General features: G+C 36.2%; 1 protein-coding gene and 1 pseudogene across 1 annotated transcript; both read left to right on the forward strand.

The window, feature by feature from the left end:
• The first annotated feature begins 3,155 nt into the window (after positions 1–3,155).
• LOC130047300 (uncharacterized) lies at positions 3,156–46,643 on the forward strand. Its single transcript, XM_056141957.1, has 3 exons — positions 3,156–3,269; positions 4,276–4,365; positions 46,176–46,643. Exons 1-3 carry the CDS (start codon positions 3,156–3,158, stop codon positions 46,641–46,643), a joined length of 672 nt encoding a protein of 223 aa, XP_055997932.1.
• A 179-nt stretch (positions 46,644–46,822) lies between these two features.
• LOC125662943 (P2X purinoceptor 7-like) lies at positions 46,823–74,612 on the forward strand (annotated as a pseudogene).
• Positions 74,613–144,179: the final 69,567 nt, after the last annotated feature.

The raw sequence follows: 144,179 nt of genomic DNA on the forward strand, positions 1-144,179 counted from the left end.
AACACCAAGATTTTGTATTGTGGACGATACTGCACTGGAAGTCAATGCAGCTGCGCTAAGACTGGGGAAATATGATCCCGTGTCGTTGTCCTCGATACAAGCCTGACTGCGGTGTTCTTAACCTTCTGTAAGCGGTCCAAGGTGGTCTTGCTGATTCCAAACAGATGAGAGTTCGTATAATCAAGTTTTGATGTAATGAGTGCATTGACAAGAGTATTGCACGCTTCAGTAATTATAAAAGAATTCCACCAATACTGAGTATTAGAGATGTTTCTGAACATGAATCGAATATGAATCTGAATCTGAAACGAATATGAAACTAATGCATCCTGATCCCGATGCTTAAAACACAAAAATGTTTATGTCTTAAAATGCTGAGAAAGGTCACCGAAGCTAGTTTTTGCTGTATCATATTAGATATAAACATAAGGCAAATTGAGTATGAAAAATGTCATTTATTCAAATGACGAACTAGATAACAAACTACTAACAAGGGGATCAGACTCACAAACAATCCACTGAAAATGTCACTGAAATAGAGAAAGAAAATAAACAATGACAGAATAATTCAATATGTCTGATCCCCCAAATTTATCTATAAAAGTCTACATCAACTACAATAAAAAACAACCTTACAAAGATGCAGCAAAAAGATGGCACATCAAAAAATTGGCCACAAGATGAGATCAACAGATCACATCCCGTAAATGTTTAATCCCTTAGAATTGTCAATAAATGGGTGATATTCCAATTCCTTATTTAGCGATCTGCTTTTTAGGTTTTGTTAGCTAATAGAGTAGTGTGTAAATTACTGATATAAGTCTTATAAATGTTCGTTATCCTAAATCAACGCTTTACAAAAAATGATTTTGTTCTTGGAACTGCCAAACAGGCACAAAGGTAGACATGATTAGGCAGCGTCAGGATTTTTAGTCGACCTTGACCTAGTGCTACATGAGACGGATGCGCTTGAGAAGACATGGCGTCTCTCCATGACCCGTGTTTCCTCAAGGCATTGTCTGAAAATATTTAAAATCATCATCAAAAGACGATTTAAAAAGGAGAAAGATGTGTGTGTGTGTGTTGTGATAAAGAGAATGGGTGCGCGGTGTGTGGAAGAGATGATGTGTGCGTGGTGTTTGAGAGGGAGTATCTGCGTGGCGAGAGAGAGGATATGTGTGTGAGAGAGGAGTGTGAGAGAGAGAGGATGCTTTTGTGTTTGTGGAGAGGGAGGAGTGTGAAAAACGATATATATATGTGTGTGTGTGTGCGTGTGAGAGAGAGAGAAAGAAAGAATGTGTGCGAAGTGTTTATGTGAGAGAGAGAAAGAGGATGTGTGCGTGGAGAGAGAAACAGAATGTGTTTGTGGTGAGAGAGAGAGAGGGTGGTGGTGGTAAAACTTCTTCTTTGGAAAATTGAACACACTTTCTCTGTTCTTCCCCTAACTCCATTGTTACACAACTGAATGTATATGAACATGGGAGTTCTCGTCCCGAGTACCGAGGAATGCCGCACAAAAGAATGAATGAATGTTAAAGGCGAGCTCAAAGACTTACTGGTTTTAAACAACTTTCAGTACTGTTGAAATCGCATTTTAAAAAATATATGGTTACACAATGCTAGTATATTTTGTTTTGTTTAAGTATCAAACATGCATATCATCATTATTGAATTTCAAAAAGGGGGATGAGGTGCGGGGACCCCCCCCCCCCTCCCCCTGATTTCTATGCAGTGTGACCCACTAAATCCAGACCCCGGGTATGTTTTAAATATAGTAGTAACGTTAACTAAAAAATTTCCGCCGTTTACAAATTACCTTATGAATAATGTGTTGACAAATTTATATTCATGACAGCTGCATATTTGAAAAATAATTTACTTCGTATTGCTGAGTTATTATTATTATAAGAGAGAGAGAGAGGGGTGGGGGTGGGGGGGGGGGTCGCCACATAAATGAAGTGGCAGCCGCCAGTTAAATTATATGACGGCCTCCAGATAAATTAAGTGGCGATTACAAAATAAATTAGGTGGCGGCCTCCAGATAGTGGCAGATAATAAGTGGCGATTGCCAGTTAAATTAAGTGGCGGTCTCCAGGTAAAGTAAGTATGGTGTCCGGATAGGGCCATTTGCAAAAGTGTGACTGCGTGTTAGTCACAACACGCCGTCACGCCAACAAGCAACGTGCCTTTGCGCTCTCGCGCCAACAAGCAACGCACCTTCGCGCAGACAAGCAACGCGCTCTCACGCCAACAAGCAACGCGCCTTCGCGCTCTCACTCCAACAAGCAACGTGCCTTCGCGCAGACAAGCAACGCGCCATCGGGTAACAAGCAACACGGCGCGAAGGCGTATTGCTTGTTAGCGTGACGGTGCGAAGCCAATCGTAATTACTCGGCTATTTCCGTAACCGTGATCCGATTGGGTGCGAAGCTTGTTGGCGTGACGGCGCGTTGCTTGTCTGCGCGAAGGCGCTTTGCTTGTTGGCGTGAGAGCACGAAGGCACGTTGTTTGTTGGCGTGACGGCGTGTTGTGACTAACACACAGTCACGCTTTTGCAATTGGCCCTATCCGGACACCATAAGTAAATGACGGTCTTCATTTGAATTAACTATTTCCACTTTACTACATTCAATGGTCATATTCGAAATTCTCTTTCCAATCGGGATCGTGATGTATCAGTTATATTCATCTTCATATTCAGAAACATCTTTATTAATAGACATGTTTCTGAACATGAATCGAATATGTAGAGGAATATGAATCTTAAAAGAATATTAAACTAATGCATCCCGATCCCGATGCTTAAAACATAATATTTTTTTAAAATGGGTGATATTCCAATTCCTTATTTTAGAGTTTGTTAGCTAACAGAGTAGTATGTAAATTACTGATGTAAGTCTTATAAATGTTCGTTATCCTAAATCAACGCTATGCAAAAAATAATTGTTTTTCTTCGAACTGCCAAACAGGCATAAAGGCAGACATGATTAGGCAGGGTCAGGATTTTCAGTCGACCTTGACCTAGTGCTACATGGGACGGATACGCTTGATAAGACATAGCGTCTCTCCATGACCTGTGTTTCTTCAAGGCATTGTCTGAAAATATTTAAAATCATCACCAAAAGATGATTTGTGTGTTTGTGGTGAAAACGAGAATGGGTGCGTGGTGTGCGAGAGAGAGGAAGTGTGCGTGGTGTGTGGAAGAGAGGAAGTGTGCGTGGTGTGTGGAAGAGAGGAAGTGTGCGTGGTGTGTGGAAGAGAGGAATTGTGTGTGTTGTATGAGGGGGGTATCTGCGTGGTGAGACAAAGGATGTGAGAGAGACTGGATGTCAGGGGCGGATCCAGGAACTACGGTTATGGGGGGCGCAACTTTATGAGGCAGATGGTCTGGAGGTCGTCTTGAGGCCCCCACAGGGTCCAGGGGGCGAAGCCCCCGGAAGCTCAGTCCTGGGTTTTACAGTGTTTATAGGGCTTTAAAGTAATTCCACCCTCCTGTGATGTCATCATATTTTGCAATATCAATGATTCATTTAGGTTTATGCATGATAGGAACATAAATTTTGTTGGAGTCTTTTTCGATAGTTATTGTAAAAAATCTTGTTAAAAATAAACTATTTTAAAAGTCTAAGTTATAGATGAATAATCAATGATACGTTTCAAAATATTGAATCCAAGGGCAATAACTCTGTTTCTATTGATTTCTTTATCAAGTCTATTATGCGATAGATTTTCTTTCTTTTTTACAACATTTAGTATATTTTTGTGAAGATACAGTTTCATGAAATTGTTATGAATGCTACAATATCGTCATAACCAGTTTGTATGAAATTTTGATAACGCTGTTTAGGAAAATTGCAATTTTCTGACGGTGATATATGATTCGGTTTATGTATGTCTCGTATCTTGAAAAGTGTGATGACCTATGTATTTTATTTGATAATTTGTTAGTTTTAACTCTAATGAATGGAAATAAATACATTTTTCAAACTTGTATCAGATAAAACTGCGAGTATGGAGTTACCTTAAATATTTTTCGTATGTGGTCATTTTTACTATTTTCTGCACTTTTTAATAAGGTGAAATCAATAAAATGACGCGAATTTTAAGGTATTTTTGAAAAAATGTAAGTTCTCCAAATAAAAGTAATTCAATAAATCAAAAGATTTTGTCATTTATTTCTCCGATAATGGAAGAAATTATTGGGTGTTTTTTTTTTTATCGTTTACATTTTTCTAAACAAGAGACCATGGTTTACCTTAAATTTGAACATTTTAGGAGGGCTACGCCTCCCTTAAATCCACCACTGGAAGTGTGTGTGCGGGAGAGGATGTGTGTCTGTTAGAGAGAGAGAGAGAGGGGGGGAGTGTGAGAGAATATGTGTGTGAGAGAGAGAGAAGATGTGTGCGAAGTGTGTATATTATGTGAGAGAGAGATGTGTGCGTGGAGAGAGAAACAGACGATGTATACGTGGTGAAAGAGAGAGCAGGGGGGGGGGGGTTAAAACTTATCGTTTGGAAAATTGAACACACTTTCTCCGTTCTTCCCCCAACTCCATTGTTACACAACTGAATGTACTTATGAACATGGAATCCTCGTCCGGAATGCCGCACAAAAGAATGAATAAATGTTAAAGGTGAACTCAAAGACTTACTAGTACTAAACAACTTTCATCTCAGTACTGTAGAAATCGCATTTTAAAAACTATATGGTTACACAATGCTAGTACACTTTTTGTTTAATTGTTTAAGTGTGAAACCTACATACCATCATTATTGAATTTCAATAAAAAGGATGAGGTGGAGGAGGGGATGACCCCCCCCCCCCCCCCCCGAGATATCCATGCAGTGTTCAGCATATTTTGTATCTCACAAATATTCACTTCTATTAGTAAAATCTGATATTAAAATCAATGCATTTTTTAAAATTATAAATCCTTGAAATTCCCTGACCCACTAAATTCAGACCCCGGGTATGTTTTAAATACATGTATTGTAGCAACGTTAACTGTATGTATTTTCCGCCGCTTACAAATTTCTTTATCAATAATTAAGTAACTTGTGTTGACAAATTCATATTCATGACAGCTGCATATTTCAAATATGATTTACTTCGTATTGCTTAGTTGTTATTAGAAAGAGAGGGGGGACCGCCACATAAATGAAGTGGCAGCCGCAAGTTAAATTCATATGGCGGCCGCCAGATAAATTAAGTGGCGATTGCCAGATAAATTAGGTGGCGGCCCCCAGATAGTGACAGATAATAAGTGGCGGTTGACCATTCAAATTAAGTGGCGGTCTCCAGGTAAACTAAGTGGCAGTCGCCATATGGATTAACTATTTCCACTTTACTATATTCAATGGTCATATTCGAAATTTTCATCCCAATCGGGATCGGGATGCATCAGTTTCATATTCGTTTCATATTCATGTCCATCTTCATATTCGATTCATGTTCAGAAACATCTCTAATAATATGAAAGTGGCATGCTTTCACAATAGATGATACTTGATCCTCAAAACACAGTATGATTATTGGCATCAGATTCAAGAAGAACACCTGAAAGACACCCAATACTGTAATTTCCTAGTGTGGACTCCTATTGACACTCAAATAGTTCACATTGACAAAGATGTATCATGGTCAACAAACATTTTAAGCGTGACAATACAGTTTAATTACAATAAAAAAGTATTTTTGCAGTCTTTGTGATGCTAAAAAATTCTTTCAATTTCATTAACTGAATTATAAAACACACACATAACCACATGTACATATACTTTATTATGATATCAGTGGTGCATCTATCAAAGTTATGTAATTACATGTATACTATTGAATAAACATTATAGACAGAGTTTTTCTTATTTTAAATGAACCAAAGTATGTATAGACATAGTGTCCAGCTTTATAAAAATCATTAAATTACATGCATTTACTAAAGAAATGGATTTTACATTTTAATTAATGATGCAGATTTGAAAACCTTCAGAATGAGAAATGTTATTATCTGTTTGGTCATATAATGTCACTCTCTGTGGCATCCAATGCAATCTTTAAATGAAATTGGTATGTCAGTTGACTGGACAACCCCAACAGTTTTCATGATCCCTTCAAACAAAATTCATGAACATATGAAAAATATCCGCAGAAAATGATGTATAGCAATATTCGAGTATCACCTGCATATGGTGTTTATATCTCTCAACTGATTCGATACGCAAGAGCTTGTTCTGCGTTTAGTGAGTTTTTAAATGGAGGCAAGCTACTGACAAACAAGTTGATGGTACAGGGGTTTCAACAGTCTCGATTGAAGTCAGCATTTTGCAAATTCTATGGTCTTTATAACGATCTAGTCCGTCAATACAACCTATCATTGGGTCAAATGCTGTCTGACATGTTTCATACCGATTGTTAGGCCGTTCTTGGCACACTGATTTTGACTACGGATAACTCCGTTTACCTGATCAGGATATAATAGGGCTCACGGCGGGTGTGACCGGTCGACAGGGGATGTTTACTCCTCCTAGGCACCTGATCCCACCTCTGGTGTGCCCAGGGGTCCGTGTTTGCCCAACTATCTATTTTGTATTGCTTATAGGAGTTATGAGATTGATCACTGTTCGTTATCTTCACCTTTCATACAGCAACATTTATACCCACCCCCCCAAATTATTAGGTAATTGAATACTGTGAAATCTGTGCTGACCTGTCAAATTGATAAGTAGTGTATAGAAAGTGCATTGTTCATTTTTTTCTTAACGAACTATTAAAACATACCTTTCCAGGTTTTTTTAAATTATGATGTTCCCAATTGTTATGGATGGTTTCTTTTAATTAAGCAGGTATATTTCTCACTGAAAGTTTACAACATTCAAGTCTTCAAGGGGAGTTATGTCCAAAACACGTTGTAGATACGATATCGACAAACCAAACGTCATATCGTACCGATATCGATAAGTGCCACTCTAATAATCACATACCTTTACTGGCGATATCGTACCGATATCGATAAGTGCCACTCTAATAATCACATACCTTTACTGGCGATATCGTACCGATATCGAGAAGTGCCACTCTAATAATCACATACCTTTACTGGCGATATCGTACCGATATCGATAAGTGCCACTCTAATAATCACATACCTTTACTGGCGATATCGTACCGATATCGAGAAGTGTCACTCTAATAATCACATACCTTTACTGGCGATATCGTGTCGATATCGATAAGTGCCACTCTAATAATCACATACCTTTACTGGCGATATCGTACCGATATCGAGAAGTGCCACTCTAATAATCACATACCTTTACTGGCGATATCGTGTCGATATCGAGTCATGTTCGGTTTTGTAATGACTCTGTGAGGACTAATATAGGATTGATTTCTTTCCCTGTCGATATCGAAATACGATTGATTTTCTTAATGTAGTGTTAGAACTGAAATAAAAAGGATTTCTCTTTTACATGATTATACAATAAAGATAAACAATTTCTCTTGAAACATAATACAAAATTTAATCCTGCAGGAGCCTATATACAGGCAAGAAGTATCAAAATTAAGGGTGTCATGTCAACCCTTTCCTCTTTTTCTAGCCAGGGTATTTTTCTTCTATATTGATACTTCTGGCAGAAGGGAATTATGTAATAAAAATGTTATTAAATGTTGAAATCGATAACGGAGAATAACTGAACCCCCGGGGCCCAATTTAGGAAATTGTAGTAAATGCTTTTCATTGTTTTATTTTTATCAGTTCGTCTGTCAAAATCATTTTTAGGTCTACCCCCCCCCCTCCCGCTGAAATAACGACACGTGTCCAATATATTATGTCAGTTTATCCACGTGTTAATTTGACATTATTCATTGAACTGTGATTATTACATAAGATAGGATAAGCTTTATTTTATGTCGGCACGTCAAATACAACAAAGAAACATAACCTCCAACTCCAGGGAGCTTTTAGACCGACATATTGCGTACCTTCATCTTTGTATCCACCGCTTCCTTACGTTAGCATCGACTAAGAACCTAAATAAACTACATGGCAGAGTTTCCCCAAAATTACATATTAGCTTACTCGCTGTTATGCCTGTATGTATTCCAAACGTTGTTTTAGAGCGAGATTAATATAAGCCTTTTGGCTTGTTTCTCAATCTGTTACATGTATAAGACATTGTTTGTAAACATTATTATCGAATTATTTACGAATATATATTGTTTAAACTAAACGTTGTTGTACCCGGAAGTAGTATTGATTGATTGATTGTATCTTGCTTAACGTCTCCCTCGAGAATTTTTCACTAATATGGAGACGTCACCAAGGCCGGTGAAGGGCTTCAAATTTAGGCCTATGCTCGGCGCTTAAGGTCACTGAACAGTGAGGGTTCTTTAGCGTGCCACACCTACTGTGACACGGGTCATCCATTTTTAAGGTCATCTCCGAGGACCCGTGACATTTGCACCTCATGTCGAGCGTTTGGTGATGGAACTGTCACTACCCGTTTTATCGACTTAAGTTTGTCGCGGCCGGGATTCGAACCCCGGCCTTCCGCATGCGGGGCGAACGCTCTAACCTCTCAGCCACCACGGCGGTCCCGGAAGTAGTAAAAACGAAAGTGAAACCAAACGAGATTTACAGACCCTATTATTATATTTTCTCAATGAAGGCACATCATTTCCTCAAAATGCAGTGTTTGTTGTTCGACATAATACAATGTGCAATAAACTGCTAACTATTAAGGTCCATAGTCATTTGTTAACCGATCATGATCCTGTTCATGGCATAAACATTGCACTCGATGTGTTTGCTATGTACTTTAAACTTTAAAACATTAATGAGACAAGTCGGTAAGACTTAATATAATATGTTGACGGTGTTACCGTTTTAGCGAGCACAGCGACATGTACACATATTTTATAATTTTCATGCTTTGATCAGGTTCAATTTAAACACTATTCAGTTCATGAATGAAATTAGGCAGCAGAAACAGCCCATTTCAGTTTTCTCCAAGGATGTTATGACTTGCTTAACCTTTGACGCGCGACTTGTTCTGAACTCGAATGTCTCTGCTTTTCCTCTTTCTACTCTCAATCTTTCCAAGTCACTAATTGTGTGATAAAAATGTCCAAGTCTTGTTGCAAACCATTCAAATTTGTAAAACTGTGTGAACAGCATTGCCTTTGAACATAAAACGCATTTCAATAATTATAATGATAATTAAATTCAACACTATTGTACATACATGCGTCCACCTACCTAATTTTTAAAAATAGAAATTCATATAACAGTCCTCTTGTGTCAATAACATGTTTCAGAAGAGAAAATTAGAACAATATTTATACTATTGTACATAATCCTAGTTGTAACACAATGATGAAATATTTCAGCATTCGCATATTATATTATTGAATAAATTGCAATATTTTAGCACCTCTCCGCTGTTGTTGTAAGGATACATAAGATTTATTTACAAATCTAGAATTAATTAATGATTTTTCAGGCGTTAATAGCATATGGTATGGTAGGTTATCCGGGAGGGGGGGGGGGAGTAATCGTGGTTAGCTTTACCGGACGAGCCTAGGAAATAGATTTAAGCAGTTCTTATTTTTAGACGCGGAAAAAACAAACATTACAAAAATATGGTTTCGATCCGGCCGAATTCCATCGATTTTTAGGAGGGTATTTAAAATATATATATATAGCTTAAATACAGTATCTGTGCTCCCTCACATAGTTTGACAAGTTAGTCTTTTTTCTTCTTGTTAGATAATCAATTCCTTATGAGACTTTAGTATTTTAATCAGATTTGTAGTTTGCAGTTGATTATACACAATTGGTATTCGATGCCATATTACGTATGCCTAATGTTTACGTATATCATTCCGGTGGCATGGTTTTTACAAAAGGAAATAACAAGTATTTAGATCCGCCACTATCAGTCTTCTTATAACGTACGTCAAAACGTAGACATGACGTCACATATCACCTTACCCCGCCTTTCATGAACATTGCATTTCGGTAAACATTAGGACTGATAGTGCACGGAATTTTTGAGCTAGGTTCCCACAAGATTTGGATGATATTCCATGTAAGATCACTATCATCAGGGGCGGATCTAGGAATTGCAGCTACGGGGGCCGCCACTTTATGAGGCAGGGGATCCTAGATTTTGCAGATTTTATAGGGCTTGAAATATGTCTCCTATTTAGTCATTTGTACCATTTTCTATCATTTTTTATTAGGTGAAATTCATAAAATGACGCAAATTTTAAGGGGTTTTGGAAAAAATTAAGTTCTCCCAATAAAATAATTCAAGAAATCAAAAGATTTTGTCTTTTATTTCTCCGGGAGTGGAAGGAATTATTGCTTCTTACATCTTTTAGTACATTTTTCTAAACAAGATTCCACGGTTTACCAGCCCCCTTAAATCCGCCACTGATCATATATAGTCCAAGGTGTGACTTTGCAAGAATTCCGCCAGTTTTGAAAAGGGACTTCTGGGATTGGCGTCAAGAAAATTTCCTTGTTTTTGGTTTAGATTTAGCTCGGATTATTTCGCGTGCTTTAGTTATTAGAGCTCACAATACGAGCCAGCGTATCGCGCTGGCTCGCTATTATAATCGCGTACAAATCGACCATACAAGTAAAATGTGGAATTTTAAAATTTGAAATAGAAATACAACTATTTCTGCATCATCTATGATCATGTGTTTAACAGACTGTAAACAGGAGTGGTAGGCTGAAACTGTCCTCCAAGAATGGTGGTTTAAAGAGGTTCGACAGTGTTCAAATGTTGATTATATGTCATTAATATGTGTCCTGCACGTATTCAACTATTGAATTGTGTCAATGAACAGAAAGAAAGAAATGCCTTTCCTGGATCTGTGAATTTAAAAAAGGTAATAAAATAGAAAGTACCATGGTCTATAAATAGTGTTAACCTTTGGATTTGTCGTGCTCTCTCTTTCCTCATACTAATTACTTCTCGCTATGTGTACACTAAACTGGGACTTTCCACAATTTCTAATGATCACTTGTTTGGAAACCAAAGCTATGCCTTAAGAAATATTTGGGGTCTTGGATTTACATATAAATGTAATAATTAAATTAATCAATTCTTCATCCTTTGGTGAAATGTGACGCGGTTGGTGGTATGTCGCGCGCTGAAAATTCTTGATATTCTTCTCATTCATTATAACAGGAAAAGTTCTTTTCCGTGACAAGCATCTGTAAGGGGATTTCTTTCAGTGTTGACTTCTCTATTGGTACGTTCGATTTTCCCCCACAAAAGTTGAAAATATTATAAATCTTACTTAAATGTTGAACTTCGTTGATATATGGACATTTTAAAAAACAATACCAAATTGATAAAAAATTCATATTGGAAATTGTGCTTGGCATTACGGAAATGATTTACACTTTATACAGCCGTCATAACATTGAGTTCGCGTATTTCATAATTGATATTTGATGCCGGCGGCCACGACACAATGGGGATGCAATCTAGTTTTAATCGCAGTGAAAAATGAGAATTTATTTTGCATTTAGCTCAACTGATCAAAATTTGTCCTTTTCGTTGTAATTTTTTCATATTTTTCTTCTTCTCCAGAACCAACAGGTCAATTTCAATCAAACTTGGTACAAATCGTCCCTGGGTGACTGGGATTCCAGTGTGTACAAATGAAGTTCCATGCTCCCTTTAAAGGGGACATAATGAAGAAAAGGGAAACCATGTATACATGTACTCCTAGCCATCTGATCCCACCTCTGGTATGTCCAGGGGTCCGTGTTTGCCCATCTATCTATTTCGTATTGCTTATGGGAGTCCTGAGATTTATTACTGTTTGTTATCTTCGCCTTTCATAGGGTGGATCATTTAAAAATCTTCTCAAGAGCCACTAGGCCAGAAAAAAGGGAATTTCGCATGAAAGCTTCCTGGCATACATGTAGTGTAGATTCACGTGGGGGCGTCAATGGAGGATGAATTTTTTTTACATGCGGATATATAGGGGGAAACACTTTTAAAATCTTCTCAAGAACCACTGGGCAGAAAAGTTGAAATTTACATGAAAACTTTCCTAACATAGAGAAGATACACGTTTGTTCAAATACTGACCCCCAGGCGTTGGGTGGGGCCACGATAGGGGATTAAAGTTATATGCAAATATATAGGAGAAATATTTTAGAATCTTCTCCTCAAGAATAACAAGACCTTGATTATGCAAGCATTCCTAGGTAGTGTAGATTCAATTGTATTCAAATTGTGACCGTCTGATGTAGGATAGGGCCACATTAGAGTATTATGGGGATATGTAGGGAAACATTAGTACTAGCAGTCATCAGCTCAACGACAGCAGGGCCGTGGTTAGTCATATTGATATTCAAGTATCTTCAGGTAGTTCCAATTCAAGTTTGGTCAATACAAGGGCCCTAGAAGTATATGTAGGGTAGGGCCACATTAGGAGATCCAAAGTTTTATATGAGGATACATAAGAAATTATTTAAACAAATTATCTTCAAGAGTATCAGGGCCACATTAAATCAGATGCAAACGCTTCCAAGTTGTGTGGATTTAAGTCTTTATGCACCTGTGACTATAGTCGGGGAATATTGTTTTCTCTTGTCTGTCTGTCCGAAACTTTAACCTTACTCATAACATATGAATGGCGAGTGATAGGGCTCTCATATTTCATATACACATTTCTTGTGATAAGATCTTATTTTGGTACCAAAGTTTTTTTTAAGTTTGTGAACTTTTAATTTGACCTACTTTTAAGAAAACCTACGTATTCAATATCTCCTGAACTATTTAAGGTAAGGCTTTCATAATTTGCATACATATTCTTTATGGTAAGGCCTTAAATTTCATACAGATCGTTGACCTTGTAAACTTTACCTTGGAGTTTGACTCAAATTTCAAAACTTTAACCTTCCATGTAACTTTTGAATGCTGAGTAATAATTTGATATATGCATTGTGACCAAAAAAATTTCGGTACCAAATATCTAACCTTGTGACCTACTTTTAAGAAAACATAACCTGTACAATATCTCCTGAACCATTCAAGGTAGGCCTTTCATATTTTGAGTATAATTTGATACCGTTTTGTTTGGCCACGCTACCTTAAAGTTTGGCCTACTTTTAAGAAACCCTATCCTATTTGATATTATCATGAACTATTTAAGACAGAGTTTTCATATATAGTTATAGGTTTCTTTTGACAAGACTTTTAATTTCATACCATGATCTGTGATCTTGACCTTTTTCCAGAACAGCAAGGTCATGTTAGTCATATTGGCGTCGATGGCAATTCAATTTTTGTTATGTCTTGACCCTTTTGGTACTAGGTTGGGGCCACATTATACATGTAGGGTACAAAAAGTTTATGGGAATAAAGAATGAAAAACATCTTTTAAAAATCACAGCAGGGCCAAGGTAACTCGGGTGATCGATGTGGATAACGGGCCTTTTTTTTTTTTTTAAATACTCAAATAGTATAAGTCGTAGAATAATTTAGTAACAAAGATTATTGTTACTAGTGCAAAATGCGTAGAACCGAGGACATGAAACGCATGATAGAGAAAATTTATACCCTGCTAGTACTTTTAAATTAGATATCCTTAGTTATTATATCGACAATTAGTTCATAAGTACTGCAGATATTCACGTCCAAGTATCATTACAAAGACAGCAAAAAAAAAAAAAAATAAAAAAAAAAAAAATTGCAATAAGACCAAAAATAGGTTTATGACTTATGACGGCGTCTAATTATAAGATTTCAATTTTGATCCGCTAATTAAAAAGAGATTGTACTTCCTGCGCTTCAGAAAACTTGCAATTACAGCTGTGGGTCTCCTTATTGAAAGCGCAGATGATATTTCGAAGGGGCTTTCACAATCAATATAATTATTTCAACAATTAAGATTCAAAGTGGGTTTTATTTTCAAAGGGACCACCTGGAAAAGGCATATGTAGCAACGATTAAAAAAAAACCGTGAATAACTAATCTCGTCTGAAGAGACGAGCCCAAATGGCAGGTAATGAACGAAATTATTGAATGCCCTATAGGTACATAAACTGATCACCTATCCATGTACTTTTAAAGAGTCGGGTAAATATACTGACAAGTCTTGGGAAAAGTTGAACATTTTTAGCTTAAAGAAAGAAAGAAATTACTTTTGAATAAATGTATAATGCGGTACAATAAACAACAAATAAAATAACCTAAAAACATTATATAAGAAACTAAAACGTTGTATTTGAGAGCGTATTCTGTTGTTTTGTTTGTTTTGAACATATTTTATTGTATATTCTATATACAAAAGGATTAGAAACAAGTTCTTGCAACTTACGAGTTCTTCTCCGAGTATTCTGTTAACATTGTTCCCTTCTGCCACATTAGGACGCAATAATGATTCACAATGGATTATAGGACTAAATGAACAGATCTGAGTAATACATGTCCTTTACCGGCGTCCGCATCAATTGACCGATGTAATGTTTGAGATAAGGTACATTTGATTTTGTTTGATCTTGAAATGTGGCGTAAAACATTGGTACCAAGTCACCATGTTTACCTGTATCGAATTAGTTTGGTGTTTCGTTGTCAGTACAACTGACGCAAGTATAGTTTTTATCAGGAATTAAATAGTATATAATTTCAAAATTCAATTCATAAACACTTAGCACACAATGTCATACAGTAAATTTGAGTCTGATAACTATTGTGAAAATTTATCGATGTTAATGTTAAATATTTACCGTTACACTTTTTGCGTTTGGATGTTAAATATTTACTGTTACATTTTTTTATTGTAAACATGAAGGGATAAATGATGTCAAAATAATGTCGGATTATATGTCGTATTTTGGATACCTATTTTTGAGTTGAGAGGATCGTATTTGTATGTGATCGAGTGTATGCTTTTGACACTTACCCTATTTTTTTAACATGTATAACTATATGAAGTTTGTGTGTTGTTTCCTCGTTCGAGTTTAATTTTGACCTATAAACAATAATGTTTTTAAGTCAGCGTTGATTCTATAAGGCGTTTATTTTATCAAAATGTTGTGTTATAAGTGAAATAACTACCTTTTCTACCCTTGTTAGCTCGTGGTTTTGTCGTCGGCGCCATCGCTGTATTGACCTACATTACTGTTGTATTTCGAGCCCGATTCTCATTTTAGCATGTAAAACTTATTACGATATGTAAATCTAGAATCTATACTATGTAAATTGTATTGGTTATCATTCTTTTTATGTAAAAGATATTTTGTAGGATTTTAAAATTTATTATTAGTAGATCTACTAGCATCTGCCGTGGGAGCCGGTGTCAAACGGCGGGGCCGGTGTCTAACGGCAGGGCCGGTGTCCAGCGGCGACACCGGCAGCCCTGCCGTTGGTTTCCCACTAGGCACGAGCGTTGCCCGGGGGACGGTCTGTAGGGATAAAAAGGCAACGCAGTGGCTCTGCCGGGGACTCTCGATTTTTCTCTTATACATACAGGACGCATAATTTCGGTAGGGATATTAATGCTTTTCATTGGGATTTTATTTATTAGATTTTTTTGATACATTTATAGAATTGGGTTATTCCCGAACTCTATAAATACTATATATAACTGAAAGTAATATTGTAAGTACGATAGGCCTGGTAAGATCAGGTAATTCTTTATCTTACTAAGGAATTATGTGAAGAAATTACAATTGACTGAGGGTTATTCTCCTGATCTATTTGTACATGTAATATAAATAAGATTTATTCAATAACTTTATACATTTGAGGGAAATTTTAGTGGATTTGATAGTAGCTGAACAGTAAATAATTGGGGAAAATCTGTTATTCTAGCTTAATTGACAATTCATAAAATAATTCTATTATTTTATTTATCAGAATATTTTAGTTAAACCTTATCGTAGGTTAGAAGTACATTCTGGTAATTCTAGAGTGTTCACACTAGACGGATTATTTCCATCTAGTGTTAGTCAAGTCACACCCCCCCCCCCCCCTTATTTAATACCGTCAAAGGTTGAGCTTTATGCATGAGTCTGGGTGATTCCCGTCTCATGTAGTTATTTATATTAATTAATTACGAGCTATGAGTCTGGGTGATTCCCGTCTCATGTAGTTATTTATATTAATTAATTACGAGCTATCTGTTTGTAGTTTTGTAAATATATAGGAAACTTCTTGATTTCCGAATTAATAAAAGAGGTTAACTGTACAAGTCTTATCATTTCAACCGAGAGAGTCCAACACAAGTAATTCTTGTGTTATATAAGTAGGTGATATTTGCGGGTTATTCTCGCAAATTAACAGAGTAATTACGCGGGTTATTCCCGTTTCGCTAATTACCAACGAAATTGTGTGGTAACCATATTTGCGGGTTATTCTTGAAAATTAACAGAGTAATTACGCGGGTAATTCCCGTTTCGCTAATTACTAACGTACTTGTGGAGAAACCATCAACTCGGGTCCGTTACACTATAGTCACTAAAACAACCAAGACAATTCGGTGCTCTGTCATCGTGCAACGCACGGTTTGCCTAGTTTCGATGGAGCTAAAACGAATCAAATCTGGGTCACCGTCTTTGCATAAAATAAGTGGAGAAAATAATCAAATAATCGTGCAAATGGAACACAAAACAACACACCAATATAACATTCATATTTGTATTTTAGATACTTATTAAGGACTTCTGAACCCTGTTCGTGAATTCGTAATACTACCTACTATCAACTGTTTGAAGGGTACCTGTAAAGTGCGAAACGAAATCGAAACGAAACCTACCGAAACGAAACGAAATCTACCGAAACGAAACGAAACCCACCGAAACGAGACGAAACGTACCGAAACGAAACGAAACAGATTGTATAATCGAACTCTTTTAATTATAATAATTAAAAATGGTATCTCAGGCCCCTGTTAAAGTTTACACATATAAATAAAATTCGCCTCCCCTTTGATGTAGGCTTTCGGCTTGACTGATACAAAGTTTTAAAAGTTGGAAAGGGGGTTGGGGGGTTGGGTAAGCACAAATCACATAAATACCATGTACAATTAGCTTCGGATCCATAAATTTCAGAACGGAAGGTTACAGTCTCACAGGTCAGAGGTCTGGGGAAACACACTAAACGAGGGATGGGGTCGTCGGCGTTGGATCCGCTTTTGGACATAAATACATGTTTCAGTATTTTTGTTCTAAAGACAAATATATGTATACATGTGGATATTGTGTATTTGTATGTAGTATATCAAACGGTGGATTCTGAATATGTCCTCCCGTTCTCTTTGTGATTTCTGCTTAAAATTCCCTTGTTCATAAGTCTTTTCAGTTTACAAAATGCCGACCTCCTCCTAATATTATTGCATTAAAAAAATTCCGTTTTCCGTCCCGTTTTCAATTCCCCGTCTTAGCAACACCCCAAATGTCAATCTCTTACCTACACGATAACTCTGGGTAGAGATTGCCCAAATGTATAGAGTTTTTCCATTATTGAAAGTACTCGCACCTCAGCAGTTAAGAGATAAAATAAGAGGTTAAGTGCTCTTCCTGCTTTCAATTTTCTCAGACACCAGCTTCTTCAAACAATGTATCTATACCCAAAGGCGGATCCAACGTCGGCGACCCCACCCCTCGTATAGTGTGTTTCCCCAGATCTCTGAGACTGTAACCCTCAGTTCTGAAATTTATGGATCCGAAACTAATTGTACATGTCATTTATGTACTTTGTGCTTACTCCCCCCCCTCCCCTTTTCCAACTTTTAAAACTTTGTAACAGTACTAGTTAAGCCGAAAGCCTACATCAAGGGGGAGGCGAATTTTATTTATATGTTGTAACTTTCACAGGGGCCCAAGATACCATTTTCAATTATTATAATTAAAAGAGTTCGGTTATACAATCTGTTTCGTTTCGTTTTGGTAGGTTTCGTTTCGTTTCGGTGGGTTTCGTTTCGGTAGGTTTCGTTTCTTTTCGGTAGATTTCGTTTCGTTTCGTTTCGATTTCGTTTCGCACTTTACAGGTACCCCTGTTTGAAGGCTGATTTTGAATACCCACGATTTCTGTCGGATTGCGGGAATGCAATAAATTGAGTACTGCCGCCTGATCAGATTTAGCTCACCGACAACAGAAAAAATACTCATGTGATTAAGTAACATATTTGATATATATTTTCATTGACATGTTCCTTTTACGATTAATGATTGATTGATTATGGTTTTACGCCGTTTTGGCAGTATTTCAACAATTTTACAGCTTAAAATGCAAAATTAATGAAGTTATTCTTTTACACAATCAGCAACCAAGTTTTGACAACTGCATCTATTAAGATGTGCTACTTTTACATCCTTTCATCGGAATACGATCCCGATGATTATAAATTCGTAAAATCATTCTATAATTAGAGGTCGCATTATCAAGCTAATACTAACACAGGTTAATGTGGGTAGCACGTGACCTGTGTGTACACATTGACGTAAAATATAAAAATAAATTTTTAAACACCGGTCGATGAAATGTTACGAAATTCGACCTTGATCTATAGTTTGTCACTGCAAGTTTCAAATGAATCTATGCAAGCACAACGGGAAAAGGTCTGAAAAACCAACGGGACAAACTGACAACCAGTGGGACGAACAGACAAAAGCTATGGTCCCCTTCGGTTTTACAAACTGAGGGGACGTGATACAGTAAAAATCAAAGAACTTTTAGTAAACTTGAAATCGCAGAATTTTTCCCAAATCAATAACATTAAAACCTGTGACTTCAACACTATACACGACCATTTCTCACGATAAATTAAAGACTATATTTTTTGACATCATAGACAGTTGCTTCTTCAACACAAATGGAAAGCGGAAATATTCACATCTAGTGATCAGTCATTCAAAAACTTTCTTTGTTAAACACCACTCTGATTCCACGCACAAGTACTCTGAAGATGAAATTTAAAAAAATATGCTAGAGTTCCTCATTGACAATATCATCGTGGTCTTTGGTGATCAGGTCTTCCAACAGTCTGTAGGAATTCCCATGAACACGAATTGTGCTCCTTTGTTAGCTGACCTGTTTCTATATTCATATGAAGCAGAATTTATTCAAAAAAGTCTACGCGAGAAGAACAAATCTCTCGCTGTGGCCTTCAATTCGACATTTAGATATATCGATGACGTTTTGTCTATTAACAATAATAACTTTCATTCATATGTCGATTTGATATATCCCTGTGAGCTCAAAATAAAGGACACCACATAGTCGTCCACTTCTGCTTCATACTTAGATATGTTATTTAAAGTAGACATTAAAGGCAAACTGACAACTTAACTGTATGACAAACGGGATGATTTCAGCTTCTCCATCGTCAGCTTCCCATATTTATGTAGCAATATTCCATTATCACCTGCATATGGTGTTTAAATATTTCAACTGATTCGATATGCAAGAGTTTGTTCTCGGTATATAGTCAGTTTTTAAATCGAGGTAAGCTACTGACAAACAAGTTGATGGTACAGGGGTTTCAACAGTCTCGATTGAATTTCGCAAATTCTATGGTCGTTATAACGATCTAGTTTGTCAATACAACCTATCATTGGGTCAATTGTTGTTTGACTTGTTTCATACCGATTGTTAAGCCGTTCTTGACATACTGATTTTGACTGCGGATAACTCCGTTTACGTTTACCTGATCAGGATATAGGGCTCGCGGCAGGTGTGACCGGTCGACAGGGGATGCTCACTCTTCGTAGACACCTGATCCCACCTCTGGTGTGTCCAGGGGTCCGTGTTTGCCCAACTATCTCATTTGTATTGCTTGTAGGAGTTATGAGATTGATCATTGATCACTGTTCGTTATCTTCACCTTTCAAAGGCAGAGACTCGGGCATGTCTTACCCTTCAACCCCTCTAATCAATAAACTCATTCATATAATGTCTAGTGTGCCATGATTGTTTACAAATATAAGAGGAAAACGCTCGTGCGAATGCATCTATTCCTATCATAATCTGAATAAAACATATCTCTTTATCTAGTGCTCATTATTTGAAATAAGCTCTTTGTTTTCTGGGACAAAGGTTGGTTGGTTGTACATGTATATTGTTTAATTGAAGGGTTGCAAAATTTCGGCCTATGCTCGGCGCTTACGGCCTTTGAGCAGGGAGGGATCTTTATCGTGCCACACCTGCTGTGGCATGGGGCCTCGCTTTTCGCGGTCTCATCCGAAGGACCGCCCTATTTAGTCACCACTTACGACAAGCAAGGGGCACTGAGAACCTATTCTAACTCGCATCCCCCGGGGTTATTTCAAACAAAAGAAGTACACACAAAAGTTTTATTTATTCAATATATTCATGTGCGCAGAGCGTAATGACCCACGGAATTCTACTCCAAAGCCGCCATTGTTAGGTCCTGGGTATAGCTCCTTATTAATATCGGCTGAGACTCGACTTGGCTGAATATTTGGACTGACGCCTTCACCGAATCTCGGAGCAGTCCTTCATAATTCATGTCTGGAAATTTACTTTCAGCTTAGGCCGGTTCTAGCAATTAATGTGCACTTGGATGACATTACTGTTCGCTTCAAATAAATGATTTGACTTTTAAACTAACTTTCTATCACTATTAACTTTGCATTGCTTACCGTTTAGGTATAAAATTCTTAAATGAAAAGAGTCACTAAATTTTCCGTTTAAATGATGAATTCAATGGCACAATATCTTATCTCCTGAAATTGAAGAATTCCTATAGTCTGTATTATCTAATTACTGATACAGTGTATCTCCACTTACAGTCTTGTATATCGCTAATTTTAAAAAAAAACTATTGGAACTCTTCAATTTCGGAAGTTAAAATATTGCGCCATGAAACTTATGCTGGGTGTTGCGCAATTTAGAGGGTATTTGCAGTTTATACGGATCTCAGTCCGTTTCGTATTCGCATTTTAGAATTTCTGTTGTTTGTCCTGTTTGAAATGTTTTTACATTATCATCACCTTTCCATTCGCTCTATTCAGCGCACAAAGTAAGTTCCTTTTCTATGTTTGTGATAAATTTAGGTCACTTTAATTAACGCACATTCCAAGCCTCTGTTATCTTTGAGTTTTATTGAGAAAATATTCAGTTTGTAAGGTTCCTTTTTCGCGGGGTTTTTCTATTGTATGGTGCGCAGTATATGTCAAAAATTTAGTAAATTTGGTTTTAGAATTTTGTCAAACTTGAAGATTGTGTTTCTTTCTTCTGAAATATTGTTTCAAAGTTGTATGTGTCAATTTATATGTATCACAGGCTTTAAACATGAGATTTTTGCATGTTTTCTGAAGAACTTGAAATAGTGTGTATTTTGATTGATATGAATATTTTTGTTTTTTCAATTAATCTAATCACTCAACATGTTCAACTGACTTGTTCCTTTATTGAAACAATGTGTGTACAATTTGTGTATTTTTTCCCTTTGTAGCTTTTCACCATCATAATGCAGTATACCAAATAAACACTTATTTAAAACACTTCTTGGTTATCTGTCTGCTTCTAAGGGAGCACAAAACTCATCTTTTGAACGGAAAATTTAGTAATAGTATACTTTATGGAATTTACATACTAAGACGGTAAGAAATGTAGCATTAATAGTGATACAGATTTGGTTTAATAATCAAGTAACTTATTTGAAGCGAACAGCAGGGTCACTTAAGTGCACATTAATTGCTAGAACCGGCCGAAGCTGAAAGTAAATTTCCAGACATGAATTATGAAGGACTGCTCCGAGATTCGGTGAAGGCGTCAGTCCAAATATTCAGCCAAGCCTAATCTCAGCCGAGATTAAGCTCCTTTTCTGAGTTACATTTAAAATAAAATCTCGAATGGGACGTTAACCCCTCCCAACCCCCCAACCCCCAATCAAAGAGTTGAAATGTTGAATGTTAATTTCAAATTTTACACACCCTGTCGATACCAACCTGAAGTGTATAATGTTTATTATTAGATAATCCATAATAAAATTATCAATGAATTTAATTCATAATTAAATTCGCTATCTAGCCTAAATGTCTATGTACACATGCCATTGTTTAATATGTCGCCGTTACAACAGAATTCCAATAATGGTGTAATCAAACATTTATGTGTCGTTTTATAGCGATCCCAAGAGAAGGGATTACAGTGGATATATTATATTTCTCTTGTAAACAAAACAGCCTTGCCAGAAATATTACCGTTTTGCTAATTTGCATAAATTGCCATGTTGTATCCCCAATAGCCAATTGGCAAACAAAGGATTATATAAGAAAAAAATATTTAACATCTAATTTCCATGCTACATACCTTGGATTTCTAAAATCGTACAGAAGAGACGTTAAATTCACGAAAGAACCTCTTATTTCCAAAAACGGCAATACAATACGAGGGCTGTTCGATATGTAATGTTTATCGTACGATATCTCAAAAGCATTTGACTCAAACAGTGAAATTACCATTGCATCCCTTCAAAGTATTCTCCGCGGTTTGAAAAACATTTAGAATGTAGTGATTTTACGCCCATACGAAATAGACTTTTTAATAGAAGTGTGCAATCAATGAAAGAACTTTTTACAAATATCGATAATCATTATATTATACAATATGTACAAGAATGCGACTTTTACAGAAAAATTTGAAAACTTTTATAATACAACTGTTTATATACACGAATTTTTAAACCTGTTTATGTATTTTTAACTTTTATGTCCGTCGGATGGGACGTTAAAGGATGTCCCATGTCAAGGATCACAACCCCCTTGGCACGCAAAAGATCGTTTCCCTGATGCTCGAAAAAGAGTAGGCTCACTGGGGGCTGTCAGGGAACCTCAAATACTCACAACCAAACATAATTCAATTAGTTAACCACCGTAAAATGGCTGAAATATTACCAAAACGGCGTAAAACCTCAATTAATCAACCAACCAATCTCTGAATCCATTTCTGAAATGCGACACGGTACGCTGAATTAGGTAGACCTCATCGGCACTGACTGATTGATTGATTGATGTTTTCCGCCACACTCAACAATTTTTCAGTTATCTGGTGGCGCCCAGTTTTTATTTGTGGAAGAGAGAACCCAGATACAATGTACCTGGGAAGAGACCACCGACCTTCCGAAAGTAATCTGGGAAACTTTCTCACTTACCAGCGCGAGCGGGATTCGAACCCACGCCGACAGAGGTGAGAGGCCGTGTGATTTTGAGCGCGATGCTCTAACCACTCGGCCACGGCACTGACTGATGGCTGAGCCAAGGGCTTATCGGGACTTATAACGACGACCAGATAAGAACTTTTTAAGTTTTGGAAAAAAGGAAAAAGTCGCATGGGGCTAGATCTGGAGAGTATGGTGGGTGTGGCAAGACGGTAACCTTCTCCGACTTCAAAAATAGCTTCACAAGCTCAGATGTATGTGATGGAGCATTATCATGAAGTAGATGAACATGCCTAAATCCTGACACAGGGCGTCATTTATAATAATACTTCTTGAGCTTTTTTAGTATTACATTTCGGTAATACCGTCTTTAACACGTTTGCCCTTCGACACCGGAATTTTTACGGCTATACCATCACATGAGAAGAATATGTAATAAAGAATCTTCTTTGTGCTTATGGTTCTTTTGGCAACTACAAGCCTTCTACCGTGTTTAGTTGGCCATATTTTGTTTCCAATTTTTCTAACTGGTTCGAAATAGTGAATCCATGTTTCGTCACCAGTAACAATGTTTGCAAATTGTCTTTGAATTTGGGAAACATTTTGAGCAATTGCTTAGCGGTTTGTACTCGTACCCGTTTTTGGTCATCTGTCAATATATACGGTATCCATCTGGTAGAAATCTTTCGTACTTTCAAAATACGCCTCAGACAGTTTTTCGAGCTTTTTTTCATTACGGACACAGATATTGCCCTGATATTTACAGTGTAGTTAAAGGCTTCCTCCCGGAGGAAGACAAGTTCAGTTAGCATTTCAACTTTATGGGCACATTATGGCCTACAGTACTTTAGGGGTAGAAGTAGGTCAAACAGTTTTCCAGAAATTTTATTTTTTGGCATGGTCACAGGTATTGCTTTGAAATTTAGTCACAACCTCCCTTTCAGAAAGATACATAATCAGTTCACATTTCAACTTAATTGGTGCACCATGACCTACTTTAGGGTTAAAAGTAGATCAAATGGTTTCCTGGACTTTTGAATTAAAAAGTGAAATCAACAAAACTGTAAAGGGTAACAAACTTGAATCACTGGTTACCGCAATTGGGGGGGAAATCTACAATACCAACAATGAGAGAAACGATGCAGTAAAAGCTGCGATTGAGAAAAACAGTCAGGAATTGAAAAAGGAGTTCAACGTTAAAACTGATAATAATTCTAACAATATCGAAAAGCTCGGGTCTCGGACAGAAACACTCACAAAAAAACTTGTTGAATATAACAAAGAAATTGTGGAGTTAAAACAGAACTAAGAGGCCACGTAAAAGTCTCTAGGGAAGCATTCACGATTGAAGACAGCATTTCGCAAATTCTATGGTCGTTATAACGATCTAGTTCGTCAATACAACATATCATTGGGTCAAATGCTGTCTGACGTGTTTCATACCGATTGTTAGGTCGTTCTTGGTACACGATTTTGACTATGGACAACTCCGTTTACCTTATCAGGATATAGGGCTCAAAACGGGTGTAACCGGTCGACAGGGGATGCTTACTCCTCCTAGGCACCTGCTCCCACCTCTACTGTGTCCAGGAGTCTGTGTTTGCCCAACTATCTATTTTGTATTGGTTACAGGAGTTATGAGATTGATCAGTGTTCGTTATCTTCACCTTTCATTCAATAGAGTAATTGGTCGCCAGTCTTTAAAGAAAGGCCCCGGGTTGTCTCATTAAGGCACACGATATTATGACGAGTCTCTCAGATATTGGGAACTGTGTCTGTAGATATATTTGAATTATTGACTTCTTAATTATAGTTTTAAGATCACTCCAAAAAAATGTAAAATTCAGTAGTAAATCCATCACTTCCGGGTGATTTCTTATTGTTCATATTCTTATTACATTTAAAACTTTCCTTCCTCTACATGTATATCTTTATCAAGATCTAATGCTATCTTCAAGTCTAGCTTTGGAATATCAGGGAGCTAAATAATAGTGGATAGATCAACATCACAAAGTTCTGAATCTGCATTTTTGTATAATTTTCGTATTACTGTTTAATTTCCTTAAGAATATCAAGCTGTTATTACCCTTTTCTGGAATTTCAACCTTTTTTTTATTTATTATTTCGAGACTCAAGATGACAAAAGTATTTTGTAGGCTTTTCATCTTCTTCCACCCACTTGGCCTTAGATCTCATCATATTCCCTTTTGGTTTTACCTTTCTTTAATTTTCAAGCATGGTTTGCTTTTCCTCCGATATAGAGAGATCAGAACAAGTGGTATTTTCTTCTATGTACTCAATTTCACTGATTAATGACTTTTCAAGCTTATCTTTCCCCCTCTTTTTATAAGTAGAATATGATATTGTCAGCCCCCTGATTTCCATAAGAAGTATATCGAAGAAAACAGCGTCATCAACTAAAGCCCAAGAGTGCTCTATTCAGGTCTTGAAAATATTGGTTTTTAGCTCACCTGAGCCAAAGGCTTAAGTGAGTTTTTCTGATTAAATTTTGTCCGTTGTCTGTCGTCGTCGTAAACTTTTCACATTTTTGACTTCTTCTCAAGAACCACTGTGCCAATTTCAACCAAACTTGCCAAAAAACATCCTTGGGTAAAGGGCTTTCAAGTTTGTTCAAATGAAGGGCCATGTCCCTTTAAAAGGGGAGATAATCACAAAAATGGAAAAATAGGGTGGGGTCAAAATATGTCAACATTCTTTATCATTGTATCAGACAACTCTACATTCATATCCACATATCCTGGAGTTCTAGTGCTGTGTTAGGAACAACCTTACCTCCATTATTTTTGGTATATATAATAAGCTTCTTCCTAGCATCTTCAACATTCAAACCTTACTATCCGCATTTCTCTCGCCAAATGAAGTCTAGATCTTGTGCATTTGAATAAAAAGTAGAAAAATTTATAATGGAATATTTTTGGATGGCTATGGCAGATATTATTTGTAGATACCAGGAAATACAATTTCAATTTCTTGTAAATAGATACGACGAATAGAGAACAAGAATTAATTCAATCAACCAAGAGATCAAGTTTTACAAGTTTTGTTAGAATACTAGTAATTCAACTGTAGCAAAAGCGAAACTTAATGTGTATCTATACATGTATATCAAATTTCAGATTCTTAAGTTAAGGTATTGTAGAGAAAAGTCCAGAAAACTATATCTGGCACAAAATCCCATACCTCTCAACAAGAGTACCAAAAAACGGTACATACTATTCCCGTGAAAAGCTTAATGTATAGTTTTTTTTAGGTCACCTGAGTAAACTCAGGTGACCTATTGCAATTGGTTGTCGTCCGTTAACAATTGAACATTTTTAACTTCTTAATAACTACCAGTCCAATTCTTTTCAAATTTGGTATGAAGCATCATTGGGACAAGGGGGACATAAATTGTAAATTTCAGGACTCCAGCATTCCTGGGGCCCTAGGGGTGGGGCAAAAACTGTCCAAAATTGACAACTTTTCAAAAATCTTCTTCTCAAGAACCGCACATGTATAAGAAATTCTAAATGCATGGTGATGGAGAGCAGGAAAGCCTCTAACAAAATTGTAAATTTCATGATCCCGGGTAGGGGTTTTGAGACCAGGGTGGGCCAATTTTAGTATATAGTGTTTATGTGTAAAACACTTAAATAACATCTTCTTTAGTGTAGTTGATACTATATTGACACTAAATAGATATTTAAAAAGAGCAGGTAGTCCTTTACCAAAATTGTAATTTTGATGATCCCAGGGGTAGGGGTTTTGGTATCAGGGTAGGGGTTTTGGTATCAGGGTGGGGCCACATTGGTCAGTTATTAAATGTGTGAACAATAGACATTTTTAACTTTTTCTTGATAACTATCATTCCAATTCGTTTCATATTTGGTATCATTTCCTCCAGAGTAAGGGTTCTGACCCCAGGTTGGGGCCAAACTTAGTATATAGTATGTATGTGTAAGTTCGCTGATGGTGTATAAAATCTAAATGCATACTTAGAGATAGCAGAAAAGGATGTACAAAAAATGGTGAATTTCATAACCCAAGGTTATGACTTTAGGATGAGTCTAAATTAGTCATATCTTTTGATATTTTAATGTTAATACACCTATTATTTAAAGCCATTCATCAGTGTTTGCACTTTTGAGGGCATTGAAGTTTTAAGAACACATCTTGTTTATACTGCTGCTAAACATTAGAATTTAACTTAGATATTCAGAACAGGAATTTGTTTCTAGATTTCATTGCCCATGGAAGTAGTGATACTTTTTCACTAGTATTCAGGTGACCGATAAGGCCTGTGGGCCTCTTGTTTTCTTTGTTTCTGGTGATATCAGCCATCATCATGCCGTGACATACTTTCTTTGCATTGTAGCTTAACAAGAGGCCCAGAAGCCTTATTGGTGACCTGAGTAGTAGTGAAAAATCATCACTACTCCCAAGGGATATGAAATCTAGAAAACAAATTCCCGTTCTGAATATCTAAGCTAAATTTTAACATTCAGCAAAAGTATTTAAAACAAGATGTGTTCTTACAACTTTAATGGCCTCATAAGTGCACACACTGATGAAAGGCTTCATATAATAGGTTATTCTCTTTAGAGAAGTCGAGAGGCATAGCCTACATCGACTTCTCTTCGCAAGCATTCATGTTTTGATTCTGGAAAACGTGTAAATGCCGGAGTCGGTGACGGTTTATGCTTCAACCGACGTTTCGACTCAGATGTGCCTGGATTTACGCAATAGACAATTTGTTTTCAAACATTTAACAGCAATGCACAAAACCGTCACAAGGAAATCAACACTTACTTGCTTTTAATCCATTTTCAATATGCCCCTGTCCCGGGTTTAAATCACAACTCTGATTACGTCAGCCTGCTTTTCTCTTAACTGGTCTCCTATTGTGACAGCTCCCAAGACCAGTTAACGTAAACCCGGGATAGGGGACATATTGAAAATGGATTAAAAGCAAGTAAGTGTTGATTTCTTTATGACAGTTTTGAGCATTTAAGGCTATGCCTCTCGACTTCTCTAAAGAGAATAATAATAGGTGTATTAAAGCTGTATGGCCCTATGTTCATGTATTATTTTTGTACATAATTACTCTAAAGCAGATTAATTACTTTAGAAAGTTATTAACTTTCCCTTAATTACTTACATCTGCATGTAAAAGAAAACAGTGAGAACATTATTTAGAAAGTAAATATAGTGTGGTACATATATGAATCATCCGGGAAACCTCGGGCCTCTCACCCAAAACACGGTGTTTTCGGTGAAAGGCCCGAGGTGTTCCGAATAACGCATAAATTATACAGTGTTAGACGTCTGTAAATATACCCACGCGCGTCAGGGGAATCCCAACATGATGTATTAACTCATACGCAACTGTCTAGTCTTAAGGCTGAAAGAGCGTAAAGAACGAATTACTAAGAGGTATTTGATATTTTTTTATTTCTATTAAACTTATGGCACGGTGCTGTTGTAACAAAATACACAGCTTTACACAGATAAGACCACCGAAGATTTGAAAGTTTGAACTGTCACTTGAAATGGCAGAGTGACGCGGTTATTTGTAAACATCGATTTAAAATCAAATAATTTTGGTTAAAACAGGTGAAATAATGTGTGAAATGTCATACAGCCTCATAACTACATACGTGCGATGATTTAATAGCGTTTTTACGAAATGGAAAAAAAATGTTGTAATTCGAACCATACATCTTTAAGATTAAAACGTTAAAAGATTTGACTAATTTGGACCCATGCTAGAGTCAAAACCCCGTATTGTGAAATTCACCATTCTCTGTACATCTTTTTCTGCTATTCTTTAATATGCATTTCGATTTTATACAGTATCAGCAAACTTATACATAAACACTATATACAAAGTTTGGACCCTATCCTGGGGTCAAAACCCCTACCCCTGGGATCATAAAATTTACAATTTTGGTAGAAGCCTTCCTGCTTTACATCTTAATGTATTTAGTTTTTCTTAAACATGTGCGGTTCTTAAAAGATTTTTGAAAATTGGTTAATTTTGGGCAGTTTTGCCCCGCCCCCAGGGGTGCAGGAATCCTGAAATTTACAATTTATTTCCCCCTTGTCCCATAGATGCTTCATATCAAATTTGAAAAGAATTGGAATGATAGTCATCAAGAAGAAGTTAAAAATGTCTATTGTTCACACATTTAATAACTGACCAATTTGGCCCCACCGTAACACCAAAACCCCTATACCTGGGATCATCAAATTTAAAATTTTGGTAGAGACCTTCCTCCTCTACATTACTTTGCATGTAATTTGTCTTAAACATGTGCGGTTCTAGAGAAGATTTTCGAAAATTGGTTAATTTTGGACAGTTTTTGCCTTGTCCCTAAGGCCCCAGGGTTACAGTAATCCTGCAATTTTCAATTCATGTCCCCTTGTTCCAAAGATGCTTCATACTAAATTTGAAAAAGAATTGGAATGACAGTCATCAAGAAGAATTTAAAAATGTTTTTTTGTTCACATATTTAATAACTGACCATTTTGGTCCCACCCTGATACCAAAATACCTACCTCTGGGATCATCAAATTTACAATTTTGGTCAAGGATTACCTGTTCTTTCTTAATATCTATTTAGTTTCAATTTAGTATCAATAGTACTGAAGAAGATATTTTATTGAAAATAAACATTTGCGGCAAACTAACAGCTCAATCTATGACAAACGGAATGATTTCAGCTTCCCCATCGTCAACTTCCCATATTTACATGTACAGTATATAATAGTAATATCATTCACATGAGTGAAAAATTCTCGAGCGGAACGTTAAACAATATACAAAACCCACGACAAAGTTCATACCCCCCCCCCCCCCTTATCGTAGTCCATAAATAGTTTATGATACGTGTTATACATATACCTCAAAATTGGTGTGCATTATGAGCCGGCTACAATCCATATCTAGATACATGCAAGTCTATATGTCTAAATACGTCCTTTTAGTCATAAATATTCTGATGTACATGTAGGCTAACTTATTAAGTATGTTGCATACACAATTTAAAATGATATTTTGATATGATAGTAAGCAATGTGTCAGATACATCTAAAATCTGCACATCTAGAACAAAACCCACTCATATCCACAATATTTTTGTGGGAAAAGAAGAGTCTACTACATATATAGTTACGCTACACATGTACGAATGTGTGTTTAATGTTGATCAAACATAAGTTGTAAATTTTATCATGGCTTTGCCTTGGTTTTAAAAAAATACACGTCTGCAACTGAATACAATCTTTGTATAAAATATTATTTAATATTACTAATGTTGAACAGAAAGGTGTGATAGTTTAAACGAGGAGGTTCCTTCCCAGCAGAGCATATTAATAGTGCGCGAGTTCGAATCCAAGATTCGGTTATATTTCCCCCCGTAAAACTTGATTAATTGTATAATTTGTTTAACGTCCCTCTCGAGAATATTTCACTCATATGGAGACGTCGTATATATTGAGTAAGTAATATTCAAATATATAAGTTGAAATTCAATTGTATATTGATTGTATCTTGCTTAACGTTTCTCTCTCGAGAATTTTTCACTCATATGGAGACGTCACCAAGACCGGTGAAGGACATCAAATTTAAGCCTTTGCTCGGCGCTTACGGCCATTGAACAGTGAGGGTTCTTTATCGTGTCACACCTACTGTGACATGGGACATCCGTTTCTAAGGTCATATTCGAGGACCCGTGACGTTCAAACCTGATGCCGATCGTTTGGCGATGGAAATGTCACTACCTGTCTTAACGACTTAGGTCTGTCACGGCCGGGATTTGAACCCCAGCCTTCCGCATGCGTGGCGAACGCTCTAACCTCTAGACCACGCAGCGGTTCAATTATAAACTCCATTATTTACATGCAGCAGTACATGTATTTTATGACATGCGTGTTTCCCATAAAAACGATTCAATATTGCTCAGATCTGGCGTTGCTATTACTCATTTAGGAGAAACCATTTCATAATATATATAGTGATGCAATATTCATATCAACCCTGTCATAAAACTGAAAATATTGCATGTAGTAGTTAATTCATGTATATGAATGATAAACATGTAACATATACGTGTCCAACTTATTACTCATTAGTAGGCTAAACGTTGTATACAAGAGGACAAAACCCGATGAACGCTGATCATTAACGGGAATTGTCATTTTAAAAATTAGAAAAGAACTACGCACGCTAACTCTGGACCCCTGCCTACATTTTCAACTTGCATATTTTAAAAAGATTTGCAGTTTTGCAAATGATATTTTTTTAATGCAAAGTAGAATCCATTAGCAATTGATTATTAACTTTAATACTAGTGTACATTAATTAATTGCTAGTGTATATTAATTGCTCTTAATTTCAACTCATTTTGATTAATGGGTAGAGAAATATGTTCCTTGAAACTGGGCTTTAAAACGAAATATATTTTGAAGTGCTTTTGATATAATTAAATAAACATTTAATTCGTCAAATTAATCTATATCATTGAGTGAAAATGGTCATTCTTCATTTCACAGTTTAACCTCATTTGGAATTGATCACAAAGTGAACATTTTCGCTGTGTTTTGATCTGTAAACATATGACCCCCCACCCTCCGTTAATCAACAAAAGTTTTGGTATAAATTTGCAAAATGACAATTTATAATACCTGCGAAAGGGAATTTGTTTTAAAAATATTTTCCGTTTTCCATTGATTCCTATAGTGCAATATGTGATTTTAACCCAAATTATAAAGTTATCTCTCTTTGTTTTGTCAACTAAATCAACTTTTATGAATATTGATATTGACACAAAAATCATTTTAAATTAAATAATCATTTTTTAAAAATAAAATGACCAGAAGTTGGGCGGCGAAACAATACTTTTTGTAGAACCTAACGACAGATCCACTACTCCAATCGTTTCAAGCTTACATTTCCACAAACATTCACAACTACCATAGTTGGAGGGGGTGATAAATCGAACTTCGCATGTAAAACTTATGGAAAAACTACGTTCTCGAAAGAATGTAAGGCCAAGTTTCCCTGTCGCTACTGGATGTTGCTAAACCGCGGAACGAAAGACAGAACAGTATTTTAAAATAATGTAGCGAAGATAACACCCTAAAATCTGAAAAGTTGCTTTATTTTGATTAAAATAATATAAATTTTTCAAAGGAATTTTGTTTTATCAGCGATAAAACATTGCTGACCTCCTCATAACATTATTGCATTTGATATTTTCCGTTCCGTTCCGCGTTTTAGCAACACCCGTTGCAACATGTACGTGCCTGTACTAATTCTGTTTATAAAATCATCTTACATGAGCAAATGCTCTACGTGTCATGATCTCATTGAAAAATACATAATAGCTAGTCATTGTTTACTATTTTCAACATTAAATCGTGGAACAGGTGCTCAAGTAGTAGAGTACGATTTTCACACATACGGAGACCGGCCTTTCTTTCCAGCATTTACACTCTACTCATCCTAATCTCGGCAGAGATTCCGCTAGGCTGAATACTTGGACTGATGCCTTCATAATTCATGTCTGGAAATTTACTTTCAGCTTCGGTCGGTGATAGCAATTAATGTGCACGTAGGTAACTCTGCTGTTCGCTTCAGATAAGTGATATAACTGTTAAATTACCTCTCTGTCACTATCAATTTTGCATTGCTAACCGTCTAGGTATGAAAATCCCAAAATGAAAACAGTCACTAAATTTTCCGTTCAAATGATGACTTCCATGGCACAATATTTTATTTCCTGAAAATGAAGAGTTCCTATAGTCAGTTTTATCAAGTTACTAAGAAATTGTATCTCCACATACCTACTTGTATATCGCTCCTGTAACCTAATTAAAAACAAACTATCGTGTGTAAAACTTATCCCATTGCCACGTCTTGGATTTGAAAAATAATCAAAATCGTCTTTTGATAGTTCTTTTCACATTACTTCTGAATAAAATTTCATGCTCTTTTTACTTAATACGATTTAGCATTGACTAGTGCGTGTGCCTTCTCTGAACACATGTTTAGTGCACTCGGGGGAAAATGAACATAGTGTATATACACATACATTGTACATGTAAGCATAGCTTCATGTATCCACATGCCATGTACAAAATTGATATTTATTTAATTTAGATTAAAACAATGTAATTTAATCCAATTGAAAAATGACACAAACCAAATGCTGAATGAATTTGGATTGCTCTACAACTACTAAATGCAATATCACAAATCGTCCTTCAAATCGTAGCATCCATATTATTGAATCATCTACAATTCATTACAACTTTTGGAGAGAGTGAATTAAAATCAGAGTACACATTTGTTAAATAAAACTCGAAACATGGCGAAATAAGACGGATTATTTTAATGAGTTCATGAGATACATGTAGCCTTCTTTTTCATGACGTCGCAGAAAGTAACATCAAAATGCCACCACGTTATCGTACACTATACGTTTACATACATGTATATATTCCATGTACCATGGTTATTGCAAAGATATAAGGAATGCCGCGGTCAGTATTCTGCGATATACCTACATACGTAATAACTGATTATGAGAAAATGGATACTCATCTCGCTTGCACTTCGTATTTTGCTAATGCAACAATAAAGTCGACGACTGATAATTCAATATTATAATCATAAGAAGATGTGTTTGTGAAACACAAATCCCCCCCCCCCTCCCGATAATAGCCAATTCCAAAGATGGACAAGGACAAATATCTTGGTATCAGTAGAAAAATCTTGTCACAAGAAATGCTCATGTAAAATCTCTAAAATTTACCAATTAGAAGTACCAATGAAATTTTTTTTTAAAAGTAGGTCAAATGCCAAGGTCAAAAGATTTAGTATCCACGGAAAGCTCTTGTCACACGAAATACTCATGTGAAATATTAAAGCTCTAGCACTTACTATTCAAAAGTTATTAGCAAGGTTAAAGTTTTCAAAAAGTAGGTCAAACTCCAAGGTCAAGGGTAAAAAATGTTGGTACCCACGGAAAGCTCTTGTCACAAGGAATACTCATGTGAAATATCAAAGCTCTAGCACTTACTGTGCAAAAGGTACATGTATGAGCAAGGTTAAAGTTTCAGACAGAATGACGGAATGGTAGACAGGACAAAAACAATACCCCCCCCCCCCCCCCCGGATCTTCGATCTCGGGGGCATAAAAATCAATCAACATATGTCGTAAAACATTAATAAACTCCTACAGAACATTTGTCATTCAGTATAACCCATTCGTCTGCATTCCGAGAGCTATACACATGTAAACCTAGCGATACACAGACAAGTTTTTTAGCTCACCTGAACTGAAGGTTCAAGTGAGCTTTTCTGATCGCTTTTTGTCCGTCGTCTGTCTGTCTGTCTGTCCGTCTGTTAAACTTTTTTCACATTTTCGGTTCTTCTCCAGAACCACTGGGCCAATTTCAACCAAACATGGCCAAAAGCATCCTTGGGTGAAGGGCTTTCAAGTTTGTTCAAATGAAGGGCCATGTCCCTTTTAAAGGGGAGATAATCACAAAAATGCAAAAATAGGGTGGGGTCATTTAAAAATCTTCTTCTCAAGAACCACTGGGCCATAAGAGCTGAAATTTACCTGAAAGCTTCCTGACATATTGCAGATTCAAGTTTGTTCAAATCATGGCCCCCGGTGGTAGGATGGGATTACAAGGGGGGATCAAAGTTTTACATACAAATATATAGGGGAAAACTTTAAAAATCTTCTTCTCAAGAACCACTAAGCCAGAAAAGCTGAGATTTACATGAAAGCTTCCTGACATAATGCAGATTTAAGTTTGTTCAAATCATGGGCCCCTGGGGTTGGATGGGGCCACAATAGGGGATCAAAGTTTTACATACAAATATATAGGAAAAAATCTTTAAAAATCTTCTTCTCAAGAACCACTGAGTCAGAAAAGCTGATTTTTACATGAAAACTTTCTGACATAGTGCAGATTCAAGTTTGTTCAAATCATGGCCCCCGGGGATAGGATGGGGCCCCAAGGGGGGATCAAAGTTTTACACACAAATATATAGGGAAAAACTTTAAAAATCTTCTTCTCAAGAACCACTAAGCCAGAAAAGCTGAGATTTACATGAAAGCTTCCTGACATAATGCAGATTCAAGTTTGTTCAAATCATGGGCCCCTGGGGTTGGATGGGGCCACAATAGGGGATCAAAGTTTTACATACAAATATATAGGAAAAATCTTTAAAAATCTTCTTCTCAAGAACCACTAAGCCAGAAAAGCTGATTTTTACATGAAAGCTTCCTGACATAATGCAGATTCAAGTTTGTTCAAATCATGGGCTCCGGGGGTTGGATGCCCGGGGCCACAAGGGGGATCAAAGTTTTACATATAAATATATAGTTAAAATAATTTTCTCAAGAACCACTGAGCCAGAAAAGCTGATTTTTACATGAAAACTTTCTGACATAGTGCAGATTCAAGTTTGTTCAAATCATGACCCCCGGGGGTAGGATGGGGCCACAAGGGGGGGATCAAAGTTTTACATACAAATATATAGGGAAAAACTTTTAAAATCTTCTTCTCAAGAACCACTAAGCCAGAAAAGCTGAGATTTACATGAAAGCTTCCTGACATAATGCAGATTCAAGTTTGTTCAAATCATGGGCTCCGGGGGTTGGATGCCCGGGGCCACAAGGGGGATCAAAGTTTTACATATAAATATATAGTTAAAATAATTTTCTCAAGAACCACTGAGCCAGAAAAGCTGATTTTTACATGAAAACTTTCTGACATAGTGCAGATTCAAGTTTGTTCAAATCATGGCCCCCGGGGGTAGGATGGGGCCACAAGGGGGGATCAAAGTTTTACATACAAATATATAGGGAAAAACTTTTAAAATCTTCTTCTCAAGAACCACTAATCCAGAAAAGCTGAGATTTACATGAAAGCTTCCTGACATAATGCAGATTCAAGTATGTTCAAATCATGGGCTCCGGGGGTTGGATGCCCGGGGCCACAAGGGGGATCAAAGTTTTACATATAAATATATAGTTAAAATAATTTTCTCAAGAACCACTGAGCCAGAAAAGCTGATTTTTACATGAAAACTTTCTGACATATTGCAGATTCAAGTTTGTTCAAATCATGGCCCCCGGGGGTAGGATGGGGCCACAAGGGGGGATCAAAGTTTTACATACAAATATATAGGGAAAATCTTCTCAAGAACTACTGAGCCAGAAAAGCTGATTTTTACATGAAAACTTTCTGACATAGTGCAGATTCAAGTTTGTTCAAATCATGGCCCCCGGGGGATAGGATGGGGCCACAAGTGGGGGGGGGGGTCAAAGTTTTACATACAAATATAGGAAAAAGCTTTAAAAATCTTCTTCTCAAGGACCATTGGGCCAAAGAAGTTGACATTTACATGAAAGCTTTCTGACATAGTGTAGATTCAAGTTTGCGAAAGGTAGTTTGGGCCATAATAGGGACTAAGGTTTTACATGCAGATATATATGGAAAGTCTTCAGATATGGGCCAAGGTGACTCAGGTGAGCGATGTGGCCCATGGGCCACTTGCATTGAAATGTGTTAATCAAAGCAATTGATATAATCCGACATCAAACTAAAATACTTGAATAATTTTTTTCAAAATAAATTTAGAATACCCCATACCATATCATCTTTCTCGTTAGCCAAAAAAAAAAAAACCAAACAAAAAACCACCAAAACCCAACAACAACAATGTAGGCCGTTTTGGAAACTGTCATGACGCCACTGTGACCTACATGTAATTAGTAGCTACATGTATATAAGAAAACAATCGGCTTTATATTTCTGAGCCGTAGTAGAATAGAAATAAAGTTCTTGTTTTCGTGTATTTTGCAAGATGGGCTCCTTTGTCTCGAAATGTTGTCTGAAATATAAAGCTAAGGCCTCCGCTTTTATATTTCAAAACAACATTTCTAAACCAAGGAGATTATCTTGCAACATACACGAAAACGCGATCACTATTTCTTAATTATACATCAGTAAAGTTTATTACGAACGTTTAACCATTTTATGGAAAAACACCCTATAAAAGACTTTTGAGGAATATTATTTAGATTGGACGTGGGACCAAATTACAACGTACCTAGTCCTTTCAAAGTGTAAAAAAGCCTATACAAAATGTATACAATATTTATAAGAATTGTGCTTCAATATGCTTCAGTTGTTTGGGATAGCCGCATTTTATTCCAACAATGGCATGTAGGTAATCGATTCATTCTGTAAAAGGTTGGGAACCTTTTTAAAACATGTCCTATTTATTTAAAATGACTACTTCATTCATTTTTTCTTATTTAAGAAAAAAAAAATCATCCCGAACAAATGATGAAGCATTTCTAATATAATCACAACAGAGAACAATATGTTATTCCAAAAAGCCTATTACAAATATTCAGTAAGTCATTTGCACTTAACACTGTTAGAAAATAAAATTCTCTTGAAGCCACAACATATTAATTAATCAATTCTGTAGTAGTATAATTAAAAATCTGTCAACACCAGCCTTATCCTGCTTATTGGACAGTGTCAGGTAAGCTATCAAGGGTGTTTTATACTGCAGGTTTTATATTCACTCATTTTATAGTACTGAGCCATATCAACACGTCGACCTCTGATGGGGGGAGCATTTTTATTGCAATCAAACTGTAAGGATTTTAATGAAAGTACTGCGAATACTATCTTAATGAGTGTTATATTCTGGATATGGAGTGTGAGAAAGTTATGGAGCCAAATCGTGATATGAAAAGCATTATGCTTTCGAATATATTGGATGAGAAAATAATTAACGCCAGCTAAAAGAACCCAAATACACCCATCTCGAGAAATAAAATGAAATAATTCATGAAAGCGAAAATAATGATCAAGAATTAGGTTATGCTCCTAAAGAAAACACAAAAAAGCGTTGTGAAGAAGTTTCAGAATGTGCCTCTGGATCCAGGGAAATTCAAATGCAACATGGAAATATGTCTCTCAAATTTAAGTTTTGAAGCGATATAATAATGGCCAATTGAATTTTTAAAAAAAAATTGTGAATCTTAAAGTTGGAGCATGGAATTCAACTACAGGAAAATTTTCCTTTTAAATGCTTCAGTGATCTTTCCGATATCTGTGATGATTCTTACTTGTAGGGGATTCAAATTCAAATTTGTATCTCTTTGGCAAATGTATTGTCTTTCTCGTATTTTCGGCCCACCTGTAGACGTCTAATAAGTTATTGGGTTTACCCAGAAAGTTGGCAATCAATGTCCATAATTTTTAAGAATGAACATTATCTGTTCTTTATGAAAAATAATGGACAGTAACTGTCAACTTATTGGACACCTTCAGGTAACTTTTTAAATACAAGTGGACTTTCTTCTATATAAATACCTAAAATAACAAAGGATTACATAACAAAAATATTGTAGTTTGATTGAGTGACTATATAAAATATTTTAGTTTGATTGAGTGACTATATCGGTTGGAATGTGTGGGCAAGTGATGATCGAAATTGTGAGAGCGAGGCATCTCGTGTTGTCGCCATCGTGTTGTGATTTCTCGCTTCGTTCATTTGTCGCCCTTGCACGTTGTAGCGCTAAATATGAGGATTGTTTGCAGATTAACGTCTCTCCGAGAAACTTTTACTCAAATTGACACATCACCACATAGGCACTTGTTTCATACATGGGTCACACCCTCCTTACTAATACCACAAGGTACCTAACTAGATTTCGGACACCTCTCGCTTCAAGTCTCATTTTACCATCAGTTCGCTATTCATCCTCACAAATGGAAATCATTATGGCGTTACGGTACACTGATAAACGTTTACCATTTCACTGTTTATCGTTGCATGACCAGATATCACATACAAAAGAAAATCATTATTCTGTTTCTAATTAAGGTATGACATGTTCTACATGCTGACAAATTAGGCATGATGGCCGATAATGATTTTCTGTTAAATATATTACAAAAATGAGTGAAACAAATGAAGTATTGATGAGCTGATGTTGTACTTACACCTAATTGAAAACAAGAGGCCCATGGGCCACATGGCTCACCTGAGTCATCTTGGTCCACTATTTAAAGATTTCCCCAATATATATATATATATATATATCACATACGAAAGAAAATCATTATTCTGTTTCTAATTAAGGTATGACTTGTTCTACATGTCATACCTTAATTATATGCTAATTCGCATATAAAACTTTGATCCCTATTGTGGCCCCAACCAACCTCTGGGGGCCATAATTCTCACAAACTTGAATCTGCACTACGTCAAGAAGCTTTCATGTAAATGTAAACATTTCTAGCCCAGCAGTTCTTGAGAAGAAGAGTTTTAAAGATTTTCCCGATATGTTATATCCTTGGGAGCCGTAATTTTATCAAACTTGAATTTACATTATGTCAGGAAGCTTTCATGCAAATGTTAACTTTTCTAGCCCAGTGGTTCTTGAGATGAAGGTTTTTAAAGATTTTTCCTATATACATGTATTTGTATGTAAAACTTTGATCCCCTATTATGGCTTCAACCTACACCTGGGGCCATGTCTTTAAGAAACTTGAATCTACATTATGTCAGGAAGCTTTGACGTAAATGTAAAGTTTTCTGGCCCAGTGGAAGAAGATTTTTAAAGATTTTCCTTATGTATTTATATGTAAAACTATTGTCATTATTGTGGTCTCATCCTACCTCCGGATACCACGAATTTAACAACCTTGAATATGCACTATGTCAGATAGCTTTTGTGTACATTTGTATGTTCCTGGCCCAGTGGTTCGTGAGAAGAAGATTTTCCCTATATATTCGCATGTTAAACTTAGATCCCCTATTGTGGCCACAACCTACCCCCGGGGGTCATATTTTAACACACTTGAATCTGCACTATTTCAGGAAGCGTCCATGTAAATTTAAGATCTTCTGGCCTAGTGGTTCTTGAGAGAACTTTAAAATGACCCCACCCTATTTTTGAATTTTTATGATTATCTCCCCTTTGAAGGAGGCATGACTCATCATTTGAAAAAAAAAAACTTGATAGCCCTTCACCCAAGGCTGTTTGTTGTCCAGTTTGGTTGAAATTGGCCCAGTGGCTCTGGGGAAGAAGTCGAAAATGTGAAAAGTTTACAGACAGGCGGACGACGGGTGATCAGACAAGCTCATTTGAGCTTTCAGCTCAGGTGAGCTAAAAAGGATGATTCAGCGTATGAGCTGAATTCATAGTGCAGGCTTTCAAGTGACATTTTGCAAATAATAAGGGCCATTTTTAGGGCAAAATTATCAAAAAATAAGGGCCTTTTAAAGGATTGTTTAGGGCTTTTTAGACAAAAATAAGGGTTAAATTTACAAATCAATAGGAAAGAAAAAATGTTTTACTCACCATTTGCAAGAGCAATAATACAAAAACTAATTACCCACTCAGAAGATCATACCAGTGGTCATCAACAGCCATATTCGGCATTCAGCACAAACCATGATATAATTCAGGTGGACTCCCATGGCTCACAATCAATGCTGAATATAGCTGATAACCATCAAGATGTCTTCTGAGATGTACATTTAATCAACATATTCATTTTCTGAAAGTATACTAAGACTAGATTTAATAGATTCCAACACTAGTTACTTTATGTCAAATTTATTTAAACTTTCAAAATTTGAAAATGTAGGAATTTCAACAAAAAATTAGGGCTTTTTTAGGATTCTAAAGCTCAAATAAGGGCTGTTGTAGAAAAATAAGGAAAATAAGGACCCGCTTGAAAGCCTGATAGTGGTGCATCCCCAAGCCTAGACGTAACCTCTACACATACAGGTCAGGTCACTCCTACTAGTCTCACGATGGATCCGCGCCTTCTTTCTCTCCCACCGTCTTTCCATCCTCAATATGTTACACTACATGTATCTATATCGCCTGATGATATCCAGTGAATGGAGGAGACTTTCAGAGATGCGATCATGGAGTCGATCAGAAAATCGCACCACTACGCTCTGAACGGGACAGGCTGCGGAAGGAGAACATGAATCTATAACAAGCTCGATGAGCTTGAGCAATATGGAAGGCGTTCCTTGATCAGAGTGTCTGAAACTCCGGAAACGTGAGGCGAATATATTAAAGTCAAATTTCTGGAGTTCACCACTAAAACCGGAAGAGATCTAGCACCGGATGGTATCATTAACTCGCATCGAGTGGGTAAGCAGAGGAAAGGATCACATCAAATCATCATCAGACTGACACCGATCGACACCAATTTCACTTTCTAAACAACTCGGTGAAATTTAGGAAACATTAAGAGACCAAATGAATATCGATGATCGTGGACCAGATGCAGTTGCACGGTAGATTGCTTTATTGTATTTGCATACGATCGTGTAGCCAGCAAAAATGAAATACTGCCGAGGACAACCGAGACAAGCAACACCATGATATTCGACAGACTTTGTGCAGTTTGGCCGTTTGATTCAGGCAGGGTGTTGAAATATGACATGTTACAACTATGTAAAATGGCATTGTCTTTATCTCCAACCTTTATCCACTGCAGCTATGCCCATTTCATACTGTGCCCAGCCTGTTTAAATTTCCGATCAACAGGGGATGCTTACACTTTTCCCACCTTTGGTACATGTATATCGAGAAGTCTATGTTTCACCTATTAATTTTCTTTATAAATTTTATGAGATTGGTCACTGTTCGTTATCTTCACTTGTTCTTGTACAATATTTACATTTCAAGGGGGGGGGGGGGGGGGGGGGGGCTCCATGGCCGAGTGGTGAGAGCATCGCGCTAAAAATCAAACGGCCTCTCACCTCTGTCGGTGCGGGTTCGAATCCCGCTCGCGCCGGTAAGTGAGAAAGTTTCCCAGTTTACTTTCGGAAGGTCGGTGATCTCTTCCCAGGTACATTGTATCTGGGTTCTCTCTTCCACCAATAGAAACTGGGCGCCACCAGGTAACTGAAAAATTGCTGAGTGTGGCGGAAAACACCATTCAATCAATCAATATTTACATTTCATCTCTCAATCCCAGGTGTGTATAAATATGATCTCATGGTTTGTGGCTGGATATAATTATTATCCATCGACTTGTGTTTTCTATCCCCGAGACTTGGCGAGTTGGATAATAGTCATATTCAGCCACAAACCAGACATACCTTTCCATAACACTGACCCAGTATTCTGTTTTGTTTATCTCAATCCGAACTACATCTGTAACGTTAACAATACGCCGATACAAATAGTTCGTTGGGAAATATAGATAAAAATGAATAATGACTGTCACACTGTTTAATTCATAAAAGATAATTTTTAAATGAGAAAAGCATTTACATTTTCAACGTTTAACTTTGAAATTGTGCGGTTATTCATGAATACTAGTATGTTAGTCATCCGAATCTTTGTCATAGATGACGCGCGGTCTTCATTTAGATTGATTGATTGTATCTTGCTTAACGTCTCGCTCGAGAATTTTTCACTCATATGGAGACGTCATCAAGACCGGTGATGGGCTTCAAATTTACGCCTATGCTCGGCGCTTACGGCCATTGAGCAGTGAGGGTTCCCTACTGTGACACGGGACATCCATTTTTAAGGTCATCGCCGAGGACCCGTGACATTCACACCTGATGGAACAGTCACTACCTGTTTTAACGACTTAGGTCTGTCGCGGCTGGGATTCGAACCCCGGCCTTCCGCTTGCGGGGCGAACGCTCTAACCTCTCGGCCACCGCGGCGGTTTGGATGTTGAATGTTGACGATGAATTTCCACCTTGTATATTATCATTCAGAGATTTCTTTTATGTTTCCTGTGACATGGAGGGTCGTGGAGCATTCATTGTTAGATGTGCTTGTGTTTCTTACATCTGTATTTTGAAAAAGCGATGGAATCGTTTAATTGTGTGCAGTTGAATGTTGCTTATCCCGTGTTCATTTGGTCCATGGAGTTGGAAAGTTGATATCCACTAGATAAAGGGTTAAATATGTGATAAAAGATTTTTGTGTATTTGCTTCCTAATGTGAACTATCGGGTTTTCTTACACTCAGAAAGATTTACATATTACGACTTGATCAGTTATGACAGGGGGGGGGGGGTGTCACGAGTGAAAGAAGGACCGCCCATCTCTTTCATAATGTGAATTTTACGAGGATGCTAGATGATGACCGACTTGTCACATATTTCAAAAGCTTCTCAATTTACCTTTATTGAACCATACATTAGGGGATGCTTACTCCTCCTAGGCACCTGATCCCACCTCTGGTGTGTCCTGGGGACCATGCTTGCCCAACTATCTATTTTGTATTGTTTATGGGAGTTATGAGATTGATCACTGTTCGTTATATTCACTTTGCATTCAATACAATGGTAGATTGCCATATACCATCGTCGGACAATGCATGTGTAGATAAAATTTAATACGCTTTACCCGTAAAACAGCAAAACTAACTTTACGAAAACTGATTCTCCCTGTTAGTATCAATCACATATTTGTGGCTTCATAAATTATTTTTCAGGAATTTAATTTTATACATGTATTTGTACAAATGTTTTAAGAAAACATGTATAACACAAATATTAAAGTAGGAAAAGGATTAAAGCCTTGCATAAGCAAACTCTATGAAATGAGAGAGAGAGAGAGAGAGAGAGAGAAAGAGAGAGAGAACTATTTAACATTACTGACTGAAAAAAACCCACCAGACACAGTATGTGTATATCTGTTACATAACACTCCCTGCCTGCTTCAACGCCCCAGACATCGAACGCTTTACCCGTGAAACTCAAGAAAACTGATTATCCCTGTCTTGTTTCTATTGTGTAATTCTGATGTTAGTACCGCCCATGCAATAATAAAGTATGAGGAGCTCGTATTATCATATATGCAATAACAAGACCCTGTTGATGATAACCAGATACAATTCCTGAACAACAAAAGAAAATCACTGTAAATATGTGACAAATACAGAGAAACTCTGTCTTTCAATTGGCAACAGAACTTCATCTCTCTTATGAATTCAGTCGAGGATTATAATAATAATAATTGGTTTTATATGGCGCTTTTTCCAGCGTATGCTGCTCAAAGCGCTTTACAATAGATTATTACCCCGGCAGACCTTATATCAATCTAGAACTTCCTCAGCTTCCTGGGAAGCACACAGTGCAAGCTGTCGTTATAGTCGCTAGAGCACTAACATTCTAACAATATCTTTCACTGTCTATAGCCAGGTACCCCTATTACACTTGGGTGGAGTGAGGAAATTCCTGTAAAGTGCCTTTCCCAAGGACACAACGTCGGCCCTGCCGCGACCATGCCTCAAACCCAAGACATTTCGGTGGAGAGTCTGACAGCCTAACCACTAGGCCACCGACGCCAAACGTGCCAGACGATGGGCTAAATATGAAAAAGAATAACTTGATACATTGTCAGAATGGATTAAAAGTATAAGAGGAATATTGAAATCCCGATTTAGACATATGAAAACAAAAGTACGTACAATCTATCCATCTGTGTTTAGTAAATCGGAAGTGATAAAAGAATTAGATAAGTTACATGAGGAATATGTTTTGGTTCCAGCTGACACGAACTCGGCATTACGTCCAATTTTGGTAATCGTACCTATACTCCAACTGCCCTTTCAAAGGACGAAATTCTTCAGAACCATGCTTTAGTTTTAGACACATTTAATATACCAATCAATTGGTCGGATGAATATGAGTTACCGTACCTATACTGGATTCCTAAACTTCATAAATATCCTAACAAAGATACATTGCTGGATCCAGTAAATGTTTTACGAAGCCCCTAGCTTTGCACCTCACGAAAATATTAACAGCTGTGAAGGAAAAATTTCAAACGTACTGTGCGATTACATATGCCAGAAGTGGTGTAAATCAAATGTGAATTCTAAAGAACTTTTAGTAAACTTGAAACACAAAACTTTTCCCAAATCAACATTAAAACATATGACTTTTCAACTCTTTCCAGGGCCATTCCTCACGATAAATTAAAGACTAGACTTTTTGACATCATAGACATTTGCTTCTTCAACAAAAATGGAAAACTCAGATATTCCAATCTAGTGATTAGTCATCCAAAAATTACTTCGTTAAACGCCACTCTGATTCCACGCATAATTACTCCAAAGTTGAAATAAAAAATATGCTGGAGTTTCTCATTGACAATATCTTCGTGGTCTTTGGTGATCAGGTCTTCCAACAGTCTGTTGGAATCCCCATGGTCACGAATTGTGCTCCTTTCTCTGCTGACATATTTTAATATCCCTATGAATTCGACATTTAGATATATCGACGATGTGTTATCTATTAACAATAATAATTTTCATTCATATGTGGATTCAATATATCTTCGTGAACTAAAAGACACCACAGAGTCGTCCACTTCTGCTTAATACTTCGATATTTTATTGAAAGTAGATATTACGGCAAACTAACAACTCAACTTTATCACAAACGGGATGATTTCAACTTCTCCATCGTCAACTTCCCATATTCATGTAGCAATATTCCATTATCACCTGCATATAGTGTTTACATCTCTAACTGATTCGATACGCAAGAGCTTGTTCTGCGTATGGTCAGTTTTTAAATCGAAGGAGGCTACTGACAAACAAGTTGATGGTGCAGGGGTTTCAACAGTCTCGTTTAAAATCAGCATTTTGCAAATTCTATGGTCGTTATAACGATCTAGTTTGCCAATACAACATATCATTGTGTCAAATGCTGTCTGACGTGTTTCATGCCGATTGTTAGGCCGTTCTTGCCACACTGATTTTGAATACGGATAATTCCGTTTACCTGATCAAGATATAGGGCTCACGGCGGGTGTGACCGGTCGACAGGGGATGCTTACTCATTAGGCACCTGATCCCACCTCTGGTTTATCCAAGGGTGCGTGTTTGCCCAACTCTTCATTTTGTATTACTTATAGGAGTTAGGCTCTCCTTTCGCACAACCACAATCAGATTCAGGACAAAACAACTCACCTTGTAACAACATCAGCAGGAACGGGACTCAAGATCAATTTGAAGAAAACAGAATTGATGAAGATCAACACCACTGTCCAGTTACCAGTCACAGTTGGTGGTGAGCCCATCAAAGAAGTTGAGTCTTTCATCTACCTGGGGAGTGTGATGGACAGACAGGGTGGTACAGACCGCGACATCAAGTCAAGAATTGGCAAGGCACGAGCAGCGTTTACCATGCTAAAGAACATATGGGCCTCAAAGAACATACGCATTACTACCAAACTGCGGATCCTCAACTCCAATGTTAAGTCCGTCTTGCTGTATGGAGCAGAGACATGGAGAATGACCAAAACAACCCTGCAGAAGATCCAGACATTTACAACACCTGTCTCGGGCGCATCTTCAACATCCGATGGCCTGAAAAGATCACAAATGAAGAACTATGGAAGAGAGCAGGGCAGGAACCCATAGACATACAAATCAGACGTAGGAAGTGGGCTGGATTGGACACACCCTAAGGAAGTCACCTTCCAGCACCACACGCCAGGCCCTGACCTGGAACCCACAGGGCAAGAGAAAGAGGGGACGTCCAAGAAACACCTGGAGGCGTGACTCAGAAGTAGAATTAAAAGCGCAGGACATGACCTGGCATGACGCCACAGAAGCAGCCCAGAATCGTTTTCGTTGGAGGACTGTCGTCGATGGCCTATGTTCCTCACGGAACGACAGGCCTAAGTAAGTAAGTAATAGGAGTTAGGGGATTGAACACTGTTCGTTATCTTCACCTTTCATCTCCGCCACTTGAATATGCCCTACATTCATACGCATGTTACGAAGTAGGTCCAAATGTACGATCATAAACCAGCGATTTAAAGTAAGCATCAATTGAATTGCACCCAAAGCATTTCATAATATGACTAAATATTTAGTCTAAAACATAAATGGTGAACATTAGAAACTTTTATAAGATTTCTGTAAAAAGCCGTTGACAGGTATAGCGCGAGAAGCGCACTGAACTCTTGAGTAAAGAGGAACACTTACTTTGGGATACGACTAATTTATCGTATGTGTGATTCACTGGACAAAGGGGTAAATATGTTATTAATTAGTTTATTACTTAGTTTGAACCCATGCCTTTGTGTATACTCTCTGCATAAGTAGGAGGCGACGTTTGCGAGCACCCTATATGGGGCCCTTGGGAAAACCCCTACCCCCGAATTTTTTCTTAATCTAGAAGGGACTAGGAAATATCTTCTAGCTTTTAGCACTGTTTAGACACTAAAATATAGTATTAAATTAAGAGTACACAAAATTGACACAACCCATTCTTTTTGCGTTGCCACTTTTAAATCTCCGTGCAGACCATAAAAAGTGGGGGAATAAGGATGAAAAGAGAAAAGCTTTGGCAGAACTCGCTTATCCTAACGACTTCATACCCTCCTCTTGCTAGATAGAAATTAACCCAATCTTTCTTTATTAGTTACTATATTTAACTCAAAACGTGTATTACATTCAATTCGATAACAGTATTCGCAATTATATCTAAATAAATCCAGCATGGAACAAATAGTTCAACGTTACCAAGTCTCTTAGCGAAATTACCTATATTTTCATCATGGCTAGGTTAGGTTAGCACGTGGAAATCCCTACGTTCGTTTTAATCTCACGTGTTACAGTGCGGGATTGCAGAACGTAAATTGGGCACGTGTTGTTATTTCGGTTGAGAAAGTCAATTATTGTATCGAGCACGAACATGTCTCTCTGATTATGACACGTGTTTTATTAAAGTAATTCAATGATATAAAGTAGGCGGCTTTGTGCACAGTAGCCGATGAGAAATTGCATTAGGTAACATACATGTACCTTTAACTTGTAGAAAATGGGCGTGATAAAAAAAAAATTAAAAATGCACTTGGGTGAAACATTCAAGTTCAGAATTGTTTTTGTTTCGTTATACATATAAGTTTTTATAAATTTAAAATTTGCTGAGGTAATAAATTCACCAATTTGAAACATAGGTAAGTATGTGTCGGTTTATGTACCACAGACTAAACTATGCGTCAAATGGTGCCATTTTGGGACCCCTGGTGGGGCTTGCATAAACATAATTCTTATGTATGGATGCTATTACTATTTCCAAACATATTTATAAACACATCACTATATAAATCAGTAATAATTCAAACATAAATAATCACTGTCCGGTTTTTAAGGGTTATATAGTTGACTAAAAGTCGATTTGAAAACGTGAAACCTTTATACATAAACGCCTACTTACTGCATGATAAAATTGACTTAACATTATAAACCAAAACTGATAATACACTGTACCAATAAAAACATTTCAAAATAAAAACAAATTTTGACAGTTATAACCCTTTGGAATATCATGCTACAATCGGTCTTTTTATGTTACTTACAGATGTTTATCAAAAGGTATTTACTTTGTGGTCCTTAAGATAACTCCATACTCCCAGTTTTATGAAAGGTGAAGATAACGAACAGTGATCAATCTCATAACTCCTACAAGCAATACAAAATAGATAGTTGGGTAAATACGGACCCCTGGACACACCAGAGGTGGGATCAGGTGCCTAGGAGGAGTAAGTATCCCCTGTTGACCGGTCACACCCGCCGTGAGCCCTATATCCTGATCAGGTAAACGGAGTTATCCGCAGTCAAAATCAGTGTGCCAAGAACGGCTTAACAATCGGTATGAAACACGTCAGACAGCATTTGACCCAATGATAGGTTGTATTGACGAACTAGATCGTTAAAACGACCATAGAATTTGCAAAATGCTGACTTCAATCGAGACTGTAACGTGTTGAAATCCCTGTACCATCAACGTGTTTGTCAGTAGCTTACCTCGATTTAAAAACTGACTATACCCAGAACAAGCTCTTGCATATCGAATCAGTTGACATGTAATTCCACCCCTCTGGAATCATAGGTTTAATTTTATATTTCATTGTTGATTCTTCAAATAATATATCTTCGTAACAAATAAAAATGATAAAAAAGTATGTTGTGGTACCAATAATTAGCCGAGTTGCGTAGCAAATCTCGGCTTTTAAATTGGCGAAGGATGGGCGTCCAGTCGGGCGGACGGGCGGCGTCCACAATTAGCTTGTCCGGTCTCTAACTTTCATACTTTTGGTGCATCTTTGTGAGACTTACATAACATGATCACATCCAAAAGAGGAAGGTTCCTATTTATTTTTAGGTCAAAAGGTCAAGGACTCTCAGGGCCGTAAATTACATGGAGGCGGAGGAGGCAGCTGCCTCCTCCAACTTTTGAGCCAAAAAAATTTAAAATTTAAAGTTCATTAGAATTTATGTTGTTTCCAATAACTAAGAACATGATATCTCCCTTAAAAAGTATTCCAAATCTTTCTTTTAGAATGAGTTAGTCAAGTAACATTTTAGAAGGCCCTAGAATCAAGGATTTTGCACGAAACGTGTTCAGTGTGCACAAAATGTGCTCAGCGTCTGGGGGCCCAGACCCCCGCCTAATTTCCTGCCTCCTCCAAATTGAAGGTTAATTTACGGCCCTGGACTCTTTTCACTATATACTGTAGATTTGAGCTTGCTTCTAACTTTTATACATGTACAGTGTACTCGCTGGTGCATGTTAATCAGACTTCAAATCGTGATGACATTAAAGATTCATGTTGCTTCTGAAATCGAAAGGTCAAGGTCATTATCACACTAAATACCTATTGCGGCCATTCAAAGCTTCATACTTATAAACTATATTAAATACGTGCATTCTTTTACTTCGTGAATGCAAGCGTGCATAATTTTCCAAACTGCAACTGGGCCATACGCATCTTTGATGCATTTTAGTGATTTTGTTTTTATCAATTAGCACACATATACCTGTATCAACGTCAGAAAAGTGCAATGTTCCTTAAGCAGCATTATCAAAATTTCACAAAAACGATTAATAGTATCCATAACAATTTCATGAAACTTTTTATAAAAAATATCTACAAAATGTATATGAAAAATAAAGCAAATCTAGTGCATATTGGATTTGATAAATAATTTAATGAAAACAGAGTTATTGCCCTTGGATTCAATATTTTGAAACATATAATTAATTATTTATATATAAGGTACATACATGTATACAATTTTGAAATATTTTATGGTTAATAAGAATTTTTTACAATAACTATTGAAAAAGACTCCAACAAAATTGATGTTCCTGTCATGCATAAATCTTGTTAAATCATTGACTTTGCGAAACCTTATGACGTCATTAGAGGGTGGAACTACGTTAATGGTAATAATGTTTGCTCACAAACTACCTGATTTGGGGAATGCATTTATTTCCGAATGTATCATTCCAGAAAACAATATTTTTTGGCAAGATATTTTTAACTCTATGCTCCATGAAAGGTGAAGATAACGTGCAGTGATCAATCTGATAACTCGAATAAGAAATACAAAATAAACAGTTGGGCAAACACGGACCCCTTGATATACCAGAGATGGGATCAGGTGCCTAGCAGGAGTAAGCATCCCCTGTCGACCGGTCACACCCGCTGTGAGCCCTATGTCTTGATCAAGTAAACGTAATAATCCGTATTCAAAATTATTGTGTCAAGAACGGCCAAACACATGTCAGAGAGAATTTGACCCAATGATAGTTGTATTGGTGAACTAGATTATTAACGACCATAGAATTTGCGAAATGTTGACTTTAAACAAGGCTGGTGAAATCCCTGTAACATCAATTTGTTTGTCAGTAGCCTGCCTCGATTTAAAAAAGATCATACGCAGAACAAGCCTTGTGTGTGAAACCATGTAATAAAATTGATTGGTTGATTGCTGTTTTACGCCGTTTTGGAAATATTGCAGCCATTTTAAGGCGGTTAACTAATTGAAATATGTTTGGTTGTGAGTATCTGAGTTTCGCTGACGGCCCCCAGTGAGACTACTCTTTTTCGAAAATCAGGAAAACGGTCTTTTTTTGTGCCAAGGAGGTCGTGATCCTTGACAAGGGAAACGTCTTATCCGACGCGACGGACATAAAGTTAAAAATATATAAACAGTTGTATTATCAAAGTATTCAAAATTTTCTGTAAAAATCGCATTATTGTAAATATTATGCAGTGTATAATATAATGATTGTCAATATAAAACGTTCTTGCATTGATTGCACATTACCAAAAACGTATATTCCGTATGGGCGTAAACTTCCTGCATTCTAAAAGAATATGGTATACAGTTAATGGACAGTCACAAGATATATATTCAGGCTGAAGATCTCTATTTAGTAGGTAAGAATGTGTCAATTTTGAATGTCTGATGCGTATTCTTGAAATAATCACGTCGTCCTGTGTTTCATGATACAAGGTTAGATTACTTTGTCTTAAAATCTTTTGACAAACATTTCTATAAGGAAAGCTATCCTAGCATTCCTGTGTGGTGTCATAAAAATATTATAGTGGGCATGGAAACTCTGTTTATCAAAGAATTGTATGGAAAAGGTGTGAAACTCATCGTTGATTTTCTAGATGAAAAAGGGAATTTCTTATCACATAACATTTTTCAACAAAAATTTGCTATCCAAGTTTGCACATTACAATATAACAGTGTATTGAGTGCAATATCAACTCATCTGAAATCGTTAGACAACAAAGGTTTAATCAATAGATCTTTTACACATTATATTCCATTATATTATAAACCTTAGATGTACTAATTCTGATTTCAAACAGTTAAATGTTTACAAAGTAGAAATATGAGTTAAGGATGTTTTACTCTATGTTTTAAGACTACCAAGAATTCTTCTATCCAAGGTTGCAATACCAAATACTTCGTAGAAGTCTGCCTGTGAATTGTTATCTGAAAATTCAATGTTTTATCATCAGATTGCTGTACCTTTTGTAATGAAGAAGTTAAGACAATTCAACATATTTTCATTGGCTGTGAAAAGTATCTTTCATAGGGAGCAGTCCAAGAATGTACATTTATCAAACAACTTCCAAAATAATATATTTTAATGTAGTCATTATCTTGCTAGCTGACCTTACATTGCCTAAAGGCAACACAGTTGTAAACTACCTTATGAAAGGTGAAAATAACGAACAGTGACCAATCTCACAACTTCAGTAAGCAATACAAAATAGAGAGTTGGGCAAACATGGGCCACTGTATGGATCTACCATAGGTGAGATCAGGTGCATAGGAGGAGTAAGCATCTCCTGTCGACCGGTCACACCCGTCTTGAGCCCTGTATCTTGATCAGGTAAACGGAGTTTTCCGTAGTCAAAATCAGTGTGCCAAGAACGGCCTAACAATCGGTATGAAACACGTTAAGCAGCATTTGACCTAATGATAGGTTGTATTGGCAAACTAGATCGTTATGACGACCATAGAATTTGTGAAATGCTGACTTTAAACGAGACTGTTGGAACCCATGCACCATTAACTTGTTTGTCAGTAGCCTGCCTCGATTTAAATACTGATCACACGTAGAACAAGCTATAGGTATGGATGGTGTATATGTGGCAAGATAATTGATTTTCTTCAATGGAAACTAGAAAACTGACACGGTCAGCAAGAGCCCCGCTGAGGGTTATTAGAGGAAAGTGACATCTGTAATTGATATAGCAATGTTTGGGGCTGGTATATATGTTAGAATCAATAATATATAAAGATACATTGGAATGCAAATTTTTAAAAAAGGAATCATGAAGCATATTGATGAGAGACTGATGCAATTTGAATTACTTCTGTTTGACACACACTCATCCATTCAAACACAACCGAGTGCAACTAAATCCCATTGTAATAGGGGATTCAAAATGGATAACTGGTACAAAATATGGTACATACTATTCGAAAAGGATTATGAATTTGACATATTGGTGTCTTGGAAAAGGAAATTCTGACATCGGGGCTCTGCGTTTTCAAACACATTGTCATTTGATAAAAGTGTTCTACATTTTTTAAAATAGAAATTTATAAAATATGTCTTAACATACATAGGTGAGAAAGTTTCCATTATTCCTAGGCGAGACATACCATGTATGCGCTAAAAAAAACTTCATAAGCAAATATCAAAATACTCACGTAGAAAATGTGGACCTTACCGTCAGCAAACGCAGTGAAACACGCCATTTCGAGATTTTCACCGACGAAAGCTCGGCAACAGTAATGAATAAGGTACACTCATTTTGTATCTGTTTTGTGACTTTCTTTATTAAAAGGAACAGTTCTCTAAGGTGTAACGTGCAATTACTGCATAATTCAATTTCTTGAAGCAGTTTCACTTTGCAACCGGATATTACAAATTTTATTTCGTATTCCGATCCCGATCAAAAAGTTGTTGACTGGGAATGACGTGTTAATTCAATATACATGTAATATCAAGCATTTTTTATATCACATTAAAAAAAAATATACACATACGCAATGTTGTAGAGTTATTTCTTGTAAATTTCCTATATTATGTATATATCAATACAATGCATATCATAATTCAAATTGGATTATCTTCCTTAGACAGTGGTAAATAGATTCGGTGATAATAAGAAAGATGATGACATTCAAACAGACAGACAAAGTGACATGACTTCAAAATCTATAGGTGTCTTCCTCTTATTGTAAAGTATTTCTGTACAAAATTTGAAAACTGTGTAATGAAAACTGTTTGAGTTATCGTGCCACAAAGAAAGTGTTCATAATAACACAGATGATGACACACAGACAGACACACAGACAAAGTGACATGACCCCAAAATATATAGGTGTCTTCCTCTTATTGTAAAGTATTTCTGTTCAAAATTTCAAAACTGTACAATGAACACTGTTTAAGCTGTCACAACGAAAGTGTTCATAATAACAAAGATCATGCCATACAGACACACAGACAAAGGGAAATGACCCCGAAATATATAGGCTTCTTCCTCTTATTGTAATTTATTTCTGTACAAAATTTGAAAACTGTACGATAAAAACTGTTTGAGTTATCGTGTCATAAAGAAAGTGTTGACGGACGGACAATGTGATTACTATTGGGCTTCCCACATTTCATGCGGGGCCCTAATTACAGGTTGATTGATTACGTTTATATTGTTTAACGTCCCTCTCTCGAGTTTTTCACTCATATGGAGACGTCACCATTGCCGTTGAAGGGCTACAAAATTTAGGCCTGTGTTCGGCGCTTATGGCTCTGAAAAGGGAGGAATCTTTATCGTATCACACCTGCTGTGACACGGGGCCTGGGTTTTTACGGTCTCATCCGAAAGACAACCCTATTTATTCGCCTCTCACGACAAGCAAGGGGTACTGAGGACCTACATTGTATTTTAACAATTATATTTGGATCAAGTATAATGCACACACCCACAACTTATAAGATTATATTTTTTAATTAACTCGTTTGTTTTGCTCCACTTTAGATCCATTATGGCCAAGCACCAGACCAGTAGTGGTGCTGAAGTACTGTGAACCCAATGAGCAAATTGTTAAGATGAAGCAACACATTGTACCAACACAAATTATATTTAATGTCGTAAAAAAGAATTCCAGTAGTTTTTCCCAGGTGAAGTCATTAAACCTCGCAGGAGTGTCTAGAACGTCTGGCTGGCATTTCTCGAGTGAGACGTGAAACAATATATACAACCAACAAACCATTTAAATTTGTATGGGCATGATGGGATTCTTTTTCCTGAATATGGCAACATTTTGTGGTTCTAAATAATATACAGTGCTATCTGGATTTCAGTTTGAAGGGAAAGGGCAAAATTCCTACTGGAGAAAATAATTAGCTTCGTAATATTGTTTTTCCTTAATGACCAATTCATTGGAAGCATCAGTAAGTATGAGATAAACGAATTATATTGGTGTGTCTGTGTGTCTCTCCCTCTGTGTGTGTTCATTGTTAGGTTTGTTATTAGTTTGTCTTCTCTTCCAAACGGGCCCCGCACAGGAGTAAGTCATTTTTGGTAGGTACATGTAAGGTGCAACTTTTTCTTTTCCCTCATGCACTTGTCCGCCTTGTTGGATATTTTTAAAATCTCGATCTCGATCCAAAAAGAAAAACTATTTCGGAGTAGCCATAAAAAATTTAAGTCGCGGTATTTTGAGTTGGTCGATCGCGTTATAGCAAACATACACTTTTGTTAAGGATGGCCTCATCGGTCCTTCGGATGAGACCGCAAAAACCGAGGTGTGGCACGGTAAAGATGCCTCCCTGTTCAAAGGCCGTAAGCGCCGAGCATACATACCAGGTATGTAAGCCTAAATTTTGCAGCCCCTCACCGGCAATGGTGACGTCTCCATATGAGTAAAAAATTCTTTAGAGTGACGATATACAATCAGTCAATCGAGCTGCGACAGACTTTCTTTTGCGTCGTATGAATCAAAGTATCTAGCTAAAAAAAAACTGTGACAGGAGGTAAATAGGCAAACCAAGAGCTGTGTGAAAAATATTTTCTAAAATATGACTAAGTTCAAGAACCTGTAATTTTTTCAAGCATCAACGAAAATTAGAAAGTTGTTGAGAATCATAGAGGGTAAAGTGTGAGAGAAATCATGTACTCACTTTGTAATATTTCCGCAAAAAGGATTAAGATCAACAACCTGTAATTTTCTAAATAATAGAAGAAAACCGAAATCCTTGTCACATGTACAACTTCAATCTCCATATAAACACTGTTAAATACGAAGTTCCTCACTTGAAAGCTGTAGGGAGGGTTGGACAGACAAGTCATGAACTATCCATATACATGTACATAACATTAGATTTCAAATAAAGGAGGAAAATTCCTGGGGGAAAAGTCGAAATGGATTAAGGCGAGGCCAATTAGTTTTGCATGTTAGTTCTAATGGTATGCTAGCTGTTTCTTTAGAACAAAATGCGGCCAATTTCATCCACTACCTTGTTTCTTGTATATGATTTTAACAATGCCTCTCTCATTCCTGTAAAATTGTGCGCTTGAACTGGTGTTTCTTGCTGGGGAGTTCAGGAGAACAGTGGACAGATAGCAAGTTTTAGTAATCTTCATTTAAAGAGATTTCCTCTGTTGACATGCACTTAATATTTTCCAACGACAGAACTATTATAATGGAGCAGATATTTATGTCTGGGGGACATTACATCATCGGAAATGCTGGAGAACAATTGTCTCCATAAAAGCTTTAGAGAAAAAAGATATTGAAAAGAAAATGAAGAAACTTCAATTTGAGTTAAAGACAATTTCATTCCTGTTTTCCATGGACATCAATACATAAAAATGAAATGATGTGCAATACGTATTATTGCCAGCAGTTCAGAAATTATTGCAAACCTCTGTAAGAATCGGGCAAAAGTGGAATCATGAATAAATTCTTTACAGGGTTAGTAATAAGAGAAATCCAAGTCATAATTTACTAAGAATCTATAGAAGATCATAGACATCAGAAGTATTGTTCTTAAAGATATACAATTCTGCAGACCATGCCAACTTCAGTAGAAATTGAGAAAAAAATTCTATAGGGTGTAAAATAAAAACTTAACGCGATTGTCTAAAGCCCAAGTGATTTCGTTGGCTTCTAATTTTTATAGAAAACTGGTACATGTACTCGGCAGTGGTGACGCTTCCATATGAGTGAAAATTCTCGAGCAGTACGTTAAACAATATACAATCAACCAACTAATTTATTGTGTTATAGTCGCTTTTATTCTATGCAGAGTTTTTTAAATGGCGTCTACTGTTTTTGTCACACACTTTACCAGTTTGTGTTTTTTCCCTTGTACTTGAGTTCCTTTGTTACAGAACAGACATTTATGGGCGGGGAAGAGTGTCGATGGTGAACACAGGTTGAGTGAACGTCTCTTAGTCTTACAGTTCACTTGACTCAGCGCAACTTCGTCAATACTTCCATCAATACTTTTAGTAACTAATATTTGTAAATTATTATAACACCAGCGATAGAAACCATGTAAGGCACCATTTAAAGCTAGTAAACAATCTATCCCTTTATTATTCTTGGGACTCTGTCTTATGTGACATCTTTATAAGTAAGCTGAAAATTGAAAAGGTGTTCAATATTACGTATGACAATATATTTATCTATTTTACAATTGTAGATTAATATAATTCATTAATCTAAATTATTCATAAATTAGTTTATTGTTCGTAACATGTCATATTCTCAATAGTCGAGCCATTATTTATCAGGGTCCCTCCCCCCATTTTTGCATTGTATACTCAAACGTAATCCATGTGCTTTCTTTTTATTGATTATACACATTTATGGGCTTCCATACATTAGATATACCGTGTGAGACTTGGAAATGTGGACAACGATTTTTATGTTGAAAGTTATATTTACTAACTCAAGATTGCATATATACCATATAAAAATAGGGTTTATGGATTATAGTATTTAGGAATTAACCGTTTTTGATACTGTTTATTTAGTATCAAATATGTTAATAGGTATTTGCTATTTTGGGAATGTAGTAGACATGAATTTGTAGACATTTAAAAATATGTACCACTTTCCATAATACACTGTCTTCTATTTTTTTTATACGTATTTCTCACAAATGTCCTCTGTGGGAAGTCCCTATCCCGTTGTTTGTGTTTACAACGTGTCGTCTTTATTTCGGTATGAAACACCGTAACAGTTATGTTGAATTTGTCAAAAATTTTATAAATTCAAATGGCCATATCTTGAAAACGCCCCAACATAAATTTATCAAACAACTTTCATTTACCTTTATTTTATACACACTTTAAAAAAATCGTAGTGTAGAAATATCCCTAGACGGGGGTAGATAATGTGTTACTGGCCCATGGTCTATCCACTTATCGGGCGGACGCAGCAAATACCAGGCGTTTTGCTACCTTCTATAATAGACTTAATATTGTAGATGAAGTGCCCCAAATCTAATCCTATGGATGACGCTCGGGACCAAAGCAGTGAGGGTTCTTTATCGTAACAACGCCTGTCACGACACGGGACCTCGGTTTTTTAGGTCACATTCGAAAGACACGTGGTTTTTAAGCGTTTGGCAAACGAGCAATCACTAGAGAACTTATTTTATACGTCTTAGGTTTAACGTGGGGCCTCAAACACACAACTTCCTGTTCATGACGTGAGCGCTTTAACCACTGTGCCGCTGCGACCGATGTATAACATCATATTTTGAATACGTTTAAGGTTAATAGTATATTTGATTAATTTCATAATGATACATACACTAGGAATAGATAAGGCAAGGTTACTCATTGAGTGCACAGATCCGCCGCCAATATTTCACACGTAGAATGTGGGAGGAAATTCTAAGCTCGTGATTGTGTCAGATTAGTTTCATTTAGTGGTCCTTAAAAACAGTTCTCGTTTAACGTAAAAAAAAAAACAAAAAAAAAAACTATTACGACTCTGAAGTTCTCGCATTACATCTAATATTTGTTTAATTGATTTTGCACATAAAAACTCTTCATTAATGGCACATAGCATATAATCAATACATTTTTTCTGGAATAGTATTGAACTGATCTATGACAAATAACTACCAGTGATATACAAATTTTATTTTTATTCTACAATAAAGACGTGTTAGTATTAGAAATCTCAAAACAGCCTCTGGAATATCAAATCGCTAAATAATAATACTTTATTATACTAGATTGTCAACAAGGACCACCAGCGTCGGAGGTTTAGATGTGTCTGATGTAAAACCGATGTAATTAGCATTATCTTTCTAAATTCCTAAATATTCACCAACCCAATCCTATTGATCCAAATCAACAGAAATAGCAGAAATATATCAATGCCAGAGTCTTAATTAGACACTCATACCATTTAACAAAGTCCAAGACAATCCACTCTATATGAAATTAATTTCTGTTATAAAAGAAAGATAATAATATTTTTTTGTATGACAAACATAACATCGAAGCGTCTGTGTCACAGACACAAATACGGAGTGTCTGTGTGACAGACATAAATACGGAGTGTCTGTGTGACAGACATAAATACGGAGTGTCTGTGTGATAGACATAAATACGGAGTGTCTGTGTGATAGACATAAATACGGAGTGTCTGTGTGACAGACATAAATACGGAGTGTCCGTGTGATAGACATAAATACGGAGTGTCTGTGTGATAGACATAAATACGGAGTGTCCGTGTGATAGACATAAATACGGAGTATCTGTGTGATAGACATAAATACGGAGTGTGTGAAAGACAGAAACACTGAGTGTGTGAGACAGAAACACTGAGTGTGTGACAGACAGAAACACTGAGTGTGTGACAGACAGAAACACTGAGTGTGTGACAGACAGAAATACGGAATGTCTGTGTGATAGACATAAATACGAAATGTCTGTGTGATAGATATAAATACGGAATGTCTGTGTGACAGACATAAATACGGAGTGTCTGTGTGATAGACATAAATACAGAGTGTCTGTGTGATAGACATAAATACGGAGTGTCTGTGTGACAGACATAAATACGGAGTGTCTGTGTGATAGACATAAATACGGAGTGTGTGACAGACAGAAACACTGAGTGTGTGATAGACATAAATACAGAGTGTCTGTGTGATAGACATAAATACGGAGTGTCTGTGTGATAGACATAAATACGGAGTGTGTGACAGACAGAAACACTGAGTGTGTGATAGACATAAATACGGAGTGTCTGTGTGACAGACATAAATACGGATTGTCTGTGTGACAGACATAAATATGGAGTGTCTGTGTGACAGACATAAATACGGAGTGTCTGTGTGACAGACAGAAAGACTGAGTGTGTGACAGACAGAAATACGGAGAGTCTGTGTGATAGACATAAATATGGAGTGTCTGTGTGATAGACATAAATATGGAGTGTCTGTGTGACAGACAGAAAGACTGAGTGTGTGATAGACATAAATACGGAGTGTCTGTGTGACAGACATAAATACGGAGTGTCTGTGTGATAGACAGAAAGACCGAGTGTGTGATAGACATAAATACGGAGTGTCTGTGTGACAGACAGAAATACGGAGTGTCTGTGTGATAGATATAAATATGGAGTGTCTGTGTGACAGACATAAATACGGAGTGTCTGTGTGACAGACATAAATACGGAGTGTCTGTGTGACAGACAGAAATACGGAGTGTCTGTGTGATAGACAGAAAGACCGAGTGTGTGATAGACATAAATACGGAGTGTCTGTGTGACAGACATAAATACGGAGTATCTGTGTGATAGATATAAATACGGAATGTCTTTGTGATAGACATAAATACGGAATGTCTGTGTGATAGACATAAATACGGAATGTCTGTGTGATAGACATAAATACGGAGTGTCTGTGTGACAGACATAAATACGGAGTGTCTGTGTGACAGACATAAATACGGAGTGTCTGTGTGACAGACATAAATACGGAGTGTCTGTGTGATAGATATAAATATGGAGTGTCTGTGTGATAGACATAAATACGGAGTGTCTGTGTGATGGATATAAATAAGGAGCGTCTGTGTGATAGACATAAATACAGAGTATCTGTGTGATAGACATTTATTATAAACACGAATACTGAATACAAATTAAAATATATAGTCTTTCTAAAGGTAAAATAAGCTCTTGGTTATTGAAAATGCTACAAAAGCCGAGTTTGGTCCCTTACGCTTGTGTGGCAGAGGTGGGGACTGCCAGACTAAGAAAAGGTGCGTAACCATGAATTAACTTATTTGAATGGTTAACCGAACTGGGATGATATATTATCTAAAATATTTTGGGAATATTAGTTCAAATCTAGACGTCATTGTGTCAGTATGGGATTCCAATTAACTGGCTATCTAAGATGGCTACATCAATGAACGAAATCATTAAAAGCTGTGAGTTTTCGGGTTGTATGGGGCTTTAATGATATGTATTTACATGTATGTTTGGACACACGTATAGTAGGACAATATGTTAGGAATGTTTTGATATGAAATTTATGAGACGGCGATGCAAAAATATAGTGATATAAGGCCTCAACCGTGTGCATCTTTTTGTGTACCGTAAATCGAAGTTTTTAAAAGGGTTAGATCTGTAGCTCTCTGATCTGACCCAATATTTTTTCAGAGAGCTACAGCTCTGCAGCTATCTGTAGACATGATTTTGTTCGTACATGTTTTAAGAAACTAGTGCATGAATTTTAAGAAAATTTGTACACTCATTACTCACAGTATGAAGATGCGCACCTGGTATTTTCCTATTGATTGGGCAATTTTTCAGTCATTGTTTTTTTTTTTTTTTTACCCTAAAACGAGGACATATATGTATATCTTAAAATTCAGAGATATTTGATTTAAACGTTGTAAATACATTGTTTTTAAACTGACGTTATGCATTTCTTATTCCAAATTAGAATACATATGTATTTAATGAAGTATGCTAATTTCTATTTTGTTTTTAAAGGCGAGGTCTCTTTGTCTGGAGAATATTTCAAAGACAAATTAAAAGGTTTGAATCAGACCATTTACATACATTATTTTATTAAAGTAAAATAACATTTATGTACCTTACATTTTGATTTATAGTGATTTATAGTGAATGTATGAATATTTCCATTTTCTTGTTACATGTATATAATATTTTTTATATCATACTTGAGCAATTTTCAACCACCTACCAAATTAAGAGAAATGATAATAAACAATTAAATACTCTGAAAATCCTATTCATTAGTATTAATAGTGTTTATATTGAGCAACACCGGAAATGTATTTTAATATTTGATTGATTCATTGATTTTTTCAAAGCAACATTTTCAATAAAAAAATTATATACTAAATGACCATTTTATAAGGCAACTGGTTTTATCCATTAAGTTGTGATCCCCGTGATGAGTATTAGTCCCGAAACAGTTCTAGTTTAGATTTATTTTTCAATTTTTTGTCGAATTAAATAACGTGTTTTGTTTCATTCTGGTTTGCTTATCCATTGTTATGTCAATGTTTTGCCGATCTCTCTCCCACAGCAATATACCTTTCAGACACCACATATAAATGTACCTCTGTCAAGGCATTCCAAATCTCTATGTGTCTACAACTGCACTCGTCAACAAAATACTTCTAAACTTAATTACCTCTTGCCAGCCAGCAAACATATCTGTTGTGAAAATTTGAGTGAAATCTAAGCTGCAATTTTTTACATGTATATAATTTTGTTCACAGATAAACACACTCAGTCATGCAAACATTCTAAACCACACACAAAATGAAACCTAATTGTAATCCCCGTGACAGAAGGACATGTCTTCTCAGTTCCACTCTATTTTGTGCTTAGATATATTAATATCTAAAACTGCAACTGACATACGAGTGGTATTGGATGTTCTTTGTACAGTAATTAGTAATTTTCACGATAAATGTTCATTAGTCGTAATGAATATCAGGTACTCGCGATATTTCCCTGTCAGAAATCCAGGTTAATTGCAACGATTGATTTTTTTTGTAAAATATCTTTTTTAAGCATAACAGACACATGAGGATTACTCTCATTTCCTGCTCCCATTACAACATCTATAACGCGATTATACATCTTTGCTCCCTTTGAGTACTTCAAAAGTGAAACAAGGAGAAAATGATTGTGACTGACCAAAGAGATGCAATGATTTCAGATTCTAAAGACCGATTTAATCTAATGGTATCTCCTTAACTACATGTAACACGTTGTACTATAGGACGTGTCTATCTAATCTTTCTTTTTCATTTCTTGGATATTTCGTGTGCGATTTAATTTAAGCTGAATGGATGGAGTACTTGGATGAAATGTTCAGCACACTGTGGGTTGTAAAGTATCTACAAAAGAGAGAAAAATGTGTAAAATGCATCGTTATCTCTTTTCATAGTTTTTTTTTGTTAGAAGCAAGATCAATTTCATGTCCTGTTGATAATCCATTTCCACGGTATCGCGTACTTGTGCACATTACGGCTTCCTCTTAACTATGATCTTCTCTTTTTGTAGTACATGTACAAAAGAATTAATGAACTTTAAAGGACCAAATGGAAGCATAGATCTTCTCAAGGTTATAAACGGTGCTTTCATTGGGAGAGCAACACATATTTACTTAAGAACGTTGAGATTTGTAAGCGATGCAGCTAATCACAGTCTAAAAGTACTTTTTACATATCAATTATCCCCGAATTATTTCAAAGAGAATTCACCATACTCATATTGCAAAGTCCCTCGGTACTCTATTACTAATTTTCACAACGGACCAATCCATTTTAAAGATAAATTAATAATGCTCTCTAAATATAACGGAATGGTAGAACATAAATCAGAGACAGTTACCCTAAAACTACAGTGATCGATGACAGCCGTATACAAAGCGTTTCAGGAATAGAACGTCATGGATAAAGGAGAGAACAACCGGAACTGAATCTAGTGCGGGTAAGTGTTTATCCCCTTGTTAAAACTTTTGTAAACCAATGCAATATATAAAATACAATGCATATCCGTCTTCTCGCAGTCCGTTGAAATTAATTCAAATCAGCAATGTACATACGGGGTTTCTTTTGTTATGCGGTGTCGATTGTATGCATTCAATATATTAAAACTTGAAATTCCGTATCAAAGTTTTTGGTACTGATTAAAACAACCCAAAACCTATCTTTTCAATAGCCTAACTTGGTCCTGGGTTTGTTTTTGTTTTGTTTATTTAGAAAATACTTCCAACATACTGGTTTTCAGTGTGTAGAAATACTAAATAATTAAAAAATATAAAAGGTATTTTTTTTAAAAAAAATGTATGAATTATTAGCCCTTTACACAAACAGAAAAAAATACGTAAGCAGAAGTTGAAGTGAAAGTAAATAACAAACCAAATGATGCGGTAATTGATCTGTGGAGTGGTTGTTTCCTTGTCAGAAGGTCGCTAGTTCGAGTCCCGGCTGTTCTAGATATGCGAATTTGTTCTGTGTTATCTAGCGCCGATTTTAAGACCATATTTTAGAATGTTGGGAGTCCATATGGCGGTCCGCAATAAGCCTAATCTTCGTTCGAACAATTTGTGACACTTCACCTCACACTGGCGACATGCATGATGGGAATTTTCTCGCTGGGACGTTATATAACAATCACTTTAACCAATAGTTTCAACACATATTAAATGGCATTAAATATCATAAGGACTAATGTAAAGACAATGAGCATATACATTGCTTTTTATGTAACTGGGATGGAAGATTCGAGGGCATCTAGTTTTTGGCCTGTCCGTCTGTCTGCCTCTCTTTGTCAAAAACCATAAGTTTAATCTTAGTCATATCTTCTACACCATAAGAGGTACACCTTTCATATTTGACATGTGTATTCCTTGTGACAAGACCTTTCCATTGACACCAAATTCTTTACATCGACCTTTGACTTACTCTTAGAAAAATCTAATATAAGCCTTATCTCTTAAACATTGATTAAGACGCTGCTTTCACATCTAGCATATGTATTTCTTGTGAGAAGACCTTTCCATTGGTACCAAATTTGTTGAGCTTTCGACATTGAAATTGACCTCTGACCTACTTTGAAAATTATTCACAAAAACTTTGTTATCCAGGGGCATCAGTGTTTCACAACTACATCTTCTTCTCATCTTGTATTACTCAAACTTTACAAATGATAGAATAACGAAGAAAGTTACCATCAATTAACATGATCTCCACCTTTTGTTCCACCCCAAAAAGTGTGACCCTTAGGGGACAAAAATATACCTAATGACATCACATGTTCAAAAGAGGGAACAAAAGGGGGCGTGTTCTGATGCCAAAAGTACTTCTGATTCGATTTCTATTTCTCAGTGTGCAACTAATTAATTTAGTATTTGTGTTTGATTTTTTATCATAAAAACACAAATTGATTTCCTAAATTTAACTGATGACGAACTTATTTAATCTTCCTAATGAACAATGTCCCGCAGACCGTCGGATAGGGACAATACATTCCTTGGCATAATAATATCTGTCGAGTTCGGAAGAGGGTAGGTCAGTCGTGGCCGACTCAAGCCAAGACTAGTCCATCACAGCGGAAATATGGTTGAAATACCACCCATTCAATTATACTCGCAAAACCACAAACATAAGATACTAATCCCCCACACGTGCGTACATACAAACATACACAATTTGACCAGAGATACAAGTAAACAAAATATAATCATCAATCAAACTCATGGAGGACAGGCGGCTAATTCATAAATCTTTGTAATAAACATCCATTGTTTTTATTGTGACCTAACATTTCGACATCAGTTCTGAAAATTTCAAAATATTTGGGTCTATAAGAATAATATCTGTTTTCATAATTAATCCGGATGTCTGTCAGAGCACTAGTCAAAAGTTGATAAAAATCTACACGAGATCAGTGTAATAATAGAATGTGCAGGAAAGTGTCAACGTTACTTCCTCTCGCGTGTCCATTAGTCTGGAAGCACAGCTGATCTACTTGTATTAACAATACCCCCCCCCCCCATTCTTCTCCGTTTTCTGCTTCTATGAAGGCTTCTGATCTGTTCATTCAAGGATGTTATCTCCCCACTTCTTTTGGTCTGCATTTCCTTCCTCTTGTACAGCTGGTCCCCCCTAGATTCGTTTCTGCAAGTCAATTTGATCTTGCGATACGCTCATACCACCTGAATACGCGCTCTCTCACAGTGGTAGATGTTCATTGAGCTCGATATCATGCTTCATTGTGTTCGTCACTTCCTCATGGTTGTGTGATATTTGTACCTGATACGTGAGAGTCTATAAAAGCATCCATATTTTGTGGCCTATATCCTGTTTTCTAATTTATAACTCCCCCATGGGGTTCCACATTTCACAATGGTAATGACCAAAGAACGTATCTCTCTGATCAGATTCTAGATGAGTACAAAGTTTATGTCATTCCATTTGACCTTCAGCTTCGTCATACCCAAGAGATTTGGGCGATCCCGAACTCCATTTCTTGGTAGATACATGTATATCCAATAACAAATCAAAGAAATAGCGTCAAAATGTACTGGAGAGTAATGGTTATGAAGTATGTTGCTGTAGCGTCAAAATGTACTGGAGAGTAATGGTTATGAAGTATGTTGCTGTAGCGTCAAAATGTACTGGAGAGTAATGGTTATGAAGTATGTTGCTGTAATGTCGGCGATGTTAATAGTTGAGAAAACTCTTACCTGGGAATGGCTTCAAAAGCAAGGGGCATTCTGAACGGACGATTCAGTCTACAAGGGATGTAATAAATTACGATATAACGCACAAGGATACCGAACTAATTATAATTTTACATGATTAAATGCATTGCCCCAATTATTAAAATACGTATGTGGGTTCAGAGTTTTAAAAAATTAATATGGTTCGTCACTTATTAAATAGAATGGTGAAGTTTTAAAACGATTGATAATAAGGTTGGTTTTTACGCTTTTAGTGCTGATACATGTAATCCACATGGGTGCGATATCGATTGCATAGTGCGTGTCATGAAAAGTTGCATGTTACATGAATCAGTTCTAATAACGCTTTAAAAAATAGCAATTCCCTAGAACTCTCCTGCTGAATTGTAATTGTGAAATCAGCCTTATGGTTTATTATCGAACGCAGGAGCGGCATATATATATATATATATATATATATATATATATATATATATATATAGCTTGTAAAAAAGAATTCGGTATTTGATACAGTATGTAAAAAAGAAAATGTTATTCGAGTTTTGTGTTTCTTGGCTTTTATTATTGGATATATATATATATAACTAACACTGAAAAGGCCGCGACACTGTTGATTATTTAAAACTCAAATTTTCTACGCAACCCGCGTCTTTATCAAGAGACATTATATTACATAAACAACTATCACACACACCACGAAAATACGACAAATGTTAATAATCTAAATTGTTAACAAGAATAATACACTTTTGTACTGAATTTCTTTTCTGGCCTTGTATCTTTTTAGATCGGACACTTTACGAAAGTAGGGTGTTGTTGAGTTTTATTGCTTTTATATATATATATATATTATATATATACGTATATATATATATATATATATATATATATATATATATATATATATATATATATATCTGTGTGTGTGTGTGTGTGTGTGTGTGTTATATTAAAACAACCGCGACGTCCAAATCAGAGTTGCTCACATGCACAGAATAGCCAGTTCAGTAAATACTATTGCCATCACGTGACATAGATCCGGAGGTTTTCTTACCATAAACAACAACACATTAACCACATATCTGAAGCATGTTTGGTTTCCTCAATCCATTAAATCTCAAAATCTAAAATATATTCATTTTTGCATCAAATGCATACCATCATGATGGTACTTCAACATTTATAAAACAATTCGGATTCCGTGGGGCCCAGGTCTTGCTTGTCGAAAGAGGCGACTAAATGGGGCGGTCCTTCGGATGAGACCGAAAAAAACCGAGGTCCCATGTCACAGCAGGTGTGGCACGATAAAGATCCCTCTTTGTTCAATGGCCATAAGCGCCGAGCATAGGCCTAAATGTTGCAGTGGTGACGTCTCCATACGAGTGAAATATTCTCTCGAGGAACGTAAAAGAATATTCAATCAATCAAAACAATTCGTCTTCTTGGATCTAGGATTTCATTTTTGAAGGACATGGAAAAATTCTTGAGACTTGGGACCTGTGGGCCAATTTTAGGTCCCAAGTGGGCAGTGCTTCTGGAATGACCCGTGTTTCACTTTTTTTTTATAATGATGACTGGCGCAAACTAACAGAATTTTCAAGTACACATGACAGAATCTAATTTAGTAATAAATATTGTTTTTCACCCATTTAAATTTGATAACACTACCGGCTCCCCGTGTTTAGCACCTTTTTCATAGACAGACTTGGGTGAGGTCCATATTTTTATACCGAAAGGTTGAAGTTAGTGGGAAAATAGTTGATTTCTACATCTCAATTTGACATCAAATAAAGTTTTAATCGAGGATAAAATCACATATTTTGTGATCACATTCATTAATTTATTCAGTCATGTACATGTACCGAGATCCAATTTCGTCATGGAAAATTGATGTCTACATCGGTTCTCACGAAAACTATTCTGAGACACTGTGTCAATTGGTTAGTTAATTCAACAGAGTTACTTGCTCAATGTACGTTATATAATAATTTCTTTTCTAGGCCGTAAATAACATATGCATGTAAACTTACACATTGAAGACATGAATTTAAAACATGCAGATGTAATGCTTTAAAAGAGCTGTATTGATTCATCAACTGATCAACACAAATTTGACTAAAATACAGAATAAAATGTCATATACATTTTTAATACAAACAATTTATTGATCCAAGATTTTTCACTAGCTATACGGGCTAATGCTGAGACATTTTCTACATGCCAGTAGTCAGGGCATCGGCAAGTTCATCTTCACGAGTTTTAATGAAAACTGCCACAATGATAATGACCATGTCTCTGTTGTCAGTATTAATGTTTTCTCTGATCTCCCTCGATATACAAGTTCTAGTTCTTGTAAATTTAAGATTTTTTGAGGCGTACCTGCTAATTTTTAATCAACTAATTTTAAGTTCTGTTGCGTTTTTACATGTAACAGGACACATAAATATCCAATATTGATTCCTAAACCGGCCTATGATGAGGTCAAAACTTCGATCTGAAGAAATAACATGTTTTTGGAGATATTTTTGTTTAAAATACATAATAGTATACACCTATTTACTGGCTATGAGGACAATAGCAAGTTTATTGTCTCCCAAGACAGCAACTATTTGCCGAGGGGCAGCATAGAATAGTCAGTAAATACAATGTAGGTGTTTTATTATACCGAAGTAGACTTTACTTGTGTCAGACACACCAAAAATGAAGTAAACTAACATTCGGCATTATCCCAGATGGAATCGACCGAGGTGATCTGAGTGGTAAACTAATTAGACTTATCAGACTTTGACGTCACAGAAAAGAAATCGCGGGAAAATATAGCATCCGGTAAATAGTTTTGAGACTATTTCCCTCAAACTTCTATTCTCGTTCAACCAGACACTCGGCTGTCTCCGTAAATCTCCGACGAGCAGAGAGTCTCTCTGCTCTTCGGATATTTACGGAAAAAGCAGAGCGTCTGGTTGCACGAGACTATCAAACTTCCGCCAGAGTTCGTTTGCTTACAAACCAAACTCTTCCAGTTGGGCATTATGGGATAGCGATTTCTTCGGCGCGTATACTGTGTGACATCACTACAGAATGACGAAAAAACATAACGTCAAACGTAAACAGTTCAAAACAAGAATGTAAACATCAAGTTCATTACTTTACACTATAATTTGAACAGAGTCTCCCTACTTTTTAATGATCTTTTAATAATTTTATGTTTAAAATAAAATACATACTTTTATATTAATGCTCTTAATGTCAATATCTTCAAACTTTTAACTACGAACTACTTCTTTAGTGTTATTTGCCTGCGTGATAATCGCGGACTCACAATATACAAATCTGTATATTGTACTGCGTCACAAAGGAGAGGTCTATTCGTAGGTGACGTAATGAGGCCTCGACGGGGAGTTTGCTATTTCCCTAGGGTGAGATAGCAATCGGAACTCCTCGAATGTCTCGCGCACTCGACATAGATCTCGGATGTTATAAGATGGCATCCATGAGTGAATGAAGCTCCCCGTCGAGGCCTCATGTATTATGGACCTCTCTCTCTTTTTCTCTTGCATCGTCATGATGTGTAGATCCATATTGATTCGCATGCACCATGACAAATGGGGTTTGGGGGAGCCGAAAAAAGAGGTAAAGGTTTTATACAGGAAATTCTTTTAAAATCCTTTTCTCAAAAACCTCAAAGATAAAATAAAGTCGATTAGATTCGGGTTTGCTTTTTCACATTATGACCCCTGGGGCTACTGAGGGAAAAAAAGAGGAGTTCAAAAGCTATAAATATATTAAAAAATTCATTCAAAAAGTGCTTTTCACGACCCGGATGAGTACAATATGTCTAGTTGACATGTAAGTATCCTCACATCATGTTGATTTAAGTTTGGCCACAAAACAGTAATGGCTGAGAACAAGACGAGACCATCGTTAGTTTTGCAATGTAGCCTCTTATTATGTGTTTGATATAACTTAACAAGTTAATCAGAAGGAAATTAATGAATGCAAGAGCGATTCAAGACAGCAAACATGTGCCATGGCTCGCTTTGTATGCCACGGTTCTCATACATATATCTAGATCGCTCAGAGAATGTTAGGCTTTGTGAGATTTGAATAAGATAGATTACAAGCTTTCGTTTCTGCGTAATCTTGTCGATCATACCTGTACCTACAGAACAGAAAACAAAGCACATTAACCTGTTAGCGGAGGTAATTTGTTCTCAGTCCCTGAAGATGCCAATCTATCCATGGTGACTTCTGCATGGAAGAAATAAAATAACCATACAACAGAGTAAACATTTACTCGTTAAAAATCATACTGTAAAATACATTTCCTTATTTTACTGTTCTAAATGTGATCAAATATGACAAATAATGGTACGATTTCAAACAAAGAACATGCAACATTTATTCGCCCGTGAGTGCCAAATTTCTAACAAGTCTTAAATGGTAAAATTGCATGACCTTGACAAACCGATCGTTACAAATGATTTCATAAAACATTTTGATTAAGGTGGCTCACTACACCGTGAAACAGTTTTTCAAATAAGCACAGAAGGATTTAACCAGGAAAGATATGATGAAAGGTAAGAAGTACATATGTCAAAAAGACTCAATTATATGCAATTTTTGGGGAAAAGCACGTTTTTTAAAATTACATTCCAATAGATAATACGAGACGTTAGCAGATTTGAACTTGGGATCTTCGGGTCAGTAATCCGATATCTTATCCACTGAGTTAGATCTACAAACAAGTAATTTTACAAAACATTTGAGTCGCCATCTTGTGACGTAGTGCCATAAAATAAGTCTTGATGTAGTAAGCTACCTTAATGAAACAGTAAAGGCACTTTTGTATGATATTCCGGTTTGAATTCGAGCAATTGAACGGAAAATTTCAACTCTTATGACGTATTGTTACATGTGAAATCTACCCAATCGCAATTGATATAAAAGTGCAAGTACGGGCTTAATACATCAAATGAGATTCTGTTTGCTTCCATTCAACGTCTCGGTAGTTCAGTGGTAGAGTGTTCGCTTCGTAAACTGGAGGTCACGAGTTCTAGCTATGCAAATTAAACCTAGGACATAATTACATGTATAGGTAGTGATTGCTCCTTCACCATATGCTCGGCATCATGGGCCGTTCACATATGACCTTAAAGTGATAGTATCTATGGTTTTGGTTATAAAATTGCATGAGAACATCCTAATAGTTGTAAAAACAAGAGTACCGCAAAGTGAAATTTAACCTGGAAGCATATTATGCACTTTGAATTGATACAACACACATTCTGAATAGAAAAGCCTTAAAATGGGCCATGGTGCACCAATCCATCTGACATGTGAACTGATTAATGTATTTCTCTGAGAGTGAGGTTGTGACAAAATGGTGCAATATCTATCTATGATGATAAAAAGTCCAGAAAACCATTTCATCTACTTTTAGCCCTAACGTAAGTCATGGTGCTCCAATTAAGTTGAAATGTGAATTGATTATGTATTTCTGAAAGGGAGGTTGTGACTAAATTTCAGAGCAATAGCTGTGACCTTAAAAAATCTGGAAAACTGTTTAACCTACTTCTACCCCTAAAGTACTGTAGGTCATAGTGCGCCAATCCAGCTGAAATGTTAACTGCACTTGTCTTCCTCCGAGAGGAAGCCATTGACCAAATATCAGGGCAATATCTGTATCCGTAATTAAAAAAATCCTGGAAAACTGTTTGACCTATTTATTCCAAAAGTAGGTCAAAGGTGGACCAATGCAGCTGAAATGCAAATTGAACTTGCATTCCTCTGAGAGGAAACCTTTGACTAAATATCAGTATCCGTTATGAAAAAAAGCACGGAAAACTGTTTGACCTATTTTTTTCCAAAAAGTAGGTCAAGGGTGGACCAATTCAGCTGAAATGCAAACTGAACTTGTATTCCTCTGAGAGAAAGCCTTTGACTAAATATCAGAGCAATATCTGTATCCGTAATGAAAAAAAGCCTGGAAAACTGTTTGACCTATTTTTAGCTGAAAAGTAGGTCAAGGATGGACCAATCCAGCTGAAATACAAATGAACTTGTATTCCTCTGAGAGAAAACCTTTGACTAAATTTCAGGGCAATATCTGTATCTATAATGATAAAAAGCCCGGAAAACTGTTTGACTTACTTTTAGTCCTAATGTAGGTCACAGACGGACGGACCAATCCAGCTGAAATGCAAACTGAACTTGTATTGCTCTGAAAGGAAACTTATGTGTAAATTTCAGAGCAATATCTGTATCTGTAATGAAAAAGTCCGAAAAACTTTGACCTACTTGTATCCCTAAAGTCAAAAATGGACCAATCCAGCTGAAATGCAAACTCACTCTAACAATTTTTGAGGGAAATATTGTGACCAAATTTCAAAGTTTTAAATTCATCCGTTACGGAAAAAAGTCCGGAAAACATGACCCGGAACGGACGGACGGCCAGCCAGCCGGACAGACAGCGCCATAACATAATTCTAATGACAGGCGTATAATAAAGAAAAACCATCAACATTGCAAATAGTTGGTTCTCTACCGGTATTTTACGGGTAAAATTACCGTTTGGAATGTCCGTCAACCTACCTCATTACATATCGCGAGCGTTTCCGACAATTTCCGAATGCTATTTCGAAGACCCGGATACAACACAATGGACGACGAGGTAAATAGCACACGGCAAATAGAATTGTTATTATTTTCGAATATTATACAATTTTCGTTTCGTCCAATATACTATCTACATACTCATAGTATTACAAATCATTCTTGCAAAGTTCTTTTTATAAAAAATACTTTCAAATACGATCTCTTTTCATGTTTCAACCAGAAAACACAAATGGAGTACACCAGGGGGTTTCAGTAAATATTGTAAAAATAATAAATAAACATCGATTCTTATAATCCTTTGGATCACTATCTATATTTCATCGTCTTTTTCTGTAAAGAACATAGGGTATTTACTTACAAGTAAAATGTTCATGTAACGTTACCAATTTAATTAAAGCAATTTATGTATTTTTGAAATCACAAATTACTATAGATTTAGGTCTGCATGCTATAGAATAATTTCCTTTAAATCGATATCATTGTGTTTTGAACAATAACAGTTACTGTGTCATATTCAGGTCTGATAGAATGCAAAATGCTTAAATGGGAGGTCGAGATCTTGAGATGGGTCCGATATATCGTCCAATTCCGATGATAATCCCCCCCCCTGATTTTGAACGAGACATGGTGAGAGATAGAAGGAGAGGTGGTAGGCCAAGAGGAGCTCGATCTCGTGGACGGAGGAGGCCATCTATGAGAGAGAGACCGTGAAGCCCAACCCGTCAACGAGATCATTAGACAAAAACGGGAAGAAAGAATGACCAATTTAAGGGTATTCAATTAATATTCACTTTATGTGAATCACAGAAATTATAAATAAAAAGTTAATCTCAAAATACACAAATTAATTTTTATTTCCAGACGCAGGTAAACCAGATGTCAGAGGAAAGACGCAGTATTGTTGGTGCTGGTCTGTGAAGAAAGAGACCCATCCATAATTTTCGAAGTCCTTGACCAGGGCTCCCAGGAAAAGAGGAGCAGGGGAGGATACTACCTACCACAAGACAGTAACTCTCCTGATTGGTGTGTGCGTGTGTGAGAGAGAGATTCCGCTGGAGGAGAAGGTTTGCTTTGGGCAAACTCATACCAGTTGCATATCCAGGCGACCGGTAAAGACATGTTCAGTCCTTTTTACGAATATGAAAATTAAAAATTCTTTTAATTTGTCTTATGAATAATTATGCCATTTCAATATTTCAGGACTTTGATATTGTGGTTTTGGCACCCCTAGTGTTATTGGTGGCTCGAAGATATAGGTAAGTGATCGTATAATATACATTTATGACCTGACAATTTATTTGCATAGTGTGATGTGTAATGTTATATTCACCGGCTTTTGACACAATCTAAGTAAACTGGTATATATACATGTAGAGGAGATATATTTATTCCGATTATTATACTATATACCAGTTTGCTTAAATCGTGTCAAAACCCCGTGTTTATTATGAAACATTTTTCTTACAGACAGGATATTCTAGCTGCTGGTGATGACCGGAACCGTGGGAACAGGCATTCAGCCTACAGACAGTTCATTCTATGGCGTTATAGTCATTTTGGGTGCAGGGAATAGAAGAGTCATCCCTAGTTGTTGTGTTTGGAGAATGTGGGATCAATTTCCAGACAGGTTTGGACGGCATAGAGGTTTTGGTGGTGGTCGTTTAGGTTGACTTGGTCTGGCTATTGATACCTGATTTTCCAAACACAACAAGGTACTTCTACTATATATTAATATACACCTACATGTATGTGAAAATAAATAACTTGAATACTTGGAAAGCTTTACATGTTCATGTTTTGTAGCATGCTTGAAAGTTGAATATATACATACTGCAAATAAGCATTGTATTGCACAATTTGAATTAGAAGCAGGTAGCATTCTACAATTAGATGATTCATTCAGTAACCAGTTTTACACATCTAGAGCACTTAATAGCTTTAGATGTCTATGCTTTGATTATTTTAACAAAATGCTTGAAACAATTCTACCATGGTCATTACAAAGATCATGGGAATGCCACAATTATTATTTTCCCCATTCCTTTATATGTCATAACTGTTTATGAGAAAGGATATTCAAATTTCACTTGCGCTTGAAGAATAAATTAATGCTCTAATTTAATTTAAATAACTATAATTTAATCTGTATTAAAATATATATGAAGATTAAACAGAACATACACGTATATGCCCTCCATCTGTACTCGTGAGAATCTTTATATTACCAAAAAATGCCAGGGGCAATAAGGGCACGAGTAAGCTGTCAATGACTAACCCCTATATGAAATATCACTATCAAAGAAAGCGTTCTCAAAATATTGGATAGATGCCAATTGTACAAAGTAATGCATCGCACTCCATGGCATTTGACAATAGGTCGTCTACTGCCCATGACCAACCCATGTATAAAATATCACTATGGAACAAAGGTTTCTCAAGATATTGGGCGGACACTAATTTAACAGTGTACAGGATCGCAGTGGCTAGGTAGATTGCTTGTTACTTATTTCTGCGATACATGATCAATACCTGTTCATGAACTGTTGCAATAAGGAACTTTCCTTTACATATGAGGTATTTGTTCCGAGTGACTTTGGCCTTTTCAAAATGACATTGGTCCATAAGTAAAGTTCCTGTCCATGGAATATTCATGATCAACTATTATCAATTTCTGATGAAAAGTTTAAAAGATGGGATCTTGTAAGTATTAAAAAACAAACAAACAGTTGAAATACATTTTTTGTAAGGTCTTTCGATACATTCTGACTGACCTTGACCTTTCTAAAATGACCTTAGTCAACAAGTCGAACATTTCTAATCAATTAAATTAATTTCTGATGAAATGTTTAGTTTAGGAGATAGAGCTAATGGACAGACATGACGGCGTTTACATGTATATATCCCCGAAATGTTTTGGGCAGAATAAAAATGTATTGATATTGTATCAAACATTTACATGTATATTGAATTTATCAATGACAACTCTAATTCACTCCAGCCAATAATCAACAGTTTTATCCATATCCTCTTTGGATTTGAACCTGGACATTTGTTCATTCACATTTTGGTGAACTGCCGCGGTGGTCTAGAGGTTAGAAGGTATCACACCGGTAATTATTTTCACTATATATTACTATAGAGGGGAAAAAATCATTAAAAATCAGTTTACAAAATTGATGCCGAATAACGCAGTCAGACACGTTCTATGTTACCTATCTCGTCTGCCGACACCAGAAAAAGAACACCCTACGCGGCATTTTCGAAAAAAAATTACCTGCAAACAAGACTACCCTCAAATCCACGTGTTTTTCACATGTGTGTAAACAGCCGGAGTGCACCTCAGGAAGTAGCCTCAGCTACCAACAGCAAATAGTTCCTTTGTATACACTTGATTATTTCTACAAATTACACAAAATTTCCTAATCAGGGGTACAAAAATGAAGAGAAAAGAAGAAGAGGAAATGAGAAAAATCGCGCAAGGAAAAAAATATTTCTTTAAATATATGGAACTACAATTGACTAAGTTCATTTTGATTGGACAATTACCGGTGTGATACCTTAGAGCGTTCGCCACGCATGCGGAAGGCCGGGGTGACAGTTTTTATCACCAAATCCTAGGCATCAGGTGTGATAGTTACGGGTCCTCGTAAATGACCTAAAAAACGGACAACCCGTGTCACAGTAGGTGTGGCATGCTAAAAAAAAAAAAACCTTCGCCGTATTTGGTGACATTTCCATATCAGTAAAAAATTCTCGAGAGAGACGTTAAACAAGATACAATCTATCAATCACAATTTGGTGAGTAGGTGGAGGCGGAATGTGTGCCAAGTACGCAAACAATCTTTTTGGATCATCAGGTTTAATGGCTACAATTTGAGTTATGCCAATGTAGTCCTCTGTCCGTTTCAGCAAAATTCTCTGCATAATTTCAGGAATATATGTGTAGTTCTTGAGGATTTTGCATGGGGTGACGGACCAACGGCTGCTTTCTTCCCGAAAATCCTTTGGTATCTGAAAATAAATACATTACAGTCAGAAAACACGCTTACAGCGAAACCATTTTTCTCATTCAGTACAACAGTGTATCATTCTTGTTAACAATGTAGATTATTGATACTTGTCGTTTTTTCGTGGTGTGTGATATTTGTTTATGTAATATATGTATCTTGATAAAGACGCGGGTAGCGTCGAAAATTTGAGTTTTAAATAACCAACAGTGTCGTGGCCTTTTCAGTGCTTTTATAAACTTTACTGGCCTTGCATCTTCTTATATCCGATATATATATATATACACAGTGTGTGTGTGTGTGTGTATATATATATATATATATATATATATATATACACACACATACATACATAACCTATCGCAACAATTTCCTTGGGAACAAAGAAATTTGACTTGTCTTTGTACGAATCGGTGTCAAATCTAAATATGCATGTATATTTCAATAGTCCCAGCTTATACCGATGTCATCAAATGCACTTGTATGTACATGAATTATTGATTGTATATAGTTTAGTGTCCCTCTCGAGAACCATAAAATCATATGTAGACGTCACCGTTGCCGGTGAAGGGCTGCAAAATTTAGGCCAAGCAAGGGGTACTGAGGACCTATTATAACTCGGATCCCCACGGGAATGTATATATATGGCATGATATATTCGAAACATTAATACATTGAAACATGAAATGGTTATCAGAGCGAAAACAGTTGGAAAAGTAAAAATACATTATTATTGATGTACCAACACATAAAACCTGACAGACCTCAGAATACCTAGACTTACAGTGCGATTTCAGTTCGAACACGAGTGTTTACATAGTTGGTAGGGTAAATATTCCAATTTTATTTCTTACTCCAGAGTTTAAATACAGACACATGTGCAGTATCATTACAAGACCGCCATATTTCTACCACGCTAACCCTCGTAGAAGGTAAGATTTGAGCTCGGACATTTCCGGCAAACGGAAATACTATGATTGATTATTGCGTAACGTCCCGCTCGAGAATCTTTCACCCATATGGTGACGTCACCAATGCCGGTGGAGGGTTGCAAATTTTAGGCCTATGCTGAGCGCTTAAGGCCATTGAGCAGGGAGATATCTTCATCATGCCACACCTGCTGTGACACGGAACCTCGGTTTTATCGGTCTCATCCGAAGGACCGCCCCTATTTAGTCGCCTCTTACAACAAGCAAGGCAGGCGCGTAGCTACGTTTACGTCAAAACGCCCGGGCGTACACATAAAAAAAAACCCAAAAAACCCCAACCTATTAAATGCTACAAACATAGGTGAAAAATAAGTGTCTGCAGTATCTGCGGTACATTAGTCTCCCCCGGAACCCCTACCAGGGCCCTGCTCTGGACCCGCTGGGGGCCTTGAGCGGCCCCCAGACCCCTCGCCGTACAATAGGCGTACATATTAATTAAGGAAAGTCCGTGCTTTTACGTATCCGGTTTTAAATTTTAAACACCGACTAGAAAGTTCCAGTTATAACTTCTTTGTCTGATGTTTGTAGTTTACGAGAACTGTACGAGTCAAATTTAGCATTCAAATGTGAATCTTAGATATATTTACCATGATTTATTATAATGTCAAGTCCTCACTAGCTCCAATGGTACAAAACAATGTAATATCTACATTGATATCTAAAAGGCTCATAGCTTGCAATCTAAGCCTGAACAAGTTAAAAATCATACATAGGCGTGACCCTCACAGTGGAATTCAAACTGTTTTTAGTGAGTTTCAGTTTGGTTCAAAGAAACCCAGAATTATAAATCCTCAGAACATTATCAGTAAAGTTGTTGAATATTTGAACTCTTCTTCACAAGTATTTTCAAGAAACAGAATTATTTGTACATGAGCTGTAGTTGCTAGAATCTAAACATATGTTACACTATATTTATTTTTCTATAATTATGAGATAGCATGTAGGTATTTTTATGTACATGTATGATATGATTGATAGCCAAACAAAAAAAGAATAACACACACACACCAACAAAAAAAAATGTGAGGAAAAAGGAAGGGGTGGGGTCCCCCCCCCCTCCCCCACTCCTTGTGTTCTAATTGTCTGGTAGGACAAAATTTTCAGTATGTTTTACATATATATATATTGTCATATTCTGTTAATCTTGATTTTAAGACTGTATTTGCTGTTACAATTTACTATTTTCAAAGTGTGCAAAGAATAATTGTAAAACTTAAATTTAAAAATGGGGGTTTACGTATTCAAGAGACCATTTTGCAAAATATCTCTGGTCAACTATGGTAAAATATGTTTTATTGTTAACCTTAGATATAATTCTAAATATTTTTAAAGAAAAACTGGGATGTAAACAATTTAGATTTTGAGAATTTTTCAAAATTGCGATATTCTGTGATTTTTTTCTGAAGGATGTGCGCAGATTAAACAGCAATTGTGTATGTTTTTAATTGAATATCTTTAAAAATTCTCTCAGTAAATGAATAGCTATTGGTCTTTATATATTATAGCTTAATATAATGTGCTTTGGTGCATATTTTTAATAAAACATGAGATCATGCATTCTTGTGTTAAATTTGGCTTTTGCATTTGGGGGTATATGTGCTCTGTACCACATAGTATAAAAATAAACCTGCAAAGGTATGTCTAATATGGGTTTTTTAGTTAGTTTATGAGTTGTTAAAGTTATTTAAATGAAAAAAAATTTTGATTGACAGAAATTTCTAATAGTATTTACCTACCTTAACCCAGGCTACGCCACTGCAAGGGGTAGTGAGGACCTATTTATAACCCGGATCCCCACGGGATTCAAATGTATTATGGTTCATTTTTATATCAAATCAATATACAACGATGAAAAAATATTTATCTTATAAAAACAAGTTTTAAAATAAGATGTGTTTGTGAAACACAAATGCCCCCGATAATGGCCAATTCCGAAGATGGCCAAGGTCATAAGGACAAATATCTTGGTACCAGTAGAAAGATCTTGTCACAAGAAATGCTCATGTGCAATATGAAAGATCTAATATTTACCATTTAGAAGTTATGACCAATGTAAAAAAAAAAAATTAAGTAGGTCAAATGTCAAGGTCAAAAGGTTTAGTACCCACGGAAAGGTCTTGTCACAAGGAATACTCATGTGCAATATCAAAACTCTATCACTTACTGTTCAAAAGTTATTAGCAAGGTTAAAGTTTCAGACATAATTACAGAATGAGACAGGACAAAAATAATATGCCCCCCGATCTTCGATATCGGGGGCATAATAATCACTCAACAGTGACAGACATAAAAGCTGGATGCGTCCATTTTGTACACATTTCGAGTTCAAACCCGAGTACTACTAAGGCGCATTAAAACTGTTTAAGGAGGTACTCTACATCGTCATAATGGCTGACTTCCTTTTAAAACATGGATGAAAATATGAATATCAGAAATATTTGTCTATTCATTAAAAAAAATTATCAGTAGGTGTGAACGTTGACTGCTGAACTGTAGATCGTGTGTTCGAGTCCAGGAGGGGTTTTAAATTTGTTTTCAGATTGCTTTCTACTAAAACTGCATTTTGTGACTAAATAAAGTAAATCTGAAAGTTTTCAATGTCAAAATATTGTTGTACACACCCTCCACTTTTCACCCACATCAAACTCTGGTGTAGCATACCTCCTTAAAATGGCGATAGAAAATTTTATTTAAGATCTCTGAAGAATGATTTTTAAAAAGGGATCGACACTGAAAATAAACCGAAGAAATTCGATAAATGGAACTACAAATAGTTGGTATTAAAGCTGTCCCTTGCCACCTACCATACACTTGCCCGTGATTTACACCGTTTGAAGTTACCCATCCCTTGGTGAATTACTTGACACCTTACATTTGTAGTTTTACAGTTTGGGTTTCAGGTATCAAACTTATAATAAGTGAATCACATACAGTTGTATTTTGTACATTTGATACATTAAGTGCTGCAGAGGAAAAGGAACTAACAATTGTAGACCGGTGAAGTAATCAGAGACAGCATCACGTTTCAACTCTATATATGAATTTTTAACAAGTTACAGTAAAAGTTTCTATTATAAAGATTCCGCAATTTTAGATACGTGTTTTATAACGTGAAATTGTATACGTTTTCACGATATCGGGCAGTTTGTACTAAAGTCAGTTATTGGACCGTTTGCTTTTAAACTGCCCTGTAGGGAATATGTCAACATTGTATGAGTTACGAGGTTTCTCAAAATAAACTCTGCACTCCAATACACACGACTTTCGTTTTATTTTATTTTTTACATCTATCTTTTGCAATATCCAACATAAAATTATAACAAAGACGAGAAAAGAAAATATACTCTTACATCTTCATACGGGTCCATGGAGATATGAGAATGATCTTTACATTTTTAAAATTTATAATTTTGAGATGCATTTAAATTTATACCTCTGTTCGATGCGATGAATTCATCTGATGAAATCGCAAATTCTATGGTCGTTACAACGATCTAGTTTGCCAATACAACATGAAAGGTGAAGATAACGAAAAGTGATCACTCATAACTCCTGTAAGCAATACAAAATAGAGAGTTGGGCAAACACGAACCCCTGCTGTCTGACGTGTTTCATGCCGATTGTTAGGCTGTTCTTGGTACACTGATTCAGACTACGGATAACTCCGTTTACTTGATCAAGATATAGGGCTCACGGCGGGTGTGACCGGTCGACAGGGGATGTTTACTCCTCTTAGGCACATGATCCCACCTCTGGTATATCCAGGGGTCCGTGTTTGCCCAACTCTCTATTTTGTATTGCTTATAGGCGTTATGAGATTGATCAATGTTCGTTATCTTCACCTTTGATGTTTAAAAGAATTTATATACTTTAAATACTAAATATATTTTTAAAAAATCCAGAAAAATTCATCGTGAGTATGTTAAAACGACATTTATATGTTAATCATTCCCTTGCTATTCCTTGATGATGTAGTAACGGGACCTTTCGTGTGTATGTAGTATGTGGGTGTGTGTATACAGTTGTACATGCATAACACTGACTGCCATCATTGTGTGGGTGAGCATGTGTGTGTGTAACATTAAGCTTGTGTACACTCTACAAGTCACATGATTTGAAACCTGACATGTGATTTTGTTATTAAGATAGAAGAAATTGGGTTCAATGTCACTACCGTGTTTTATAGAATACGCTTGCAGACACTCGACAGGCCACATGGTTTGCTTGATTGATTTGATAGCTCAAATATAGTGTTGTGATCAAGAAAAGAAGAACCCTCTTGAGTTGGGGGTTTAAAGGTCAAGGTCTCTACATTCAAATCATGGCGAGGGGATGCTCCGCTTTGCGGAGCTGTTGAAATATCTAGTAATTATCTCACGAGAGTACAAATTCGGAGTGCTGTCTTCCGCCACCACTTTAAATTTGCATTTCTGAACTTGTACAATACACCAGTTTTACGAACATTGAATGTGTTTGGTGCCCAGACGTATATAATTGCTTGTATGCCCAGCTGCAAGTTGTTGTCTCGATGTAAAGTAAAATTCAGTCGTAAAGAGAATGATATCAACTCATTTCCCTTTACATTGACGATTTAATGATAAATTGACTCCTTCCATGCCATTCGCTGTTCATTCATTAGGATTTCGTATTTTATGGCATTTAACTGATACAAGTACTCGAAATTTCCATCAGGACCCCCTATTCAAATGTCACGTTCCTTTTTATAGCAGTAGTCCATTAATTACATGTAGTTATTTGTGATTTTAATTAAATATCTCTGTACACTCTTCCATTTGCTATGAAGAACCATAGACTTCGTTCGATCTTATTCACAAAATTGATCGAGGCTGAAATAGTTGCATCCCAGTCTTTAACTGCGGTACAAGAACCCCATGCGACTACTAGATCTCTAACGAAAGCTGATCTTTGGTGGACCATAATTGTCATGGAAAACTCCCATGTAGTGTAACAACCGTTCCTCCTACAGGAAGACTGCATCGCACCAGTAATTACAATGCTATTCGTAAAAAGTGTATTTAAGATGCGAGTTTTATTAGTCCCTGTCGGTAAAACCGAAGGGGACTACAGGTTTCCTCTTTATCCGTTTGACCGTCGGTTCCTCTGTCTGTCAGTTACATGTAATCTGTCTCGCGTGGGTTTTTTTTCCTTTTCTCATTATGCTTTGAGATGGGACACTTATATGTAGTATAAAATTATGGTATATTACTGTAAACTCACATTTTGTCACAGTTGAGCAATTTTTACAAAATATACATGTCGAATATATAGCTTTCAAGACTTTTTTCACCATGTTTTAATTTAGAAAGTTGAAATTTGGTATGTGGTTTATTATACTATTTGTTTACAGATCAAATTTTAAGTTTCATCACAGTTGGGTGATTTTTACGACGTTTATGGTTCAGACCGAGATTTTCCGCACTTTTTAGTCCCCTACCGACGAAGTCGAAGGGGACTTTAGGTTTATCTCCGTCCGTCAGTCTAGTTTTCCGCACTTTTTTTTCTGTTCTTGTAGATATTTATTTTATATTTGGTACGTTGCTTTGCCATAACAAGTTACAGATCAAGTTCGAATTTCTTCTCGGTCCGTTAATTTTTCATTTAGTTGTGGCCCTTGGAGTTAGAAAATCGCATGAATTATCAGTTTTCCGGATAATAAAGGTTGTGCTTATTCATTTGATATTTGGTACATCGCTTTGCCATAACAAGTTACAGATCAAGTTCAAATTTGCTCACGGTCCGTTGATTTTTCACTAAGTTATGGCCCTTGGACTTAGAAAAATAGCATGAATTACTAAGTATCAGTTTTCCGGACTTTTTTGGTTGTACTTGCAGATATTTATTTAATATTTGGTACATTGCTTTTCTCTGTTCTTGCAGATATTTATTTTATATTTGGTACATTGCTTTGCCATAACAAGTTATAGATCAAATTCAAATTTGGTCCCAGTCCGTTGATTTTTCACTTAGTTATGGCTCTTGGACTTAGAAAAATAGCGTGAATTATCAGTTTTCCGAATTGTTTTTGGTTATGCTTGCAGATATTCATTTGATATTTTGTACATTGCTTTGCCATAACAACTTATAGATCGACTTCGAATTTCGTCTTGGTCCGTTGATTTTTCATTAAGTTATGGTCCTTGGACTTAGAAAAATAGCATGAATTATCAGTTTTCCGGACTTTTTTGGTTGTGCTTGCAGATATTTCTTTAATATTTGGTACATTGCTTTGCCATAACAGGTTACAGATCAAGTTCAAATTTCGTCTCGGTTGATTTTTCTCTAAGTTATGACTTAGAAAAATAGCATGAATTGTTAGTTTACATCCAAGTTTCTTACCTCTGTAGATAAGAGTTCTACACTCATTAAAACTTCTAGCATAGTAATACAACAATATAGCTAAATTATTTATGATCACCTACATGCCACAGTTTATTGACTTGGTTAAAGACCTAAACCTATTAACCTAATTAATATAAATTTCTCTTTTTTTTCTGGTATAATCTCTACTCGAATAGTACTTGATTCCCTATCCTGGTTCCCCAATTTTCCCTTTTACCATAACCTACATAATGAACTTTGAATATTGTTGTGGTACAGTAAGTTTTGCATCCGGTAGGGGACTTTGTATTACCATGCAATACTCTCAGAATGCTTGTTTCATCATGTGTTGTGTAAGGAAGCTGAAATTTGGTATGTAGTTTACTACTGTACTCGTATGTTTACGTTTTGTCATAGTTGAGTGATTTTACGAAGTTTATGGAACTTTGTTCCGAATGTAGATTAACAGACTTTCCCGCTATGCTTTAACTTAGAAATCTGAAATTTGATATGTGATTGCCCAATTAATGAGTAGACACATTTTAAGTTTCACTTTCACTTTAAAAAATGTTAGACTTAGTTCCATGGTTGTATGAATTTATTCAATTTTTGTTTTCCACATTTTTATCCACTATGATTTGATTTAGAATGGTGAGATTTGGTGTGCGACTTACTAATATATATTTACAGTTTTAGAATGGTGAGATTTGGTATGCGACTTACTAATATATATTTACAGTTTCCGCCCAGTGAATTGATTGTTACGAGATTTATGGAACTTTGTGTCAATGCAGTTTTCCTGACTTTTCTCTGCCTAACTTAAGAATCTGATTTTTAAAAATGTGGTTATTGAAGGAATAGATACACATCAAGTTTCACTTTTGTTAAGGTTGAATTTTTCTAACAAAGAACTACGCACGTTAACTATATTTTCATCTCGAATATTTTAAAAAGCTTTGCAATTTTTCTAATGAGAATTTTTTAAATGCAGAGTAGAATTTGTTAGTAATTGATTATTAACTTTAATACTCGTGTTAATTATTTATTTGCTCTTAATTACAACTCCTTTTGCAAACGGGGTAGAAAAATATCTTCCCTGAAATAAAGCTTTTCAAACGTTTTATGTTTTCAAATGCTTATTGATATTCAGTGAATAAATAACCATTTAATTTGTTGATCGAGTAAATAATTCTTGATCATCCTTTTTCATATAATTGTAGTTTAACCGCATTTGCAATTGATCAAAGAGTGAACATTTTCGCTGTATTTTGGTCTGTAAACATATCCATTAGCATTAAAACCTATGACTTTTCAACACTATACACGACCATTCCTCACGATAAATTAAAGACTAGACCTTTTGACATCATAGACAGTTGCTTCTTCAACAAAAATGGAAAACGGAAATATTCATATCTAGTGATCAGTCATTAAAAAACTTACTTTGTTAAACACCACTCTGATTCCACGCACAAGTACTCTAAAGTTGAAATAAAAAATATGCTAGAGTTCCTCATTGACAATTTCTTCGTGGTCTTTGGTGATCAGGTCTTCCAACAGTCTGTTGGAATTCCCATGGGCACGAATTGTGCTCCTTTGTTAGCTGACCTGTTTCTATATTCATATGAAGCAGAATTTATTAAAAAACTTCTACGTGAGAAGAAAAAATCTCTCGCTGTGGCCTTCAATTCGACATTTCAATGACATTTTCTCTATTAACAATAATAACTTTCATTCATATGTCGATTTGATATATCCCTGTGAGCTCGAAATAAAGGACACACCAGAGTCGTCCACTTCTGCTTCATACTTAGATATTTTATTGAAAGTAGACATAAACGGCAAACTGACAACTCAACTGTATGACAAACGGGATGATTTCAGCTTCTCCATCATCAACTTCCCATATTTATGTAGCAATATTCCATTATCATCTGCATATGGTGTTTATATATCTTAACTGATTCGATATGCAAGAGCTTGTTCTGTGTATAGTCAGTTTTTAAATCGAGGTAAGCTACTGACAAACAAGTTGATGATACAGGGGTTTCAACAGTCTCGATTGAAGTCAGCATTTCGCAAATTCTATGGTCGTTATAACGATCTAGTTCGTCAATACAACCTATCATTGGGTCAAATGCTGTCTGACGTGTTTCACACCGATTGTTAAGCCGTTCTTGGCACACTGATTTTGACTGCGGATAACTCCGTTTACCTGAACAGGATATAGGGCTCAAGGCGGGTGTGACCGGTCGACAGGGGATGCTTACTCCTCCTAGGCACCTGATCCTACCTCTGGTGTGTCCAGGGGCCCGTGTTTGCCCAACTATCTATTTTGTAGGGGTTATGAGATTGATCACTATTCGTTATCTTTATCTTTCATGCCCCCAACGTTTTGGTGTAAATGTGCTAAAAGAAATTTTATAATGTCTGTAAAAAGGAATTTGGTGTTTCACAGGAGGATGTTTTAAAAATATTTTCCGTTTTCCATTTATTTCTATCGTGAAATACGTGATTTTAACCCAAATTATAGATATATCTCTTTGTTTTGCCCCCCCCCCCCCCCCAATCAAATTTTATGAAAATTCATATAGATATCTATATTGACATAAAAATCATTTTGAAATGATAACTTTTCAAAATTGACCAGAAGGTACATGTAGGCGGCGAAACAATACTATCGTTTGCAATTCATTGTAAAACTCCGTCTCAAAATTAACTGACTTAATTCTTGTACTTTGTCTTGTTTTTCTGTACCTTTTTAATGTGTGAAATCTATATGATTTAAGAAATGGTACCAATTTGTAATCGAGACCGTCAGATTCGCCGCATCTATGTACAAGCGATTCAAATTATAATATTTCCTGATATTATGAAAATATCTGCTCGCTCTTCCATCTATACAGGGTTTGCATATAACGACATCCCTCAAATAGATAGGCCGCTGTAGGAGACATGTAATACTTTGCCATACTCTCAGAATACTTGTTTATAACTATAAATCAAGGTCAAAAGATGAAACAAGTAATTACGAAAACTGTCAAGACCAGTCGCGGCCAGGTTTTGCTTGTCGCACGATTTGTCGTTACGAAAATCAAGGATCAGTCATAAGTTGTGCGATGATAAGTCTCGTACAGCCTAATGGCCTTGTGACGTGTAAATGACCTGTATGAGATGGTACAGATGACGAGACAGAAGATAAGAATATGGAAACTCTATTATCATTTCAAGAGAGAGTTGCCGGAAAGGGTTTCTGAAATGCATTTTCCCCTCCTGTAGACTTCAAGAACATGTAGAACATAAGACAAACTCCAAGATCAAAGAGGATAGTTTTGTTGTCGTCAAGAGCTCTTGCTTGAAATATGGTTGATTGATTGTATATTATTTAATGTCCCTCTCGAGAATATTTAACACATATGGAGACGTCACCATTGCCGGTGAAGGGCTGCAAATTTTAGGCCTATGCTCGGCGCTTATGGCCATTGAGCAGGAAGGGATCTTTATCATGCCACACCTACTGTGACACGGGACATCGGTTTTTGAGGTATCATCCAAAAAATACAATTATTCAATACGGTAGATAATAAGACATTATCACCCCAAAGTAGATGTGTATCAATAATAACCAAATCATTTAACCTAAGCAATCTATCTATTAATTTGTATCTAGCAATTGAATAATTCTTACAAATAAAGAAAAGGTGATGCGTCTTCACGCATGCCACAGGAACATAATAGAGAATCAACAATATTGCGTTTATAAAGATCATAATTCAAAATACATGTGTACCTCAGTTTGGTATGAATTATATTCAACAGACGAGAACCATATGAAAAGTATACTGGGGATATTTACGAAACTGATATTTACGAAACTGTTTAATTGAAGAAGCCTGTCTTGATTCAATACTAAGATAATCCCACTAAGAAACAGCGTCTGGTACAAATGATTTTTTGTAAACTTCAAGTCTGTATTTTGGTATTAAATAGTGATCTCCATAACGGAGGTTATATGTGGGCATATTGTTTATTTTACTAAGTATTGTTTCTTGTAGATATTGTGGAACCTCGTTATTATGAATCTTGTACATGGTAACTAATTTAGCATTTGTTCGTCTAGAAGATAGAGGTAATTCTAAACCAGTTTCTAAATATAGAGAATCTCTAGAGGCTAGTATAGGAAGGTCAGTAATAATTCGTGCTGCACATCATTGGACCTTTTCTAACAGATCACGGTCATATGAGCTACATCCATCCCAAACAACAGAGGTATATTCTAAAGCTGGTCTTATGAAAGTAATATACATTTTTAAAAGAGTGTTTCTTCCTAAAGTGAATTTTAATTTTTTTTAAGAAGACCTAGTTTATTGTAAGCCGTACTTGTTATTTCATTTATATACTGGGACCAGCCCAAATCGCATGAAACAAACAATCCTAAATGCATGTGCACTGACACGTACTCCAACTGACAGTCTTGAAAAAATAACTTCGGAGGATAAATGTTCTTATTGAAAGAAAAAAGTGCAGCTTTAGTTTTAGAGGAATTAAACTTTAACAACCATTTTTTGACCACTCATCTAGGACGCCAAGGGCATGATTTAAAGTAAATTCAATTTCATTCAAAGGTCAAGTGTGGTAAATATAGATTTGAAAATAAAGTTTATAATTCATTAAAACCCGTTTTGAAAAGTTTATTGATGTGTTTATTTAAAAAAAAAATCCAGGTAAATGCGAAAACTACCTATTCTAAAGTCGTTGTTTATAGAAACGAACGAAGAAATTGTCACCCTTTCTTATGACGTCATTTGTAGTTCTTTACGCATATTACGCCTGTATGTTATCGTTTTGATTTCTGTGAGAAATGGCCAGTTTTAGCAACACTGTAGATAGTGACGGTGAAATACCGGAGATAAACTTGGGTTTAGGTATTTTACCTTTTATGTTTGTACCTGCACCCGTTTCGAAACCATCAGATAGTAATAAATATTACATAATATATATACATGTATATGTTCGACAAATATCTCAACGGAATCTCAGTTAGAAATTATTTACCGGACCAGTCCATAAAAAATTGGGAATGATATTGAAAAAAAAAATTCTATCAAAAGAAAACCTTTGTACATGTATTTTACACAATCTAGGCTAATCAAAATCAGACTTCATAGATACGCGCCGTATACTCTATTGTAGCGATTGTGAGCGTATCTTAGGATCTGATTTTAGCTAGATTTACTCTCACGTTTGTATTTTTTATGGGATTTACTAGTATGAGATTGATCACTGTTAGTTATCTTCACTTTTCAGAAAAATGCCTTTTTGAAAAACCAACAACCAAAAAAAAAAAAAAAAACTTATTGTGCACAACGTTATTTGTACCCCCTCCCTCCTTTTTTAACATCTAGATACAATATCATAAAATGTAAATAGACCTAATATTATATTAGTACATGTAATTTCTTCACAGTACACATCATATGCGAAATTGAAATATTACGGCACAAAGTTATCGAATTGTAGCATTTTGAGGTTTGAAATTTTGCCTTAATGATTCATGATATATTAATTAATGTGGCACTTAAAAGCATATTAGGAAAAGGAAAAACTTGAACTAGTTTGCATAATCAACTTGGGAAAAAAGCTTTGGAAATTGGACTGACCTCGCAATAAATAAGGTTTTATCAAAATGTTTTTTTTTAAATTGAATTCATTTCCTTTTTTATTATATTTTATTTTTTCAAAATATATATAGTGAAGAAATGAAATGATGAGTCCCTTATAAATTTAGTATGAGTACGACAATATTCGAAAGATATTTCATTTAATAAAAGAAATAAAATCAATTCGAACTAGGTAATGGGTGACATTAATTTTTATGTGCAATCAGTGGCGGATTTAGAGGGGGCGCAGCCGCCCCCCCCCCCCCTAAAAATTTTTAATTTAAAGTAAATCCCGGTATCTTTTTTCGGAAAATGTACTAAACGATAAAAGAAGGAATAATTTTTTCCACTACTGGAGAAATAAATGACAAAATCCTTTGATTTCTTGAATTACTTTATTGAGAACTTAATTTTTTCCAAAACCCCCTTAAAAATTTTCAAGCCCCGTAAAATCCAGGAGTTTCCGGGAGCGAAGCCCCCTGGACCCCCCACCAGGGCTTCGCCCTGCACCCACTGCCCCATAAAGTGGCGCCCCCCGTAACCACAATTCCTGGATCCGCCCCTGGCAATCGCAAATCCATTGAATACAATATCGCATTAAACCATTTAGTGGTGGATGTAGAGAGGGGTGGATTGCATTCCCCCTTTTGGGGTTCAACTTTTTATAATTAAAATACATCCCTCCACTTGTTTTGTAGGATGCCCAGTTAATCGTCACTTTGCACTTTGTTTGGAGTCAAACAGAATGATGCGTCAGGGTTGATGGAAACCTGATCCTCGTTGATTAAAGTGTCGCTCACTGATCCTCGTGGCTTGTCACAAAGTATCATATGGAAAGAAAGATGAGTTGTCTGCCCCTTCAATGGTAGACAGGTTTTTCTGGTCAGAGAACAAAATTATGTAAATCATAACATATATTGCGTGAAAACGGTGGGAAAATTGACATTGAGGGATGCAAGTTGATGTAAGTCAATGGAACTTTGTTTGTTTTTTTTTTGTTCGAATAAGATTTTCTTCAATAAGTAAAACTTATACGGTACCAATTTTGATGCACCAGATGTGCATTTCGACAAATAATGTTTCTTCATTGATGCTCAACCGAAAGTTTTGAAATCCGAAATAATAAACTTGTAAGAGCTGTTTTAGGGAAAAACGGAGTGCCAAAAACTGGAGTCAAAATCGTCTTAGGGAGATAATCCTTAATTTTTTAAATGAATTTCTAAATTTTATCACAGTAATTAAATATACATCCGTATTTTCAAGCTAGTAGCGAAGTACTTAGCTACTGGGCTGTAGAGACCCTCGGGGACTAACAGTCCACCAGCAGAGGCCTCGACCCAGGGGTCATAATGTAAAACTTATACGGGACCAATTTTGATGCACCAGATGCGCATTTCGACATATAATGTCTCTTCAGTGATGCTAAATCGAAATTTTTGAAATCCGAAATAATAAACTTGTAAGGGCTGTTTTAGAGGAAAACGGAGTGCCAAAAACTGGAGTCAAAATCGTCTTAGGGAGATAATCCTTAATTTTTTAAATGAATTTCTAAATTTTATCACAGTAATTAAATATACATCCGTATTTTCAAGCTAGTAGCGAAGTACTTAGCTACTGGGCTGTAGAGACCCTCGGGGACTAACAGTCCACCAGCAGAGGCCTCGACCCAGGGGTCATAATGTAAAACTTATACGGGACCAATTTTGATGCACCAGATGCGCATTTCGACATATGTCTCTTCAGTGATGCTCAATCGAAATTTTTGAAATCCGAAATGATAAACTTGTAATAGCTATTTTAGGGGAAAACAGAGTGCCAAAAACTGGAGTCAAAATCGTCTAAGGATAAGAGCTATGCATGAGGGAGATAATCCTTAATTTGAAATGAATTTCTAAATTTTATCACAACAATTGACAAATATGTGATTTGTCTAAGCTGTTCACAACAAAAATGGCCACTGAAAAGGACTGAAACAAAAGAACCGTCGTTGGATATGTCTTGTTCACTTAGTTAGGTCGTTCAATCTGCAAAGAAAACCCATTATGGATCAAATTCAGATCGAGAAACATCAGAGAGTCCGGTTAAAACTTCAACAAGTCCTCTACCCGTCTCAGCAATGGACACCAACTTCACTTTCTATAAGTGTGTGGATGCCATTTTCGTATTGCATTTTTTAATCCACTGGGTGTAAAAGTAAATTAAAAAATTACAATGAACTCCGGATATAGCTGTTGATTATATCTTCTTTTCTAATGGGGGGGGGGGGGGGGGGGGGGGGGGGGGGGGGGGGGTATTCTGCCGGATTTCCTCTGCTCCCGCTTAATGTTTACTTTCCGGTTTACTTTTACTAATAATAACATGACATTCCTTTTTTAATCCCTGAACGAATGCATGTCGCGTTAACAGAATTCACTTTGAACAAATTAGGTCCCATTTCACCTGTTTGTTCTGATTTGTCACAGTAGAGTTATGCCTGGGGAATAGAATATCTTTCCTTTTCTTCGATTAGAATTGTTATTTCTGCAGTCGTGAAAATTGGATTCCTCCTCTGTCGAGACATTCCTATTTTATGTGCGAGAAAGTCTTTTTATATATACACGTAAAGTAAAGAAAGTTATCCATTCATGAAGAAAAGTGAAAAAAACACTAAGGACTGCCGTGTTCTATTTGGGTAGCCCTTTAATGTGGCCTTTTCAAATCGATTCCATTACTAATTAAAACGGTACTAGTAAAAATGTAGTAGAGGAAAGAAAAGGTTAGAGTTTTAAGATGGGGGAGGGAACACAAACAAAAAAGATAGGGGTGTACAGGGACGGATCCAGTAATTGCGATTAGGGGGCGCAACCCAAGTGGGTCCAGTGAGAAGTTCGGGGGGGGGGGGGGGGGGGGGGGCTGGGGGTTAAGCTCCTTGATTTCAAAAAAATTATTGGGCTTGAAGTATGTCTCCTAAGTAGTAAATTTTATTATTTTCTCTCATTTTTGACATGGTGAAATTGATAAAAGGACACAACTTTTAAGGGATTTTGGAAAAATATGAATAAATCAAAACATTTTGACATTTATTTCCTTGAGAGTGGAAGAAATTATTGCTTCTTTTATCCTTTATATTTTTCTAAACACGAGACCATGATTTACCTTAAATTTGAAAATTTATTGGGGGGAGGGGGTGTCTGCTCCCCATTAAATCTGCCACTAGAGTTTAAACCTACATGTATAAAGTGTAAGTGTACAACTTTAGATACCTTACATTAAGCAGAGATGGGAACAAAGACATAATAATAAGATTGATTGTATGCTCTTTAACGTCCCTCTCGAGAATTTTTCACTCATATTGAGACGTCACCATTGCAGGTGAAGGGCTGCAAAATTTAGGCCTATGCTCGGCGCTTACGACCTTTGAGCAGGGAGGGTTCCTTATCGTGGTAAAGCTGTTGTGACACGGGGCCTTGGTTTTTGCGGCCTCATCCGAAGGACCGCCCCCATTTAATCGCCTCTGACGACAAACAAGATGTATTGAGGATCTATTCTGACGCGGATTCCCATGGGACTCAAAATGGCTATATGGTATGCATAGAGGTGCTTAATTCAAGCAGGAAACTTTTCAATTGGGACGAATATCAAGTGGGTCAGTTAAAGCATACATCTGTCCAATTCCTTTGAAAGTGGAAGGCAATACTTAACCCCCTGTCCCTCCACTTTTCAAGCTCATGTTTTGTTACTTGCATTAACCTGACCATCCTTCTTACAAAGACTTTGTAAGTAGAGTGCAGGTTTTTTTTTTTCAATAGTCCACAACAAATGTCTTAGGATAGATTTATGCTAGGAATGTTTTGTGAAACTGTTGTGATAAAGTTTAGAAAGTTTGATCTTGAGTTATGTCTAACGACATTCTAGTAAACTCAGGTGACCTATTGCAATTGGTTGTCGTCCGTTAACAATTGAACATTTTAAACTTTTTCTTAATAACTACTATTCCAATTCTTTTTGAATTTGATATGAAGCATCATTGGGACAAGGGGGACATAAATTGTAAGTTCCAGGACTCCAGCACTCTTGGGGTCCTAGGGGCGGGGCAAAAACTGCCCAAAGTGACAAATTTTCAAAAGTCTTCTCCTCTACCACCGCACACGTGTAAGAAACACTAAATGCATAGTGATGTAGAGCAGGAAGGCCTCTACCAAAATTGTAAATTTCATGATCACCGGGGTAGGAGTTCTGACCCCAGGGTGTGGCCAAACTTAGTATATAGTGTTTATGTGTAAAACACTTCAATAACATCTTCTTTAGTGCTATTGATACTAAACTGAAACTAAATGGATAGAGCAGGTAGTCTTTTGCCAAAATTGTAAATTTGATGATCCCTAGAGTAGAGGTTCTGCCAAACTTAGTATATTATATTTATGTGTAAGTTTGCTGGTATTGTATAAAATCTAAATGCATGCTTAGGAATAGCAGAAAAGGATGTACAAAAAATGGTGAATTTTACAACCCAGGATTATGACTTTAGGATGGGTCCAAATAATCATATTTTTTGATGTTTTAATGTTAACACACCTATTATTTACAGTCTTTCATCAGTGTATGTACTTTTAAGGGCAGTGAAGTTTTAAGAACACATCTTGTTTTATACTGTTCCTGAACATTAGAATTGAGCTTAGATATTCAGAACAGAATTTTTTTTCTAGATTTCATAGCCCTTGGGAGTAGTGATAATTTTTCACTAGTATACAGGTGACCGATAAGGCCTGTAGGCCTCTTGTTTGGTGAAACGAGCCCCAGGTTGTGAAAAAGGGCTCCGTAATTTTTTTTGAAATTTTCTACCTAGTGCTTGGGTGTCCCTACAAACATTTTATTATAAATTGTTCTTAAGATTGCGATTAATCAAAATATCTTAATTTCATTTAGGAACAGGTCTGCCCAGAAGGACTTCAAGACCAAAACCAGTGCTAAACTAGGTAAAACAGTTTATTTCAATTTTAAAGGTTAATTTATAGCAAATAATAAATTTTAGGTTCAAATTGTAACTTTGATCACAAGGCCCATAGGCCCTATCCGTCACCTGAGTATTAGTTAAAAGTATCAATAGCCCCAATGTAGGAAAAGAATCCTGTTCTGTAAATCTAAGCTAAATTCTAATATCCAGCAACAGTATAAAACAAGATGTATTCTTAAAACACAAATGACACTGAAAGTGCCCATACTGATGTAAGACTTTACAATATATATGATAATACTAACACTATATGACTATTTTGGACCCACTCTAGAGTCGGAATCCTAGAGTTACGAAGTTCATTATTTTGGTACACCCCTTTCTACTTTTCCTACAGTGTAAACAAGCATTTGCTTTATACAGTATCAGCAAAATTAAAGACGGCATCTTTCTAATGATAAAGACAATAATAACTAGGATAATTTTGGCCCCACCCTAAAACCAAAATCCCTACCCCTGGGATCATGAAATGTACAATTTTGGTAAAGGGCTACCTGCTCCTTCTAAATGCATGTACATATATCTATACAGTTTGAATTTAGTATCAATAGCAGTAAAGAAGACGTTATTTAAATGTTTTACATTTAAATACTATAATTATATATACCAAGTTTAGCCACACCCTGGAGTCGGAGTCTGTGTAACGAGGATCATGAAATTTACAATTTGGGTAGAAGGCTTCCTGTTCTACATGACTATGCATTTAGTTTTTCTTACATGTGTGCGGTTGTAAAGAAAAATAATCTTGAATATTGGTTTTCCCATCCTTAAGGCCTTAGGGGTACAGGAGTCCTGTGAAATTGACAATTTATGTCCCCCGTATCCCAAAGATGCTTCATAACAAATTTGAAAAGGATTTAAAGGATAGTTATCTAGAAAAATCAAAAAGTTCCGTTGCTAACATTTAATTACTATGACCATTTTGGCCACAACCTGGAACCAAAACCCTCACCTCTGATAAAGGACTTAAATACTGTATACCAATATTTCGGTCCCGCCTTGGAGCCAGAACCTCTACCCCAGGGATAATGATTGATTGTATATTGTTTTAAGTCCCTCTTGAGAATTTTTCACTCATGGAGAAGTCACCATTGCCGGTAAAGGGTTGCAAAATTTAGGCTCGGCGCTTATGGCCTTTGAGCAGGGAAGGATCTTTATCGTGTCACACCTGCTGTGACACAGGGCCTCGTTTTTTGCGGTCTCATCCGAAGGACCGCCTCATTTAGTCGGCTCTTACGACAAGCAAGGGGTACTGAAGACCTATTCTAACCCGGATCCCCACGGGATAATGAAATACAATTTTGGTAACCATAGGACTGCTCTACATGACTTTTCATTTCGTTTTTATTGCAGATGTGCGGTTGTTGATTGATTGATTGTATCTTGCTTATTGTCTCTCTTGTGAATTTTTCACTCAACTACAGATGTTACAAAGATCGGTGAAGAACTTCAAATTTAGGCCTTTACTCGGCGCTTACGGGCATTGAGCAGTGAGGGTTCTTTAGCGTGTCAAACCTACTATGACACGAGGTATCCGTTTTAGGGTCATCTCTGATGACCCGTGACGTGACATTCACACCTGATGCCGAGCGTTTGGTGATGGAACTGTCACTACCTGTTTTAACGACTTGGATTTGTCGCGCCCGGGATTCGAACCCCAGATTTCCGTATGCGAGGCGAACGCTCTAACCTATCCACCGCGGTGGTCTGGGTGCATGTGTTGGGGTACATGTACAATCTACATTCATATAATGTATAATCTATTTTCGTTGCGTTTGTTATCCTACTTGTAAACATTTGATACAATGGTCTTCTTTCTCTTTATTACACAGTTACATAAAGAAAACAAGAGCACAGCAAAGCGGAGAATCCCCTCGCAATTGCGTATATTTATAACACAACATCGAACACGATTCCTGTAATTCCTATGGAATATTGTACACACACTTACCTACATGTACCCACCCACACCCTTACAACTGTATAATTATCCTCTCCAACCCCTTTACATCTGCAGTGAGACAATTGGTATGATGTAGACATTTTGTGGGAATTTTGATTTATAGTACATGATTTTCTACTGTATTGAGAATACTTTGTTTTTTGTGACCGCAATTCACGTAAATTCAAGAACCGTGTTCCCTCGTTTTATCACCACTCCTAGTTATTTTGTCTCCCCCGTACATCGCCAGGAAATGTCATAGTCCCGTTTTCCTCGCTATATAACGCTGTCCGCCAATATATTTTGAGTATAACTCACCCCCGCTAATTATCAACAATTTGATATTTGTGGAGAAACTTCTCGGCCAGTAAACAGTCTCTTCGTGCTGAGGATGCGGATGTGTTGATTATATATTAATTTTGAAATCTATAAGGAGGTCATTTTGTGGTAACAGATTTTTATGAAACATCCTGTCTATGGTGAAAAATATTTGTTCTCTTTTGAATTCAGTTTCTGACAGATGAATTCTTTGCATTTATAATGTAGATTACTCGATTGCGATTTATTTACTTAATCTATCTCAACTACATTCACAAAAAATTTGATTTATGGGCTTAATACTTATTGACAGCCAAATTGAATGAAGAATTTACAGTTCTTTGTCTGATAGCATTGACCGTTGATGTCTGGGTTATTTCAAGCATTAAGACATCATAAAGACGCGTTATGTTGCCAGTGATAACACGTTATGGAAATGAAGTAGACGCTGAACATACAGTAGTCCACGTTCTTTGAGCAATCCTTGTCGTTATTTAACCACGATACACAATCAGCACATGCACGAAATCAATATATACACACATTTTTACAACTCATAAAATAGGTTGATCTGAAAATTACAAATTGTCTCTACATATATATATATATATATATATATATATATATATATATAATGATCCACCAAGTACAAAATTCATTGATGGCTAACTTAATTTCTTCCAACTGAGGAAGAATGACGACACACGGGGAATGTTTTGACGAATGCGTTTGAGAGAAATGGTAATTGATTTCTTAGAAATAGTTAGATATGCACATGTATTTGTTAATTTTTTGACGATTTAAAAACTGTCCATCCACCACCATCTGCTATAGTCACTGTTGCCACTTCTTTGTATTCTGTTAATAAACAAGAATGGAATGGCACAGTAAAATCAACAAAACAATGCAAAGATGGAGGAGGGGATGGTTAAATTATTGAAAGAGTAATATATCTATGTGTGTGTGTGCATGTTCAATTTTAACATTTTGAATTGATGTTTGTAGCGCAAATGCTAACTAAAGCAAACGTATTTATTGCTGAAATCGACCGAATATTCATAACATGGATTTTGGACGGATCCAGGGAATTTGAGGGGGTGGGGTCCACAGATTTATGGACTGTCTTGGAACCCTCCCCCTTCACAGCTAAGCTTTATTTTGCACTTGCAAGTTTTTTACCACTTCTTATCCCCGGATCCACTTTTGTTGACGTGAAGAATTTTCTTACTTTTAATATTAAACAAATACCCATTAAGTGCTATAGCAAGTGCTAATTTCAAACTACACACTTTTGGCCTTCTGCTTTCTGGTAAAAGGTGAATAACTCTTATCAGCATGTTGCATAGTAAACTCCCCTTGATTTCCTGTTAGCTGACGATCTCGAAGTAGATGATGTAGACCTATATCTATGCGCAAAAGTTATATTCACAAATCTCTCAAACAACATAACGATCATAGTTAAGTTTTTCCCTCACAAGGAAGGTGTTGCGAGTCTCATGTTAATTTTCATAAAGGTGTTGCGTGAAAGATTGATAGAATTAAAGCTGTATGACCCGATGTTCATGTATTATTTTTGTACATAATTACTTTAAAGCAGATTAATTACCTTATAAAGTTATTAACTTTCCCTTAATTACATGCTTGAAAACATCTGCATGTAAAAGAAAACAGTGCGAATATTATTTAGAAAGTAAATATAGTGACTACATATATAAATCATCCCATAATAAACGTCTATAAATAGACCCACGCGCGTCAGGGGAATCCCAACATGATGTATTAACTCATAAGCAACTGTCTAGTTTTAAGGCTGAAAGAGCGTAAAACAACGAATTACTAAGAGGTATTCGATATTTTTTATTTCTATTAAACTTATGGTACGGTACTGTTATAACAAAATACACAGCTTTACACAAATAAGACCACCGATGATCTGAAAGTTTGAACTGGTCACGTGACTGTCACTTGAAATGGCAGAGTGACGCGGTTATTTGTAAACATCGATTTAAAATCAAATTATTTGGGTTAAAACAGGTGAAATAATTTATGATATGTCGTACAGTCTCATAACTACATACGTGCGATGATTTAATAACGTTTTTACGAGATGGAAAAAAAATATAATTGTAATTCGGACCATACAGCTTTAACTTATTGAAATACATTTTTGTCCCACTGTTTTCCCCTATAATAGCTCTAAAACTTCATTGTTATTTCGGATTTCAAACATTTCGGTTGAGCATCACTGAAGAGACATTATTTGTCGAAATGCGCATTTGGTGCATTAAAATTGGTACCGTATAAGTTTTACATTATGACCCTTGGGTCGAGGCCTCTGCTGGTGGACTGTTAGTCCCCGAGGGTCTCTACAGCCCAGTAGCTAAGTGCTTCGTTACTAGCTTGAAAATACGGATGTATATTTAATTGCTGTTATAAAATTTAGAAATTCATTTCAAAATTAAGGATTAACTCCCTCATGCATAGCTCTTATCCATAGACGAATTTGACTCCACATTTTTTGGCACACTGTTTTTCCCTATAATAGCTCTAAAACTTCATTGTTATTTCGGATTTCAAACATTTCGTTTGAGCATCACTGAAGAGACATTATTTGTCGAAATGCACATCTGGTGCATCAAAATTGGTACCGTATAAGTTTTACATAATAAAGCAATTGGAACTTGTGTCTTGATTCAAACATTTTTGAAAATAAGTTTAAAAGACGTGTATCAATAAGAATTAGTCAAATAAAATAAATCAAACAATAATCGATTCTTATGATATTTAGTGTTAAAATAGAGGGGTATACCCACAAATGGGCCCAGTACGTTACACGTAATTGTCCATCGGAAAATGTGGTCTAAGGCGTGGTTTAGTGGGTAAGGTCGTAGAATTTTAAAGGTTGAAATGATTTCGTTTTAAACAACGGGGTTCGAATCCCTCATGGACACAAGATGTTGGTTTTTTGGTGTGTTTTTTTTTTTTTACATATTGCATTTTCCATCTAGATTTTTTTCTTGCATTGAAACAAACTTCTAGTCTTTATAAATGTCTCAATGTTTGTTTATTACAGTGTGCCGAGTTTTGAAATAAGAACACGTATATATTAGTAAACTTTTCTTGAGTACTAAGAGATTTGGTGCCAAAAGAAACGAGGGACCAAATCGAGTGGCGAAAGAATAGTTTAAGAACATACTTAGTACATGAAAGGCGAAAATAACGAACAGTGATCGATCTCATAACACCTACATGTATAAGCAATACAAACAAAAATAGTTGGGCAAAGACGGACCCCTGGACACGCCATAGGTGGGATTAGGTGCCTAGGAGAAGTAAGTATTCCCTGTCGACCGGTCACACCCGCCGTGAGCCCTATATCCTGATCAGGTAAACGGAGTTCTCCGTAGTCAAACTCACTGTGCTACGAGCGGCCTAACAATCGGTATGAACACGTCAGACAGCATTTGACCCAATGATAGCTTGTATTGACGAACTAGAGCGTTACAACATTAGAATTTGCGAAATGCTGACTTCAATCGAGACTGTTGAAACCCCTGTACCATCAACTTGTTTGTCAGTAGCTTGCATCGATTTAAAAACTGACCATAAGCAGAACAAGCTCTAGCATATCGAATCAATTGAGAGATAAAAACACCATATGCAGGTGATAATGGAATATTGCTACATAAATATGGGAAGTTGACGGTGGAGAGACTGAAGTCATCCCGTTTGTCATACAGCTGAGTTGCCAGTTTACCATTAATGTCTACTTTCCATAAAATATCTAAGTATGAAGCAGAAGTGGACGACTTTGTGGTGTCTTTTATTTCAAGCTCACAGAGATTTATCGAATCAACATATGAATGAAAGTTATCATTGTTAATAGACAAAACATCGTCGATATATCTAAATGTCGAATTGAAGACCACAGCGAGATTTTTTCTTCTCACGTAGAAGTTTTTGAATAAATTTTGCTTCATATGAATATAGAAATAGGTCAGCTAACAAAGGAGCAAAATTCGTTCACCTGGGATTTCCAACAGACTGTTGGAAGACCTGATCACCAAAGACCACGAAGATATTGTCAATGAGGAACTATAGCATATTTTGTATTTCAACTTTAGAGTACTTGTGCGTGGAATCAGAGTGGTGTTTAACAAAGTAATTTTTTGGATGACTTGTCACTACCAAGGTAGATATGAATATTTCCGTTTTCCATTTTTGTTCAAGAAGCAACTATCTATGGTGTCAAAAAGTCTAGTCTTTAATTTATCGTGAGGAATGGTCGTGCAAAGTGTTGAAAAGTCATAGGTTTTGATGTTATTGATTTGGGAAAAGGTTTGCGACCCAAGTTTACTAAAACGTCTATAGAATTTTTTTTAGAATCCACATTTGATTAACACCACTTCTGGCATATGTAGTCACACAGTACGTTTGGAGTTTCTCCTTCACAGCTGTTGATATTTTCGTGAGGAGCACAGATAGGGGCTTGGTAAAGCACTTACTGGATCCAGCAATGTATCTTTGTTTGCAAGGGTTTGATGTAGTTTAGGAATCCAGTATAGGTACGGTAACTCATATTCATTCGAACCATTGACTGGGATATTACATGTGTCTAAAACTGAAGCATGGTTTTGAAGAATTTCATCTTTTGAAAGGGCAGTTGGAGTATAAGTACGATTACCAAAAGTGAAATTAATACCAAGTTAGTTTAAAATACAGTTGTAATAATGAGGCTTACAAAGACAATGTTGTTACAAGCTTTGTCAGCTGGAACCAAAACATATTCCTCATGTAACCTACATGTACTAGTATCCAATTCTTTTATCACTTCTGGTTTACTAAACACAGAAGGATAGATGGTACGTACTTTTGTTTTAATATGTCTAATGCAGGATTTTAATATTCCTCTTATGCTTTTAACCCATTCTGACAATGTATCAAGTCCTTCTTTTTCATATTTAGCCCATCGTCTGGCATAATCTTCGATATAATTCATAATAGAGATGAAGTTCTGTCGCCAATTGAACGACCGAAGTTCTCTGTATTTAGGGCTTTTTAGAATAAGTGATTTGATGTCCTCATTTTCAATTATATCAACATCACCAATAATGACATGTCCGGCTGCAATATAGTTGAAAGAAGATGAAGAACAAGAACACGTTAATGGATTACGTATTATTATGATGGTCTATATATTTAGGCACTGCAAAGTTTGATTATAATTAAAAGGTTTGGATGCAATAGTAGAAGTATAGGTGCAGGAAAAAAAGGGTGTAGACTTCAACTGGAAATAAGTTGGAATACACGACTGAACCCTTTTATTAAATGTTTCACACGAGAAATGGAAACTCTAAAGTGGTCTCTATTTAATTTATTATAACCTTTTTGTATTTTTTATCATTTAATCAAGATCATCAGCATTTATCTTGATTAGTGCAATTTTGTATTGGCTGAGTTTTGAAAAATGTAATTTGTGCCCTCAAGGGGAGTTTATCTGTATTCAACAGCCAGGGGAGGGATCACAGTGAGTAGTTTTCAAGTATCATGTTTTTCCTACACATTCAATATATCCTCATCCATTTTTCATGAGTGTCTACCATGTCTTGTCAGATGGATTTAAGCTAAGAACTTACTAAAACGATTGTTTTGAACATTTTATGGCATGATAGAAAATACTTCCAAGCGTTTTCTAGATTATATGATTTTTGAAAATGATCTTAAAAACCGACTATTTGGGAGACCAACACAAACGGATCACATATCCTGATAGAGTGATATAAAACTGTCTCTGTGTCTTTTAAATTTGTTTCAAATGATAGATTGCTGGATGCATCACTTAGTGACCAAAGCCCGAACACAAGATGGTGAGTACTCATCCTATACACGTACTATTTTGATGAAGTGTTAATGATGGGGCATAACAGATACCAGAGAGAGAGAGAGAGAGAGAGAGAGAGAGAGAGAGAGAGAACATATCTTAAAGAAAGCATGTCTGCTCTCTTGTTTCTGTTGGTCGCCCAAGCCACCCAAATTTTTGTGTTTTTGTTTTAATATTCCATGCTCCATACCACGTCTGGTAACTGACACAACGTATTCAGAAAGCGCGACGCCTTTCCTTAATCATTGATAATTATCGGTCTAATAATTAGAAATACAAAGGCACGGTTACCCAACCATGAAGCTGGTACTTGGGGTGTACCAATTTATTTGGTACACACAAAAATCTGTTGTTAGAGGTGTGAAACATGTCCTAATGCTTAGTTTGTGAATGGGACTCGCAAAAACAGCATGTGATAACTTTTAAAAATCCCCATGGGGGATTTTGCGCGCGACGACCTTTTTTCAAAGCTCAAAATTCACGACATTTTAGCATGAAAATAAATATTTGTCCTTTCAAATAAAATATCAATCAAATCATTGTTAATGTATCATATATTAACACAACATCAAATGTGTTTGACCATTAACTATATAAAAAAAACTTTGAAAGATATACATTAATATTTTATTAAAATCATCTATTCAGCAAAAAATCTTCTCCAACAAGTCACATACATAATACCAAATAATATTTAAGGTTGCATCCTTTTACACCATACAATAAACATTGGCCGGTCTATATATCAAAATTTAAATTAAAGCACATGCATTTAGGTACGACTGCAAAGGCGATCTTGCTTGTCTGTAAACATGGGCTTGCAGAGACTGGTGGAATAATCTGCATTGCAACCAAAAAAGGAGTGATCTGCCCTGCTATGAAGTTTGCGAACAAAACCTTTGCACCCATGACATCTGAAATAATTACCAGGAAAAAAAACAACATATCAAAATATTCCGTTTTACTTGTAAATTAAGGCTACTTGCTAAATAAAAAATTCAGTACAGACTTGTGCGAATTACGCATCACAAAGTATATTTAATGAATACTACACTATATAGACTATATAATACATCGCTATAGACGGATAGATTTGGATAGCCTATATTATTATAGTTGGAAAAAATATATACTTGACGTACCTTATTGCAAATTTTGGATGCTGTCAGCGAGAGGCGGAATGTCCGATTGTTTGGTGGTGACACTAGCATCGTTGTCATTCACGTTTGTGTAAAGGATAGGTCAATTTGAAATCCGTCTTCCTGTTTAATTACTATCAAAACATGCTTCGTACTGTCCAATAAACACCCCGACACAGGCAGACCAACCCGACACCATGCGACATAGGTAAACAGCAATGGCTGACTATTGTCCCGATTTCTGATTGGCCAGTTCAGAAATGACGCGGGATTTCCAATTCTGGTCACGAGATTTCACGATTATCCCGCTTTCAAACTCGTTTTCAATCGTGAAATCGGAAATTTTGGTCGGAAAAAATTTCAAATCGGGATATTAGGGTAATTTTGCTTTCCCGATCGGGAAAGCGGGACCGGAGGGTAAAATCGGGAAGATCCCGCCTAAATCGGGAAAGTTGGCATGTATGTGTTTTATGAGTGAAAAGTGTTGATAAAAGCATCACGCCTTTTACGAAAATCCGTTGTGAACTTCGCAAAGCTTTGAAAGAAAAGGCCTAAACAATGTAAATAACTTTTGAACAGTTTGAATGGATAAGATACAAGATAAAATTATGATCGACCGATTATAAAGGGGTGTTGCTAAAACGCGGAACGGAAGACGGAACGGAACGGAAAATATTTTATGCAATAATGTTATGAAGAGGTCAGCATTTTGCAAAATAATAGGTTTATCATGAATAGGGAAGCAGAGAGAACGAGAAGTCATTCATAGAATCCACCGTTTCATATACTTCATACTAATGCATATGTTTTTAGAATCATTAACTTACCATTTACCATGAAAAATATTAAGAAAGAAAAAAAATAAAACAAAAAGCAATCCTATTGAAAAAGACTTGATTTTTCAAATTTTATATCCAATGAATAAAAGCCCCCCCCCCCCCCCCCCCAAAAAAAAAACAAACAACAAAAAACCAACATTGTAAAAGATGAAAAACAATTTCAACATTTACCCCAAACATAGCCTTTCTTTTAGCTTTTATTCGTAATTTAGTTCTACATCTGATATAATACATATATGTATTTATGCATCACATCAAATTTTAAAGTGAACGAGTCGGTTGTGTATAAAATGTTTGCCTCATTTGGGATGAATTTATGTGAAAGTTCATACATTTACCGACATCCTGCGGATTAGTGTTGAACCCGAAGAGATACAGCAGGAAAAAAAGATTGAAGAAGAACGAATGAAAACTAAGGTGAAGATTACGATCCATAGTATGAGAAATTAACAGATATGAAATAGCTAAAAGACTTAACAGACAATTTATGTTTGAATGGAATTAAAAGAACATCTCATTATTAATCTAAATATTAAGATAAGTTTAGAAATAAAGTGCTAGAAGTCCTCCCTAATTAGGATTGGAGTGCTGCGGTCACAATGTCTGCGTTACTTAAAAATAATATACATGTATCAAACACAAGATGTTTAACTTTTTGACCTATAATATCATGAATTGTAGTTGTTATATACATATACATACCACACTCCCTGTTGTAAGTATACACATACACGGAATTATGTGTAAATGTGGGTTAATGACGTTTTGCTACCGGGGAGGGGGGGGGGGTATAAAGTACGCGTGTTCTTTCCATTCTCTACCCATAGGTATCGCTGCTCGCTAACACACCTGCCATTTCAAACTTCTTGTAAAACGCTTTGTAAATTCTTATACCAACGTTTAATTTCGCTTTATCAATTTATGATGCAGAATTTTAAGATAAAATTGTTTTACCGCTGGTAAACAAAATCCCGGATTTTGATTTTAATCATAACAAAGTATGTTCTTCCTCTTCCGATTTTTGGTGTTATTTTAGCTACATTAACCATTATATGATTTTTGGTGTTATTTTAGCTACATTAACCATTCTATGATTTTTGGTGTTATTTTAGCTACATTAACCATTCTATGATTTTTGGTGTTATTTTAGCTACATTAACCATTCTATGATTTTTGGTGTTATTTTAGCTACATTAACCATTCTATGATTTTTGGTGTTATTTTAGCCACATTAAACATTCTATGATTTTTGGTGTTATTTTAGCTACATTAACCATTCTATGATTTTTGGTGTTACATGTATTTTAGCTACATTAACCATTCTATGATTTTGGTGTTATTTTAGCTACATTAACCATTCTATGATTTTTGGTGTTATTTTAGCTACATTAACCATTCTATTTCTTAACTTATGTTCCGTTTTCCCATAACCCCAAGGCGGGGCCAACCTTGTTACCACAGAGTCGTCCACGTCTGCTTCATACTTAGATATTTTATTGAAAGTAGACATTAACGGCAAACTGACAACTCAACTGTATGGCAAACGGGATGATTTCAGCTTCTCCATCGTCAACTTCCCACATTTATGCAAGGTGAAGATAACGAACAGTGATCAATCTCATAACTCCTACAAGCAATACAAAATAGATAGTTGGGCAAACACGGACTCCTGGACACACCAGAGGTGGGATCAGGTGCCTAGGAGGAGTAAGCATCCCCTGTTGACCGGTCACACCCGCCGTGAGCCCCATATCCTGATCAGGTAAACGGAGTTATCCGCAGTCAAAATCAGTGTGCCAAGAACGGCTTAACAATCGGTATGAAACACGTCAGACAGCATTTGACCCAATGCGAGGTTGTATTGACGAACTAGATCGTTATAACGACCATAGAATTTGCGAAATGCTGACTTCAATCGAGACTGTTGAAATCCCTGTACCATCAACTTGTTTGTCAGTAGCTTACCTCGATTTAAAAACTGACTATACCCAGAACAAGCTCTTGCATATCGAATCAGTTGAGATATATAAACACCATATGCAGGTGATAATGGAATATTGCTACAAGTACACGCACAAGTACTCTGAAGTTGACGAGCCCCTGTGATTGTCGGTGAAGGGCTGCAAAATTTAGGCCTATGCTCGGCGGCGCTTATGGCCTTTAAGCAGGGAGGGATCTTTATCGTGCTACACTCGGGGCCTCGGTTTTCGCGGTCTCATTCCAAAGACCGCCCCATTCTGTCGCCTCTTACGATAAGCAAGGGGTACTGAGGACCTATTCTCCATAATTAGACCATTTTTCGCATTTGAGAAGCAGTAGACGATGTTTGACGGTTGATTGTAGCCGATAAATGGACTTTTATTTTTAGTTCACCATGACGATGCGAGAAGACCTTGACAGAGTTGCTTTTAAACGGTAGGGGTCTAATATTATATCGAACTTTTCGCCCAAAATTGCAAGCTGCATTAGCTGGTAAAAAAGAAAACCAAGATAGTGGCGTGATATACCTTGTGAATATTATGATTACAGGAAGACAATTTTTTTTTATTATATACAAAATGTATATTTAAGACATTTTTGTTACGCAATCCTTTGTCTTTTTAGGCTTTTATATAGAAGAAAGTCCACTTATAGTGAAAAGGTTACCTGTAGGTGTCCAATAAGTTGACAATTGCTGTCCATTATTTTTAAGAAAGGACAGAAACTGTCCGTTCTTTAAAATAATGGACAGTAATTGTCAACTTATTGGACAGTACCAGGTAAACCCAATAACTTATTATACGTTTACAGGTAGGCTGAAAATAAGAGAAAAAACAATATATTTGTCACAGAGATTCAAATTTAATTTTAAATTCTCTACAAGTAAGAATCAAAACAGATGTCGGAAAAATCACTGAAAAACTTAAAACGATATTACTCCTTAGTAGAATTCTCTGCTCCAACTTTGAGATTCAGAGGCACATTCCGAAACTTCCTCACAACTCTTTTTTTTATGTTTTCTTTATTAACATATCCTAATTCTGAATTATTATTTTTGCTTTCATGAATAATTTCATTTCATTTCACGAGATGGGCGTATTGTGTTTTTTGGCTGGCGTTAATTATTTCCTCATCCAAATATTCGAAAACACAATGCTTTTCAGATCAAAATTTGGCTTCATAACTTTTTCACCCTCCATATCCAGAACACTCATGAAGATAATATTCGCAGTACTTTCATTATTAAAATCCTTAAATTCTGATTGTGCAATGAAAATTCTCTCCCCATCAGAGGACGACATGTTGATATGGTTTAGTACTACATAGTGAGTGAATATAAAACCTGCAGTACAAGACACAGGCACTCGACGTTTTAAATATCTATAATAAAATAATTGTCTTCCTGTAAAGATAATATTCACAAGGTATATCACGCCGCCATCTTGGTTTTCTTTTTTACCAGCTGCATCGCTGGAAATTTCGGAGAAAAGTTCGATATAATATGATAATTACACCCCTACCGTTTAGAAGCAACTCTATCAAGGTCTTACCTCTCGCATCGTCATGATGAACTGGAAATAAAGTCCATTTATCAGCTAAAATAAACCGTCAAACATCGTCTACTCCTTCTCACATGCGAAAAATCATTGAGATATGGACGGAAGTTGACATAATTATGCAAATGAGAATTCCCTTGATAATGTACCCTCTGACGCTTGTGCTTGTGCGGTACGAAAAGGGGGTGGCACTGAATGCACGATAGTTGCAGCCCTGCAAACAATAAAATTCGGGCACATTTGTGTGGTTTCGGGACAGGCAGGCACGGGCAATTTAGTAAATCTATCGCATTACCAAAACAACATTGAACATGCTCATGACCCCCCCCCCCCCCCTTCGACTCATATCCCCGTTTTCTCACCCATTGTGAAAATTTACAGATAAGCAGGACAGGACATTTCATTTTGGATGTATAAATGTCACTGTGAACGTTTGAGAGCATACCCACGTGTATGCGCGTGAATTCAATTTTGAACTTTTCTTATTACGTATATATGACATTTAATTTTAACTAGGCTAATTTTAATACAGCGAATGCATGAATAAGTGTAGTTATATCATGTTTAACGTTGTAAAAAAAGAAGCAAATACTAATAAAATAGTGTTCAAGACCCATTATCTCGCTCTGTAGAACATATTTACTGCTAATTATAATATTTACTATTTTCAATTTTATCGAGCAATGAAAGAAAAAAAAAGGAATATCCCGAAATTATGTCAACTTCCGTCCATGTTTCAGCGATTTTTCCCATTTGAGAAGCAATAGACGATGTTTTGACGGTTGACTTTAGCCGATAAATGGACTTTATTTCCAGTTCACCATGACGATGCGAGAGGTAATACCTTGACCGAGTTGCTTCTAAACGGTAGGGTGTAATTATTATATCGAATTTTCTCCGAAATTTCCAGCGATGCAGCTGGTAAAAAAGAACACCAAGATGGCGGCGTGATATACCTTGTGGATGTTATGTTTACAGGAAGACAATTTTTTTTATTATAGATATTTAAAACGTCGAGTGTCTGTGGTACAAGACTTCTTACCTGACACTGTCCAATAAGTGAACAATAGAAACAGATTTCTACGCAAGACTGGTTGTATTGTCAGACTATTCAAAAATAGCTTTATTCATAATTATCATTGTCAATGGGTTTACCTGAGCCTGTCCATTCTTAGAACAAAAGTTGCAGTGTTTTAAGTAGGAGGTAAGCCTCAAACTGTCCATTCTGTGAGAGAAAGAACTGACATTATGTGCTCCACTGCAATACTTTCGACCTCCCTTAATCTCTTGTTTTCTTGCATCTCGGTCCTAGTTTGATTATACCCCATTAAACCCATTTATGGTGTTCGCTTGCAAATGTGGCCCTGTAGTACCCCCCCCCCCCCCAAAAGAACAACAACAAAAACCCGCTATACGTCTTCGGATACTCAAAATCTACAAGGAACATTCTTGCGCAGACTCACCCCATCCCTATCATGCATTATAGTTAAATGATAATAAAAAAACAAATAGCGATGTCATTGCCTGATCTTGATCATACTTACAACTCCGATTCAGCCCAAGGTTTGGGACCTACATGTATAGGAAACTTATCGACTGTATACATGTATGGACACCAGTATTCCGATATCGGCTCATTTCAAAGTTACTGTAGTATTTTCATCGTGCTTTGATGACATTTAAAGTTTTGAAGGGATGTGTTTCCTGCAGGGTTTTAATTTTTTTAAGTAAATTTAAAAATGCTAGTTTTGACATGACAAGTTCATTCCACAGCCTGTTGATGATGGTTTATTGGATCACATTACCCGGTTTTCTGAGAAACCGTTGATTGGTGCATGGTGTAAAATCTTTCAATATATTTTAGCAAAATGGAGATAGTGCTTTCCCACAGGAAATTAAAATTTCGTCGAGGCTTTTGTACAATTTCTAAAACAATCTGTTTACCATTTCGGAAATTTGTTTTTCCCAAAGGATTGTTTATCAGAAGGATTTTTATGGCAATTGGTTGTCGTCAGTCGTCGTCCGTTAACAATTGAACATTTTTAACTTCTTGATAACTTTTTCAAATTTGGTATGAATCATCTGTGGTACAAGGGTGGCATAAATTGTAAACTTCAGGTCTCCTGCCCCCTGAGGCCTTAGGGGCGGGGCAAAATCTCCCAAAAATGACCAATTTAAAAATAAAAATCTGCTCTACAACCGTAAATGTGTAAGAAAAACTAAATTCATAGTGATGTAGAGCAGGCAGACCTCTAATAAAATTATAAATTTCATGATCCCCGATAGGGGTTCTGACCCTAGGGCGTGGCCAAACTTAGTATAGAGTGGGTATGTGTAAAACACTTGAATAACATATTCTTTAGTGCTATTAATACTAAATTAGAACTAATCGGATATTTAGAAAGAGCAGGTAGTCCTTTACCGAAATTGTAAATTTTATGATCCCAGGGCTAGGGGTTTTGGTATCAGAGTGGCATCAACATGGTCAGGTGATAAATGTGTAAACAATAGAAATTTTTACTTCTTCATAACTACCATTCCAATTCTTTTCATATTTATTATGAAGCATCTTTTGGACAAGGAGGACATCAATTGTAACTTTCAGGACTCCTACACCCTTGCAAAAATTGACATTTTTCAAAAATCTTCTTCCTTACACCTGGATAACTTTAAGAAAAACCAAATGCATAGTGATATAGAGCAGGAAGGCTTCTACCGAAATTGTAACTTTCATGATCATCGGGGTAGAGGTTCTGACTCTAGGGTGGGGCCAAACTTGGTACATGTATATATAGTGTATATGTGCAAAACATTTAAATGGTATCCGCTTTAACAGTTTAATGCTAATGATACTAAATTGAAACTAAATGGATGTTTAGAAGAGTATGTAGTCCTTTACTAAAATTGTAATTTTCATGATCCTAGGGGGTAAGGGTTTGGTTTCAGGGTTGTGCCAAAATTATAATAACGATTTGAAGGACTTATATAAGTTTGCTGATAACGTTTGAAATCTTGGTGCATATTTAGGAATAGCAGAAAAAATGGTGAATTTCGCAACCCCAGGGTTTTGACTCTAGAATGGGTCTAAATTAGTCATATTGTTTAATGTTAATACATATATTATATTATCTAAAGCCTTTCATCAGTGATGCACTTTTAAAGGCATTGAAGTTATTGATATAAGAAAACATCTTGTGTTATACTGTTGCTGAATATCAGAACTTAGTTTAGATATTCAGAACAAGAATACTTTTCTTGATTTCACAGTCCTTTGGATTTGTGATACTTTTAACTAGTACTCAGGTGGCTGGTAAGGCCCACGGGCCTTGTTTAAAAATTCCTGAAAATACGAATCGCGTACAAAATTATATATTTTTATACAAAAAAAAATATATTTTAGGAAAACAATAATTCTATTTCAAAGGTACATGTACTTATCTAACCTGTCAGATATGACAATGTGATGCTTCTGAAGTATGAAGGGTGAAGATATCGAACAGTGATCAATCTCATAACTCCTATAAGGAATACAAAATAGATAGTTGGGTAAACACGGACCCCTGGACACACCAAAGGTGAGATCAGGTGCCTAGGAGGAGTAAACATCCCCTGTCGACCGGTCACGCCCGCCTTGAGCTCTACATACTGATCAGGTAAACGGAGTTATCCGTAGTCAAAATCAGTGTGCCAAGAACGGCCTAACAATCAGTATGAAACACGTCAGACAGCATTTGACACAATGTTACGAGGTTGTATTGGCTAACTAGATCGTTATAGCGACCATAGATTTGGCTAAATACTGACTTTAAACGAGACTGTTGAAACCCCTGCACCATCAACTTGTTTGTCAGTAGCTTACCTCGATTTAAAAACTGACTATACGCAGAACAAGCTCTTGCATATCGAATCAGATGTCTGATTGAGATATATAAACATCATATGCAGGTGATAATGGAATATTGCTACATAAATATGGGAAGTTGACGATGGAGAAGCTGAAATCATCCCGTTTGTCATACAGTTGAGTTGTCAGTTTGCCGTTAATGTCTACTTTCAATAAAATATCTAAGTATGAAGTAGAAGTGGACGACTCTGTGGTGTCTTTTATTTCGAGCTCACAGGGATCTATTGAATAGACATATGAATGAAAGTTATTATTGTTAATAGACAAAACGTCGTCAATATATCTAAATGTCGAATTGAAGGCCACAACAAAAGATTTTTTATTCTCACGTAGATGTTTTTGAATAAATTCAGGTCAGCTAACTAAGGAGCACAATATCAATCTAATAAAAAATTATAAAAAAAATTATTTTCGTTCGCATACTTGCTACACAGTGTACTTGCGTATCGAACTATGTAAAAGGATCAAAGAACCTACTTATAATCATATTGAAGGTATGTGGGCGATGGTCTATTAGATGACATCTTCGGTTTTCTTGAGATGTCAATTTTGAGAGAATAATCTGAGATCAGGTTGTGTACTTAAACTGAATTCTAAATCAATGTAAAGGTCTCGTTATCGCTGTCTTTCCAGTCCAATTATTGATGGTGTCAACTTACTCCATTTTACCGACTGTTTAAAATCTCTCGCGGGACGAAGTTCATGTGAAAACGAACTGGAATTAATAATTGAACTAAATGCATAGCAATAAATTGTAACATCCATTTTGAGTGAAACCTACTTTACACCCAGATCTATCAGTGCAAACAAACTTGTAACTATATATATGTGATGCAGTTTTGAATATAGAAAAATCTACAAAAGTGTAGTATAATTCTAAAAAAAAAAAAAATAATAATAATTCAAAGGTGAGTGAGTTTTAATTCTCCGTGACCATTCTCTTGAAGAAGATATATAATAAAAATATCACAAAGCCGATTGATTATACTTTACTTAATTTGGTTGGCTGTACATTGTTTAACGTCCTGCTCGAGAATTTTTCACTCGTATGAAGACGTCACTATTGCCTGTGAAGGGCTGAGAAATGCATGCCTATACTCGGCGCTTACGGCCTTAGTGGAGGGAGGGATCGTTATCGTGCTGCTGTGACACAGGGCCTGAGTTTTTGAAGTCTCATCCGAAGGACCGCCCCATTTAGTCGCCAAGGGGTACTGAGGACCTATTCTAAGAAAGATCCCCACAGGAGAATATGAATATTAATTTGAATATCTTTAATTTTTGAAGAAGTAAAGAAAATAGTTCAGCATACTCAATCTTTTTAAAATTATACTACTACTAATGTAGATATTTCTACACTCATTATATATCTTATTATAGAGAGAGAGAGAGGGGGGGGGGGGGGGTCATGTGAAATTTGAATTAACACCAGCCAAATGAAAGGTGAAGATAACGAACAGTGATCAATCCCATAACTCCTATAAGCAATACAAAATAGAAAGTTGGGCAAACACGGACCCCTGGATATACCAAAAGTGGGATCAGGTGCCTAGGAGGAGTAAGCATCACCTGGTGACCGGTAACACCCACCGTGATCACTATAGCTTGATCAGGTAAACGAAGTTATCCGTAGCCAAAATCAGTGTGCCAAGAATGACCTTACAATCGGTATGAAACACGTCAGACAGCATTTGACCCAATAATAAGTTGTATTGGCAAATTAGATCGTTATAACGACCATAGAATTTGCGAAATGCGGATTTTAAACGAGATTGTTGAAACCCCTGCAACATCAACTTGTTTGTCAGTAGCCTGCCTCGATTTAAAAACTGACTATACGGAGAACAAGCTCTTGCGTATCGAATCAGTTGAGAGATATAAACACCATATGCAGGTGATAATGGAATATTGGATAATGGCTACATAAGTATGGGAGGTTAACGATGGAGAAGCTGAAATCATCCCGTTTGTCATAAAGTTGAATTGTTAGTTTGCCGTTAATATCTATTTCTAATAAAATATCTGAGTATGAAGCAGAAGTGGACGACTCTGTGATGTCCTTTATTTCGAGTTCACAGGATTGTGAATGAAAATTATTATTCTTAATAGTGCACCAAAGTCTTAACATGTTTTGACAAATTTTACTAGCTTTGTAGCTGATATGAAAGTTTTTATGGTTCAGTGCACGTGGGTTATCCATTGTAAGAAAACGTGTCTTCATTTAAACAAACCTAAATTCCCTCCGCCCAAAAATACTTCATATCAAAGTTTGGTTATAATGGCCCCATTGTTTTTAAGTCAAAAATTTGAAAAGTAAACTGATGTCGAGAGACAACGAAGAAACTTCGATAGAAAAGCTCACTTCATTGTCAGCTCAGAGAAGCTAAGACGAAGAAACACAGTGGGGTACAGTATATAAAGGAAAAGATTCGAAAATTACCTATTACAGGAGAAATACATACATCTACATCATTTTAAAACTAGAGGGAATTTTCTGTCTCAGAAAAGTGACTCTGGAGTGGGATGTCCTTGAAGGAAATTGTAGTCTAGAGCCAGTTTCAAGGAGAAAAGGCATACAATGTGGTCTAAAATGGTATTTTAGGAATGGATTTCTATCGTACGAGACTGGTATATTGATACATGTATGCGTCTGGTATATTGATACATGAATGAGGCTGGTATATTGATACATGTGCAACATGTTGTACATCAATGTGCTGGATAGATCTTTATTTGATTTCAAACAGAATGTTCCGTCGTACGCATGGTTTGGCTTTTAAGGTCAGAAAGTTCTAAAAATGTAGGATACAAACGCTGCATCACCAGATATCGCTAGTCATTGATTGAAAACTGAATGGTGTTGACATTTTTTTAGTCTACGGGGATTAGTAATGTTTTTGATCTAAAGCGTCGTTGTGTTATTTTAACACAATTATTTTGTTTTATTTCAGTGAAAAGGTCGGACAAGTAGAAAATGTCCTTGCTCTCAAATTTCGAATCGTCACATGGGATTAGGAACATTATCTCCATTGGCATGGATGATGTCATTATCATTTTTATTTTTTCATTATAAAATTACTAAGATAGTTTCTGTATCATATACAAGTTGAAAACAATGTTTGAGGCACTGTTATAAATACAGATACCTTGTTAACCGTCCACTTAAAGACAATGCAACTTGGAAACCTTAGTATTTAGTTGCTGTTAAACGGAAAGGGTAAAATCGTTTGGACATGGTTCCTTGAATGATCTGGAAGAAATCGTTGATAATAGATTGGAGGTAATTGCGTTTAAATAATACACCCCTAGCTGTTTGATATATAGGATTTAGAAATAACCGTTTCCTCATTCTATAATACATTTAAGATTGAAATGATATGTGGCAAGCATTAACAGATGACAAGCCAGTTTTATGGCTGAAGGATACATTGAACAGCTTTGTTATAATTTTTTAACTTTTTTTAATTATCATTTAGTTGAAAATTGTGTTTCTGTAGCTCTCACCATTAACGTTACATTTCAAACTTTTCACAGAACACAATGTTTGCAAGAGTGCATAGAAGACATGCGGCATTGAAGATACGCAAATTTAATTTCAGACGTAATTGTCTTTTAGGGCTAAAGCTTGCTGCGACTTTCCTTCATTCCAAATGAAAAAAAAAAAAATTAAGCGCATTTCAAATTCACGTGGATGTAATATATTGAGGTTTCTTGACATTGACAAGTTTGACAAACATAGGGCATTATACTCTGAGTTAGTATATTAAAGTACAAATGTGAAAAATAATTGATATTGAAAAAGCGAAAACAAACGTGCGATTAATCCGGTTCATAATCATCTTATCGAGGTTATTGCCTTGGGTTTGGAAATACTTTGAAATATCTTTTTTTGAATGAAAAACAATTTCTAAATTGTAATTTCTTCTGTAACCAAGTACGCCCATGTATTTAATTGCAGGAACATGTAGAATAGAACACCCCAAAAAGTGGGCGTATTGTCTTAAAGCAATACTAGCTGTCATTTTGGTGTCGATTTTTTGTTGTTGCAAAATTATGATTTCCTATTTCAGTGACAGAAAAAAACTAGAACTGTCCTTTCGGGACTAGTACTAATAAAAAAATGTAAAGTACTTAAATGTTATTTTACTTTAATAACAATGTATGTACAAGATCCGATTCAAACCTTTTAATTTGTTTTTTAAATATTCTTCAGACAAAGAGACACCTTTAAACGAAATAGAAATTAGCATTAACATTCTAATACTTTAAATATTCTAATTCAAAATAAGAAATACATAACTTCAGTCTAAGAACAGTGTATTTACAACGTTTAAATAAAATCTCTTTATAAATTTTTAAGATGTACCCTTTTTAGTTTAAAAAAATGACTAAATCCATAAGTTAAAAAAGCCTGTAAATTCAAGGAAAATTACCCAATCAATATGAAAATACCAAGTGTGCATCTTCATATTGTGAGTAACGAATGTACAAATTTTCAGAAAAATCCATGCACAAGTTTTTAGGAACATTCACGGACAAAATAATGTCTACAGACAGACTTACAGACATGCAATACCAATATACCCCTAGGCTTTGTTTGCGGGGGTATAATAAAGTTTATAAACTTTTAATTGTTATCAATATTTGTGTTAGAAAACATCTCCAGAGGCTCTGAATGAAGTAAAATTACATTATTGTCTTCCAGTACAAAATTTATTTCTGTATAATGTTATATATTCAAGAGAACCGAAATCACTATTTTGATAAAATCTTACACTTAGTTTTATCAATGACTGTGGTTACAGTTACATAAAAAAAAACTATCATAATGGCACCTTTTTACAACAAAATAATTTTTTTCAGATTTAGAGCTAATATTATTTTAAAGCCTTATCCAGTTACTCATATTTTCACTTGTCATGGTTGCATCACAATGATGTAAACTCACTCGTTATAAAACAAAACAGACAAAAAACCCGCCAATCGTTGATTTATTGGCACCTGTTAATTCCTGTGATATTTCTCTCATCACACTTTGAAATATTTGGCCCATTTGCATTTTACTACAACGTATAAGTTTATAGCCAGAGGAAAGCTTCAGAAATGAAAAGGTGAGAAGTGACCAATCTTATAAATCCTATAAAGATTGATTGAATATTGTTTAACGTCACTTTCAAGAATATTTCACTCATATGGAGACGCCACCACTGCCGGTGAAGGGCTGCAAAATTTAGGCCTATTCTCGGCGCTAATGACCTTTGAGCAGGGAGGGATCTTTATCGTGACACGGGACCTCGGTTTTTGCGGTCTCATCCGAAGGACCGCCCCATTTAGTCGCCTTCTACGACAAGCAAGGGGTACTGAGGACCTATTCTAACCCGGATACCCACGGGATACAAAATTAAGAGTTCGGTAAACACTGATTCCTGGACATACCCGAGGTTAGATCAGGTGCATGTGAAATCTGAGTTCAAGGTCGTACAGATGGTCAAGGGGAAAATGGCATATTCTCGCTATGAAGTATCTAGAAATAAAGTAAATGCAAAACGGAGCAGTTGGATATAAACATACTTGAACACTTTATGTCGCAGTCATTTACATCACGGGAAATAAACAATCTTCTTTACTTTAATAAACAAGTATCCTCATGTGGTATATTTAATTTCAGATTTCTTGGAATTATGAATCAAGATTGGGCCAAAGTATTGCAAATATGCAGAACTTAATCCTGTGTAATAAATATGCATATCCTGCGTAATGAATATGTACATCCTACATAATAAATATGTACATTGTATATTCAGCATTATAAACATGTATCTCCTATATAATAAATAGATATATCCTACATTATAAATAGGTATATGCAAGGTGAAGATAACGAACAGTGATCAATCTCATAACTCCTACAAGCAATACAAAATAGATAGTTGGGCAAACACGGACCCCTGGACACACCAGAGGTGGGATCAGGTGCCTAGGAGGAGTAAGCATCCCCTGTTGACCGGTCACACCCGCCGTGAGCCCCATATCCTGATCAGGTAAACGGAGTTATCCGCAGTCAAAATCAGTGTGCCAAGAACGGCTTAACAATCGGTATGAAACACGTCAGACAGCATTTGACCCAATGCGAGGTTGTATTGACGAACTAGATCGTTATAACGACCATAGAATTTGCGAAATGCTGACTTCAATCGAGACTGTTGAAATCCCTGTACCATCAACTTGTTTGTCAGTAGCTGCATGATAAATATATATATCCTGCGTAATAAATATGTATATCCTGCATATTGAATATGTATATCCTGCATAATAAATATGCATATCCTGGATAATAAATATGTATATCCTGCGATCTTTAAGCATATACATGTATGTGTGCTTCTTTTCCTAGTCTCTAGACGCATAAATTATTATTAAACTAGCATACATGTTCGATGAATTCCGTTTACAACACTAAAATTCATTTTAATTTTTTAAGGGGAGAGGGGCGGTGTGTTTTTGTGTTTGTTTTACGACCCATTGAGAATTTTTCACTCAAAATGAGACGTCACCAGCTGTATGTGAAGTATAATTTTTTTTTAGACCTATGATGAGCACTCGTGGCCGTATCAGTGAAGTTCTTGAACGTGTCAACGCCTACCGCGACACGGGAACTCCGTTTTAAAGGTTATATCCAAAACACCAGTAAATCACTACCAATGTTTACATCTTACATGTGGGTTAAGAAGCGAACTGTGTATGTATACGATTCTTTAAAAATGTAGAATTATATCTGAAACTGCCTCGACTAAAGCTATTAGAAATTTTTACTACCCAGACAGAAAAGCTCTACAGTTAAAATTCGTTCCGTTTAGTTTTACCTGACAAAAAAAGTTCTATACAATCGCTGCAATGAAACTGAACATGCATTCCACTTCGGATACAATCGAGTAAGTATAAATTTTTATATAGATCAACAATTGGAAATCCGGTCATAAAAATACGTTTTATGCTATTCAGCAGTTGTTACTCTGTTGAAGATTTTTTTCCCCATGGGAAAACCCCAGTGATCCCTAACATCTGCTACTCGTTCTTCACGAACATCCATCCAGCTTTCACTCTCGGTAATAGTATATTCTTGATTGACATTAATACTGCGCTGGATCCATGTGTTGCTTGGAGATTCCATGATATTTTTCTTCTTCATATTTTGGGTACAAATATGACAGTAGAAATGAAATAAATAAATTCAATTATACTTCGTGGATATACCGGATCGTTGATTTGCTTGAAGCTTTAATTATCAGCATTATACACGAGGGCTGTTCGATATGTAATGTGTATTGTACGATATCTCAAAAGCATTCGATTCAAATAGGAAATGTACATTACGTCTCTTCAAAGTATTCTTCGCGGTTTGAAATACATAATTTCAATATCTGAATCCATTTCTAAAATGCGTCACGGTACGCTGAATCAGATTTGGCTAGGTAGACCTCTGAGGCACTGACTGATGGCTAAGCCAAGGGCTTGTCGGGACTTGTAACGACGACCAGATAAGAACTTTTTAAGTTTAGTCGCATGGGGCTAGATCTGGAGAGTACGGTGGGTTTGGCAAGACGGTAATCGTCTCCGACTTCAAAATTGCTTCACAAGCTCTGATGTATGTGATGGAGCATTATCAAGAAGTAGACGAACATTTCTAAATCCTGATACAGGGCGTCGTTTATGATAATATTTCTTAAGCGTTTTTAGTATAACATCTCGGTAATACCGACCTGTAATACTTTTGCCCTTCGGCACCGGAATTTGTACGGCTATACCATCACATGAAAAGAATATGCAATCAACTTAAGAACATTCTTTGCGCTTATGGTTATTTTGGCAACTACAGACCTTCTACTGTGTTTAGTTAGCCATATTTTGTTTCCAATTTTTCATACTGGTTCGAAATAGTGAACCCATGTTTCGTCACCAGTAACAATGTTTGCAAATTGTCTTTGAATGAATTTGGGAAACATTTTGAGCAATTGCATAGCGGTTTCGATTTGTACCCGTTTTTTTGGTCATCTGTCAATACATACGGTATCCATCTGGCAGAAATCGTTCGTACTTTCAAAATACGCTTCAAAATGAAATGCACCCGCGATAGCGATATGCCAACAGCTTTGGCATAGACCTAAATTTCGCACACCTTCACCGACAATGGTGACTTGTTCATACGAGTGGAAATTTCTCGAGAGGGACGTTAAATAATATAATGTACCATCAATCAATTAATCTTCTGTAGAATGTCGGTGAGCCTCGCTTTGAGTTCAGAAAAAATACTGATTAGTCCAAGCCAAAACGCAAAAAGAAAAAATAATAATTCAGGAATCTATAGCTGTAACTTGTAGATGTTTTCTTTGTAAAATATTGTGCGGATTTACACACATACTTGTACCATCAATTTCATAAAAACAATTCATTGCGTTCATGAAAACATTTGCTACTAGTCCAAGCAGTCAACACCCAACCCAATGTTCTTTTACGATTTCAAAATTAAAATACAAAACTGTCCCATCCATCTTTGAGCGCCTATGGACGTCTTTTGGAAACTTATGTTAACAGTTTGGTCCAAAACATCCACGTCTCATATTTTCCTGTGCCCTCCACAATGAAAGGTGAAGATACATGTAACTCCTATAAACAAAACAAAATAGAAAGTTGGGAAAACACGGACCCCTGGATATATCAGAGGTGGGATCACGTGTTTAGGAGCAGTAAGCATCCCCTGTCGACCGGTCACACCCGTTGTGAGCTCTATATCTTGATCAGGTAAACGAGGTTATCCGTAATTAAAATCAGTGTCCCAAGAACGGCCTAACAATCGGTATGAAACACAGCAGACAGCATTTGACCCAATAATAGGTTGTATAGATAAACTAGATCGTTATAACGACCATATAATTTGCGAAATGCTAACTTTAAACGACTGTTGAAAACTATTAGCTTATTTGTCAATGTGGCGTCATCAGTATTTCGAACACTTTTAAGCCGATCTTGCGTTATGGCCAACAACCATTTATAAAGTTGATAAACTATGCTCTATAAGACTATTATAACATCCTTTGATTTCATTCAGAAAGGAAAGTAATACGGAAATAACAAATTCATAGTCACCCACTGAGGTCAACACAATATGGGTATAGACTCGTTTATATCCAACTACACTATCTGATTCCTTTTACGTATTTTATCAGTTGTACTATCTATTAAATGTGTAACGATAGTTCTGCGTTCCATTGTTTCCTTTCCCTGACAACCTCTGCAGTCAGTGTCTATTTGCACATTTCAATAATTAACGAGCTTTTAGGAGCGATTGACAGATATTCAAATAGAGCATACTAAAAGTATGGGGAAGATGGGTTAAAACGTCTCTCTCGCACAAAACAATTCATCGCTTATAGAAGTTACAAGTCCGACTCATCCCAGTCTAAATTATTTAAAGCCAGGACGCGACATAGAACAGAAAGAATCTACCGAAACATACACTTTGCGTAGATATTGCCTCTATACAATTAAAACACAAATGGTAACCTGAATCATTAATACGGCAACATCACGTCTTTTATGTGGATAATGTTTCAAAGCGTCTGATTGATGTACAAATGGTAAAATGTCAATGTGTTAGTAATAATACAATACAGTACATCAGAGGGCCCACGGTTGATCGTGTTAAAAGTTAAGTCGACATTTATCCACTGGGCTAGGAACAAAGTGAGATAAGAATTGAGAATAGCCTGCTGTCCTGAACTTGATAAATTTGTTATTAAAAGTAATATGATAAGCCCGTAACGTCGCCAAATACCTTTTTTCTGATAGATAACATAGTCGATTACCTGAGAGTACTTCGTAGCGGTCAATTACAGGGATGTGACTGAATTCCTCAGAAAACAGAGGAAAACTGGTCAAAAAGGGAGGAAAACACCTCACCCTACCTGGAAAAATATCATTTTCTGTCACTTTAGATCAAATCCAGACTGTTTCATTTTTTCGAAAATTGAGCAAATCAGAGAATTTCCTCTGAAAATAGGAAAAATCACACCCCTGCAATTAGAACTCAATTCAATAAATTTTCATGTCGCCTAACATTCCCATTTGAATTTATTTCACCCAAACCATTGAATGGTACATGTACATGAGATACATGTATATAAAACGTATATACATACATGTATGTACCGGTATAGACGATGACATCTGTGTTAAGCAGAGGGAAAATTAGGAGAAAAGTCGATTTTTTTAATTTTTGAAGTGAACCTAAATAACATTCTTCGACATACAGAGTCTCTGGAAGACATAAGGAAAGATCAAAATGTTTTTAGTATTTTGGGCAGAACAGTAGTCTATAGATTAAAAAATCATCTGCATAATTAGCACAATGATTTATATTCCAGAATATTGATTGTATATTTTTTAAAAATATTGTTTAACGTCCCGCTCGAAAATTCTTCATTCATATGGAGACGTTAACATGGATTGCTGTTGAAGTGCTGCAAAATATAGGCCCATGCTCGGCGTTTATGGCCTTTGAGCAGGGAGGGATCTTTATCTTGCCACACCTGTTGTGACACGGGGCCTCGGTTTTTACGATACCATCCAAAATACTGCCCCATTTAGTCGCCGCTTACGACAAGGAAGGGGTACTGAGGACCTGTTCTGAAATTCATCTCCAATTTGGTTACAATTGCTACGAATTGCATAATCTACAATAGTGTGAATTTCTTTGAATATTACCCCAGCTATTACGACTAGATAAGTGTGGTTTCAAAGTCCTAAATTTAACAATTTTTGTCATAACTTTCTTGGTAAGAATGTTAAATATAATTTGTTTTAAAAATTCTGTAAATCACTCCCTCTTAAGACCGAGAGATACAAGAAAGATGAAGACAACGAACAGTGATTAATCTCATAACTCACATAAAGGTGACGACAACGAACAGTGATCAATCTCATAACTGTGTAAGGAATACAAAATAGAGAGATGGGACAAACACGAGCCCCTGGACATACCAGAGGTATTTTCCCTACATACAGTATCGAAAGCCTGTTTAAATTAAGATTTTATCCAATGTTATGTTTTGCTATTGACAAGAGTGTTGGATAAATGAATATTGTCAAGAATGGAAAAACCTTTTCAAAATACCATCTGACAATCTTTAATAAGTGATGCATTGTCAGCAAAATTTTCCAAACGAATACATATACTAAAAGTAAATTTAATACTTTCCCAATATTGCTTCATAAAGTCACTGGTATGTAATTTTCTGGCTTAAATGAATCACCATTCGTTTGATAATGCAAATTAACCATTCTCCTAGAGCAATACCGGTATCAAAATAATATAAAATTAAATATTTCGTATTGGTAAAAACCAAAAATACACATTAATATACTCATTCAAAATATTGTAACAGCCTGGGGTTTTGTTATTTTTTGTAAACCTACATGTATTAATTTCTTCTTTTGTAATTTGACATTCCCTTATTCACGTGATCAAATTGTGTAAACATGACTACATCTGCTTCAGTGTTTTCATTTGATCCTTTGACAACAAAGTGTACCGCCAAAGGTACGTAATACGCCTGTGAAAAGTGAATAGGGTGTTTTTCGTACACCATGATTTGTAGAACTTGGCTTCAAGTAGTATCCCCAATCATCAGAGTGTGACATACTGTCTTGCCACGTAAAAACAGACAAATCATGTACTCTCTGTGTAATATTTTCACTTGGCATAAGGTGTATGTGTACAAAGTTTGATGGTCCTAGTCCCAACAGTTCGGTCTGTATCTGCTACTACGCCTTTGACCTTAAGAAACAATAGGCATCCCCCACTTGGCCTAAAGTGTATGTGTACTAAGTTTGACGGTCATACGTTAACTGTTCGGTCTGTATTCTGCCCACAAGGTTCTCCTACTAAGTGATACTGCGACCTCGACCTTGAAACTTTAATAGGCATCTTACTCTCACCTTGGTGATAAAATGTACGAAGTTACAATATCCTGGAGCTTATGGTTCGGTTTGTATCCTGCTACTAAGTAACACTGCGACCTTGGCCTCTAACCTTGAAAAAATAGGAATCATGGTGATCAAATGTACCAAGATACAAAATCCTGCAACTTGATTTGTATTTTCCCTACAAGGTTTTCCTACTAAGTAATGCTACGACCTTGACCTTTGACTTCTGACCTTGAAAAACATTAGGCATCTTCCTCTCATCATGGTGATCAAATATACCAAGATGTCATATCCTGGAGCTTACGATTCGGTCTGTATCCTGCCCACAAAGTCTGAACAGACGGACAACGCTATACCATAATACGTCCCGTCTTCCGACGTAACGGGTACAACACATCAATATCTACCGAACATTCACTTGACTTATCAGAATGATTAAGAATGCTCCAATATACGATACTGATAAGCATTCGCTCTGATTAAATTTCAAAACAAGAAAAAATAATGCATAGTTTAATATTTATAAATAAAAATGTTAATAAATCAAGTTTCACCTTTTCCCTTTTGATAGACTTTAAATTTCCAACCAGGTTTCGTAATATATAAATTGTAACTCATCTAAATTGCACATAAAATCGGAGTATTAAATAGTATAGTCCCGTGATAATCAGTTAGAATAGGTTCTCTGTACCCCTTGTTTGTCGGAAGAGGCGAATGAATAGGACGGACATTCCGATGATACCGCAAGAACCGAGGCGTCGTGTCACAGCACAGCAGTTGTGACACAATAAAGATCCCTCCCTACTCAAAGGCCGTAAGCGCCAAGCATAGGCCTAAATTTTTCAGTCCTTCACCGGCAATGGTGACATCTCCATATCGGCGAAAAATTCTCGTTATAACAGTATCAAACCAAACCAAAGCGAGTATTAAATTCATTTGGTCATATCTTGTGTTTGAGCGGAATTCACATTATTCACCATAAAAATTTCGATTTCTTTCCCACTAATTTTGTCTTCCTTTTCACCACCCGTAGACAAACTCAAAGGAGCCCGTTTCTAAATTTGCAAATTCTTATATTAGAAACAAGAGATGTTTGTAAAACACATACATGTGTATGCTCCCCCATGGTGCAAAATTGAAAAGAGTTATACACACACATCATTCAATTGATAGTAGTATCATCAATTCAAAAATTGAGCAGACACTATCTTCCTATGTCAAGAGCGGATTGACTATGTGACCTCAAAATCAATAGGGGCCATCTCTTCTGCAGATGTACCAGTGTACTAAGTTTGATGTCTGTCAAGCAAAGGGTTCTCAGGATATTGAGCGGACAGTATCTTCCTGCCCAGTTTGATCCTTGACAAGTGACCTAAAAATCAACAGGGATCATCTTCTCCAGATGTACCAGTGTACCAAGTTTGATATCTATCAAGCAAAGGGTTTTCAAGATATTGAGCGGACAGTATATTCCTATGTCCAGTTTGACCCTTGACTTTGACCATGTGACCTCAAAATCAATAGGGGTCATTTTCTAAAGATATACCAGTGTACCACGTTTGATGTCAGTCAAGCAAAGGGTTCTTCAGACATTAAATGGTCAGTATATTCGTATGTCCAGTTTGACCTTTGACCATGTGACCTCAAAACCAATAGGGGTCATTTACTCCTTAGGATGTACCAGGTTACCAAGTTTGATGTCTGTCAAGCAAAAGGTTCTTAAGATATTGAGCGGACAGTATATTCATATGTCCAGAGTAAATTGACCTTTGACCTGAAAAACAATAGGGGTCCTCTTCTACTCATAATCAACCAACATATGAAATACCATTATGATCAAGTGAATGGTTCTCAAGATATTGAGCGGACAACATGTGGTCTACAAACCGACCAACAGGTGCAAAGCAATATGCCCCTCTTTGAAGGGAGTATGACTACCCTATCATAAAATCGGAAAACAATTTGAACTCTTCTATTGATAAAATAATGTTGACATGTATTGCTTTGTTATACATGTTCCATAGGGGAAATTACGTACTCTCTATCATGGAAATGAATGCCACGTGATACAACATGCAACGATCCAAAATCTAACCCTATGGAATGGGGTGCATACCAAACAATTATATCCGGGAGTCCCAGTGTATACTAAGGGTCCACCACTTAGCATTTTCAAAATTCTGTAGTCATTATAATGATCTTATACAATACCCGGTAGCTGTCTTGGGGACGTTCTTTATATTCTTAATTTACCTGATCAAGATATAGGACTTACAGCGGGTATGACCGGTCGACAGGGGATGCTTACTCCTCCTTCATACCTGATCCACCTCTGGTGTGTCCAGGATTCTGTGTTTGGCCTACTCTTAATTTTGTAATTATGAGATTGATCACTGTTCGTTATCTTCACGTCATCTGATCCCACCTCTGGTGTGTCCAGGGGTCTCTGTTTGCCCTACTCTTGAGTTTGATAACTGTTCGTTTTCCTCGTTTTTCATTTCCTTAACTACAACTGAACCAGCAGAAAAATATGCAAATGTACTTATTTTTGACAATTATCTCAATGGAGTGAATTTCTATTAATGAACTCGTTCTTAAAATTGTCACTTCAACCCGATCTGAATTTAACGCCGATACACCACTCAAATAAGAAAACCTTTAACTGAAAATGTGATGTTGATTATCCTTTCTTTGAGTGATTGATCTGCTACATATATGGACATATGTATATACCGCGAATTCTAATTAGTTCATGTCACATCGAAGTTTTTGCAATGACACTGATGAAATAACTCGAGTGTATTCAGTGTGGCGTCGGTGGCCTAGTGGTTAGCCTGTCAGACTCTCGATCGAAAGGTCGTGGGCCGACGTTGTGTCCTTGGGAAAGGCACTTTACATGAATTTCCTCACTCCACCCAAGTGTAAAAGGGGTACCTGGTTATAGACAGTGAAATATATTGTTAGAATGTTTGTGCTCTAGCACCTTTAACGGCAGCTTGCACTGTATGCTTCCCATGAAGCTGAGAAAGTTCTATATTGATATAAGGTCTGCCGGGGTAATAATGTATTGTAAAGCGCTTTGAGCAGCTGGAAAAAGCGCTATATAAAACCAATCATTATCATTATTATTATCATCATAATTCATCATCTACCTTAAGAAAGTTAGCTCCTGAGCATTTGGGCACAACTGCGCAGGATGCTGCAACTAAGTATTTACTGGTTCAATACTAATCCCATTGGTGCAAACATATTACACATCTATTGCTGAACCATATGCAGTTGAAAAATTTGGTGTCAATTCAAATTTTGAAAGGGTTTGGCAGGGACAATATTTTGTGGCGGAAGGATTCATTAATCAAAGTTCTAAATCTACATGATATTACAGTTTCTGTTTAATCCAATGTATCGTCTATTTTTATACTCCCATACGTGTATTTCAGTTTTATAATTTATGATACAGGTATTTAAGACTTGGAACTAGTGCAAATGTTGTACTTTATTAACTTGGTTGATATATTTTTTCAAACAGAACACCGATTCTTCAAAAACTTTTGATTAATTTACTCGAAATATTGTTTAAAAATTCAATATTTTCGCCAATAATTCAAATATTTGATCTCCAACCCCCACTTTTTAAACATCCATTATAAATTGTAAGACCAGACCTTGAATATCATGTAAAATTTTAGAAATTGACATTACTCTTAATATGTCCTTTTAAACTCTCAATTTTGATATCAGGAAGTTTTTCGTATATCAAGTGCAAAAGGATCATCATATATTTCCATTACTAGTATTATTATTTTTTCCCTTTTTTATAATGTTAAAAGACATGATTATGTATCTATTTTATGCAATGCTTGATTTGTGTTGCTTATGTTGTGTTGACACCAACAGACAAATCAAGTTTAATTGAATAAATTTTAAGTGCTAAAAGGTCATGTTTAGAATACTGTAGCTCAATAACAAGCGTTGCGACGCCAGTTTTTCTTTTTAATTTCCTAATTCTCCTTCAATGTAGAAATTAAAAAATTATACTTCCCAAAAATTTGACACTACTCCAAATCTCAGGTGCGAACCTCTTTGATGACGTTTTCACGGTGAGTTAATCAATTGACAATATCATTCCTACGCGTTACGTTCAATTTTAAAGCAAGCACCTGTTCCATGTCTGTCTCGTACAGTGTGTTACTGACAAGCAAGGACACTTCTACAAAATAACAAGATAGATTCTAGAAAGTTTGAAATTACAAGGATACTTTGAAAAAAAAATCCCACATAAACAGAAAAATTAAAAATAACAGCAGCTGGTGTTGATATTCATAACGTGATAAAACACGTATTTCTCAATCAGACTACAAACCAGCTGTTTTAATGAGCACAACACGTGTAAATACAAAAGGGTTTTCGTGTGACATGCAACTATCAGGTAAAAATAAACTGTACGAAGTCACATAAGCGTGAACTGTAGACGACATGTTTCGTTAGAAATCAAATGTCAAAGGTTGAATTCTTAGTAAACCCTAACAACGGATTGACACATCTTCTCTGGAAATATTTATGAGTCTAGCAATTCATTGTATATGTACATTGACAGGGACTGGTTCACGATTTTTGAAAAAAAAAAAGTTTTTCATTTTTGATGTTAAACATTAAAAATTTAACTCATTTAATGTTGACAGCCAAAATTTGGACCTTCTGAATGCGAGAATAAAAGCAATATTTTAACCTTAATTCTGTGTTATGTAAACAAAGACTCGAGTCTTTTTCTGTTTATAAACAAACCAGTGGAATTTTTTTTAATATAAAGCATCTTAATTTTGCAGTCACAAATTTAACTTTTAGATGACACGTTTTACCTAAATAATACTGGAAGTGTGATCATAGATATAATACACTTACATTGGTATCCATTTCCATTGAAAACTTGGTAAACAATAACATACCACAATCTTTGTTTACAGAATAAATAATAAACTCTCTAAAATGAACTTCTTTGATAATGTACATGTGTACTATAACCTTAATGGTTTGTGAAACCCTTTAAACGCATTAGACATTAGATTTCGATCATTAATAGTAAAAAACTAAATTTGGGGGGAAATCGTGAATCAGTTGCTTTGATAATTTATGCAATGCCAAATTTGCAACGACAATGGCCGATAGGTGAATGCATCAGACACTGAAAAATTGTATATTTCAGCCTAACCTAGAAACTTATTATAGCGATACAGTAATGAACTGATATGGAGTCATACAACTACTCGCTTCAGAAAATACTCTTTCAGTAATAACAAACTTTAATTGCAAAACGAGAATTCATGTATTTGTGGGAATTATTGCATGTACATGTATGATGTTGCAATGCATATTTCTCGCAGTGAAATTCGAGTATCGTGTATCAATTTATTATAATTGGACTTACAGTGCTACATGTAGGGTACGTGTTCCATGGAAGTTGAACCCTAAGACGAGTAAGCATCTCCTGTCTATCGGTCTATAATTCAAATGTCAAAAACTTTGATCTATACTTGATCACCATTGAGTGAAATAGTACTGTAAATTTCATACTGAAATACAAATGGAAAATAATATAACTCTTGTGAAATGGGTGCACCAAAACGAAAGTAAACATGTGATGAGATTACAAAAGCTATCATAACAATGATATGAGAAATGCGTAAAGCATAGTGAGGCAGACTACCTGGTAGGTGGACGGGCGGAGAGGAAGGTTTTGGTCCACTCTGGTTTAATCAGAAGGGGGCTAGGTTAGATAAAAAAAAAAATCGCGAAACATGGCATATTGTAAAGAAATCGGAAAACAAATCTATGATTTTTTTTTATTACAATCAAATCTTAAACCTTGTCCACAAAAAATATCAATTTACGGATTGTCATATCAGTGGCATTGTCTCTCACACATATGAACCTTGCAAACCAATAGTAGTAGCCTGTATGTGCAAGTCTAAGGAATTCTGTATACAAGTTGATTTCCCCTTCCAGTAATCTTAAACTTTCACTAATAGGAAAAAATGTTGGGACTTCATCAAACTCGTACACAAGGCCAAACGAACAAACAGGCAACTGGCTACAGAAGTATCTTCCACCATTAACATTTTTGCAGGGCCATAGTAAAGATGTACTGTGTCTAATAACGGACATTCGGTGGCAAAAACATTGTCTAGAGTATTTAAAACTGTATAATGTATGTGTTTATTGTCCTTTGTCAGACCGCTATCAAGACTAATTCTTATATAATATGGTAAATTAGTACATGTATTCCTTTAAATAAAGTGCTAAGATTTGTATGCCATCTTGTTTGAAGATGATTTGTTCAAGATTGGAAAGATTTCGTACTCTTTCAAGGGGATAAGGGGTTGCAGATTCGATTAACTGAGTATCAATGATGAGTCGCTAATGAACCGTCTATGGTATCTACAACCAGCGGAAATTATCGATGATTACATTTACAACATAGGGTCATCCACGAAGCGAAATACGTCAATATCCATGGACTAAATGATCTCATTGAGAATATTTCCCTCATATCAACTCGTCACGATGTTTGTATAAAAAGTCACAAAGTGAATGCTGTGGTATGAACCGTATGTACCCTACTGTGACAATTTTTACCCTGCAGAAGTATGTACCCTACTGTGGTATGTAATCTACTGTGGTATGTAATCTACTGTGGTATGTACCACGCTGTGGTATGTACCCTACTGTGGTATGTACCACGCTGTGGTATGTAATCTACTGTGGTATGTACCACGCTGTGGTATGTACCCTACTGTGGTAATGTGTACCTTGCTGTGGTATGTACCCTACTGTGGTATGTACCATGCTGTTGTATGTACCACGCTATGGTATATACCCTACTGTGGTAATTTGTACCCTACTGTGGTAATGTGTACCTTGATGTGGCATGTACCTTGCTGTGGTATGTATCCTGCTGTGTAAATTGTTTTTGTACCCAGCTGTAGTAATTTCTACCTTGCTGTATTATGTACCCTACTGTGGTAATTTGTACCCTGCTGTGGTAATTTGTACCCTGCTGTGGTAATATGTACATGTACCCTACTGTGGTAATATGTACCCTGATATGGTAATTTGTAACCTCTATAGTAACATATTGCTATCTATGCCGTTCGTTGTCAACCCCTGAAGACTTTTGACTTCTCTAGACATGTAATAGCATTGGAACATATTTCAGCGCATGTCTCGTGGGGATCCGGATTAGATTAACTCCTCAGTATCCCTTGCTTGTCGTAAGAGGCGACTGAATAGGGCGGCCCTTCGGCTGGACCCAAAACCTGTATCACAGCAGGTGTGGCACGATAAAGATCCCCCTGCTACAAAGGCCGTAAGCGCCGAGCATAGGCCTAAATTTTGCAGCCCTTCACCGGCAATGATGACGTCTCCATATGAGTGAAAAATTCTCTAATAGGACGTTAAACAATATACAATCAATCAATCTTTCAACGCACAGGAACCAAGATTGTGATTTTTCGTTACCTCAGTCCTTTTGTGGTTAGGGGTGGGGTTAAAGGATGAATTCTCTTAAATAATGCTACTTTGAAAATATTCAAAATTTTATTACTGTGCATTAAATCTAGGTGTATAGTTATACAGAGCATAAACACCTCTACCAAAAATTAAGAAATTCATGGCCCACGAGTTAGGGGTTCAGGGTCATGGGTAGGGCGATATGAATCATATACCTGATCAATACATAGGGCTCACGGCGGGTGTGACCGGTCGACAGGGGGCACTTACTCCTTCTAGGCACGTGATCCCATCTCAGGTGTGTTCAGGGGCCAGTTTGTCCAACTCCTTTTTTGTATTTCTCAGAAGTAATGAGATTGATCTCTGTTCGTTATCTTCCCCTTTCATAGTGAATATATATTAAATATCTTCACTAAATTATAAAGATCTTACATGTAACCAAGGGTTAGAAGTCCCGGCCCCAGGGTGAGACTATAACTCTTAGCTACATGTATAGACTGAAAATTAATTGCATCTTTAACCCCCTTGCACACAATCACGCACTTTAACGCTTATACAATTGCCCCACAATCACTCACTTTCAACGCGAATTTGTTTTTACTGCGTTTTATCGTTGATACAGTGAAAAGTGTTAATTTTTTTATAACTTGGGTTGTACGACAAAATAGTGATAAAAATAAGCGATTTGCCAGCTTTATTTGATAGCTCCAACAGTAACGAAGAGATAGATTAGGGGATACACTACTGCAACGCAGCTCCATTGTTTACCAACGGGAAAAATCTAACGCGGTATTGTAGAGGAATTATTCATGTTTTTTTTTAAAATTATTTTAATTGGGTACTACTAAGCAGAGTACTTTAGAGTACGCTGGTAAAATTTCCAAATCTAATGCAATTTAAGTGTTTATTTGCATGTATACCGCTTAAATAAACATTATTATAGAATAATATTGCAGGCTTTCAAGTGGGCCCTTATTTTCCTTATTTTTCTACAACAGCCCTTATTTGAGCTTTAGAATCCTTAAAAAGCCCTAAGGTTTTGTTGAAATTCCTACATTTTCAAATTTTGAAAGTTTAAATAAATTTGACATAAAGTAAGTGTTGGAATTTATTAAATTTAGTCTTAGTATACTTTCAGAAAATGAATATGTTGATTAAATGTACATCTCAGAGGACATCTTGATGGTTATCAGCTATATTCAGCATTGATTGTGAGCCATGGTTTGTGCTGAATGCCGAATATGGCTGTTGATGACCACTGGTATGATCTTCTGAGTGGGTAATTAGTTTTTGTATTATTGCTCTTGCAAATGGTGAGTAAAACATTTTTTCTTTCCTATTGATTTGTAAATTTAACCCTTATTTTTGTCTAAAAAGCCCTTAAAATCCTTTTTAAAAAGGCCCTTATTTTTTGATAATTTTGCCCTTAAAATGGCTCTTAGTTTTTGCAAAATGTCACTTGAAAGCCTGATATTGCAATATTTGTCACAAGTACTTGCTTTTTAGCGATATTTTGACCAGAAAACATTAAATTTATTGAAGATTAACGGCATCTCGATCCCGATTATTAGTATTTTGTTTGGAGAAAGTATTTGAGCGATGTGACATATTACACCAGTATTAAACCCAAATACCAATGATTTATTTTCAATGAATTCACTGTTCAGTTGACAATAAAAAGACCCAATACTTCAAAAATAAGATAAAGGCGTAATCTTGGAAATTTAGATGTAATGCCCTAGTATTAAATAATGTAAATATGTAGTTAAATTTGATCGGGATCGTGATCAAACGGTAAACTGTGACTAGAAATAATCTCTAAACTAATGAAAATAAACACAATATATTCCAGATATACATTTTTTATTAAGTTCAATAAAAGTATAAACATCTACGAACAGCGCTTAAATTGCATTAAATTGTGAAATTTTACCATCGTACTCTGTTTAGTACGACCGATTTGAATTCATATATCTACAGGGTTATTACGATTACTGATTGTCAGGAAGATGATAATTTTATTTTAAAGTAGCATCAGAAAGGGGGGGAGGGTATTAAAATCCATCATGAATTACATCATGAATTTCTTGATATGCATAAATTATGTACATGTATGTCAAACAAATTTTTAAAAGATGGGGGGAAAGATTTAAAAAAAAAAAACCCAAAAAAACCCCATGTATTTTGTATTCTCCAGCGAGGTTGACACAATAACATTCTTATTTTAAACGAGAGAGAGGAAATGAATTTGGTCACTTGTAGTGTTGTTAAAGAGACCCTAGTCAAAACGGTGCCTTTCAAAACTCGGACGCACAGATTACGCAACCTTAGAAATCATACTACATAGAAATTTACCGAAACAAATGAAGTCGGTCACGGACACGAAATCTAACATTTCATTAGATTTTAAATGAAATGATTGGCAAAATGAAGTATGTAAATCTTTTTTTTTTTTATTATTATTTTTCGCAAGTGAATTCATTGATTTAACGAAGGTTGAGCTTTTGCTTGGATCTATGCAATTTTTATTTCATTTCTAAACAGTTTTACTTTGCAATAAATGAAAGAATAAGTAACAATTCTTAGTATGATGGGGGATGGGGGGGGGGGGGTCTTCAATTTGACCAAGTTTCAGGTAGAATTTGCAGAGAAACCATGCTGCTTCGAACTGATTATTCCTCGTAAAACCCGTGTATTTCAAAACTCGGATCGGACACACGTGAAGACAGGAAGTATTACGTAGCCATAAAACCACACTGCTTACAAAACACAAGCTCTCGACGTTTTAAATTATATGTATAAATAAAAGTTAAATGTAACGAGAAGAGTAAATGATTTTTTAAAATTCAAATTATATTTACCATTTTCAGAACATCTTCCAAAGAATAAAACGATACCTGCTATAAGAAACACGAGAAGATTAAAACGAAAGCCTGGATTTACTTATAATTTCATTAATTCATCAAATTTTTTTTGATTGATCGATTGATTGTTTAGCTGTTTTCCGCCACACTTCCTCCAAATTACAACAAAAGCTGCCGAGCCAAAATTAAAATCAGCCGACCGAATTTTAAAAAAAATACATTGAAGAATGTATTGGTAACACGCTTCCGTACTAATGCTGAGCGCTTGGCGAAGGAGCAGCCAGTACATGTTTATTAACGACTCGGGTCTACCACTGTCGGGCACAGACCTACCGTTCACAAAGCAAGCACCTTTCTAATGAGCGGATCCAGCAGAGGGGGGGGGGGGGGGGGGTCAACACTGCCCCTGGTATTAAGATATATATGGTGATATTTTCATATGAAAATGCAAATTATGTCTCCCCCTCTTTCAGGGGGAGACATTCTTTTTGTACTTTCTGTTCGTCTGTCAAAAATCTTGTGAACGCTTCTGTTCCTATATGGCTTATCAGATAGATTTGAAAGTTTGTACAATGCTTCATTGCTATTTGTAGACGTGCATATTGATGGGACAGGAGGATCCAAATATTTTCCTAAAAGTTATGATAGTGGATCTAAGAGGAGTGGAGGATGTTAAAATATATTGTGAACGCTTCTCTTACTATATGGCTTATCCAATAGACATACCATTTTGTACAATACTTCAATGCCATTTGCAGATGTGCATATTGCAGGGACAGGAGGATTCAATTGTTGTCCTTAACAATTCTAGTGGAACTGAGGGATGGAGGGTGTAAAATAGTTTGTTAACACTTCCCCTTTGTGGCTTATTGGAGTTCATAATGTCTATGTTCCAGCTCATGCTTTCTCCTCCATACCATGTAATACATTAAGGGGAGGAGGTTTCATTTGGAGCACTTCCAATTTGGGGAGCTGGGGGAGATATTTGATTTTCATAAAAGCAATCTCTAGTGTTATATTTTCTTTTGTTGATCTACCCCGGATCCTTTTTAGTTTTACATGTATATATATATATATATATATATATATATATATATATATATAATATATATATATCTTAAACACTGAATGACACAGCGACTGTGTGAGATTCCATCAGTGTGTATAAGTAGCGCTTAAGGAGCATAACAAAGCTTCCTTTTTTAGGGAAGTCGTGGCCGAGTGGACTGGTTTGACAATCTTGCTAGGCGGTGGGTGCCGTACATCGCTGGTTCGACCCCGGGCTGGGGCGAAAATTTGCAGTACCTAGTTGTGATTATTTAGTGCTTTATATATTAATTAATTGATTATCACATGTATCGTTTAGATCCTAGGGGTAAACGTAAGGTTGGGTGTTATAATTATTTGTGCTTTATATTAAATATTCTATACAATTGCATCGAGAGATCCACTCTCCTTATAAAATATCTTACATGTAAACACTGAATGACACAGCGACTGTGTGAGATTGCATCAGTGTGTATAAGTAGCGCTTTAGGAGCATAACAAAACTTCTTTTTTAGGGAAGTAGTTGTGGCCGAGTGGACTTGCGCACTGGTTTGACAATCTTGCTTGGCGGTGGGTGCCGTACGTCGCTGGTTCGACCTCGGGCTGGGGCGAAAATTTTCAATACCTAGTTGTGATTATTTAGTGCTTTATATATATATATATATGTGTGTGTGTGTGTGTGTGTAAAACTTATACGGTACCAATTTTGATGCACCAGATGCGCATTTCGACAAATAATGTCTCTTCAGTGATGCTCAACCGAAATGTTTGAAATCCGAAATAACTATGAAGTTTTAGATCTAAATATAGCCAAAAACAACGTGCCAAACAAGCGGAGCCAAATTCGTCCAAGGATTAGAGCTATGCATGAGGGAGATAATCCTTAATTTTGAAATGAATTTCTAAATTTTATAACAGCAATTAAATATACATCCGTATTTTCAAGCTAGTAACCGTTTAATTTTTTTCCAGAGTTTCGTCACGTTAGTTCCTAAACCTTTGGACATTGAGATTTCTTGACACTATTCCTTTGGGGTCGATCGACAGAAGGAAAACCTGCTACGAATTGGAACTGTAAGTAAGGGGACTTCTATCGTTAATAAAAATCTTTCGTGCCTGAATAAGGCTTTCAAATCTTTATTGTTCTATTGTTAACTGTAAGAAGCTATTCCACTTTTGTTGTAAATCTACCAGGAAACGTGTTCTCCTGATAGTAAAAGATATTAATTGTACATATTATTTCTATTTTATATCTCTATAATTGCTCAAAGAACTCAAACACGGAAACCTCATTTATTTCCTTTCATGTATAACAACTTCCTTAACGCGATTTTGCTATGCTGAAACTTTATTCTTCCAAGAACACAAGATGGTTTCTTGGCAATAACTGTATGCTTTTATATTTTTAATATACAGGAAAAGAGGTTTTTAAAGACAAATTTATAATACAGAATAATATTGCTAGGGTGATGTCAGCTTAAACACAGCCTTTCATTAAATTACATGGTGACATGCAATTCCCCCAAGCGCTTGGAATTTAAAAGTGAGAATCAATGGTCTTTCGGTTATGGCCTTAGCAAACGGAGGTCCCATGTCACGGTAGGCGTCGGCAAGTTAAAGAACCATCACTGCTAAAAGCCGTAAACGCTAAGTATAGGTCAAAAGTTGTGGTACATGTAGTTCACCTGCAAGTGGTGACGTATCGGTATGCCTGAAAAATTATCGAAGGGGTTTGAAATAAAACCAAACAAACAACCCCACCTTATTACACGAATTCGTGTGGTGATATGGAGTTTCAGATCTGTATATTAACACACAAGCTATGCTTCTCTTGTCCTTGTGTTGGGTATTAGTACATGTTTTCGACAATATTGCTTTTTGATTTTACACAATGTGCATATGCAAGATTAATATATTTCCGTCAATAAAAATGGAAGACGGTATTTAAATGTAGCTTGATTGTTAGTACATTTCCAGTAGTTTTAGTCCCGTCGAGATCCGAGTTAGCATAAACCTTCAGCACTCCCTTGCTTGTCGTAAAAGGTGCTTAAATGGAGCTGTCCTTCGGATGAGACCACCAAAACCGAGGCCCCGTGTCACAGCAGGTATGGCACGATAAAGATCTATCCCTGTTCAAAGGCCTTAAGTGCCAAGCATAGTTCTATATTTTGCAACCCTTCTCTGGGAATGGTGACGTCTGAGTGAAAAATTCTCAAGCGGGACATTAAACAATCCAGTAGTTTATCTCAGTTTTTAAACTTCCCTTCGAAAAATGAAGTGGAGAAAATTTGTTTTACTCGAATATTCTTTTTTTATATTTTGTGTTTTATTTAGATACACCTCTGGTGTGTCTAGGGGTCCGTGTTTGCCCAACTATCTATTTTGTATTGCTTATAGGAGTTATGAGATTGATCACTGTTCGTTATCTTCACCTTGCATACATCTTATGAAACATTTCAATCTATAAGAAGCACTTAGTCGAAACATTCGGAGTTAGATTTAACAAGATACCGGTTGTTACAATGTAGCATGTCTTGATTTGAAATGAATGAAACAGGTTCTATTTCCACAACTCAAAAAGTGTTATCATACTACTTCCAGACAGCTGAAGTCAAATAATGTTAAATGAGCAAATCCCTTTGTATCAAAGTGTTACAAGAACACACACTAAAATTCAATTCAACCTGTCTAACAAAAAAATATGTGTTTCATGTTTTCCTCAGGGAAATAGCTATAGTTTATAGCCACAACAACATCCAGGTCGATCGAAAAACCTTAGACTGGGAGCGGGATTAGTGTAAGCCTTCTGGCATGTTTTCAATTCTATATTACGAACATATGTACATTGTAACTTAGATGAACCCTAGATGCACAATCAAGAAAACGTTGACGTACATATCATTAGGGAACGTCCATGTAAAGTACATTACTGTCTAACAAAGCTATCATAGTGTTCAACAGACGGTATTTAAACATTACTGTCTAACAAAGCTGTAGTGTTAAACAGACGGTATTTAAACATCACTGTCTAACAAAGCTGTAGTGTTCAACAGACGTATTTAAACATTACTGTCTAACAAAAGCTGTAGTGTTCAACAGACGTATTTAAACATCACTGTCTAACAAAGCTGTAGTGTTCAACAGACGTATTTAAACATCACTGTCTAACAAAGCTGTAGTGTTTAACAGACGTATTTAAACATTACTGTCTAACAAAGCTGTAGTGTTCAACAGACGTATTTAAACATCACTGTCTAACAAAGCTGTAGGTGTTCAACAGACGGTATTTTAACATCACTGTCAAACGAAACTGTAGGTGTTTAACAAACCGTATTTTAACATCACTGTCTAACAAAGCTGTAGGTGTTTAACAGACGATATTTATGCCCCCCCCCCCCCCCCTTCAAAGAAGAGGGGCATATTGGTTTGCACCTGTCGGTCGGTCGGTCGGTAGACCACATGTTGTCCGCTCAATATCTTGAGAACCATTCACTTGATGATAATGATATTTCAAATGTGAGTAGAAGAGGACCCCTATTCCTTTTCAGGTCAAAAGGTCAAGGGTCAATCTACTCTGAACATTGGAATATAATGTCCGCTCAATATCTTGGGAACCCTTTACTTGAAAAACATCAAACTTGGCACACTGGTACATCCTAAGGAGTAAATGACCCCTGTAGATTTTGAGGTCATATGGTCAAAGGTTAAGGGTCAAACTGGGCATAGGAATATACTGACCATTCAATATCTTGAGAACCCTTTGCTTTACAGACATCAAACTTGGTACACTGGTACATCTTCAGGAGAAGATGACCCCTATTGATTTTAAGGTCACATGATCAAAGGTCAAGGGTCAAACGAGACATTGGAATATACTGTCCGCTCAATATCTTGAGAACCCTTTGCTTGACAAACATCAAACTTAGTACACTGGTGTGTATTCAGGAGAAGATGACTCCTATTAATTTTGAGGTCACATGGTCATGGATCAAGCTGGACATAGTAATATACTGTCCACTCGATATCTTTGATAACACTTTTGCTTGACAGACATCAAACTTAGTACACTGGTACATCTTCATCAGAAGATGACCCATATTGATTTTGAGGTCAAAAGTCAATAGTTGAACTGGACATAGTAATATATTTTCTCCTATATTTTAAAAATTATTTGCTTGATTGACACCAAACTTGGTACACTGGTATAGCATAAGGGGTAGATGACCCCTATTGATTTTTAGGTCACATGGTCAATTCACTCTTGATATAGGAAGATATCGTCTACTCAATATTTTGAATTGATGGTACTACTATCAATTAAATAATGTGTGTGTAAAACTCTTTTCAATTTTGCATCATGGGGGGCATAGGTGTTTTATAAACATCTCTTGTTTAACATTACTGTCTAACAAAGCTGTAGGTGTTCAACAGACGGTATTTTAACATCACTGTCAAACGAAGCTGTAGGTGTTAAAAAACAACGATATTTTAACATCACTGTCTAACAAAGCTGTAGGTGTTCAACCGACAGTATTTAAATCCCGGTTCAGATATCAAACGTGGTAGAAATATTAGCCGCATTGTGTCAGCAGTGTATATAATTGAAATTATCCGCTACGCAATCTAAATGAAATAAAAAACACAAGTACTTGGAAATTGCTGTCAAATTTGTCCCTCTTAATTTTCCGTATTCGAATCACACGAACAACGTTTTATCCAATTGTAAATCTCCAGGGACCACGGACAAAATTAATATTGGTATATACAAACATTTTCAATATCGCTAATGCAGCATGATCGAACGAGTCCTTTTTTCATTTAATTCCTCCTCCAAGATGAAGTAGAAGATAAAGCGCGTTTACACTGGATAACGAGTTATGCAATGAATTGACGACATATTGCAAATGTTTGAAGTTTATGTGTTAGTGGGCTGTTCATCGGCTCACGGGGGATACTGTTGAAATTGAAAAGGACGTTTATCCATTCTGCAACGGCAGCAGATGAATGGTATTAGTGTCATATTCTTAGAATATCCGTTAAATGAATTTAAATCATTTCTCTAAAACGTTTATCTTTGATTAATATTTCGATTTATTTTTCATTCCTGTTTGTATGTACCTGTACCTGTTTTCGGTACTTGTAAACTAACGTGTTAGTGTATTTTCAATATGTTATTTCTGAAATAATGTAATTATGATTTTCCGGATATATTTTCAAATTTATATTGCATGAATTGTAAAATATTCCAGGTTTAAGTAACACGTGATCTATGCCAAATTTTTCATAGCGCGCTCTATAATGTCATGAATTCCGAATCAACCACTCTCCCGTCCTGGCCATTAATCGTCACCAGTGTCATTCTAGATTGAGCCCAGTAAATTCGTATGTTGGTAGCAGAGCACGTAGAATATGTTTCTTTGGTTTTTTATAAAACAAATATTACGGTAATATCATTAACTATTTACTAGATTGCCCTCAATTTTAAGGTATTTCGAAAATCCCGCATTAGCGGTCTTTCAAGCTTTTATCAACTGAACATTGAATACATTCCATAATGAAAGCGAACGATAACAACACTGACGGTAGTGCTCACGGCCAGGTATCCCGCTGAAAACTAACGAAGATTTCAAGTGATGAAGTCGATCTGTGTCTTGGATGTTGTTTTCTGCACTCTGCGAAAGACCTCTCAACGAAAAACATACAAACAGACATGTAATTTCAAAGATAAATGCAATTCGAATTCAATTTTACATGAAGGGTGTGATGCAATCCTCAATCTTGGACAAACTGATTTTATAGATCAATGTTTTGATTTAAATGAAGCACTACAGGGTAGTAGATGCTTGGCTGATGTTGATCTGATATTGTATAGAAAATCCATCTGGAAGTCGACAAAAATAACGGCTTTTTGGCCCTTGTAAAATTTAGAAATTTAAAGTTATAAATAAGAGTATACAGTTGTAGCGGTCAGCCGGGTTCGATTGCCAGTGGCCAGATAGCTCAGTTGGTAGAGCATCTGGCTAGAGATTCAGGGGGCCCGGGTTCGAATCCCGGTCTGATCCGCTGCATTTTCTCCCTTCCCGTTACATATTTGGTACTGTGACCAGTCCCTGGAACTGACAGGTGGAAATGCCTGCCAGGGGATAAAGATCCTGGGTTGATGTCTTCAGGTGTGAAGACATTTAAGGAATGTAGCGGTCAGCCGGGTTCGATCGCCGGTGGCTAGATAACTCAGTTAGTAGAGCACTTGCCTAGAGATTCGGGGGCCCAGGTTCGAATCCCGGTCTGGTCCGTTGCATTTTCTCCCTTCCTGTTACAGTTATTGACTGGGTTCGAGTACAACAGCTGTTTTGTTTGACCCAAGAACGGATATATTGCCCGAAGGCCGAGGGCAAAAGGTTCATTCGAAGGTCAAACAAAACAGTTGTCCGAGGACCGAGTCATTAACTGTTTGTTATACACCTTCATATATTAAGTTGTTTTTACTAGATGCACATAGTTGATGACTTTGAACGGGACAGTGTGATTGCGTACATTTATCACCGATTCCACTGATTTAAAAGATAACATACCAATATCCTAATTGATATTTTTTTTCGTGTTTCTGCTCAAATTTTCATCTAATGAATTCTGTATTTCATCATCAGTCAAATAAATGAACCTCGCCATTACGTAAACAAATTGCAGACCAAGAATCGTGTGACTTGCGTATAACAGCTTTAACAAGAATAAAATAAATATAAGTAAACTTAATTTTATATATTAATTGATCCTAGAAAATTATGAACAAATAATTTATTATGTTCTTGCTGTCCTCACTTTGACAAATTAATTGAATTGCATCTTCTGTTGCTGCCACAAAATGTGCATCCGCCATTTCTTTTTATCTAAACGACACGAAAAGATAACTCTAGTTAGCGTCATATGACGTCATCAGTCAACAGTCTTTTTAATAGTCCATTTTAACAGTTCCCGGTTCAACAGTCGCCAGAACAGTTGAAACGTTGGACTTTTTTGTAAGGAGTTATATAGGAACTGTTTTATAGGGGGATAACAATAAATTCTATTTAATTTGAAATAAGATATGTAATCGGAAGATAGCAGAAAGGTAGATGTTTACAAAGTCAGTTCTTAGGTGGCGGTTACCGGGAAACGCGAAAATGAAAGGAGAAATCAAACTTCTGACAAAAAAAGCGCTACATGTACAGAAGTGCTTAAAACTGCTATAGAAATAAGTTATTTTACGTCAAAATAGCGAAAATATCGGGAAAACGTGATGATTGTACTGTCATAGTTCAAGGTATACGTCTTTCACTACGACCAGACTGCATTGCATCAGGATTCTTGCACAAAATACAAATAATTATTATGCCCCCCTTCAAAGAGGGGCATATTGGTTCCCACCTATTGGTCGGTCGGTAGACCACATGTTGTCCACTCAATATCTTAAGAACCATTCACTTGATCGTAATGATATTTCATATGTGGATTGGTTATGAGTAGAAGAGGACCCCTATTGTTTTTCAGGTCCAAAGGTCAAGGGTCAATCTACTCTGGACATAGGAATACCTTGTCCGCTCAAGATCTTGGGAACCCTTTGCTTGACAGACATCAAACTTGGTACACCTTCAGGATAAGATAAGGAAATAGTACCCTAATCATCTATCGTCCTTTTGAATACATTTACTTGGAATTTATAAAAATGTCACACCGACAAATTGTACGTGTATCTGAAATAAGTATTAAAGAAATATGAATTTCAAAGAAAATATATGTGCAGTTTTCTGGAACAGCAGTCTTGATTTTTGTAACAGTGGTGGTTAGTGTACATATCAGAAGGTTTCAAAATAAGATATGTCCCAATCCCCTAAACTGATTTCATGCAGTGACTTTGCTCTTTTGCACATGGACTTGAATATAAATGGCCTTGAGATCTAAGTGACAATGTACTTCATCTAACTAAGTTTATAGAAAAGCAATGCATATGGTAGCATATGCAGGTTTTGGCTGTTTTTACATGTCAGAAACATGATAGAAGATTTTGAATGCTTAGATATTTTGTGTGCAAGTTATAATAATGTACGTCCCTTCGAAAACTGTTCTCTCATATGGACGTCGCTAGCTGTAGGTAAAATGCCACACAGTAACTTAAGAATCTTTATCTTGCCAACGTCTGTCGCGACATGGGACCTTGGTTTTATTTTAGTATCAGCAGAGACCCAATGACTTTGGCTTCTAAATGCTGAGCGCTTTGCGAAGGAGCAATCAGTACCTACTGTGACCATTATGGGCGA

This window comes from Ostrea edulis, chromosome 6 (assembly GCF_947568905.1).
Source record: "Ostrea edulis chromosome 6, xbOstEdul1.1, whole genome shotgun sequence".
Taxonomy (NCBI): Eukaryota; Metazoa; Mollusca; class Bivalvia; order Ostreida; family Ostreidae; genus Ostrea; species Ostrea edulis.

Excerpts from the sequence above, each read along its gene's own strand:
- LOC130047300 (XM_056141957.1), top strand. The coding sequence starts at position 3,156 with ATGGGTGCGTGGTGTGCGAGAGAGAGGAAGTGTGCGTGGTGTGTGGAA. Across the intron at positions 3,270-4,275 it reads GTGTGGAAGAGAGGAATTGT|GAGGGCTACGCCTCCCTTAA; the intron begins GTGTGTTGTATG and ends TGAACATTTTAG. Across the intron at positions 4,366-46,175 it reads GAGAGAGAGAGGGGGGGAGT|GACAAAACAACTCACCTTGT; the intron begins GTGAGAGAATAT and ends AATCAGATTCAG.